We start from the raw sequence: 144,179 nt of genomic DNA, 5'->3' as shown, positions 1-144,179 counted from the left end.
CATCCCCACCAAGGCCCCACTAGGGAAGGGCCTCTCTCCACGCCGACCAGCAGTCCAACCTGGACGATCCAGCCCTCAGCGGTAGTCCCGTGCCTTCTACAGGAGGGCACCCTTGACGAGCTACCACTCATGCCTGGGCATCACCTGTAAGGTACCCCAGACCCACAGCCGCCCGGACCAGAGTGAACTAGTCAAACTGTGTCCCCTTAACCTGATTTGTGTGTATTATTAATATTGTACTTATTCTGATTGTAACTAAGGTAATATACGTGTAAGGTTGGTCAGCCGAGTTTTTATGCCCTGTTCTTTTGTTGTGTATTCTAGTTCCAGTCTCGAAAAAGAACCCCAGCTCAGTAGCTGGTGTTCTAAGGACGAGTAGTAGCCCAAAGAACACATAGCATAACAGTAATATATTGCTTTATAGAAGTTGCAAAACATGAAATGATTAGCTCAGAGCATAACCACAAAGGGGCACTACTACAAAAGCTGTGCCTCACATCATCTACCAACTACTGCTGCTGCTATTACTACTACTACAATTACTAACAATAGTTTAATTACATAATATAGGTGATTGATTGACTTCTACTACTGCTACCACTACTATGACTACTACTAGCTACTAGTAATACTACAGTATTACTAATACTAACACTTGGCTGCAACTTACACCACCACCACTACTAGTAATACGATTACTAATACTAATACTTGTCTACTACTAACACCACCAACACTACTACTACTGTACTGATACTACTACTACTACCACTACCACTACTACTAATACTAATACTACTGCAGCTGCTGCTACTACTACTATTACTTCTGCATAGTGTGATAAGTGAAAGATTGAGTTGTTTTATTCTTATTACAGCAAGTTAGGTTTATTCTACGTAGGAGTGGTCTCATCATCTCACATTTAGGGATAAATACTCTCCCCAGCAACCACCTGAGAATGAGAGAAATCATATTTTAGTCTTGTTACCACAAAGTTATTTTATTCTTGATATTGTACAGTCAAATGATTCATTTACAAGTTACCTCTAGTCACGTAAGGGTTAATATTGTTTTGCAGGTAGGCTTAGGGTGGTGTTTTATGTCTGGAGATGTGGGAAACCTTCTAGAAACAGTTGACATGTAGGAAACACGTTTTGGTCCTTTATAAGGTTACCACCCAGCATATTAAATGATTTCCTGGTTTACAGGAAATCATTTGGGTTGTCACTCTATGTAGAGTTACTCTGAAATAGAGTACCACTGCACTGAGAGAGTGGATAATGGGTGCCCCTATCGAACAGGGAGGTTTTCGGAAGGGAAGAGGTTATGTAGATCAAGATATTCATCCTTAGGTCTTCAGTGGAAAAATTTCTAGAGAAGGGAAAGAAGTTGTATGCAGCCTTCATGGATTTGGAGAAAGCATACAGTAATTATGACAGAGTGAATAGATAAGGAATGAGGAAAATATTAAGAATACCGGGTATATCGAGTAAATGGGAAGTTGTTGAATGCTGTGAAGAGAATGTATGAGGGTGCTAAGGCTGCAGTGCCTGTTGATAGTGAACTGAGTTTAATTTTTCTGTCTGAATGTTGGTTGTTCAGACTGTATATGGATGGGGTTATGAAAGAGATACAGGGTAGGGTAGTGGAAGTTGGAGCAGCCCTAATGAGAGAGGGCAGCATTTGGAAACTTTCTGTAGCTACTGTCATTTGCAGATGATACTGTATAGTCAAGTGAAGATAAAGGGGAACTGCAAGGCTTGGTGAATGAGTCTGGAAATGTGTGTAAGGTGAATGTAGGGAAGAGTAAAATTATGGTCTTTGAGAGAAATGAAGTCACTGAATGTACAGTGAAGTTCGATGATGAGGTAATGGAAAATGTGAGTGCATTTAAGTACTTGGGGGGGGGGGTGATGAGTAAGGAAGGAAGTTTGGAGGATGAAGTGCTTGAAAGGGTACAACAAGGAAGAAAGGCTGGCTTTTTGAAAGCAATTACATGAATAGGGAAGTGAGCATGGAAGTAAAAGTCACTGCACGATATTATTGTGATACCAGCTCTAACATACGGAAGTGAAGCTTGGACCTTGTTGGAAGGACACAAGTCAACAGTGAAAGCAGTAGAAATGAGTTATTTGAGAGGAGCATGTGGAGTTACATGGAGAGACACTGACATATGAGTGAGTGAAGGGGCGTTGTGGTATGGATGTGGATGATACAAAGCATTACGAGAAATACACTGAGGTGGTTTGGCCATGTGGAAAGGATGGAGAGCGAGAGATTAACGAGGAAAGTGTATGTGAGTGAGGTGGAGGGGGGAGGGGGGGAGCCCGAGGATAAGATGGAGAGATGGAGTGGAGAGGACATGAGAGAGGGGTGCGTGAGTTTGGGGGAGGTCAGTGAAATGGCAGGGACAGGGTGACGTGGATGCAAATTGTTTGTGGTCACCCCTTATGGGATTAAGGCATCTGGCATATATATATATATATATATATATATATCTTAGTTCATTTAACTTGCATTCACTGGACAGTTTTCATAAACCTAAGAAAGCTTTTCATACAGCTAACATATAATATTTTAGTACCAGTAGTTGGGATGTGCATTGATGCAACTGATATTCCACTACTCTTTTGACCTCCTCATTCCACCAAACTGTTTCTTTCTTACTAGAGGACACCTCTGAAGAAATTCACAGCTTTGGCTTTCATACTGAAACATCGTGTATGCACAACAACCCTCATTCATTGACCCTGGTTCTTCAGTACCTCCCCATTATATTCATCTTCCATTACTTTGAGTCCTTTGTCTGCTTTCATTCTTTTACTTCGACATTTCCTCTCACCCATTATCCTCTAATTTCCTCTGTGTCACCTTACATAACCACATGATAGAAACGAACCTCAGCACCGCCTTCTCATGATTCTTATCACAGATAAACACTTCTAAGCATGCTTCTCTAGACAAGCTTGTAAGCAGTTAGGCTCCTTTTGACATTGAAATACCCACCCGGCGGAGCGATCCCGACACCACCACCCCAGGAGGAGGACATGGTGAAGTAGCCCCTACCCAAAGAGGAGGCAATGGGGAGACACACCAGCGTTCCGCGCCACAGGGGTGTATATCCCCCGTGACCCGACGCCCCTCTTCCACAAAACCGGACAACCAGGAAGTACTTCGATCGAGTGCGTTACCCTCTGACGGAGAGAGCACTCGCCAGAATCGGGGTGGGACTTGCCCTAGGAAAGTCCCAAGTAGGCCCTCGGATGCAGAGTCCACTGGACCTGCCTTCACAAGAGGGAGAGCCGCGGCCAGTGCTCACAGTCCTACTTCACCCCAGGGGAGCAGCGGCGCAGTAGTATCCACCGTATCTACACTAGGAGGAGCATCCACCAGATCTCCTCCATCTGCCGTCCACCTCCGGAAGCAGGCGTCTCGGACCATCACCTCGACAACCTTCGCCTGTGCTCCCCAGGAGTGCGGCGGGCCCCGTGGTAGTATCCACCGGATCTGCCATCGGGGAAGAGACCACCAGTCGTCCCCCAGCTGCACTTTCCCCCGACAGCAGTTGGGCAGCAGAGTTCACCAGACCTGCCACAGAAGACAGAAGACTCTCTGGGACTTCTCCTCCTGTTGTCCCCGGGACGAGTGGGCCCCCAGCAGCGTCCCCCGGACCTGTCACCCCGAGGGAGTGTCCTCCAGATCTCCCTCGACCACTACCCCGGGAGGAAGCCTGGGCAGCATCCCCCAGACCTGCCAGGCAGAAGAAGTGTCCTGCGGACCTCCTTCCTCCGTCCCAGTGTGGAATTTCAGCAGGGACCATCAGGCCCACCAGGCTGAGGAACAGGCCACTGGTCGTTCCTCCTCTGCGACTCCAGAGGCTTCCAACAAGGGCGCCATCTCTGGCTCAGCCCACCCCTCCTGTGGCCAAGTGAGATGCCCCTCCCGCCTCCCCTCCTCCATGGAGAGTGGAGACTGCTCCCCAACAAGGTGCCTCTCAGACAGTACCTGGGACGGGACCACTCTGAGGCCAGGCGTCCTGTCACTGCAGACCAGCCCCCGACACCCTCAGCACTGATGGACTCCCCCAGGGCAGGTGGCCGCAGTCAACCCCTGACAGCCTCCTCCTCCAAGTGAGACTGCAGCCCCAGGACAATGAAGGGCGTCCGGCAGCCAGTCCCAGGTCTGGACCAGCCCAGACCCGCCCCCAGGACTCCAACCTCAGCCAAGGGCTGGTGCCACACCTCGCGCCTCCTAGCCCTGTTCGGCCCCAGCCCAGAGGGCCACCACACTCCCAGGGCCTCCACCAGGAAAGGGCCGCCCATCACTCCGCCCTTCAGCTCGACTTGGACCCCTGACCACGCCATACAAAACTCGTGCCGGGTACACACCCCAGACAGCTCTCCCCCCACACCGGGCCACCACCTATGGCTACCTGTGCTGTAGCCCTGGGCATGCCACTCGTGCCCATCGATAACCGGCCTACACTACGAGATACCTGGTATTCCTACCCCCGACGGTTTCCAGTGCTACAGATCCTGTGTGTGAACCCCTCCCCCTCGCCCAGAATGTCGCATCCCTGTGTGTCTAGATTTGTGTGCCAAATCCCCGCGTGATTCCACTGAGTGCATTCCCTTGTGTGTCCCCCCCCCCCCCTGGTTTTGGTGTGACCCCTCCCTGCTCCATAGGTAATACTCACACTCCCCTGTGTAATGTCTCTGACCCCTCACATGTGTATCGCGACCCCTGTGCCTTACGAGTGGTGACATACAGTAGCCTAGTGCAGTAGAATATCCACCCAGAGATCCGCATACGTCTATGTAACAGACTCATGTGATATATTTGATCGAGAGCATATTTCAGTGTAGGAAACCGTCACTGGGTTGTCAAGCGTGTTGTTCCCTCTCTGTGCAATACATACTTGACCTGACTCTATGTTCTATGCATTGTGATATAGTGTCTTGTGTTATATTGCGTTCGTACCACATAGGTATATTGTATTGTGATATACAGTGTCTTGTGATATATTGCGTTCATACTACATATGTGTGTTGTACTGTGATATGCAGTGTCGTGTGTTATTTTACGTTCATGCCCCTTTGGGTCTTGTATTGTAATATATAGTGTCGTGTGTTATATTGTGTTCAGGCCACCTATGTGTATTGTATTGTAATATATAGTGTAATTGTGTTTTATATCATACTGTGTCATATAGTGTACTTGTATTATATACAGGATTGCCCATGTACTTGTGTCAACTGTTGCACTCAGTTTGTAAGGTAATGTACGTGTAGATCTGGTTAGCCTGTGTTTAAGCCCTATCCCTTGTCTGTATACTCTAGGCTAGTCCAGAATAAAGAACCCAAGGCCCGCACCGTATCTGAACCTAAGAAGTTGGGGGCAGAATACGCTGCATGACAGACATGTACTGAAATACTGTGTGTTGATTATGGTACATCAGGTGCTGTATTCAATATTCTTTTGCTACTTAACAACCAAGAGACAAAACACCAGAGGCTGTAAGACTTCTTTACAGATATGAATATCACTTACGAAGTCATTATAACATTTTACCTGACAATGGAGTAGTGTTTAGGTACTGATACATCTTGTTATTACTGGATGATGAGAATCAAAAGAAGGGAGTCTCCACATGGTTGTTGTTTTTGTTGATCAACCCTGGTCTGTCTGGACAAGCAGATCCATCAGCCGAAGGCAAGCGGACCTGGAGAGGTGGCGTCTTCATCATGGGTCCACCCCCCCAGAGGCTGTCAAAGCAGAGGAGGAGGACAGCATAGGGGCCAAACCACCGCAAACCCCTCCGGCCACTCACGGGGCCTGAGAACCTTTTGAGCGGCTTCAGTCGGCCGGGCAAGTACCACATCTCCCAACACAACACATACAGTACAACACTGTAGTTTTTCACACTGTGAAATGACTCTCCGACTGTCATTTCTCGAAGACTTCCTAAAGCTGGTGACATTAAGAGCAATCCAGGACCCATCAACAAATACGTATGTCCAACATGCTCAAAACACATCACTTTGAGTCGACAAAGAGTTCAGTGCAATTCCTGCAAGAACTGAGCCATTTCACCTGCACAACACTTGCATCCAGAGAACATTACACAAACACCTAGACTTGCTCCTTATGCTCCTTCCCACACCCTCTAACCCCCCCACCAGCCCCTGTCTTACTTCCTCCATACCTCCTCAGCCTAACCCACCGATCCCTCCCAAACCATCCAATCACCCAACCCCTCCCATTCCACCCCAATCTAATCCACCCCGTCCTATCTCTATCACAGCCTTCTCCTACCCCTTCCCCTCTACCCACACCCCCACCTCCCCCCATGCTGTAGCACCCAACACACATCGTACACGCAACATTAATATTCTTCAAATAAACATAGATGGCATAAACACCAAAAAACAAGAATTCACACAATTCATCAAACAGCAAAACATACACATTGCCATCTTACAAGAAACAAAACCACGCAGAACACAAAAAACACCTACATTTCATAATTTCACCACCATCAGACAAGGTCACGCCGACGGCAGTGGCGGTGGACTTATCACCCTGGTACACCAATCCGTTAGCTTTTCAGATACTATATAGTGCACACATAAAATCACTTCTCCCCCCACATGACACCACAACAGAAATACAATCAATTAAAATGCATACTGGCAACAAATCACACATAATCGCCAGTAGGCTACAAACATTCCCCCCCAATCATCCCCCACACTACCACACAGTTATTCTCCTCAAATACACCACATCACTAACATACCCAGCATTATCCTGGGTGGTGATTTCAATGCCAAGGCGTCGGCCTGGCATGTCAACAACCCTGACACAGACAGAGGGCTGGTGCTACAATCCCAAACAGACAATTCTCAACAATCTTCATCAACATACCCATATCTCACACCAAGCCCTCTTCCTTCCACCATCCCCAGACATCACCTTTTGCTCCCCAAACCTCGCCTCCACAACATCCTGGAGAGTGGTTAAAACCCTTGGCTCTGATCACCTCCCAGTCATCATCACTACCAAAACCAGAATCACCGCAACTGACCACAGACACACATACACTAATTATAAGAGAGCCAACTGGGAGGCCTTCACAACTGAAACAGAACAACACTCTGAAACATTAAACAGTACACTTCAAATACCCACACGGAGACGTAAGCCAGACACCACCCCAGGAGGAGAGTTTGGGGGGGCAATACCCATCCCACCAGGAGATGACAGGGAGGCTGGCTCACCTACCATACCTACCAGACATGAGCATCTTATCTCCCTCGCGCCCTGACGCCCCTCTTCTCCACAGCCAGACCACCCGGCAGTGTGCAGGAAAAGTACACTACACTCTGGTGGAGGGAACGCTCGCCAGAATCGGGGTGGGACTTGCAGTGGCAAGATCCCAAGCAGACCCTCGGACGCCGAGTCCCTTGGATCGGCCTCCTTTTTAACAGAGGACTCAGGAGGAGCCTCAAGGGCTGCTATTCCCTCACAGGAGCAGCAGCACAGTATCACCAACTAGGGATACTGTGGGTGGAAGGACCATCGGTTCGCCACCCTATGCCAAACCCCTTCGGGAGCCGGAACTTCAGCACATCCACCATACGACCCTCGTCAGCAGCCCCAAGGAGGAAGGCGGGCCCTGCAGTACTCTCTGACAGAGGTACCACACGGGACGAGATATCGCTGTCTCCCAGTGCTGTCTCGAGGACGGGAGTCCTAACCCCTACGGCCAGAGAGCAGTCTCTGTCGGAGCTGTGGCCATAGCTGGGCGTATCCATCGGGCGCCTTGTCCCGGCCGCCAAGACTACAGCTGGAAAGCAGCCTCCGTCTGAGCTGTGGCAATAGCTGGGTGTATCCATCGGGCACCTTCTCCCCGCTGCCAAGCCTACAGCCAAAGTGCAGTCTCCGTCGGAGCTGTGACAATAGCCAGGCGTATCCATTGGGCACCTTCTCCCCACCGCCAGAACTATGGCCAGAGTGCAGCCTTCATCAGAGCCATTGCAATAGCCGGGCATATCCAATGGGCTCCTTCTCCCCGCCACCAGGGTCTGTAGTGCCCAGAGGAGCCTCCCCCAACTCCTCTTGCCCTCCTGTTCCCTGTGGGAGCCCAGGCAGTGCCCAACGGGGCTGCCTGACAGAGGGAGAGTCCCTTGGACCTTCCCCTCCTAGCCCGGACCGGAGTTCCGGCGGGGCCTCTCTGTCCCGCCAAGTAGGAGAGCCGGCCCCTGGCAACTCTCCCTCCGCCCAACCCCAGGCTCCAGCAGAGGAAGGTACCTCTTGCCCCGATCACCACTCCGGTGGCAGAGTAAGGTGCCCGTCTCCCCGCCCCTCTACATGAGAGGGCGGTTTCTGCTCCTTTTCAGGGACCCCACCAGAGACCTGAGAGGGCGTGACGTCCCCGGTTTCAGCCCTAGGTGTTGTCGGACTCCTCCAGGATGAGAGGCAGGAGCTCACCCCTGCCGGCCTCCTCCCAACAGCGAGATCGCAGTACCTGGAGTCAGCAGGCCTCCCCCAGTGCCTGTTGCAGTAGCCGAGGCTCCCTCAGCAACAGGAGCCGCAGGTTCTCCCTGACAGCGGCCCCTGCAGAATGAGGGAGCAGCCCACCCCAGGCGTCGCCCTCTCCACGCCCGACCCCAGCCCTGGACCTCCCCAGGTCCTCTCCCAGGACCCCAACGACGACTAAGGGCAAACGCCGAGCAGCACATCTCCTGGCCCTCTTCTGCCCTAGCTCAGAGAGCCCTGCCTCCTGCCAGGCCGTAGCAGTTAGGGAGCCGCCCAACACACCACCCACCCACTCCTCCAGGACTAGTGGCGACCTCATGAACCACGCTCCCCTGTACTACTTGCCGGGTGGCCCACCTCCCATGCTCGGCCGCCATCTGACGCTCCCAGCGTAGGCCCTCCCGCCCCATGGGCCGTGTCCTCCACTCCACTAGAATCATGAGTACTAGATCCTATAATTGTACACTTCCCCAGTGCTGCTGGACCCCTCCCCCAGTGAACCAACCCGTGACTCCTCCCCTGTACCAGTGGTGCCTCTCTGCAGTGTTGCCCAACCCTCCCCAGTGCTCTATTCCCCTCTCTCCCCCCCCTTGGCAGTCGCAGTGTTATCCCCCCTCCCTCAGTGTGCCATAGTGAACTCTACTACCTGTGATCTCGCTCGTAGTGTGTTCAACACCCACCCACGGGTCGGTTCCCTGACAGTGACAACCCTCTCCCGGTGTCGTCCCCACAGAACAACATACGTCAGTGTAACCCTCCCCCAATGTGCTCTCCCTCCCCCCCCCCTCAGGCCCCGAGTCCCTGTCCCCACGTGAATAGACCCACCCTAGACTCACTAAGGTCAAATTTTACACGTTGCCCTCATCCGATTTTCGACTTTTCGTTAACATTTTCTAGTAGAATTGGTCATTCTAAGCATATTTTCTTCTATGACATTTCTCTCGCAAATTGATAATAAACGAGTTACACGCGATTTACTTCCGCCAATCACAATCACAGATAGGTGTTATTATTTCGTACTTACACCCTTAACTCACTGACAACAAAAGTGGCTAACTCACCTTACACTGTATGCAGTTCTAAGAATTTTTTCTTCTATGACACTTCCGTCTTAAATCAACCGTTGATGAGTTATGCAATTTATTACACTTATTATTTTCTATGGGAGAGAGATTTTCCCTGCCGTGGTCGGACAGTTGTGTGTGTTCGTTGGTGCGTGTTATGTGTGTGGGTGGATGAAGCGCATGCGTGGGACATGAATCAGCCAATCACAAAGTAGAATTTCAAATGCTCCACGCTAGGGCCCGCAAGATTTGAAAGTCAGTTCGTCTCCAACCATGGACTAGGAAGCCTGCAAAATTTATTATTTCACTGCTATTTCACAGTTCTACCAGGAAGAAGATAAAACTGTAGCCTTTGTGCGATCGCATGGTGTTTTACCTTCAACAGGAACAAAGTACCCAAATCAAGGCAAAAGTCTCAATTTATGTGAGGATCAGAAGGTGTTGCATTGTCGCCCGTCACCAGTTGCCGTTACAGCTACAGACGACTCTTCAGATGCAGACGAGGAACTGTAAACTGCTAGGTAAATGCATTATTTCTTATTTACACCCGGATAGGTTAGGTTAGATGAGGTTTGGTTAATGTTATGGGGGGTCCGGGGGGCGAAGCCCCCCAGTTAGGAAGCACGGCCAGGGTTAGGGGGTCTGGGGGGCGAAGCCCCCCAGTTAGGAAACACGAACTCCCAAAGAAGCTTAAAATTATTGTCTTCCGAAGGATTTTAGTGTTTTTCGTTTGATTTTGATAACAGTTCCAGTAGGAAATCACTCGCTTTTGCGTTTTTCCCCCACCCAACACCCCGGTTTCCCACAGGTCCCCAGTATTCTTGGGGGGAGGGGGAAGAACCGCAAAAAAATACGTTTCACGTGATAGCAGGCTTCCAACCTGTGTGTTTTCTGTTGTTTTTGGTGTGATTTTTGTTGATTTGGACCGGTCCTTTCCACCGGAAGTCGCTAGTGGCGTTCAACAAAAACTAGCGACTTGCGATAGAAACGAAGGTCAAAATCGATCGAATCACACCAAAAACAACAGGAAACACTCAGGTTGGATGAAAAAATCGGATGAGGGCAACGTGTAAAAATTTACCCTCACTAATACCCCCTCCCCCCTTCAGCCAAGTGCAGGACATTATATACTTTCATCCTATGTAACGCGTACATAGCCTAAGATTAGCTAGGGTATCGTCCATGTCATGCGGATCCATTGTACTAGCTAGGAACTCGTCTGTCACGTGGATACCTAGACGTAAGGCCCTGAATATATATTGTCGTCCATGTCACGTGCCTGTCGTATTGGGTCGGAATCCCTCTACTATCCGACGTAATAGAGCCGAAGGTATGTCCGGAAAGTGGTCCCATCCGGATAGTGGGCCCCAGCCTCTTGGACTTGTACATATGGACCCTATCCTAGCCTGACTCAGAAAAACACCTATACAACTCCCTACTGGACATGCATAACACTTATTGAAGACCCAATTCATACCAATAAGGGACATAAAAGACTGAAATAAATGCAAAGGAACCAGAGAATGAAGTTTTGGAGGTGAGTATATACAATATTAAACATTCTGGGTACTTACAAGTCCCTGGCTCCTGGACTGGTACTTATGGACCCTAACCTAGCCTAACTCAGAAAAACACCTCGCTACTGGACATGCATAGCACCTAAGACCATATTCACACCAATAAGGGACATAAAAGAGTGAAATGAGGTTTTAGAGGTAAGTATGGAAAATACAGTACAATATGAAACATTCTGGGTACTTACAAGTCCCTGGCCATCTCGATGAATAACCCGCCTCCTCTCAGACTCTGACAGTAAAAAGGAGTACCTGAAGCACCTGCAGTACACTGTACATGAAGTCTTGCACTGAACTTAGTTATTTGCACTCATAATTCTATTTTCTTAACACTGCTCACTCTATAGTCTTACTTTGCGCTGCAATGTACCTTAATGAAATCAGTGTTACACTCTGCACTTAAGTCTTTGCACTCATAATTCCATTTTCTTAACACTACACACTCGTCTAATTTGCGCTCCATTGTACGTTAATAAAATCAGTGTTGCACTCTGCACTTAAGTCTTTTCACTCTCTAATTTCTTAACACTGCACTGTTTTTTTCACTGCACAACACTGTATATTCTCGTATGTAATGCTAGGTGTTTTAGGGTCGGCTTCCCGTCCCTCTAACGCCTAGTGTGTAGCTGGGTTCTCTTTCTAGATCGGAGCTTGGACAAATAAGAGAGAGGCAGGACACAAAAACTCGAGGCAACAACCTTACATGTGTATTGCTAAATTCTACAGTGGAATGGGCAGATGTCACTGTTATGCGAGGTGTTTTTAGCTCGACTTCTCGCGCCAAAAACACTCGCGCCTGAGTGGGGTCCTCTTTCCGGACCGGAAATAAAACACTCACAATGGAACAGGGCATAAAAACTAGGCAGTACACCTTAACACATCTATTAGCTTATTTCAATACACTGTGACAATACAAACAAAGAGTTACAAGATATGATAGGGACAGGGTTACAGAGTTAACTTCACAATAACAAAAATACCACACACAGCACAGGCAGAGGGTAGAGTTCTGTAATTATATCTCGATGGTGGATCGTAAGTTCAATATACCCGTATCGTGTCTATAGGCAAAATGTGTATTTAATAATCTCGACCTGATGCACTATGGGTGGAGTGGGCCAAGGGTCGAGAGAGTGAGTATTACTATAATTGATTATAGCACGAGCCACGACACTCGAGGAAGTTACTTAGTCGCGGGGACACTTCACCGTCCCTTGGCTTTTCTCTTTGCTCAGGTCCTATGTCCGGGTTCACTGGTCTTTCCCTGTTTTTGCCTGGGTATTTAATTCACTATGTGTTACTAATATTATTCTGGCCTCACTCTTGCACTGTCACTGTGCACTCTCGTCTCCGTGGTTTTTCTCTGACACAGGAGATACACTTAAGTCACTACTGGCCCTTGTTTCCTGGGATCAACACAAGAGGCGCCTGGGCGTGGGAGGGGGCTCTACTGGGGAGCCCTCCTGCAGGAGACAGTGGACTGTCCGTAGAGGTGTCACTGCCCAGGGTTCCTTCGTCAGGGGGGTGCAGGGAGGCTCTCCCGTTTGGGGACCTCGACCTGAGAGGCCCTCGTGTTGGAGCCTCGTCGGTGGGGTGCAGGGAGGCCCTCTGGACTGTGGGCCTCGACCTGAAGGGCAACCCTCTGGACTGGGGCCGAACAGCTGCAGGAGGCGGACCTGTCGCCTCTTCTTCCGGGCAGAGAGTCGTGGGGGAGTAGAGCCCAAGTGGCTTGACTCTGGGGCCTGCCGGCCCGGTCTGGGAGCCTGGGTGCTGCGGTCGCCTTTAGTGAAGGGCGCCGTCAGGGGCAGACTGCGGCACCTCTTCTTTCTGGCGTCTGTCAGAGACCGGGACCCACCAGGTGTAGGCGACAGGGCCACGCCACCACTCTGGTAGTACCTCGGGGGAACCACACCTGGAGGGAGTAAGAGAGGGGCGTCCCACGCAGCCGAGAGGTGAAAGGCCGGCCTCGCAAGGGACCTCCTTCTCCGGGAAGACCTCAAAGATCACAGATGAAGGACATACAGTGGCCGATCCTTCCCCCGCACGTACAGTGGCCGATGTGGCGGTTCTGTGATCTCCAGGGCTTACAGCTGAAGGGCGTACAGTGGCCGACCCTTCCCCCACACGTACAGTGGGCGATGTGGCAGTGCTGCTCCCGAAGGAGGAAGAGGCAGATGAGGGGTGCACAATGGCTACACCCTCCCCGGCATGTACAGTGGCCGATACTGCGGTTCTGCCTGCCCCACGGAAAGTAACAGAAGGACGTACAGTGGCCGATCCTTCCCCCACACGTACAGTGGCCGATGTGGAGGTGTTACTCCCGTAGCAGGAAGAGGTAGTGGATAAGGGGCGTACAGTGGCCGAACCCTCCCCGATACATACAGTGGCCGATATCGCGGTTTCACTCCTGCTTCCTTTTCCAACCGGAGTGCGCTCAATAGCTGACACTCTGGAGGTAGTACTCCTGTAGGAGGAGGAGGTAGTGGATGAAGGGCGTACAGTGGCCGAACCCTCCTCAACACGTACAGTGGCCGATATAGCAGTTCCACTCCTCCTCTCTCTGCCAGTCGGAGTGCGCTCAATAGCTGTCACTCCGAGGCCCTTGCCAATCGGAGTGCGCTCAATAGCTGACACTCCACGGCTCTCTCTGCCAGTCGGAGTACGCTCAATAGCTGACACTCCATGGCTCTCTCTACCAGTCGGAGTGCGCTCAATAGCTGACACTCCACGGCTCTCTCTGCCAGTCGGAGTACGCTCAATAGCTGACACTCCGCGGCTCTCTCTACCAGTCAGAGTGCGCTCAATAGCTGACACTCCAAGGCCTTCTCCAGAGGTGGCTGTAGCTGAAGGGCGTACAGTGGCTGAACCTTCCTCCACACGTACAGTGGCCGATGTGGCAGCGCTACAAGGGTAAAACAACTGAGGGGCGTACAGTGGCCGAACCCTCCCCGGTACGCACTGAGGCCGTACCGCGGTGTTGCTTGGGACTGACTCTGGATCAGTCCCACCCTGAACCTGGTGAGTGCTGTCCCGCCCACAGGGTCGTGTCTTCTGCCGGCGTAGTTTCTGTCGGACCAGTTGAGGGACAGAGGGACTCAGGACAGGGGGGCACTGATGTCCTTCTTGCCCCGGGTTGACCTCTCGGTGACCCGGCCCTCCATGGTGTTCTCCTGGGGTGGTGGTGAGGCGGCAGCTTGGTGGTAGGGTGGGGGGTGGTGGGGTGGCTGGTCCGGCGGCAGCAGGTATTTCAGTCACAAATACAGTTATGCTAAACAGGCTTAGATATCGGGTGTTAGTATCGCACAGGATACTTTTTAGGACAAGGTCGAGTAAGGTGAATAGCACTTCGGGCAGTGAATCTAAACATTACTATTTGGGAAAGTCTAGGCTCTGGATGCTGGTGGAGTTGGTGGCACTATTTTCATTGCTGGAAGGCTAACTGGTTTGTCTGTCATGTCGTTAATTATTACTGATGTACTGGGACCTCTGTATGATCTTAATGCAAGGCAGAGTCACTATATATGATAGAGTGTTCACTTGAAACAGGCCCTTATTTTACTGCCTTGCCATGTTTGCTGTTTCACTGTTACCTTCCTTATTCCACTTCTCTTTTATATTGTTACTGATGCTTTCTCACTGACTTTCCACATTCTAATAACTCACTGTTCTGCCCTTGTTTCACTATGTCACGAACACTGTACTATCACTTTCACTCACCTTCGGGACTGGGCATACTGGTGGTCAGGTACAAAGGTGGTGGGAATGTGTCAGCCTCACTACTAACGGGGCTGAGCTCCGCCAGGGGCCTCCATATTCAGGGGCCATGGGATCACTGCAGGGGTTCCTCTCTCGTCCAGGGCTGCTGGTGGTGAAGGGACCCATGCTTTCAGGGCTCGGGATGGGAGTCTGGCTCTCAGGGCTGGGGCTGAACAGGTACCGTACCTGAACTTCTTGCTCAGGCACCTGATGAAGGACAAAGATCTCCGGCGTCGGGGTGAAGGGATGTCCTGCCCAGGGGTGCTGGGGGCGATCCGGAGGTCCCGGGGGCTGCGGTCTCTGGCGGTTGGGGACGCCGTCAGGAGTGGGCTGCGGTGTCGGCCTCCATCGGGGTCTGTCAGGCGGGTCCTCTCAGGAACTGGCTGTAGTGAGTAGAGCCCGGTGGAAGTTACGGGGCTTCTCCAGTACTCCTCCGGGCTGGGGTCTCCCTCTGGGTTGTAGGTTGGTGGGCAGGAGCCAGCACCTGATGGAGGAGCGGCTACTGGTCATCTCCTGCCGAAGGGCCCGGCTACTGGCCGTGGTCTGGGGAAGGGAGCGGCTACAGGCCAACTCAAGGACACCTTCGGAGCCACTACCAGCTGTCTCCTGATGAAGGTGGGAGTGGCTGCCGACCATCTCCTCGTTACCTCCGGAGCAGCTGCAGGCCACCTCCTGTAGGAGGGTCAAGTGGCTACGGGCCATCTCTCGAGGGGCACCTTTGGAACGGCTACCGGCCGTCTCCTCATTACCTCCGGAGCGGCTGCAAGCTGTCTCCCGTGGGAGGGTCGAGCGGCTACCGGCCGTCTCCTCATTACCTCCAGAGCGGCTGCAAGCCGTCTCCTGTAGGAGGGTCGAGCAGCTACCGGCCGTCTCAGGGGTGCTGACTGGAGCTAGAGTAATAGCTCCACCCCATGGTTGTTGCTGGTCGGCTCGCCCGGAAGGTAGTCTTGCTTTCCTGCTATGGAGGCGGCGGGTGAGCTCCGTGCGGCCCAGGTGGACTTATGTCCCTGTCGCCCAGAGTCCAGTCGCACTGTATATGCTCCTCTGTGGGCTCCTTCTGGGGGTGTTGGGTTGCCCTGCATTTTACCGTGTGGTCTACTGGTGAGTTCTTGCTGTTTATTCACTGTCAGAGTCTGAGAGTAACTGATGCAGGTGGCCTAGGGGTGCGTCACTGGGACGTGGTGATGGACTATCCACTGCAGACGACTCTGAAGAGAGGCACAAACTCATGTCCAGTGGCTACTCCACTGTGCCTGATGCGCTGGGCTGTGGCTCGGAGGATGAGGGCCTGTCTTGGGGAGGCAATGGTGTGGAGCCAGGGCTTGGCACAGTGGGGGTCACAGGTCTGAAAAAGCTGTCAATGGTTGACTGACGCAAGGAACGACGATTTTGGCGATTAATGACGCGCTGCCTGAAAGGGTGCACTTCCTCTACAAGTCCCAAGGGCCCCATCCCCCTGTTCCAGTCTGGGTGTTCCAGGTAGTCGAGAACGAACTCTACGTGTTCCCGGAGTGTGCTCAGCTTGGGGATGGCTGGAATAGTGTTGTCATAAAGACTTTGTAGTTAATTGTAGAGAAGTATATTTTAGACTTGTGGTCGAGCGGCTTTTATATCTTGTAGTAGTTTCCCCACCAGATGTCATGTAGTGACGGGAGAGGTAAAGAATAGTATGGGACTATTTTTATTTGTCTTGGAAATATTAAACAGGTATAATAGTATAAGTCCTGGGTAGCTACCTCCCTGTCTCGCTATCTCTCTCTCTCTCTGTTCTAAAGCTAATCTCCGTCTCGACCTCTCTATAGGGTCGCTTGTCTCCTTCTAAACTCTCTTTCCTAAAATCTCGTGTAGTAGGGTGTGTGTGTCACGTATCTTCCTCATGGCAACAGAACTTTCTCACGAGAGGACTGCTGACAGCTAACTGAATCATCTCCTTACTGGCCGCTGTCGTCAGCTTTCCCCCGTGTAAGCGTTTAGCGCTGCTCGCTTCTCGCAAACACAACACCTTCTCATCATTTGACTTCCTGCTTCTATCTGTCTCTCTATCTATCTATTTATCTATCTATTTATTATGTAGTCCTATATTTGCTCGGCCGCGCGAAAATGACGTACCATCGACATTTAATAGTTATAATATATTAATACATACTACATACACATTATAATGAACTTATAAGCTAATTAAGTGAAATACATAATATTGTAAAGTAACATAATTGTATGAATATTGTAGACATATATTATTCATAGTAAATAGTGATTATTCAGTAATATTACATTTTAAATAAGTTGAATACATATTGGAATAAATGCATTAAAGTAAATTATTTAACTGTAATACAGTATGTACTTGGGTTATTATAGTGAAATGCATACATGCAAGAATAAAAATAGTTTAAAATTAAGATTATTGTAAGAGTTACTAATATTTCATTTAAAGATAATGGTACTGGTCTGCCATATATGGGTCATTCTTCTTTGTGTTATTATTATTATTATTATTATTATTATTATTTTTTTTTTTATATATATATAATTAATACTATATACAAAATATATACACTTCATTCAGGGTGGTTAACTGTGATGTTAACTCTCCCCCCACTAAACAATGACTCCAAATTAGCAATTCTTGCATGCATTCTGTGCATGGCCAACAGCAATACTGCAACCACAATGCAGATAATTATGAAGACAGAAGGTGCTTGGCTATACACATAATATGGGTTGAACATACTCAAACTCAAATCTTCCCAGGGCTTCATTGTTTCATTGATCAGTTGCATAGTTTCAAACTTAGGTGAAGTCAGCTTAATACTTGTGCTCATGTTTAAGTCCATATCAGGCAGTGGGTGGAAATGTTTGTGTGTATGATTGAGGATGGCGTAGTGATTGATGGTGGAAAAAGTAGACATGGATGGTGTAAATACCGCACAGTAGTCTGGTGCTATGTATAATCCTGAGGCTGATGTATGAGATGGTGGTATATCTGGACAGACTATGTAAACTGATGTGTTATGAGGGAAATAAAAAAACTGCGAGTGTCCAATGCGTTGATGGTGTACAAGTTTATCTGGAGCAAAAGTGAAGTTGCAATGATGATGAATATTGTTATTGCTGATGATAGCCATTTCACAAGGGACCGTATCAGTAGGCTGAAACGTGAAAATGTACGCAGGACAAAGATGAACAGCATGTAAGGATGTGCGGCACTTTCGCTCAATCGTTGACTCACTTGCGAAAGTGACAGTGTCTCGTCTCTTGGAGACCATGATGAGTTCGGTGTCTGTGTTGATGTTGATGATGACTAAAGTGTTGTTGTTTCTATAGGGGAAGGGGTGTATTTGGTATACTGTGAACAGGTCTTCCGTGATGAATGGTACATGAACTATCACTGATGTTGGTGTTAGTGTTGCTTCCAAGTACGGGTAATATTGCATAAATTCCCTACTGCGGAACAATGGCTTCAATTTATGTTTATGTATGCCTTGACTAACTATCTGACGTAGCTCATGAACTGGGAGTAAGTCATTTGTGATCTTGCCATCACCAGCATTCGAAATTCCTTGCATAAGTGCCCTGAAATGATCTCTAGTGTTCTCTAATTGTAGTAGAATCGTGTCAATATGTTCTGTGATGATGGAGAAGTGCTGGAAAAGGGTAACGTTACCCTCCAAGTTATTTATTTTATCTATACTCTCGAGAGCTACGTTTTCTGCTTGTTTCAGATTTTTCACAATTGTTTTCATTGCCAAGTTCTGTCCTGTGATGAATTTATCTTGGTATGTAAGTACCTGAGCTATCTTATTAAATTTTTTGTTTATTTCTTTAAGGTCATCCTCTGTAGCCAATCCAAAGATGTTCCCAAGAATTGCGCCGCCCAGATCGAACAAACCGCGCTTTTGGCGAGTACGTGTGATGTTGTTCCTGTCGCTCAGCACCTCTGTTCCATAAGATGGGAGATCTTGGATCATGACGAGCATAGTTGACTTCGCCTGTTCTAGTTTCCATTTCGCTAACTTCACCATTTCATCCACTTCCTTGGTGATATGTGATTGTGAAACATAATTCCCTATCTTGAAGTCCAGAGTTCGCATCGGCGTCGCAAGTCTTTCTATATAAGTAGGTAAGTCATACAAGTAATCTAGACTTATTTCAGTACTCATGACATCCTTGACGATTGTAGTCGTGGCCGTTGGAGCTATGAGGCATCCTTGTCGTACTATATGCTTGGGGTCTAGGTGCGCATATACTCTTACTATGTATAGGAGAATCCATAGCATAAGTCCCTTCATCGTAACCTACCGAAAAAAAAAATCTATTAATTTCCTATAAAGCTGTGGTTGATGATAGTGATGATGTGCGTTACGGTTGGCTGTTATTTCATTTATAGAAGGAGTTTAAATCGATATTTAATTCTCGTAAATGATGTACTGTAGATTTCATTGGAATAGTTGCACCTATGTTCGATTGTTTGGTATATGACCTTAATTTCTTTTTGTAATCATTGTTGTGTTCTTGCTTGGTTTCTTGAGGTACGTTCACCTGTTCGGTTGTATCCGAGGCTGAATAATTATGTGATAATTCCCTTGAAACTCGTTTTAAATGGTCAATATGAACTTGTTTTTCCTCGCCACTTGAAAGTGACTTAATTAAAACTTTGTTTGCCTTTATGTTAATTACTCTGTATGGGCCCTCAAATTTAGGGGATAATTTATTGTCTCTCGTATGAATGACTCCGTAAACAATGTCTCCTAAGCTGATAGGTGAATCTTTTGCCTTTTTGTTAAATGCCTCCGTCATTTCTTCCTTGGACATCGTTAATTGTTTTTGCACTCTTTTGTGTATGTCCTGGAATTCACGTAAACGGAGTTTAGAGTAATCATCGTAATTGTATATAGGCATGCTGTCACCTTCTAGGAGCTCATATGGTAATTTTTTATCTGTGCCATATATAATGAAATGTGGTGTGTCACCAATGGATTTATTTATAGACCCATTAATGGAGGCCTCTACTCTGGGAATCCAATCATCCCAGCTTGCATAATTTTCACTGAGAATGTGTCGTAGCACATCTAATACCTTTTTATTTTGTCTCTCTACCAACCCATTCGATGCTGGGTGATAGGCCAAAACGTTAACCTTTTTAATGTTGTATTGTTTACATATTTCTTGTAAGATCTCAGAATTAAATTCTCCTCCATTATCACTTATTAATACCTTTGGGGTAGTAAAGCGACATATTACATTATCTGTTATTGCCTTTGCTACTGTCTCTGCTGTCTTATCTTTAATTGGAGCTAAAATGACATAACGGGAAAAATGATCCGTTGCTACGAATAAGTATAGGTTATTATTGTATGATAATGGCATCTTGAGTAAATCAACAGCGACAACGTCCCATGGTTGATGTGGTACTGGGTAATTACCCATCGGTGCAGGTGTGATTGGGTATCCTTTGTGTTTCGCACATGATTCGCATCTGTCTATATGATTGTGTATATCTCTTCGTAATGAAGGCCAGTAATATAACAGCTGGGCTTGGTTGAATGTCTTATCCTTTCCAGGGTGTCCTGCATGTGGGCTGTCGTGTATCATTCGCAATACTTGGGGTATCATGTCATTAGGTACTACCAACTGGTTAGTATTTCTTTGGCGTTTTGGTTGTTTAGAGTTAATTTTGTATAATGTATTATTGACCATTGTGAATTGTTCAAGTGGGACATGCAGTTTGGGTAATTGTATGTCATCTCCACTTTCTAACTTGTATATTACTTTTGACCATACTGGGTCAAGTCTTTGTGCCTTTGCGATATCCTCGTGGTTTGGGATATTTCCTTTGAGATCTAACGCCGCAACCTGAATTGTGTTCGGGTTCCTAGATAATGCGTCAGCTACTATATTCATTTTACCTTGTATATAATGTATTTGTACACTGTAGTTTTCAACTGTACATTTCCATCTTGCTCTCCTCCCAGAAAGGAGTTTTTCTTTAAACATACCCACCAGTGGTTTATGGTCGGTGAATAAGTGGATTTCGTAACCATATACCAAATCTCGAAACTTTTGTAATGCAAAAATCACTGCAAGTGCCTCTAAGTCTGTAGTGCTATAATTTTTTCTGCACCTCTTGTTTGTCTGCTGGCAAATGCAATTGGTTGATTCTTTCCTCTTTTATCTTCCTGCATCAGTACAGCCCCTAATCCTTTAACTGATGCGTCTGTACAAATAAGAAATGATTTCGTGTAATCTGGATATGCTAAACAAGGTGCATTCGTTAGTTTAATTTTTAAATTGTTAAATGCCCTTTTTTGTTCTTCTTCCCATTGGAATACAGCATCTTTTTTGAGTAGTTGGAATAGAGGGAAGGCTATATGAGAGAACTGTGGTACGAAGGACCTATAGTACCCAGCCAGACCTAAAAATTGTCTAACTTCGTCAGTCGTAGTGGGTTCAGGAAAATCTCTCACTGCCTGTATTTTGTCATCAGTGGTGTGAATACCATCAGAGCTTAATTTGTGGCCTAAGAAATTTATTTCCTTAAAGCAAAATTTGCATTTAGAAAGTTTAATTTTTAATCCAGCATCACTAAGCTTTTGTAAGAGTAAGTCTAATTTCCTGAGATGATCCTTAATATTCTTCGTTGCGATAATAATATCGTCAAGATAAACAAATATTCCTTGTCCTAAAATTCCGGACAATACGTAATTCATAAGACGCTGGAACGTACCAGGGGCTGTCCTCAGTCCCATTGGCATTCTTGTATATTGATAATGGCCTCTGTTTGTTGAAAAGGCAGTGTATTTACGTGACTCCTGAGATACCGGAATCTGATAGTATCCGTTTAGGAGATCGATGGTCGAGAATATATTATTCTCAGGACCAATATTCTGTAGAACATCACTTAGCAATGGCATGGGAAATCTGTCTGGGATGGTGTGATTATTTAGTTTACGGTAATCTACTACCGCACGCATTTCTCCATTTCTCTTGGGCACAAAGAAAAGGGGAGCGTTCCACGGAGAAACTGAAGGCTCAATAATTCCAAGCTTTAACATTTCATCGACATACTGATTAGCAAGTGTACGTTGGGAGTGTGGTATGCGATAAGCTGGTACGAAAATTGGTGGTGTTTCTGGGTGCACATTAATCATGTGATTAATCAAGTTAGTACACCCTAATTGTTCTCCGGGCAAGGCTACGGTGTCCCTGTGTGTTTCCAACAGGGTTAACAAATCATTTTCTTCGTCAAATTCACCTGAGTGAATTAAATTCTCTTTATTCTTTCTCTATCCGTAGATTTTATCTCACTTGTTACTCCACCAATATTTATTTCCTTCACAGGGGCTAAACATTTTTCAATATTAACTATGCAAGTTCCCTTCTTCAACTGAACTTCCCCATTCATGTGATTAATAATGAATATCTGAGTTAGCCCTTCGTCGTTCGTATGACATAATGCGTTTTCTACTGACAATCCCTTTACTTTACATAATTCTTCTAAGACAAGAACAGTACTATTCCGTAATTTGCTCTTTATGGTAACCTTCATGTATGAATTAGGTGGTATAACCAAATCATTAGTGAGATGGGCTGGAAAAATTGATAAATCAGTACTGTTAGCTGGGTCACTAATTCTGGAGGATGGGGTTGCTGGTGTAAGTGGATCTATACACTCATCTGTTTGTGTATGTTTGTTTAAGCCTTTAATATTACCAATTCTTTTTGGCTCTCTTCTACCAATCGGTGAGGGCTCTGAAGTTATTTCCTCTATAAATTCATTATCAAAGTCTATTCCATTCATTTGTGGGAGTATAGTTATGTTCTCAGTTCTCATGGATCTTAAGCCCAGTAACATATGAGCTTTAATTGCTAAGTTTTCAACGATATAGAACAATGCAGAGAATGGTCTTGTAGTTTCTGTGAAACTGAGATTTAATCTTATCATACCTTTTACTGTAATCTCTTGACCATCTACTGTGTTTAATTCTAAATCAGCTTCATCCAGAAAAGTTACTTTCTTTTTATTTTTAAGAATTCTATTTAGTTCTTCATGTGTTATTAAGTTCACTGGAGAGCCTGTATCTAAAAATAAGGAAACGTTTTGATCCTCACATACAGCTGGTATCAAGATACACTCATTTCCCAACATGCCTCCTATGTGAAGTTTAACCTTGTTCTTTTTTATGTTTGTTCGTTTTTTGTCATGACTTGGTCTTCCCCCGATTTGAACATAGACACAATTTTTTCTACTGTTTTGCAATCACTAGTCCAGTGCCCTTGGTATCTATGATGCCTACAGTAAGGACCAAACCCTTGTGTCTTTTGATTATCCTCTTTTGCCTTGATAAAGCATTCATACCTTGTGTGTCCTGGTTTTGCACAGTAATGACACAGAATGGACCTATCCCTTGACTGTGACCTACGAGGTGATTTCCCATAAAAAGTGTTGTTTATAGCGCGAGACCTGCTCGGGCTGCGCGAAAACTTATGAAACTGCCTGTAGGAAGGCGTGTGGGAACGAGGTCTAGGCGTCTTTGTCTGTTTGGACTGCCTCATTTCAGGTCGCGATCGATTTTGTTCTCTGTTTGGGGTCGGTGTTGATGTTTTCACAGCTGATACTGTCTCAGGTACCCTGATTCTACCAGAATGTGCATGTGTGTCGACCACACCTGCTTTACTGCACTGCATCTCTACCTCGTTCATTAAGTCTAGTAAGCACATTCCAGGGATGTACGCGATTGTTTTGGCGATCTTAAGGGTTCTATCAGGTAATTTACACAAGGCAGCTACATAACCAATGATGTCCACGACGAGGTCTGGGGACATCTTTCCATCATCTGTTATCCACTTAGAATTCTCCAGAGTAGCTAATAGGGTTCTCTTGATTGTGGAGACATCAGCAGTTATTTCACTGAGCACATGGTTTGTAGTGTGCTCCCTTACAAGATCTACAATTTTATGTAATTCTGGAATTATACCTGGCAAGAAGTACATACCTCCAGAAAATTTCTTCAGAAATTCAGTTTTAAATTCATCATATGTCCTAGCACGATGTAGCTTATCGGAGCGCAATAAATTGCTTGCTGGACATCTTTCCTGGCTTATGCAAGATGAAAAAATAGCAATTTTCTCTTGTTCATCTAGTATGTGGCGCTTGATGAACATTTGTTCGCACTGACTGATTAATGAAATGACATCAATGCGATCCTTGTCTGTGCCAGAGAATTTTGGGGCAGTCTTATCCTCGTGATACACAAAAACGTGAGGTGTGGTTTTTAGATCAGCAGTATTTGTTTCTTGATTCATATTTAAGGATTGCCCTGTTAATTCAACTTGTACGAGTTTATCGTTATGTGAGGGAATGGTAGAATATGTATGACCGGACCGGTGAACCCTGTTAAGTATATTGGCATACGTATTTAAGGCAGCTGCGAAGTCGATACTCTCAACATCTGAAGGGGTTTCCCACTCATCATCCGAAACTCCCGTATTTGTTTCCTTATCTATAACGTGTGGTGTGGGTTGTACAATGGGTGGGCTGTCTCTTAATTGTGAGTCTGATGTTGTGGCAATTTGTGTGTCATCTGGTATTAACGTGGGTGGTTGCGAAAATATTCCTGTCATTAAGATATGATGTTATGAAATACGCCTCTTGTTTATTTATGTCCTAGCAAACTAGATGATTAAATAAGTTGAATATAGCTAATTTTAGCACTGAGAAGAAATGAGCAAGTATAATTTTACCCACTTGATACAGATCGTAGAGGTGTGTCGATACAAAAGTCGATCTCGGAAGAAAATACAGGTTTGATTGAAGATCTCTTGATAATTCTAGTGGTGTGTTGATGGACGATATTACTCAGGAAACTCCATGGCCTGGTATTTGTAGTGGTTAACGGCTGTCCCAGGCAAACCTCAACATAGAACGTCGAATTTCCAACTTAACTGTGAAAATAAGTGAATATGAGTAGGAGCTATGTGAATAATGAGTAATGAGTAGTGGGTGAGAAGTGCCTGGTGTCCGTCACACGTTGCTTGGCATGGCAGACTCGCGTTGTGATGTCATCTCAGCACATGGTGACGTCGGCTTCCCACACTGGTAGCTGTGGTGAGTGAATGAGTAGCGATGAGTAACTTGAGTGAAGACGAGTGAGTAAGATGAGTTGTAAATCGTGTCTCATTCTTCGTTTGTTTGTTCCCTTTATTCTATGTGGAAGTTTTCTCTGTCCTTTTCTCTAGTGATTTATTCGTTGTGGGATGAAGACTGCCGCTACTTGTAGGTGCGTGTAGAAGATTATACAGACGACGTAGAGTTGTTAATTGTAGTTGATTGTAGATGGCTGTAGTTGATTGTAGATGGCTGTAGAACTGTAGAACTGAAGCTAACCTTGTAGTCTCGGTTGCTTTTGTAGAAATTTGCTTTTAATTCGGAGACGATGTCCGCAGATTTGCTGGTTTGTCGTTAAGCTACTTGCAAGGCGTCGAGTGATCTCTTGACCTCTGCATCAGCGTAATGATCTGGGAGACGGAGGGGCAGGAGCTGATATTGTTGGTTGTTGTCAATCTTGATATTTTGTAGGAATTTAATGTTGATTCGTAGACGAGGTTCGTATACGTTCGCTGCTACCAAATGTCATAAAGACTTTGTAGTTAATTGTAGAGAAGTATATTTTAGACTTGTGGTCGAGCGGCTTTTATATCTTGTAGTAGTTTCCCCACCAGATGTCATGTAGTGACGGGAGAGGTAAAGAATAGTATGGGACTATTTTTATTTGTCTTGGAAATATTAAACAGGTATAATAGTATAAGTCCTGGGTAGCTACCTCCCTGTCTCGCTATCTCTCTCTCTCTCTGTTCTAAAGCTAATCTCCGTCTCGACCTCTCTATAGGGTCGCTTGTCTCCTTCTAAACTCTCTTTCCTAAAATCTCGTGTAGTAGGGTGTGTGTGTCACGTATCTTCCTCATGGCAACAGAACTTTCTCACGAGAGGACTGCTGACAGCTAACTGAATCATCTCCTTACTGGCCGCTGTCGTCAGCTTTCCCCCGTGTAAGCGTTTAGCGCTGCTCGCTTCTCGCAAACACAACACCTTCTCAGTCATTTGACTTCCTGCTTCTATCTGTCTCTCTATCTATCTATTTATCTATCTATTTATTATGTAGTCCTATAGTGTCATGCTGAGAGAAGTCTGCATCATTGTCACTGTCCTCGTTGGAATCTTCAAGCTGGGTACTGACAGCTGCAACTGAAGATGCGATCTCAATATCAGACATGGTCTGATACCCAGGATCGCCCTCGTCATCATCCAACCACTCATGCACTTCGTCCACATCAACATCATCTCCATGTGCGAGTAGACATGCATGGAAGTCATCCACATCAAAACCTAGAAAACTGTGCTCCACATCCGTTCCGAGAAGCAGACGAGACCAACCATTTTCTAGAGTCTTAACAGGGACTTCCTTCCATGCACTGGCCCAGTTGTAGATTGCAGACTTGATGTTGCAGCGGCAAAGGTTTTCCAAAGTCCGCTGGCCTCACATGTCCCGTCCCTCCCTGCGCTCATCCTCGTCCTCATCCTCGAGGGCAACCATCACCTCGTCCAGGAACTTCCTTCGGTACAGCCTCTTCGTTGCCACGATCACTCCTTGGTCCATTGGCTGGATGAAAGCAGTTGTATTAGGTGGCAGAAACATGCACCTAATGCGGCCATTCTCAGCCACCAAGTCCTTGTCGCGTGGGTGGGCAGGTGCATTATCCAAAAGAAGGAGGGCCTTTACCTGGTCACGCGGGATTCCCAGTTTCTCCGTCTGGTAATGGATGACCTCCTTGACGAAATGGCGGTGGAACCAGTCTTTGAAGATCTGGGCTGTGAACCAAGCCTTCAAAGAATGGTACCAAATGACAGGAAGGACATCCATCACCTCACGAAGACACTGAGGTTGCTTTGCATGGCCAACAATAACGGGCTTGAGCTGGTGCATGCCGTTAGCATTGGCCCAATACAAAGCAGATATCCGTTGCTTCGAGAGCTTGCAGCCAGGTACATGCTTCTCCGTCTCCTCGGCTAGAGTGTTCATTGGCAAAGAGCGATAGAATAAACCAGTTTCGTCAGTGTTGTAGACTTGACCAAGAGTGAAGCCCTCCCTGCTGATCAAGTCCTTCAACTTGAGCCGAAACTCCTCTACTCCATCCTCGTTGGCATCCAAAGCTTCGCCATGGGACTTTCGGTTGTAAGGCCATGTCGTAACTTGAACGCGAAGAGCCAACCCTCAGATGCCTTGAAATCTGGGGCGTTGTGGAGTCTTGCGAACTTCTCAGCAGCAGCCTTCAGCTCCGTGCCACGCACCAGCACACCAGCAGCACGTTGCTGTCGATACCAAATCAACATGGAGTGGTCGACTTCTGCATACCAGGGAGTAAACATCATCTTCCTCTCCATGTTGCATTTGTTCTTCAACGAGAAGACAGCCGTGTACTGCATGAGTTTGTCTTGGGATCTCTTGATATCAAACAATGTAGATCGGGCCAAGCTGAATTCACCGAGGATGCATGAGGTTGACCATCCCATGTCCACCTCGTCCAGTATCTCCCTCTTCTTCTCCAGAGTCAAAACCACTCTCTTCCTTTTCTCAGGCAGCGGGGCCATCATCACACACATGAAGAAGAGGCAAGAGAGCAGCAGGAGAGCCTGCAGGAGGTAGGGCACCACCTCAAAAGCGAGCATGTGGGCGGCCATGGTGATGAGCGTGCACTCACAACAAAAGACGGGTGGTAAGTGGGGAGAATGCAGGGGCGCTCCAGCGGACGGCGGAGGAACTACGCACCAAAATACAGCTGGTCCGCGCTGTGTGCACCTATTTCAAATTACGGGGGAAAAAAGTTTTTTTTTTTTTTTTTTTTTTTTTTTTTTTTTAAATAAATCCCGGGGTCAAAATGTCCGGTAAGTGGGGTGTCCAGATAGTGGGCGTCCTGATAGTACGGGGATTACTGTACTGTACTATACTGTCCATGTGTGTTGAATATGATGTACCTGACATACTTGTGAAATGTTGTCTGTGACGCTGTGTGGACATAACCCTACATCAGGAAGGTGTAGCTCCGTGTGCAGGTCAGACTTGCTGAACTAGGTGGAAAGTGATTGCTGAGAACATTATTTTAAGTCATTGTAAGTTCCTCAGTTTTGCTCACAGAACAGTGTGTGTATTTGTCTTTTGCTAATATATAAGTGTGCCTTTTGGCCAGTGGTGTTTGTGTTTTCCTTCCTTGCTAGTACTGACCCGGTCGGGAACAAAGAACCCAGGACCGCATCGTGTCTGTACCCAAGAAGTCGGGACTCAGAACACGCTGCATAACAACACCCATCAACGCCGCTATGCACACTTTCAATACAATTATTCAAAACACAGACAAAAGACACATCCCTAGAGGCAACAGAATGAGACACAATCCCAACTTCACACAAGGAATTCAAGGCCTCATCACTCAATGCGACACACTACAACACTCCCCAACACCCCATACACAAGACGCCATACAAAAATTACAAGCACTCAACACTCAAACAATATCAGAGCAGCAAACACTAAATTGGAATAATTATCTCCAAACACTTGATCACAAAACAAACACCAGCAAACCCTACAGAACACTAAACAGCATCACACTCTCCCAACAGCAACACTACACAATTACACACTGCCAGCACAACAACAGACAGCATACTTTCAAACAAACAACATGCAAACACACTCGTCAATCACTTTTCACACGTCAGTCATCTAAACCCCCAACGCGACAACCGACGTGTCATCCAATGCAAGAGACAGATCACCACAGACCCAAACTTCGCACTCTTCACTTACACAGCCAGACGAAGCACATCATTGGCAACCTTAAGCACTCATCTGCCTGTGGCCCAGACAACTTAAGCAACATTTGTAATGGGGTCTATAAAAGCCCGCGTTGCCTAAGAGCAAAGAGGGGATCCTACCTTTGGCTCAGTGGTAACGTGCGCTCCTGTAAAGCACGAAGGTCTGAGATCGAATCTCGGTCAGACCAGTGATTAATTTGTTGTTTCATTTCTGTTTTTACATCGGTGGCAGCGGTGGGATGTGAGGCGAGGCTTGGAGGGCAATGATGTTGGCAAGCTGACAGCGTCCTAGTCCTTACATCCAGGTGATGAGCTGTTCGGTGTGGTCTGCAGCGTTCCCAATGGTGGCTTCCGATGCTACGCTGCTGTGTTCGAAATTCGTCAAATAAAATCACTAGGGAGAAAAAAGAGTGATGTAATGGGTCAATAAAAGCCCGTGTTGCTTAGGAGCAAAGTGGGGATCCTCTCTTTGGCTCAGTGGTAATGTGCGCGCCTATGAAGCGTGAGGGTCTGAAATTGAATCTTGGCCAGATCAATGATTAATTTATTGTTTCATTACACATACACCTTAAACATCTTGGACCACAAGGCATACAAGTATGCACTAACATCTCAAACTACAGCTACTCACACAACATAATACCCAGCATCTGGAAGCATGGAACTATCATCACTGTACCCAAACCCAATGAAGACCCAATGTTACTTTCCTCACATCACCCCATCACACTCCTCTGCACCCCCTCCAAAGTCACTGAATGACTGGTACTACACCTTACATCCCTCTAGCGCCATCACAACAAGGTTTTAGACCGCAACACTTCACAAACATTCATTACAGACCTTATACAATGAGTTTTTGATGGCATCAATTCAGTTAGGCCACCACACAGAACACTCCTAGTCACACTAGGTATTAGCAAAGCTTTTGATGCCATCCCCTGCCACAACATTACAAACAAAATATTCAACACAAACATGCACAGTAACACAAAAAGATGGCTGGCAAACTACGTATTTTGCAGGCAGATGTGCACATGTAACATGTGCCAGTCAGTCATCGAACATCAGAAACTTCACAGACGTTGGATTCTTCAAGGATCTGTTTTGTCACCTACACTCTTAACCTATACATGCATGACATACCCACACACCACAAATACACATAGCGTCTTATGTAGACGACATAACACTAATATGTAAACACCAAAACGCAAACACAGCCGCACACACATTCTCCAATCTTACTTCAGCACACTACACGAATTGTTCACCACAAACAGACTCAAAACAGTCCCAGCCAAATCTAGAGAACCTTCTCTCAAACTGGACAGCAGAACGTAATCACATTCCACACCTCACCATAAACAACACCCCCCTACCACACACACACACACACACACACAAAATCCTTTGTGTAACATACATCAATGCCATTTAAGCAACACATCACATACATTAAAAATAAATTAACACCATGACTCAACGCCCTAAGGTCACTTGTCCATACAACATTTGGATACAACAAAGAAACCACCACGACAGTACAGCATACAAATATATACGTTCAGTGATGAACTATGCAAGCCCTGCTTGGGCTTCTAACCTCACTGAAATACATTACAACACCCTACAGACCAAGGCCGTAAAAATAAATATCACGGGCTGCACAGCTACTACACCTACAGACCACCTACACCATGAAACCAGTCCTCAAAGTCAAGGATCATCTAGACATGAGAGGCACACAAATTCTTGCCGCAGTCTCCACAAACACACACCATCCACTACACTACATGGCAGCACATCCACACACACCAAGGAACATCAAAACAACACCCAGCACATAATACACAAATACTGTACTGTCATTTCTCTCCCCTCACCCGCCTCAAACCAGCTTCCAGAAACATATCCATGCTAAAATCACTCGCCACTCAATTCAGTCACTCAAAGACAATACACAGCTGCAAGCACAGCCTCCTGGTATCCACCCTTCTGAATCCTAGCTCCCTCATGAGGACCACCTGGCCAAGATGAGATGTGGCCATCATCCAGCCCTCTGGAGCTATCAGAAAAGGTTGGTTGACTCCGTCGCTGATGCCTGTCCAGGATGCAACACAGCACCCCATACTATTAAGCACATCATGGAAGATTGCATTGTACACAATCGCCTGTGCCAACAATACAACATACACTCCTCGAGAGCCGTGTGGGAAAGCCCAGTCTCAACCGTGAGCTTCCTTAGGGACTTGGTGCTGTTTGGCCAGACTAACATGGGAACAACAACAACAACTACTACTACCAAAGGCAAGCAGCTGCCCCTGGCAGTGAACCGATGTTCCCTTGCAGCTGATAGCGATCTGACAGAAAGGTGCAAGGAAAAGTGTGGAGGTTTGGTTCCTGAATGGATGCTGCATTTGTGTTGTTCCACTCAGTTAGCAGGAGCACCATAGCAGGCTCCAAATCACCCCATTAACTGGTTATATGGTTACCAATCAACATTATAACTGGTTTCCTGAAGTTCAAGGAAATCAAGCTTGTGATTCTGTGTATAGCTTCCTGAAATGGAAACAAGTAATAAATGACAGGAAAGAATGGGAGAAATAAGAAGAGAGAAGGGCAGACACACACAGTGATAAAGGTGATGGATGAAGTAGATAGCACTACACTGTGAGTGGAAAAACTATTTTGATTGACAATTTTCCAAACAAGGGACACACTTTAGTTATTTTTCTGCAAAAAATCCTTAACTGGTCAGGAGTTACAAAACACACTAATCCTCATGACTTTACTCTTAGTATACTGTACAGTACAACTAAATAAATAAGAAGCATTATGACTGGTGATGCTAGTATGATTGTACATACAGAGCAGAATAATGAAAACTGAATAAGGGCAAAACAAAATACCTGTACATACAGTACTTTCTAGTCTTGTTGTGACACCAGTGAAACTATCAAAGTACAAAACAGCTTCACTCACCATGAAATAACTAACACTCTTTGCTTTACAAAAAGTTGAAAGTAAATAAATTCTTAATTACTGTTTATGCAAATAAAACCAAGTACAATGAACCCTCAATATAATGGACTAACTGGGGGAAGGGACTGATGATATATCTGATAATTCATTATACCCAGTGTCTGGTGGGTGGGGGGCTATTAACAAAACCCAGGTTTGGTATACCAGTAACTATATTACAGTAGGTTTAATGGATATCCAACAGCAGGACAAATGTTCACACTACTGTATTTCAATATGCTATGAAGTTATACTGTATCTTGATACTGTATGGGTAAATATTAAATATTTTCAATCAATAATATACTACATGAGAAAAAAGAAGAAGTAAAGATTACCTGTAATCTTTATTTTCCTCTGTCACCCATTGCTAATGTGGTCATTCGGTCAATCACTGAGCCGCCTTGTTAAATTGCCCTTTTGTTGATTTATTACAGTTTGTGCGTACAATCAAGGAGGTCAATACAACCAATATTTGGTACAGTCATCCCTTGGTTACTGCGCATGAATGATACCACACACGGTGCGTGATAACAAAAACTTACGATAAGGAAGATCAAAAACCTATGGGATTAATCCTAACTGGTCCCAGGCACCCAAGATCCAACCCCACTTTTCTCTTTTACAACAATTTAGACCCACTAAATACATACAGAATGGTATGATAAGTCCTGTATCAGAAACACGCACAGTCATGGTTAAGTTAATCGCAAAAGATGAAATGGGCACAGTAAGGAAGAATATTTAATCTGTTACTGGGTACACATAACTCATCAACCCCTTGACCAGCCACTTACCTTGTCCCTAACTGTAGACTCATTGAGATAAATGTATAGTTTAGTTTAAGAAGCAGAATGACCTTACCAGTTCATTTCTTATTCTTACAGTAAGTTTGTTTTCCATAGTTTCCTAATTATTTTTATAGTGCTAAATTACTACTTCATGGAGATTTTGTTTCCTTATTGTTTTTATCCATGTTTTGTTTTCCAGACACATGTTGCTTCTTGAGTCTAATGGCAGACACTTACTAAAATTTACTCAGCTGTACTGAAATTCATTTGGGTTTCTATTTCGGCATGTTTGGTCAAATGTCGGTTGGGTCAGGTTATGGTCCAGTAAGGTTAGTTTAGACGAATAGGTTAGGTTTGGTTAGGTAAGGTTGAGCATGGTTAGATTAGGTTTTATTGCTTTGTTAGGTTTGACAATTCAAGTTAGGGAAGGCTAGTTTATGAATATGTAAAGTTAGACTAATAACAATAAATTTCAGCAGATAAGAGTATGATTTAGAAAGTCTGCCATTACCCTTGAGAAGCAGAGTGAATAGGAATAAAGACTGATAAAATGAACAGGGAAAACAATCATTTACCATCACAAAAGATTACCAAAGTATAAAAAACAACCAGGGAGATAAGAAAGTGAATTAGTAAGATATTTCTGCTGCTTAAATTAACATGACAAAGGCAGTGATCTTGAGTGAAAGGCAGGCTTGGTTGTAAACAAAAGCTGGTCAAACCAACATCAATTTTATACTCCTGGGCTTTAAAATTATTTGAGTATTTTACCCATAATAATAATATTAAGGTTATATGCATATTAAGCACAAAAATGAGCACCACAAGTTGTATAATTGAATAAAAACTGTATTATCATGCATTTGACCCAATTATTGCTGTTTATGACTTCAGGGTGTGGAGAACACTTCATGAAATTCCCCTTCTACCCCAGCTATGATGGTGTGGGCCAATGAAAAACAAGCTTTGACATCTAAAACTGTCAATGAAAATAGATCACTTGTGCGATGATGTCATGGGCTGATGCTCCAAGCAAATGTGCATGTGAGATGTGTGAATGTGTGTGTTTGTGAGTGATGGGCTTGGGCCAGCTCAGGTACATCAAGTGATGTACTCTGAGCCGAAAAAATCTGCTATGACAGCAAGAGTGCAGATTTTAATCCCACAGTGATAACGAAAGCCGTGATAACAAAGTGCACCATAACCAAGGGGTGACTGTATAATAAGGCTTGATATAGTGAGAGTTTACTGTACTACATTTTAGGGTCATATGTACGATACTTTTCATGAATGTTCATAAAGAAAGTATAGTATTATGGATTGTTGACAAACTGACTGCTTATAATTACGCTTTTTCAGAATACTACTAACCCTTAATCCCTTCAGTCCAGTGACATAATTTGGGTTTTACTCTTGCTAACTGCAGTTTTATTCAGAATAAGAGTGCACACTAGTAAAGAAGGGATTAATGAAGCCTACAGTTACCTAACCTCTCAAGTTCAAGAAGTATCTCCAATGGTGAATAAAGGAACTAACAATAAAAAAAGAAAGGGAATGAAAGGGTTAACAGGGCAGGACATCACTTAAAATATTTTATAATGGCTACTGCCTGGCAATTGTAATTAACTTTATGGAGATCCATGCCTGACAATAATTAGAGACAATCTCAGTTAACTCTATGAAAGGATGTACTCAGTTACAGTAGACCCTTGTATCCTAGACAGGATATTAGATTTAACAGACACTTTGAGGGCCCCTGGACAAACCGCTGGACATACATGATACCATTTGTTATGTAGGAAAAACCACACGGACCTGCTGGACAACTCTGGGTCCATCAGACAATTTTTTACATTTAACGTATACTATCCAGTACACGGGGTGCATGACAGAGGCCAACCAGATCACTCCCCACACACAGGGTGGCTTAGAACACAGTTGCCAACGCTTGCAGCAGTTTTTCACACTCACTTGGGCTAGGTTGAGGAGGAGTGGGCGGAAAGCAGTGGGGCATTTTGGGAGTTAGTGGTCAGCCTCAGTCTTGATGAGTCTTTCATTAACATCTCTGCCTCTACATCTCATGTCTCTTGAGTGTGAAAAGCGTTACCCAACAGTTACTGTGAAAAATGGTTTCTCACGAGGAATCACCTACCCCCTCCTATACTGAGAATGCAAAGAGAAAGATTTTGACCATTGTGGAGAAGATGGAAGTGATTAAGGTGCACAAGATAGGCATGACCAGGGACAACTTCAGTCGCAAGTACCATTATGGCATAAAGAAGTTGACCCTGTATGACTTCCTGACGCCCAAGGTCAAAACAAAAGAGGCTATGAAGAAAATGGAAGGTATGTGGAAGGACAAGGATGTGTTCGTGAGCAGGAAACTGCCTGATGAGAAACTGGATGAAGTGGTGTTTAACTGGTACATGCAGGAGTGAGCTGAGGGTGTTCCTGTATGTGGCCTGGACATCCAACATGCAGCACAAAGGCTTGCTACTCATACTGGGGGTAGAAAATTTTAGATGTAGTGATGGCTAACTGTAGAGGTTCAGGAGATGCCATGGCATTGTTAACAAGGCCATAACTGGGGAGATGCTCAGTGCCGATGTCGATACAGTACAGCTGTTTATGCAGCGTCATCGGAAGCCAATGGAGGACAAGGGCTTTCTTAAATTTCAAATTAGAGTGCGGATGAAACTGGTCTCTTCTGGCGTGCTGTCCCTCAAAATACCCAGGATAAGGATACTGGCAGCACTCCAGTGCATAAGACAATGAAGAAGCATCTCTCCATTCTGGCCTATGCCAGTGCTGATGGCTGTTATTGCCCACAGCCTGTCATAGTATATTAAAAGCAAGCAATATACGTCGCTCAAGGACATCATGGCAAAGTTTCCTGTGGAGTACCATTGGAACAAGTCTGACTAGTTTACCTAGGATATCATTGAAGACTGGTACCACAACAGCTTCAACCCATCCATGAGGCAGCACCAAGAAAGGTATGGCATCAGTCCTGATAACATGATGTCAATGCTGCTGTTGGACAATGCATCAGCCCATCCGAAGAAAGTGTTAAAAAAAAAGGAAACAAAAATAAGGAGAAAAGTTTCTGTACATCTCAAAAAATAAGGACAAAAATTACTGTCCTGTACATCCAGTCACTGCTGATGACTCCTGGAACAGCCTGATAAACACCAATTCCTACTCTGACAGTACTTCAAGATTCAGACCATATCTTCTTGACCACTAAACTGAATATACAATCCTGATATTTATGTGTACAGGTATACCTCGATATATGATACCCCTAGATGTGATACCCTGGATTAACGATGGGGGGAGAAATACCACCATATCTGCCCTAATGATGGCCAAACCCCTGTTTAACGATGGGTTTTTATTTTTTTTTTACCGATTTTGATGATGTTTTAGACTAACACTGTGTTTAGGTTGATTTATAAACTATTTTTAGACTTAGATTAATGTGTTTTAGACATAGGTGGGATGAACACTTGTCATTTTATGGTATAGTTTACTAAACCTGATTTTTTCCAGACTTAGATTTGATGATTTTCGGATTATATCTGTTGGTTTTAGTAAGTTACTTACAGGTGTTAGGCTTAGGTTAGCTTCTTTTACAGTTGTTTGGCCATTTAGACTGCCTTTAAACTTGTTTTTGGACTCATTTGGGTGGGTTTAGGACTTGGCTGGAAGGGAAACCCAAGGCTCAAAAACACATCCCTATACTTTATGTATTAAATCTACCCTGAGATACGATACCCTGCCTAACAATGGGTTTTTACTTAACCAACTGCGTCGTTAAACCGGGGTATATCTGTACCATACCATAACAGAGAAGAAATATCCAGAGGAGACTTCCCAATAAATGGAGTACACATCAGATTCCCTAGATCTCACCTTCAAACCTTCAACAGTCAGTCAGCAAGTGACACAATAAACCTATATAAAATAAGGAGAATGAGGTACCAGTATGGTCGTAACTTAAAAATAAGACTCGCATCCATATGACCCAAACTCAGCTATATATAAACAAACACTGTGGATCTGGTGAAGAGTGAATGTTATAGGAACTGGTGCATTTGCAGAAGAACTGATAAGACTATTAACCCCTCCACTACACTGACATATTTTGCATTATATATGCTTGTGCTGGAGAGGAATGCCTTCATGTGGTGGCACCGACATAAATGGTCACGTAAGCTGCCTGGTTAACCAACATAATTGGTTGAGTAAGCTGCCTGGATATACAGATGTCTCTCAACTACTCCTTTATCCCCCAAAAGGAGGACTGTCAGAGGAGGGCAACTTCAGCCTGCAGTCCACTATGTTCGCATTACAGATGAACCTGGGCTACAACTACTACAGTATTAATACCAATAACCAGAATTTGATTCAGCTTAGGATGGACTTTTCAAACTGGAGGAGTTAGATATACCTTTAAGTAACTCCTGTACTACTACATCCTTCCTGAGTTAAAGTTGCCTGGTGATAGCAAGATTAACACCTTTAATCCAGTGACAAACTATTTATTTTATTCAGGCTACCACCAAACAATTTTCAAGCTGGGAAGGACCTTTGTAACCAAGAAGTCAAGGATGGCTATTTCTTACCCCCAGTTCAAAAAGTTTTTAGATAGCTGAATATAATTATCGAAAAACAGTAAGAATAAATTATAAAATACATGACCAGACTGAAGGGGTTAAACTAATAATGGCATCACTGGACTGAAGGAGTTAAGTAGCTACAGTCCATTCCAAGTCAGAATGAGCTCGGCTACAACTCACACCTACCCATACTTATTGACTCTAACTCCATCACCTGTAACTACAGTCTACTCCAAATCAGAATAATAGTTAGATGTGATGGAGTTAAGAAAAAGGGAGTATGAGCAGGTGGTGAGGTGTGTTATGACCAAGTATTTCTAATCTGGGATGGATATTAGACAATGCAGAGTGAGCCGAGTGACAGGCTCAGAGCAGTGTGCCACAGATCCACTGGTGCTGTGTGGTAGGATGGGGGATGTCCTTAGTTCTCACTTCCTCACCTCCACATCAGCAACTGCAAAAAAATTATTATTGCTAATTGTTATTACCTCCACATCAGCAACTGCAAAGAAATTATTATTGCTAATTATTATCATTATTCTTTGAAAGCAGTGATAAGAAACAGGGAAGTGAGCATGGAAGTGAAAAAGTTACTACATGACATTATTGTGATACCAACTCTAACGTATGGAAGTGAAGCTTGGACGTTGTTGGAAGGACACAAGTCAAGAGTGAGAGCAGTGGAAATGAGTTATTTAAGAGGAGCCTGTGAAGTCACATGGAGAGACAGGCTGATGAATGAGGATATAAAGGAGCGTTGTGGTGTTGATGTGGATGTGATAGGAAGCGTTATGAGGAACACACTGAGGTGGTTTGGCCATGTGGAGAGGATGGAGGGTGAAAGACTAACGAAGAGAGTGTATGTGAGTGAGGTGGACGGGGAAAGAGGGAGGGGGAGGCCGAGGATGAGATGGAGGGATGGGGTGGAGAGGTATATGAGAGAGGGGGGTGTGAGTTGGGAGCAGGGCAGTGAAATGGCGGGGGACAGGGCGACTTGGAGGCGATTTGTTTGTGGCCACCCCAAACGGGATTGAGGCGTCTGGCAATAGATAGATAGATATTTTACAATCAGCACTGGTAGGCACAGTAGTACAATAGTAGTAGTAGTAAAAGTAGTACTATAGTAGTAGTAGTAGTAGTAGCAGTTGCAGTAAATGTATTAGTAGTAGTAGTACTGTGGTTGGCATGAAAGGAAAAGCAGGCACAGGAAGAGAGGAATCAGTTGCAGAAGAAATACCAATAATGATATCGTAATCAAGAGACAGTAGAGGGAGAAGTAGGAACAGAAAAAATAGGAGCAGAGACTGCAGTATTATTGGATAATGGTAGAGCAGTTGCAGAAGAGAGTTGGGCATGAAAGAAGTACAATAAACTCTCAATTCTCCAGCGTAGAGCAATCAAGGAGATGCCGGAAGGCAACATACTGACAGACAGGGATGTAGTACAATACTGTATCCCCAATGGAGGTCTAACCCTCTATAATACCCTATACTTGTACGGTTCAAACAGTGAATACTTGTATAACAGTACAGGTATATAACCTATGTGTAACAAAGCGGGTCTGGAGTTTGACCACCACCAGCTTATAATTATATGTAAAAGAATTTTAAACATGAATAACGGTTAGTTACATCTACATTACATTAATCCTTTCAGGTCTCCTGGTCACTATAGTGGCTTTCTCAGTAGGGGTCTCCTAGCCACTCCCGTGGCAGCATATTTTGGCATGAATGAAAACTGTTGCGTGAGGCTGGTGAATGAAACAAGGATACGAACCGCTCCCCAGACCCCTCTGCTTCTACCAGGCATGTGCAGATCACAATATTTTAGTTTACACAGTCTGGGAAGAGCTAATCATGGTGTGGGGTTGGGTTGCACATATTGGTTTTATTATACTGCTGATCTGGCAATATTTTTTACTATTTTGGTATCAGACAGTTCATTTAGCAAACGAATATTGTTTGCAATATATTTTTACTGCTCTGGCGGATACATAGCTCTCACCTCCCTCCTCCCTTTCATATCTCCCTTCCTCCACCCCCCTACCTCCCACTGATCCCCCACCCCTCTACCTCCCACCCTTCCACCCTCCACTCTCCCTCCAATCCCCCACCCCCTACTTCCTCCACCCTCCTACCTCCCACTGATCCCCCACCCCTCTACCTCCCACCCTCCACCCTCCACTCTCCCTCCATTCCCCCACCCCCTGCCTCCCGCCTACACACACAGCTGCCGCATCACAGGCAAGCAAGAGATTTCCACGTTGTATGTCTCAATATTTATTCATTTCCTGGGTGTTTAAGTGTCTGACTGAAGGAAAATAAATACAGATTTATGATTTTAGGTGTCTAAGGTTTCTGTAGCCTTTTATACACATACCATGCATATATCTGTTACCAGGCGGACATACATGTGCAGCGAGTGTTGCCTTTTTCATTGACAAATGATTGTCAGTGTCTCCTTACTTTTTTCTGATTTATATTTCATGAGTTTCTCACATTTCCTGGTTATACTTATAACACTGTCAATTTTGAGAAATAATAAATATTTGATCACTGTTTCTACTGCTCCCTGTAGGTACACAGGATGATATAGTTAGCAACAATAAAACATACGTTCATACGAAAGACAAGCTCGTAGGTTTACCCCCACGTCCTCACCCCCACAGCCTTGGACAGTACTAAGCAAAATAAGAGCAAAGTAAAATAAATTAGTCAGTAGTAACTAGTAAGTATGTGATCGTTTTATAAAGTTCTTTTAACTGTTTAGTTTGTTGTTAGTAATGAAAACATCTCAAGAATCATTCACAAATCACGTGAGATATAATGTATATATATATATATTAGTGCACTGTTTTTTATGGAATAACATGGGAACAAACAATGCAATCATGTTGCCTACACCAAGAAATCACCTACCCACCGGGATGGCAATACTCCCCATGCTACCACACACCATTTACTACACAACTTCCCATCATTTCTGCAGCACTTGTATGGTGAATAGAGCTCTAATGTTTTATAGGCAGATGTGTATTATTTCCTTGTGCATGGATATGATATTTTTTTCTTTATTTGCAAGCCTTGACTTTTCTAAAAAAAAATGCGTCTGTCAAACGTGACCTTGGAACCTATTTGAGACCTGAAAGGGTTAACAGTAGGTCCTCCATGTGTACCTTGTATGAGTTCGTACAGTAACCAGCACATGCAGCCATTTGTTAAACAAGGAGTACCGTGCACACAAGTCCTGTATGCACAGGGATATGTTTTTTCCATTACAAAAGCTCACATTGACGGTAGTGCTGTAAACTGGCAAGCAAAAGCCGATTAATATCGGTATTGGAAGGGAAAAATTTTCGATATCCTAAATCGTATCAGTCTGGTGAGTAATAATGACTAATACATAAATGTTTGTTTTACTCAATGACCCTAGACTCTCCCACCTACTTCTCCACCATTTTAGGTGTGAATTAACACTGTATTGGTGATTATTTTGCAATGATACAGTCATATGCCACATTAAACTGACTGTCTTGAATGGTAAAATGCTTGAACTAAAACATACGGAATATTCAGACCTTAGTATTATATAAATGTGGTTAGAACGAAGCTTGACACAAATGCGTACACAGCGGTCTCCGGTCAAGGAGCTGTGGCAAATTGGTATGAACTTGTGAGTCAGATGGTGCACAAACACACTGGCAGTGTTCCATCAATGATATGACTTAGACGATACAATAGCTGTGACCAGAAATTCAATTTCTCCTCACTTTTTCTATTAACCTTCAGTAAAATGTATCTATCTATCTATCTATTGCCAGATGCCTTAATCCCATAAGGAGTGGCCACAAACAAATCGCCTCCACATTGCCCTGCTCCCAGCTCACACCTCCCTCTCTCATATACCTCTCCATTCCATCCCTCCATCTCATCCTTGGCCTACCCCTCCCTCTCCCTCCCTCCACTTTACTCACATACACTCTTCTCACTAGTCTCTCACTCACCATCCCCTCCATCTGGCCAAACCACCTCTATGTATTCATCCTAATGCTTTCTATGACATCCACATCCACACCATAACACTCCTTCACTTCCTCATTTGTCAGTCTGTCTCTCCACGTAACTCCACACACTCCTCTCAAATAACTAATTTCCACTGCTCTCACTCTTGTGTTCTTCCAACAAGGTCCAAACTTCTCCTCCTTACGTTAGAGCTGGTATCAAAATACTACCATGCAGCGACTTCTTTACTTCCAAGCTCACTTTCCTATTTCTTATAATTGCTTTCAGAGAACCTGCAACCTTTCTTCCTTGTTGTATCCTTTCAATCACTTCACCCTCCAAACTTACATAGTTACTCATCACACTACCCAAGCACTAAAATGCAGTCACATTTTCCATTTCCTCATTATCCAAACTCTCTGTACATATTGTGACTTCATTTCTCTCAAAGACCATAACTTCAGTCTTCTCTACATTTACCTTTCGATTCCATATCTTACACATTCTCCCAAACTCATTCACCAAGCCTTGAAGTTCCCCTTCGTCTTTACTTAACAATGTAATATCATCTGCAAACAACAGTACAGGAATTTTCCAAAAGCTGCCCTCTCTCATTAGGGCCACTCCAATGTCTACTGCCCTACTTTGTATCTCTTTTATAACCCCATCCACATACAGACCAAACAACCATGTAGACATGACACAGCCTTGTTTCAATCCAACATCCAAATAGAAAAATTCACTCAGTTCACTATCCACATGCACAGCAGCCTTAGCATCCTCATACATAATCTTCAGGGCACTCAACAACTTCTCATTTACACCATATATTCTTAATATTTTTCACATTCCTGTCTATTCACCCTGTCATATACTTTCTCCAAATCCATGAAGGCTGCATACAACTTCCTTCCCTTCTCAAGAAACTTTTCCACTAAAGACCTAAGAATGAACATCTGATCTACAAAACCTCTTCCCTTCCTAAAACCTCCCTGTTCTTCTCCAACTAATCCCTCTGTTATTTCCCTAACTCTGTCGATAAGTACCCTACCATATACTTTTCTTATTACACTCTGAAGACATATGGCCCTATGATTACCACACACTTTTTTTCCCCCCTTTCCTGTTGTACAGGAAATTTTATAATTAAATAATATACACGACTTAATTATCACAGCCTTTCTTTGAGTTTAAGGAATTTAGTGCTAAATTTGGCTATTGCTTGCAAATCTAATTTTGTCTGGGTAACATGAAAAAATGCTGGTAGTTTTAACAACTTATAATACAGTAATATTGTACAGTGGGTACCCGAGTTCAGTGTAATGCGAGACTAATGATTCACAAGTTTAGTGGAGACTGCTAAAATATCCCCCTCTCATCATTAACGGACACTACTCATGTGTTCATCAGTATTTTTTTAGCTACAACCCTTGGAAGGTAATCATGGCGATGCTCATCACTGAGCAGAAACAAGTAAAGTTTCCAAATATTCCCAATTTGACTAATTTTGCAGTAAATTCTGTAACACACTTGGTATGCACTTTTTAAAAAAATCACTTTTGTTAGCTCTCTTATGGTGAAAATTATAAAAACTAAATACTGATGGTTTAAATGCAAAAAAATGAGTGGGTACCTGGCAACCCTGTAATCAGCTTCAATTTGCTTGATGGCCTTCACCTCCCTCCATCCTCAATAAATGCATGTGTAGCAGTCAAGGATGAGCAATGTCAGGAACAGCAACTAATTGTGCAATGTTCAGTAGTGGTCAGAAACCTACCTCAGGTATGGGATGTAGGCCAGAAAGAGTAGTGGGGGAAAAAAAAAAAAAAAAAAAAAGAAGTATGAAAGAAGAAGGTGAAGTTTTGGATAAACTTGACTCAGGGTTAGGGCCAAGTGTGGTTAGAAGACTATTTAAGATTAGTGAATCTACAGTCAGAAGCATAAGACTGAAGTGTGATGCAGTAAGATCGTACGTCAGAGATGCACGTGGCAGCTCAGTGATCACAGTGGCACATACTGTACACCCAAGCAGCAAGCTACTCTGAGGGAGAATGTTGATAAACACTCGGCAAGGTGGGGGAAGAGTTGGGTGAGCCAAGTGAGTCTGAATGGTTACCAATGATTTGGTTCCTAAGATTTTTTTTTTTTTTTTTTTTTTTTTTTTTTTTTTTAATTGGTATGTGTTTCAATGTGTCCAAAACTTGCTTCAATTTTACTGTTATGAAATACTGTACATTACTTATAGTGGCATTTGAGAAAAGTTAAGAGGCAAATGGGATACTGCCACGAGTTGCAAGGAACTGATGGGGTGAAGCAGGATGGTGGCCATGATGCTTTTAATGTATGAAAATACCTGTACCTTGTGTGTGTTACATATGGCCTTTATCGAATCTAAACTTTGCTAAATAATACTGTGTAGTGCAGCAGACTGCTTATAGTTTTATATGAGAGAATAACTTGGACTGAGGTAAATGTGAGTGGATATTGCCGCGAGTCAAAAGGAACAATGCTATTTACGTGTAAACATATGTCATGAATTTGGTGATACATGAGTTTGGCGTGGTACGGCCAGAATAAAGCAATCGCTAAACTCGGGTACTACTGTACAGTAATCCCTTGATCATCCAATGTAATGAAACCAAAGGCATGTCCAGGTAGTGGCTCTGTCCAGATAGTGGACTTCTCCCTTGGGCCCCATTCGTACATAAAGTAACTTTGAAAGCCAGTGTAAAAGGCCACTACGGTACATCGTTCAACACTTGATCCTGTTAAACACTATCTGGTCAAGCAGACCTATAAACCACAGCCAAGCAATTACCATGGTAAAGCAGATCCAACAACCACAGACAAGCAATCACCACTGCAGGGCCATACTCCGCAGTGACATGAAAAAAAACATGAGAAAACCATCTACACAAGAAAAATGCAGAGGGCACACAAAAGAGTGTGGTAAAATAGAATAAAATGATGGCAGAGTACAGTATGCTAGAATAAAATCAACGTAAACACTCACAATTCCTTGCTGGGTATTGTGCTGAATTACCCACTACCTCCTTGACTCAGACTGTTGAACAGCTGGCGAAGCTGTTGCACTGCACAGTACATCCCATGTGGTCTAGTGGATAGTCTGGAGATCTTAGTCCGAGTCAGAGTCAAGGAGGATATCTGGCAGTTGGCCCAGGATGTGGGAAGTGAACCATTCTGCATCAGTCTTACTCAGGATCTCCTGCTTCTTCTCCTGAGTCAACACTACCCTCTTCCTTTTCCCTAGTGGAGGGGCCATCATCAAACACCCTAGGAAGAGGTATGCAAGGAACAGCGAGGCCTGGAGCAGGTAGGAACCACCATGAAAGCTACCACGTGCACCACCAAAACAACCATCTGGGAAGAGATGTTCCCTACACAGGCGATGCATGGGAACTGGAAGCGAGTGAGGGAGGTCTTTGGTGGATGCAGGATAAACTAACCAGCCCAACATGGCGGTGCCTTCGGGATGTTCTCGCCTGTCCGGGCGGAAATTTTTCACGCAACCATAATTTCGAAATGCATTCAAGCATTTTGTCCGGATAGTGGGATTAATATATGAATAATGGTTTGGAACAGCCAGATCACAGTGTCCAGGTAATGGATTGTCCATGTAATGGCTGTCTGGATAACTGAGAGATTACTGTATGTTACACTAAATCAAAATATCACAATTCGTCCAGCTTTTATATTTGGATTTTTACTTTAAGGAAACTATAAAACGATAAGTGTTTTATACTAATATGTGATATGGTGCTCAACCCATTCCGTGCCATGTCAGTACATGTATGGACAAGCCTATGGTGGCCCAAAATGCCGTGTTCATACATGTACAGACTAACTCATAACAGCACAAAATGCTGAGTCTGTAAGATGTACAGAGGCGATTTTGCGCACATTTGTGCGAAATTATTTGAATCTGCCCTAGTTGCATGATAAAAACTGGGACAGTAGACACCCCTCCTCCCCTTCCATGAGCGGGGAGGTGGGGGGGTAGAGGTCTCGCTCAAGTGAATGTGAACGTATGCAAAATCAGCATGGAAAACACCAACTTCCCATCATCAGAGTTTCGACTGTGGCTGCATTACATACACCAGAATGTTTTTCCATACTACAAGTACTCCATGGATCCACCCACTCCACATCAAAATGGACCATCTATCCACATTGGCTGCTGACGGTATCTGAAAGTAGCCATCTCGTGCAAATCTGGGTGTGCCGGACCAAAACACCTGTTTTTGGGTGGAAAACAGCTGAGGTGAGCACATTTACTATCACTAGGCTTATAGTACCCACTTTTCAGGTCTATTCATGAAAAAAATAAATAAATAAATAAAAAATGGCCAGCACTGGGGGGTCACATGGCCTTCCAAACCCTCGGCACTTTGGCACAAGAAGCTGCCACACCATAGTCCCACATCCATATGTAAAACTATGGTGTGGCATAAAAATGAAAAGTCAGGAGTGAAAGCAGTGGAGATGGGACTGATGAGAAATGAAATTGGAGTACCTAGAGTGGATAGGATACGAAACACAATAATATGATTCATGAAAGATGTGGAGTGAGGAAGCCTGTGGACACCAGAATCGAAGAGAGTGTACTGAGATGATATGGTCATGTGAAGAGAATGGATAACAACAGAGTGGTGAAAAAGGTATATCTGAGCGAATTTGATGGAGGGAGGAGGCGAGGTAGGCCAAGGAGAAGGTGGAGGGATATGGTGGATGAGTGTGTGAGGAAGAGAAGTTTGGAAGTCAGTGGGGCTAGAAGACTGACAAGAGAGCAAGCTGGCTGGATGAATATTGTGAAGGAAAGCGCATGATCAAGGATTTGGCACCCCTTTATAACGTGACAGCATTCAGACTGACTCTATCGAATACGTTTATGTGATACAGAATGTGATAAATGTTTTTGGCGTATCAGATAAAGCCAGGATTCCGGGGGCTTGAATGGTGAGCGATGGAAGCGTGGCCCATTGGGCTGGGCAAATTTGGGCTCTCTGAACATTGCTACTCCTCACCCTGCCCTAGGGTGGGAAAGGAGGTTCAGATGATGATGATGATTATGTACAGTAGGATCTCGCCAATAACATCTAATTGGTGCTAGAAAAATGCCGTTATTAACGAAAACGTTTTTTGTGTGACATTAAAATACATGTATAATGTGTTTATTGGTGCCGCCACTCCACACCTTTTACCCATTTTTCCCATTTGGACCCTCCTATCACTATTTTTTTTTGGCTGAAATAATAAGATTAGTTGTTAAACTGTCATGAGCAATATAAAACTCACCTTAAATGAGTTAATATGGTACTTGTTGCGATGATTGTTTTGAGGTTTGTGCACGAAGGCTAATGCCGCATACCCCCTGACCCCTCACTGGCCTGGTCCCCATTCCTGCCTTTCATGCCAGGGTCACCTACTTCCATCAACACTTTATCTAACCCCACAAAGTCAAAATCTTCAGGAAAGTCTCCCATGTTATCAATGTCATAATCTAATCAACCCCTCTCTGTTGTTCTTCCTCAGCTGGCTGGCGCTGTGAAAGAACGCAAGTGATAGTGACTGATGGCAGGCATCCACTCAATCGTGATACTGTTTCTGGCATTTTCTTGAAATCTGATTTACAAGTCCAATCATTAGTCATTTATTCTGATGGCTGCTTTCTCTCCATCTCAGCAGAATTGAGTTGTGGCAAAATTCGTTTGGTAATGAATCAGAATAATGCATTACCAAACAGATTTTTCACATGTATGAGAATACACAGGATGGAGATGGTGGATTGTTTGCTCTCTCTCATTAATCTGCTAGCCAACAGAGCGTGAAAATAATCAATATGCTGTTAATTATGAGAGGAGTGATTACATGTATTTCCACTTGTATATATTATTAGTGAAGAATAAATGCTAGCATTACGAATTTGGTAATGAAAATATGAGGAGTTTGGTAATGTGGCTGTTGCGATCTGGCAACTCTGTTTCCCCGTCACCAACACTCCAACAGTTACTGCCTAACTTCGATGGCAAGTAGATGCCTATTGCAATGGAAGCCACATGTGCTCATTTTTAAAAATAAACAGTGAATAAACTGCAATACCTTGCCACTAGACCACACAGGAATTTACAGTGTTGTGCATTGTTAAGAAATTAGAATTTAGAATGGAAAGGATTACCTGTGGAGTGCAAATTGGTGGTTGAAACTGGCGTGTTAAGAACAACGTGCAGTGTTAAACAATTATAATTCACATTTCAAAGAACTAAGTGCAGCACAACACTGGATTACTGTACGTGCTTCAAGAGCATTTTCACCACTGCCAAAACCTTAGAAAAGCTGGCCACAAACGTGCTGTAAGTACCCTGGCTGAGGTACAGTCACTTCTAATTCCTCATTCTTTGGTTCCTTTTCATTTATTTCATACCTTATGTCCATTATTGGTGTGAATAGGGTCTTAAATAGGTTTAAATAGGTGCTATGCATGTCCGGTACGGAGATATTTAGGTGGCTTTCAAAGTTAGGCTGGGTTAGGGTCCTTAAGTACCAGTCCAGGAGCTAGGTGCCCACTTTCCGGACATGCCATTGGCTCTATTACATCGGATAGTAGAGGGATTACTGTATACAGTGTACATATATGTATATACTGTATATATATACTATATATATATATATATATATATATACTGGGGAGGTGATGGCTCAATCGGTAGAGAGTTGGCCTGCAGTCCTAACGGACCCGAGTTCAAATCCCGCTGGGGCAGGGAAAAGTTTAAGGATTTGAATTTCATAAAAGCAGACTTTACTGATCTACCAGAAGACCCGCCGACATGTCGTAAAAATACCCCCGCTAATACAAACGCACCAGTCCTGTATGAGACAGCCCTAGCATGTACTCAATATGGACGGTGGGTGTTAGCGCCGAAGTGGCAACATGTAGAGGTGTGCGGTACGTAGGAGGACTACTGGGCCTAGAAAGCAGGCTGTGAAGCCTATGCCCAGAGGCAGTCACATAAAAAATATATACAGGTATATATATATATATATATATATATATATATATATATATATATATATACAGTAATCACTCTAATATCCGGACGCCCAATAACCGAACATCCCCACTAACCGAACCTTATCGTCCTGGGATCAAACATTCCCAAAATGGTCCGGAAATCCAAAAAAATTGGAAAAAAAAAATCGATTTTTTGCCTTCCGTAATTTGAAGTTGCCGCGCGCGCCGCGTGAGAGCATTGTTTTGGTTCGTCATTCCTCCGACGTCCGATAAAGCGCCGCTGCATCCTCCCCACTTCCCACCTGTCTCTCACCGCGACAAGACCTGTGCTGTTCGCCATAGCTGCCCACGTGCTCGCTTTTGTGGTGGTGCCGTACTTGCTGCAAGGCCTCCTGCTGCTCTCTGCCCTACTCTTAGTGTGTGTGATGATGGCCCCGCCTCCTGAGAAAAGGAAGAGAGTGGTGTTGACTCTGGAGAAGAAACGGGAGATATTGGAGAAGGTTGATGCGGGTTGGTCTTCCTCTCGCATTCTCCGCGAGTTCAACCTGGCCCGGTCGACTTTGTTTGATATCAAGCGTTCCCGAGACAAGCTCATGCAGTACACGGCTGACTTCTCGTTGAGAAGCAAACGCAACGTGGAGAGGAAGGTTATGTTTACCCCCAAGTATGCAGAGATCGACCGCTCCACGTTGATTTGGTATCGACAGCAACGTGCAGCTGGTGTGATGGTACGTGGAACGGAGCTGAAGGCTGCTGCTGAGAAGTTTGCAAGGCTTCACGACGCCCTTGACTTCAAGGCATCCGAGGGTTGGCTCTTCGCGTTCAAGTTACGACATGGCCTTACTAACCGTAAAGCACATGGCGAAGCATTGGATGCTAACGAGGATGGAGTGGACGAGTTTCGGCACAAGGCGAAAGGCTTGATCGACAGGGAGGGCCTCACTCTCGGTCAAGTCTATAACGCTGACGAAACTGGCCTATTCTATCGCTCGGTGCCAACGAACACTCTGGCCGATGAGACGGAGAAGCGTGTACCTGGCTGCAAGCTTTCTAAGGAATGGATATCTGCTTTGCGTTGTGCCAATGCTAACGGCATGCACCGGCTTAAGCCCGTTATTGTTGGCCGTGCAAAGCAGCCTCGGTGCCTTCGTGGGGTGATGGATGTCCTTCCTGTCGTATGGTACCATTCTTTGAAAGCATGGTTCACAGCTGTGATTTTCAAAGACTGGTTTCACCATCACTTCGTCAAGGAGGTCATACATTACCAGACGAAGACACTGGGAATTCCTCGCGACCAGGTAAAGGCTCTCCTTCTCCTCGACAAAGCACCTGCCCACCCGTGCGACAAGGACTTGGTTGCTGAGAATGGCCGTATTAGGTGCATGTTTCTGCACCTGCCCACCCGTGCGACAAGGACTTGGTTGCTGAGAATGGCCGTATTAGGTGCATGTTTCTGCCACCTAATACAACTGCTCTCATTCAACCAATGGACCAAGGAGTGATCGTGGCAACAAAGCGCCTGTACTGTCGGAAGTTCCTGGACGAGGTGATGGTGGTTCTCGAGGACGAGGACGAGTGCAGGGAAGGACGTGACACTCGAGGCAAGCGGACTTTGGAAAACCTTCGCCGCTACAACATCAAGTCTGCGCTGTACAACTGGGCTAGTACATGGAAGGAAGTCCCTGTGAAAACTCTTGAAAATGGTTGGTCTCGTCTGCTTCTCGGAACAGATGTGGAGTACGATTTCCTAGGGTTTGACGTGGATGACTTCCATGCATGGCTACGTACGCACGGCGACGTTGTTGATGTGGACGATGTTCGTGAGTGGTTGGACGACGACGAGGGCGATCCTGGGTATCAGACGTTGTCTGATATCGAGATCGCGTCTTCGGTTGCTGGTGTCAGTCCCGAACTTGAAGATTCCGACGACGAAAGCGATGATGATGCAGACTCCGCCCAGCAGGACACTACTCCAGCCATCCCCAAGCTGAGCGCACTCCGGGAACATCTAGAGTTCGTCCTAGACTACCTGGAACACCCGGACTGCGACAGGGAGATGGGGCCCTTGGGACTCGTGGAGGAAGTGCGTGCTTTCCGGCAGCGCATCATCAATCGCCAGAATCGTTGGTCCTTGCGTCAGTCAACGATTGACAGTTTTTTCAGGCCCGTGACCCCCGCTGTGCCAAGCCCTGGTTCCACTCCGTTGCCTCCCCAAGACAGGCCCTCATGCTCCGAGCCACAGCCCAGCACATCAGCTACAGTGGAGTCACCGCTCGACGTGAGTTTGCGGCTGTCTTCAGAGTCTTCTGTAGTCGGTACGCCATCACCACTACCCACCGATGCACCCCTTGGACGCCTGCCAGTGATACTCTCGGGCTCTGACAGTGAATAAACAGCAAGAACTTCTCCACTAGACCACACGGGAATTTTGAGTGTTGTGCAGTGAAAAAAACGGTGTGTTGTGTTAAGGTTTTCAAGTTGGGAGAAAAGACTATGTAGAAAAGAAATTTAACGTAACTAACCTTCTTTGTTTTGGCTTTGGAAACTTAAAAAAACTTGGGAAAAGTTAATGTGCAACACTTAATTTTAATGGAACATTATTTGGACTAAAGTGAACACTGTGAAAAGAACGGACTTCTGTGTGTTAGTGACTAAGTTCAGTGCAAGACTTCAAGAAGAGTGTAGTGCAAGTGCTTCAGGAAATCGTTCTTACTGCCAGAGTCCGAGAGGAGGCGGTTATTCATCGAGGTGGCCAGGGACTTGCTGTAAGTAGCCAGAATGTTTCATGTTGTACTATTTTCCATACTATATTTACCAGAATGTTTCATATTGTATTTTTTCCCATACTATACTTACCAGAAAGTGTCATACTGTACTTCTTTCCATACTAAACTTACCTCATGCATGTGCAGTAGGAATGTGTTTTTCAGAGTTCGGTTAGGTTCGGTTAGGTTAGGTTCGGTTAGAGTCCATAAGTACCAGAATGTTTATTAATGTATGAACATACTTCTAAACCCACATTTTATGTTTCTATTGCATTTATTTCAGTCATTTATGTGCCTTATTGGTGTGATTTGGGTGTTAAATAGGTGCTATGCATGTCCGGAGGGAGTTGTATAGGTGTTTCTCTGTGTTAGGGTCCGTAAGTACAAGTCCATAAGCTGGGGCCCAATATCCGGACGAAACCAATATCCGAACCTACCGATGGCTCTATTGATCCGGATATTGGAGGGGTTACTGTATATATATATATATAAGTAATCCCAATACTATCCGGATGCCCATTTCCAGACACCCCACTTACCGGACACTGTGGACCTGGACCTTTGGAACCCAAAAATGGCCAAAAAAAGAAAAAAATCCCCACATAAAACGATTTTTTCCCCTCCCGTAATTTGAAATTGCCACGCGGCGCTAAACAGCTGTTTACACCATGGCCCCTTTACCCCTTCTTTCCTCCCCTCTCCCCTGTCAGGGTTAACATTTGGTATTTTTCATTACCAGATGTGGGCCAGTTTGGTAATGAAAAATTTGTTTGACAATGAATCAGAATAATGCATTACCAAGTGGATTTTTCACATGTATGAGGATACACAGGATGGAGATGGTGGATTGTCCGCTCTCTCTGATTAATGTGCTAGCCTACATAGCATGAAAATAATCAACATGCTGTTAATTATAAGGAGATTGATTATATGTATTTCCACTTGTACAGTATATATAATTAGTGAAGAATGAATGCTAGCTTTATGAATTTGGTAATGAAAAGTTAAATTTGGTAATGAAAATTGAGGAGTTTGGTAATGTGGCTGTTGCGATCTGGCAACTCTGTTTCCCTGTCACCAACGCTCTAACAGTTAATGCTTAACTTCGAACGCAAGTGGATGCTTATTGCAGTGGATGCCACACATGCTCTTTTTTTTTTTTTTGTGAATAAACAGTGAATAAACTGCAATACCTCGCCAGTAAACCACACAGGAATTTACAGTGTTGTGCAGTGTTAAGAAATTAGAATTTAGAGTGCAAAGGATTAACTGTGGAGTGCAAATTGGCAGTTGAAACTGGAGTGGTGCAATTAACAATGTGCAGTGTTAAACAATTATAACTCACAGTGCAAAGAATTACTCTAAATGCAGCACAACACTGGATTACTGTACGTGCTTCAAGAGCATTTTCACCACTGCCAAAGCCTTAAGAAGGCGACCACAGACGTGCTGTACAGTCACTTCTAATTCCTCATTCTTTGGTTCCTTTTCATTTATTTCATGCTTTATGTCCATTACTGGTGTGAATACGGTCTGAAATGGGTTTCAATAGGTGTTATGCATGTCCGGTAGGGAGTTATATAGGTGGCTTTCAAAGTTAGGCTGGGTTAGGGACCTTAAGTACCAGTCCAGCAGGCAGATGCCCACTTTCCGGATGGGACCACATTCTGGACATGCCTTTGGCTCTATTACATCAGATAGTGGAGGGATTTCTGTGTGTGTGTGTGTGTGTGTGTGTGTGTGTGTGTGTGTGTGTGTGTGTGTGTGTGTATATATATATATATATATATATATATTGCAAGGATGTAGTGCTGCCTACTTCTTCCTTAGCCTTTATCATTCTTTTTCCATGCCTGCCCTCTTCTCTTCTTATTTCTCCCATCTTTCCTGTCACTTCTTATTGCTTTTCTTTCCTATCCAGGAGGCTTTACAATGAGTGACAAGCCAAATGGTTTCCTGTAAGCCAAGAAACCATTTATAACTCTGGGTGGTAACCATATAACCAAACCATATGTGCTCCCTACGTGTCAGCAAGTGGGTTGGTGCAGGCTTAGTGCCCCTCCCCATAAAACAAATAACTCAAAGTCAAATGGCCACTCATTATGGAATTATGGCATCTGGTAATAGACAGATAGATAACAAGGAAGAAGGAATCAAAGACCAGGAGACCGCAAACCGTTCCTTCCAAGAAAAAAAAATACAAGAGAGCCAAATTCAAGATCCATTCATTTCAAGATGCCTGGACACACTGTGTTTGAAAGACTGGAGATCACAGGAAGTAGGAAATACAGACAGAGGGAGACAGTTCCAGAGTTGACCTGTTGCATAAATGAAGGACTAGGAGTAATGGTTAACTCTTGCATTAGAGAATTGGACAGAAAAGGGATGAGAGTTTGTTGCTAGAGGGGTGCTATGCGCCTGCTGCAGTAAAGGAGGGATGCAAGCAGACAGTTCAGAGGAGCAGTGACCATTGAAGTAACAATAGAAAAGAGATAAAGATGCAACAGTGTGGAGAAGAGACAGAGGTTGAAGGGAACCAGTAAGAAGAGAAGAGTTAATGAGACAAAAAGCCTTTGACTCCACCCTGTTGAGAAGAGCTGTATGTGGGAAGCCTCCCCACACGAGAGCTGTACTCTACACAGGGGCGAATAAAATCCATGTATAAAGTCAACAACTGTGCAGGAGTAAAGGAGGTACGGATCTGGCTTAGCACATCTAATCTCTTGGAAGCAGATTTTACAAGAGATGTAATATGATCTTTCCAAGATAAGTCCCGCGTGAATGAAACCCCAAGCATGTTCAAGGATAATGCAGGATTGAGCTGGATATTATTAAACATCAAACAGTGCTAGACATAAGTGTTATGGAGAGGATGTAGTGCCAGTGTCATCTTATTTCTGCCATTGTGCTATTGGAAAAAACCTGCAAAATAGAAAACAATCACCACCATGTTGTGGTGGACATCTATCTATATACCTAGGCTACTTCCCCCAAAGAAATGGGTGTAACCGAGACAAGACAACACACTCCCAACTTACTCATCCACAATAGGCAATGAGAAAGCTTGGGACTGAGGAGTGGCTGGTTAGGGTGGTTGTGGCCATGTGAGTGCTCACCCCCAAGTAAGAGTGATTGGAGATTTGAGTGATGAGTTTTCCGTGAATGTTGGTGTACATCAGGGGTCAGTTTTGAGCCCATTGTTGTAGTAGTAGTGGTAGCTGTTCCCTAGGCAGTCTGGCCGAACAGCCCCGAGTCCCTTAGGAAGGCCATGGTCAAGACCGGGCTTTCCCACAGAGCTCTCAAAGAGTGTATTTTGTGTTGTTGGCGTAGGTGATGGTGTGCAATGCAGTCTTCCATAATGTGCTTAATAGTATTGGGTGCTGTGTTGCATCCTGGACAGGCATCTAGGGTTGGTGGTGGAACTGTCTAAGAAGAGGGAGAATGGCCTTGTGAAATCTGCCACAAGGGCATGGAGTAATTCCATCCTGTGCAGTGTTTAAGATAAGTGGGTGCATAAGAGATGCAGTGGTATTAGACGTAGACTGCAAGATAATGCTGATTTTATGTGTGCGAAGTGTCGGGGAGAGCAGGTGGAGATTGTCAAGCATGAAAGGATTGAACTTGCTGGTGAGTCTCTTGAGTGTGTGGAAGAGTTTTCTTTTTTGGGAGACATGTTATGTGCTGGATATGGGGCTGGATCTAGTTCTGTGGCTAGGGTGAGAAGTGGCTGGAAGAAGTTCAGGGAGCTGTTGCCTCTCCTGACATTAAGAGGGCTCTCCCTACATGCTAATGGATCTTTGTACGCAGGAAGTGTTAGGAGTGTGACATTGTATGGTAGTGAGACCTGGGCAGTAAAGAAAGAGGATATTCACAAGCTCAGACATACAGAAATGACAATGATTAGGTGGATGTGCAGTGCATCCCTGTGTGCATGACCTGGGGGGGCTGGGTTTACAATGGAAGAGTTGAGAGGTAGGATGGGACTGGAGTGTATTGGTGCTGCGATGAGGAGAGGTAGACTGAGGTGGTTTGGGCATGTGGAGAGGATGGGGGATGATAATTGGGTGCAGAAAGTGAGAAGCATTAATACTGGGGGTGGAGTTGCAAGGGGTAGACCGAAAAAGACATGGGACAAGGTCATTAAGTGTGAACTCAGGGTTTAGGGACTTAACAAGGGAGGCTGCCTTAGATCGAGCAGCATGGACAGCTGCCATTACGTGACCAAGACTGGTGCATGCAAGCACATTGGAGCCTTCTAAAACGAAAACAAAATGAACATATGTAGGTAGACATAGCCGAGGGGTGTAATTCTATTGAAAAGGTTATCTTGTTGTTCGTCGATGGGAAAGACACCAGGAGAGAGTAATGGTGAGGTGTGCAGGAGATTCTCTTCATATTTTAAGTGGGATGATGAAATAAGCAGATTTGGGTCGGTGGAGTTTATTGTGAGACAGTTACCTGAATAAATGTTAAGAGCTTGGCGTGACCCGTGTAGCCTATGGTTAGTAGCAGTTTATGCTAGCTGCTGTCCTCCTACTTTACTCTCACTCTCCTACTCCCTATCATTCTCTCCTTGTCTAACTCTTGTTCTCCCCTGTCCTACTAACTTCCCAACGTGTGATATCGGACTTATATCTCCCTCTAGCTTCCAGCTAAAGTGTGTGGTGTACGTGTGTGTACATTTGTGTGTGTGTGTGTCTGTCACTTTTCCAGCACATGATCAGAAGGGTTTGGCATTCTTGATTCATCCAGGAAAGGGGATTTTTCTCTAACTCTTTTTGGAGAACTCTGACATAATTACCGGTACCTGTTTTACATATTGTTACCCATAGCTATATACAGTAGTTACATACCATAGTTACATATGGTACAGTATTGTGTTATAACATATTATGCCTACACTATACACACATTTAATCGTATCTTACCCCCAAGGAGGGAAGGGACAGATCCCCACTGCATGAGGATCAATTGCGCAATGCATTCAGCAACATCCGCTGCAGGGCCTGACAGCAGAGCTGGTTTACCCCTGCCACATCATAATGGACCCATCCCCTTACCCACACCTGACCCGATCAGCTGATCAGACCAAAATGCAGAATATCCCCACGGGGTTGTGTCACCATTTATTCATTCACAATTTCTCTCTAGTCATCCCTATGATGCACAGCCACTCTTCCTTGCTCTACAGACATCTCTCTTGCGTCTAATGCTCTCTTCACGCTGTCCATCCATCCTATTCATGGTCTTCCTCTCAGCCTTACACCTCTCACATCTGATCCAGTTATCTTTTTCACAATTCACTCTTCATCCATTTTCCCCATACGCCCAAACCATTGCAACACTCTCTGCTTAACTCAATCAGCCACCTCCGGCATAACTCCAGTTCTCTTTCGCACTTCATCATTTTTCACTCGATCCATATGTGTCACTCCACACATACTGCGCAGACACCTCACCTCCATTACATTCAAACTCTTCCTCTCTGCCACACCCATATTCCATGTTTCAGCCCCATATAACACAGTCGGTATCACTGCACCCTCATACAGCCTTCGCTTACAATCATTTTATGCGAACGACATCTAAACACTTTTTTCATTCCTCCCAGCACCTTTCCTACTTTATTCATTCTAAACTTCACCTCCACATCTATTCTTCCATTCACAGATGCACGTGACCCTAAATACTTAAAAGACTCTACCTCCTCAAGCAACTCAATATTCAGAACTACATTCATCCTTCTACCATCTACCAACCTCATACACTTCATCACTTTACTCTTATTCTCATTTACTCTCAATTTCCTCCTTTCACACACCCTTCCTAACTCCTCTACCAACTGTCTCAATCCCTCCTCCGAATCAGCCACCAGTACAGTATCATCCGCAAGCCTGATTCAGATTCCACTCTCTACTATCAGCATTCACCAGACTTAAACCTCCGCCTAACACTCTCGCATTCACCTCCCTTACAACACCATCCATATAAATATTAAACAACCAAGGCAACATCACATATCCCTGCCACAGCCCCACTCGTCTCCTTCCATTGGGATCGTTTTGTTCGTTTCGTTTCGTTTTTAAAGGCTCCAACATGCTTGCAGGTGTCGGCCTTGATCACCTAATGGCGGCTCTCCATGCTGCACGATCCATTGCAGCCTCCCTGTTCAGTCCCTAAACCCTGAGGTCACACTTAATGACCTCGTCCCATGTCTTTCTCGGTCTATCCCTCATAACCCCACCCCCAATATAAACACTTCTCACCTTCCTCACCCAATTATCATCCCCCATCCTCTCCACATGTCCAAACCACATCAATCTACCCCTCCTCATCACAACACCAATACACTCCAGTCCCATCCTACCTCTCAACTCTTCCATAAAAACCCAGCCCCTCCAGGCCTTGGACTCAAGGACGCACTGCACATCCACCTAATCATTGTCATTTCTGTACGTCTGAACCGGCAAATATCTTCCTCCTTCACTGCCCAGGTCTCACTACCATACAGCATTACACTCCTAACACATGCTGCATACAAAGACCCCTTAGCACGTAGGGAGAGTCCTCTCAATGTCAGGAGAGGCAAGAGCTCCCTGAACTTCTTCCAACCACTTCTCACCCTAGCCACAAAGCTAGCTCCAGCCCCACCTCCAGCACACAACATGTCTCCCAAATAACAAAACTCTTCCACATACAGTACTCAAGAGATTCACCAGCAAGTTCAATCCTTTCACATCTGACAATCTCCACCTGCTCACCCCGACACGCTGTACACATAAAATCAGCATTATCTCACAGTCTACCTCTGATACCACTACATCTCTTGGGCACCCATTTATCACACACACTGTACAAGATGGAATTGCTTCCCACGCCCTTGTGGCAAACTGCACATGGCCACTCTCCCTCGTCTTTGACAGTACCGCCACCAACCCTAGATGTCATCACTTTTGTTTTATCTGCATTTACCCTTAAACCCTTGTGCCCCATATCATCTCTCCACTTCCTAAACCTTTCCTCCGCCTCCCTTTCATTCTCTGCAATCAACACCAAATCATCAGCATACAACAACTCCCACGGGAGTCCATTTCTAAAGTCACGTGACAGGCCTTCAAGTACCATGATAAACAACATGGGACTCAAGACTGACCCCTGATGCATACCAACATTCATGGAAAACTCATCACTCAAATCTCCATTCACTCTTACCTGGGTGTGAGCACCCACATACATAGCCATAACCACCCTACCCAGCCACTTCTCCAAGCCAAGCTTTCTCATTGCCCAATTCACCACCTCTCTAGGGACTCTGTCAAAGGCCTTTTCCAAATCAACAAAAACAAAATAAAGATCCCTTCTCCTACCAATATATTTTTCCTGAAGCTGTCGAACAATCAGTGGTCCTCCTACCTGGCCTGGCATAAACCCAAACTGCATCTCATCAATATTCACTCTTTCTCTGATCATACCTTCTAAAACTCTCTCCATTACCTTCATTATCTGATCTAAAAGCTTTATACCTCTATAATTTCCTCTTTCCAGGGCATCTCCATTCCCTTTATACACATTTACAATTACATTCTTCAGCCAATCATCTGGGGCAACACACTCATAAAGAATCCTATTTATCAGGTCAGTGACTAAACTCACCCCTATATCGCCTGAGGCCTTCAACATTTCAGCAGTCAACCCAGACACACCTGCTGCCTTCCCCACCCTCATCCTGCCTATTGCCTCACTCACAGTAGCAGTATCATTCAAAGGCCAAGAGCCAGACACTGGATCTGCTGGCTCCAAACCTTCCCTGTCCCAGTCAAACTCCTCATTCAACAACCGGTTATAAAGCTCTCTCCATGCAATTTTAATATCCTCACTGTTCACCACTACCCTTCCTTCATCATTCTTCACACACTGCTCACCTATAATATCCTGATTATCCCTCTTCACTTGACCTGCCACCCTAAATATCATATTTTTCCTTTCCCCATGATTTAGGTTATCAAGTAATAGTCTCTGTGACTCAGACTTTGCCCTGTATACCTCTCTTCTAGCCCTACACTTGGCAGCCAAATATTCCTCTTTGCTACGACCCTTCTTCCATTCCCAGAAAAGCCTTCTTTTCTCCTTAACTGCAGCTTCTACACCCTCATCCCACCACCAAGTTACTTTATGTCTTGGTGGTCCTCTTGTCCAACCGCATGTTACATCAGTAACTCTCAAGAAATTGTTCTTGAGGGCTCTGTACTGTTCATGAACGCCTCTGTCTACAGCTCCCTGTTCAGCCACCACTCTCCTCAACTCGCTATAGAAGGTAACTCTTACTACTTGGTTTTTCAGCTTCCATATTTTCCTCCTAGGTACATAAGTCCTCTTTTTCATCACTTGTTCTTTAAGCACCATATCATAAATCAATAGTTTGTGCTGCTGCACACACTCCTCACTTCCTATAACTTTAACATCCCTCACTAACCTCCTATTGGCCCTCCTAACCAGAAAATAAAATCTATCTGACTGCTATTTCCCCCAGACTCATACGTAATTAACCTACTGTCTCTTTTCCTAAAATATGTGTTGCACACAATCATGTCCGTTGCCTCCCCAAACTCGAGTATCCTTTCCCCTTCTGCATTCCTTAGACCATACGCACATCCCCCATGCACTCCTTCATAACCTTGTGCTGCTTCACCTACATGACCATTTAAGTCCCCTCCCAAAATCACTATCTCATCATTCCGCATACCACCCAAATCAGTAAACACTCCCAACACATTTATTCCTTGCATCCTTCCATCTGCCACAATCTCAGCCTCCCTTTCCTCCTCTACATTTAACAATCTTTCAAAATACTCAGCCCATCTCTTCCTTATTGCATCCACATCAATTACCAGTAACATCCTTCCACCCTCTGCTTTTACTCACTCCTCCTTCCCAGACTCTCCCCTTCACACTCTCTTCATCTATTTCCTAAACGTTTTCTTATTCTGTTGAAAATTCTCAGTTAACCACCTACCCCACCTCCCATCTGCTGCCAGTTTAGCATCATGCACAGCCCTTCTCATCCTATTCCATTTTCCTTATACAGTACCTCTCATATGACACCTCATCCTTCCTCTGCAGCCACACTTTATATGCATGTCTCTTCTCAGCTACAGCCATACTTACTTCCTCGCACCACCATTCACTTCCCTTTCTTACACCACCACCCACTTGTCTCACACCACACACCTCTTCAGCATACCCCACCACAGCACTCTTAAACAATTGCCATTCCTCCTCCACACTGCCATTTTCCCAGTCTTTCACCGGATTCCACTCATCTTTCAATTTCTCTTGATACTGTATCATTTTCTCTCTTTTATCCAATTCACTGACTTTCAAAACAAACAGTCCTGATATTTAATAACTGATGTACACTAAAATACAGTAACCTCTCAACTAACGTGGTTAAAAAAACGCATTTTCGTTTTAACAAGAGCAAATACTGTATTTAAGGAGATATGTTTAACTAACAAGGGTTTCTCGATTTAACGCGACTTTACACGTACGTGATGGTTTCAAATTAGCCATGCGCGCCTTGGACAGTCCCGAGCTGATAGACCGTGTGTGGCAGTTTATGCATAAATACAATTTTTTATTTGTCTGTTGCTTAAGCTGGTTTTATTTGAACTACAATAATCGAAAATGAAGTTTGGCCCCATTCTGAGCAATTTGGGTCATTTTCAGAAAAAATTTGGCCAGGAAAGTGATGGCAGATCTAAACTGTTACAACTTGATGCTGCAGAACAGAAAGAAGAAAACCACTCAGACCAAGATAAAGCAGTTCTTTATGAAGAAGACAGAAAACTTAAGGGAGTTTTCTTCATCACCAGTAGCACGGGAGTCAGAGGAAGAGGAAGAGGAAGGACAGCAGAGTGAGGAGGGACAGCAGAGCGAGGAGGGACAACAAATTCAGGGTGGGAAGCGGTGGGAGGTAGGGAAGCGGGGTCAGGAGGGACAGCAGCAGACGACGAGTGATGCATAGATGAAGTGAGGCTGTGTTGTTATTGTTTGTGGCCTACTTACTGTAATGAAAATGTTGCTTTTACTGTAGCGTTTTTATGACCTACTAATGCGTTAATAATGTTGAGAAACTTTCACAATGCCGTGAATGAAGCAGAATTGAAAGAAAATCCTTGTAAAAAACGAAAACAGTATGTATTTGAGAAGTAAACAATGCTTCGGCCCAACTAGGGCTCAAATGTTGTTTATTTCTCCCCAAATATACCGTTTTTGTTTTTTATATGGATTTTCCTTGAAATTAATAATGTTGCTTTTAAGTTTAGAACAGCATAACTCCCCAAATGGGTAGACTTTCCCAGAGTCCAGGAACGTAACCCCCAATATTACCATTGTTTCTTATGGGAAAATTATGTTTAAAAAACGCGTTTTTAACTAACGCGACCTCTCCAGGAACCTAACCCTTGCGTTATTTGAGAGGCAACTGTATCACAAACTTTCCATACAACTCTTATTATAAAATGGGGAACTGGCAAGTCAGTTTAACAGAGAACAATGAAACTTTACAGGCAATTTTTCTGCACATTACAGTGAACTTTAAAGAGTACATCAAACAAGGCAACACAGAACAAGGACTCACTACATTATCTCACCTATCCATAAGCAGGTGTCAAATGCTGGTGATGAAGACCATCGACAATATCCTGTGGTATGCCCATCTGAAGGAGAGCATCAGGCTGGAGGGTAGTGAGGGCAGGAGTATAATGACACAAAGCCTCCCAGCAAATCTCCCGCAGCTTGGCCACCTGTAGCCACACTTTGGTCACCCGTGCCGATCGCTTGTTCTGCTTCAGGTCCTTCACGCCACCAAATATATACATGCAGCCCTCCTGGAAGTGAGTTTACACTGTACAAATTGATAAAGGTTTTCATCATCACCATTATCATCTTGACCTTTTCTTCTCATTAATGGAATAGGTGAGGTAGGACCCAGAAAGGAGGGAGAATGCACAATAACAGCCATCAACAGCATGCCAAGACATATGGACCAGTCACTCTCACACATCCTACAAATCAATGACATACTTTTCCACTTTATTCTTTCAACTTATGAACTATGTTATTCAACTTAAGAGAGACATTTTGAACTGGTGGAGTTAGGTATACCCTATATAAACTCCTTCATTCTAAAGGTCCTCCTTACATTGAATAAAATTGTCTGGAGCCAGCAAAGAAAAAAAAATTGTACTTGCTCAATCCTGTTTTATCTGGCCACGAAGAACAGTCCCACAGAAGCAGCTGCTTGTCTGTTGTCAACAGGTTTGCTCTGCCAAACACACCAGGGTTAGGCAACAACAATAACTTAATTAAATGCTCTATCCATCCAGTTCTACCCTCAGTCTCCTTACATGCTGGGTGGTCCATAATCGTTAATGGTGCTTCACTAGAAACTCACCTGCTGGTATCCTGTGTGTTGTGTGGATGGATTAAGCTGCTAGTGTGTGCGTGTGTGCATGCGTGCGGTAGGTGGGGGGGTAGCAGTGGGAGTAAGAAATGAATGAATGATGCAGGGCAGACACTGATAACTCACTGAGCTGTCCCTGCATCACACAAGAAGTTGCCTGATGGAGTGGAACTGTATACAGTTTATGGACTATCCTGTACTTCAGCCATTCAGCTCTACTCTTATGGTCATATGTTTTGCAGCATTCCACATCTGTGTAGTCAGGGCAGTCCACAAGTGGATTCCACAGTTTGTCCATATGCTTAGATACAATTATGGCATGGAGTGACACTGGTAAGTTTGACGGAACAAGAAGAGTGGTTTGTATAGTCACGGCACGTGACTCTGAGGTTGTCATTATCGTGTCCTGGCAACATATCCATCAACAGTGCGTCCGATTTTGTGTAAAATATGATCTGCCTGTGATCTGTGTATATTATGTTTGTATATTATAATATTCGTGTATAATATATTCATGTATAATAATATTTTTCTTTTAAGAGACAATGAATGGAGGAAGGAAAACAAAGGAAATAAAAAAAACAAGCCCATGTGCCTAAAGTCATCCTCCATTCATAAAATATTTATAACAACCAGATTTAAATAAAAGTGGATTAAATGTTTGTGGGAAGCAACTCCCAAGAAGTGAATTCCAGAAAGTAGTAGTTCTGAGGATAAATTAATTTTGATAAGCAGAGGTTCTACATTGGGGGGTAGAAAGTGTGAGTTCATGGGCGCTCCCAGCTGCCCGAGTATATCGGGAAAAAATGTGAAGGGGAGGCACAATTGAAGCAAGTTCGTCAGAGAACTTACAGTAAAAATATCGGTAAAATAATGCTAAAGAAGCAACATCTCTACATACTGATAATGGAGGAAGGTCCTGCGCAATGGCAGGATTATTGATTAATCTAATGGCTTTATTTTGAATATTGCCCAACTTTCTCAATGCAACCGCTCCACATCCACTCCGCAGTGGCAAACAGTATTCGATCTGAGAATGTACATGATTTTTGTATATTGTGGCCAACTGCTCGTCAGTGAAGAATTCACGAACTCTGCACTGAAGTCCCAATTTTTTAGAAGCATTTTTAGCAAGGGACTTAACATATGCTGTCCAGCTTAGGTTGGTGTTTAGTGTGACACCTAGGATATCAACTGTAGTGGATACGGGAATACTGACATCATTTAATATTATCTGGGAGTCTGAGGGATTCTTTCTGTTGGAGAAATTAATGTATTTAGTTTTCTGAGCATTAAATGAGACCAGATTTCTTTGTCCCCATTAATTAATTTTAGAAGGGTCCTGGTTCAGTGAAACTGCTGTGTTTATTTGGGAATTTATATCAGATTGTGTAAAGGAGGTACTAAATGTGAATGAACTGTGAAGTGTCGAGTCATCAGCATAAGAGTGTATTGGGTTGTGAGTGACAGATAGGAGGTCATTTATATGAATGAGAAAGAGGGTTGGGGCCAAAACTGATCCCTGAAGTATGCCAGCATTTATGGAATGAAATTCGGAGTAAATTCCATCTACCATGACCCGTATTTTTCTATCATGAAGGTAAGAAGAAATCAGAGGAACAAGTGATACAAGGCCATAGTGTGACATCTTCGACAATATGGCCCAGTGCCATACTCTGTCAAATGCTTTTGCAATATCAAGTGCTACTGTGTGTGTTTCACCATGTTGGTCTATTGCTTTGTTAACCCGTCACGTCCCGAGGTTTTCCGCACCTCCGACATCCCCCAGTCCCGAGGTATTTTCAAATTTTTTTTTTTTGGCTAAAACCTTCGCTTTTGGTGAGAAACATCGAAAATTCATAGAGAAATCGCTCACCTGAGGTTTAAAGTGCTCAATCCAGGTAGGAGTTCCTCCTTACCTGAGTGGGTTTTCTAACATGCTGGCACCAAAGAAAACGAGTTCTATGGGAGGGTAACTATTTTATCCACTCATAAACGGTATTTATTTATTTACTTGGTACGAATGTATATGTAGTATGACAGTATATTGGTTTTCAAGCAGTAATAAAGGCATTATAAGCATTGTTTCACTCACTAACTAATCACCATACCTGACCTAGTTTTGCCACACTACCTGATCATTATTTCTGGCTGTTTCTTCTTCTAATGCTATGTAAACATTGTCCTCCACATTGTCATCGATTGGGGAATCACTCTGGCCCTGAATAACTTTACTAGCCAGGTCACTGGTAACAGGTCCTTTGCCAAGACAATGTCGTGAGGGGGGGAGGGGGGAGGTTATGCAGTGTAAGGCATTGTCCCTGCTTGGTATCTTGTACAGGAATAGAGGCAGGTGTCCCGTGTATACATACGAAAAATCACGTGCGAAAATTGAAAATTGTGCAAATTAGCGACCTTGCAATTGCACGACGTACTGGTACGTCGCCGGGACTGGCAAATGCAAATCGTTGCAACGTACCCATACGTCGTCGGGACGGGGCGGGTTAATCTGATGGGTAAGAAGGCAAAGAATGTCTACAGTTGAACGTTCTTGTCTAAATCCACACTGCTGATCATTTATTAATTTATTGATTTCTAGGTGCTTGACTATGTGTTTGTTTATTAATGTCTCAAATATGATACGAAATCAGACGCACTGTTGACAGGTAGGCTGCCAGGGTACGACAATGACAACCTCAGAGTCGTGCGCCACAACTATAGTCATCATCATCATCATCATCATCCGGACCTCCTTTCCCACCCAAGGGCAGGGTGAGGAATAGCAATGTCCAAACAGCACAAACTTGCCCAATCCAAATAGGCCACACTTCCATTCACTCATCATTCAAGCCCCCGGAATCCTGGCTCTACCAGATACGCCAAAAACATTCACCACATCTGCAGCTTCACACAAACATATCCGATTGAGTCAATCCAGACACTGCCATGCTCACAAGGGGTGCCAAAATCCCTGATCATGAACATCTCACAAAATTCATCCAGCCAGCTCAATCTCTTGTCAGTTCCCTAGCCTCACCGACTTCCAAACCTCTCTTCCTCAAACACTCATCTACCATATCTCTCCATCTTCACCTTGGCCTACCTCGCCTCCTCCCTCCTTCAAATTCGCTCAGGTATACCTTTTTCACCACTCTATTGTTATCCATTCTTTCCACATGACCATACAATCTCAGGACACTCTCTTCGATTCTGGTGTCCACTGACTTCCTCACTCCACACCTTTCATGAATCACATTATTTTGTATCCTATCCACCCTCTGTACTCCACATACATTCCTCAGCAGTCCCATCTCCCCTGCTCTTACTCTTGACTTTTCATTTTCATGCCACACCATAGTCTCACATCCATATGTTAGAGTTGGCACCAACACTGCCTCATGTAAGCCTCATGCAGTTGCAACACTCAAGCCTCTGTTTCTTATCAAGGCCTTCATTGCACCAGCTACATTTCTTCCTTGTGTCACTTTCAACTTCTTTTGCACATTTTCCTCTCTTTCCTATCACTGTACCCAAGTATTTGAACTCTCTCACCAATTCCAGTCTCTCTTCATTCACTGTGACATCACACTGGGAGTCACCTTCTCTGTCAATAACCATCACTTTACTCTTCTCTACATTTACTCTCAAGGCACGACGCTCACAGACATCAGCAAAACTCTGCACTAGCCTACCAAGTTCTTGTCCGGTACTTGCAAGCAGTACTGCATCATCAGCATACAACAAATGAGAGATATTCCATCTATCACCATTCATTACCAAAGCCATCCCTCTCTCCATTACTCATGTTTTTTACTTCTCTCATCATCCCATCCAAACATATATTGAACAACCACGGGGACATCACACAACCTTGTCGCACGCCCACACCAATCGTGAACCATTCACATAGATGCCCATTAACCCTTACAAAGGCTTCGCTACCATCATAAAAACTCTTGACAGCACCTAGCAGCTTACCATCTACACCATACATGCACAAAACTTTCCACAATCCCTCTCTGTCTACTTTGTCGTATGCTTTTACCTGATCCATGAATGCCATAAACACCTTATGGTCCTTCTCACAAGCCTTCTCTGCTATGTCTCACTGCAAATACTTGATCCACACATCCTCTGCCACTCCTAAAGCCACCCTGTTCACCACTCACTAGGACTTCTGATATCTCTCTTACTTTCTCTATAATAATTCTTCCATATACCTTCCCTACCACTCAATAAACTTATGCCATGATAATTCTTGCACTCACTTCACTCACCTTTATTTTTGGACAGGGTTACAATCACAGCCTTTTTCCACTCTGCAGGCACAGTTTCACTCATCCATGCCTTCTTACTTATCTCCAACAAGCACTTCATTTCGCTCTCTCCATTACACTTAAGCATCTCTGCATACACCTCATCAACCCCGGCTGCTTTCCCATTTTTCAGCCGTTTCACAGCGCTCTTCACCTGTGTGAGTGCCACGTCTCCTGGCACTGCATTCCTTCTCTGCACACCCCCAAAACCAATCATGTTTACAGCTGCTCTGCTCTCTCTATTCCCATTCATCAGGCTTTCAAAATATTCTTTCCATCTGGTCCTTACTTCATCTCCATTGGTTAGTAATCTACCACCAGCATCCTTCACACTATCACATTTCTTTCCATTTTCACTTCTACATTTCCGCACCTCTTTCCAGAATGACATCCTATTTTCAGAGTATTTTGCATTCATTTTTCTTCCCAGATCATCATTTACCTCCTTCTTTTTCCTCTCCACTAGTCTCTTTACGTACTTCTTGCTCTCGATATACTCAGTTCTTATTTCAATTGAACCCCTATCCTGTAACCACTTTAGCCACTTCTTCCTCTTTTCCTCCACCGCTCTCTTAACCTCCTCATCCCACAATGCCGTACCCTTCTTTTTTGCTGATACTCTTGCCACACCACACACCTCTTTAGCATTCCTAACTAAGCAATCCCTATATGCATTCCACAGGCTATCCAGATCCAATTCATTCCAGTTCACTGATTCTAACTCGTCCTCTACTTTGGCCCTGTAATCATCTGCCACTTCTTTGATCCTCAGCTTCTCAACTTTCAGTCTTTCACCTTGACTGCTCTTCTCTCTCTTGATCCACCTCACTCCTCTCAGCTCGATCTTGCATACCACAATCATACGATCTGGCAGACCTCCACATCGTCCTCTCACAGCCCTCATATCAGCAACAATTCCCATCATCAACCTCTCAACGAGCAGGTAATCAATCAGGCTTCTTTCAACATGATCCCCGTTTCCTCTATACCATGTATATTTATGGGCATCTTTGTGTTTGAAATACAAATTACAAATGTACAACCTCCTCTCCTGACACATATCCTTTAGTCAATACCCATTATCATTTTCTCCTGGTACCAATAACAACCCATTATGTCATCCTCGGGACCAGTGCCTACTCTTCCATTCATATCCCCCATCACAATCACTTTATAGCTCCTGGGCATTTCTCCCACTACTTCACCCAGCTCATCCCAAAACCTGTCTTTCTCTTTCTCACTCCTGTCCTCACATGGTGCATACGCTACAATCACTGCCACTTTCACCTTCTGAAACTTGAAGTTGACGTACATACACCTCGAGCTGACACACCTGTAGTCTCTCATTCCACTCTGCCACACCTTATTCATCAATAAAGCAAACTCCTTCCTTACATCTTCCTCTCCCATTCATTCCCGATCTTACACATTTCACACCCTCCCACTCCTCCACTTCGCACCCTTTCATCTTCGTTTCACACACTGCCATCACAGCATATCTCGCACTCTTGAACACATTTACCACGTCTACCCTCTTGCTTTCCTCATTCACACCTCTCACATTCCACATGGCCACACGAGTCTGCCCATTTGGTTGGGGTCCTGGGAAGGTAATGGGCCCTCCGAGGCTTTCTGAAACAACTGCCATGATTAAGTGATTTTAGATAGGGGAATGTGGGGGACACTTAACCCTGCCAGAAACCTCGGTCATATGGTTACCACCCAGCGTAGTAAATGGTTTCCTGGTACAGGAAACCATTTGGCTTGTCACTCAGTGTAGAGCTCATATGGCATCACTCTACATTGAGTGAGTGTATAGTTACTGATTATATTATTTGTATTTGAGAACATTTGTGAAGAATCATCCTGCACTTCACATGTTTTAGTCCAGCAATTTTGGCATTCACAGATCACACAAATGTGGACTCCACAATTTGTTTAACTCTTTACCCAAGGGCCGTCACTACTGTGACACTCGTTACATAAGTATCACACCGCGGGGCGTCACTTCTGTGATTCAGGGATTTTCTAAATTGCCCGGGCTTTCAAGTGCGGTCTTGTATCAACTATCAGTACTGCCATGTAGCTATAAGCAGCACTGCTAATACCGCTAGTACTCACATCCAGCACTACCAATTTAGCCATTTTTCTGTGTCTGCCTCGCCTCCCCACCTCCCCTCCCTTACCTCTTCCCCTGCTTAGCTACAGCCTGGCCGCGCAACGCAACTCCCAGCCAGTTTTTTCCATCCGCTTTTTCCATTGAAATGTGCCCTATGCCCTGTTCTCATACAAAAAAAATATATATAAAAAAAAGGGGAAAAGGCCAACTGATACTGCCATTGTCCATGAAGTAGCTAATTTATCACCTGGCAACATCCCACATGCACTCGGTCACTAATTTTCCCTGTTCGTTACCCACTGAAATGTCCTTTATGACCTATTCTCATACTAAAAAATACTGTATATACAGCAAGCTCACCCCGAATGCGTGGGTTTCGTTCCAACTGAGGCACGTTTGGTGCGAAACTGCTTAAGTTCTAACCACTCCTTATTTTGTTCTCTAGACCCCCTAAATGTGGTGTTTTGCTGTTATCTCTCATTGGTAATCAGTATGAAGCACTTCAAGTGGTTAGAAGGTTTATTTAATGTTATAACTTACAAATACAGTACAGTACTGCACAGCAAAACTTCAACACACAAATATGTAAAACATAAGGCAACATTTCGACGCTGATTGCTTTTGGGACAATTCGCCGTCACAACAATAACAAGACAATTCGCCATTATTAATGAAGACGACTATGGGTGACACTAGAATATAATTCAAAGGCAACTACAGCAAGGAAGAAACATGTTAACTATTGACTAAATGTGCATCCATCCATCCATCATCCAATCCTACATTGCCCCATGAGGAGAGTAAGAGCCCAGGGCTAGGCAGTTGGTCCCGACATATAAGATGAGAGTGACCAGCCTCACTCATCCCTGAGTGGCATTACATGAGCAATCAACCCCAACCACCCCTTGGATATAAACCTTCACCGGCTCAATCCAACTGGAGCGCAATAATTGCCCACTGAACCACCAGGCGCCAAAATTTGGTTATATGGTTACCACCCAGCGTAGTAAATGGTTTCCCGGTGTACAGGAAACAATTTGGCTTGTCACTCAGTGTAGAGTCACCCACAGGCAGAGGAAAGAATGAAGGAATGAAAGACAGAAGAGGGAGTGTAAAGTCACCCGTAGGCAGAGGGACAAGGAAAGAAAGAAGGAAAGAAAGATAGAAGAGGATGGAAGGATGGAGGAGGGGAAAGGGCAGACACCTGAGAGCAGCACTACACTGCATGAGTGGATGGTGAGTGCCCCCACCTATCTATCTATCTATCTATAGCCCGACGCCCTAATCCCGCAAAGGGTGGCCGCAGACAAAACGCCTCCAAGTCACTCTGTCACCCACCATTTGACTCCCCTCCCCCCAACTCACCCCCCCTCCCTCATATACCTCTCAACTCCATCCCTCCACCTCATCCTCGGTCTACCCCTCCCTCTCCCTCCCTCCACCTCACCTACATACACCCTCTTAGTCAGTCTTTCATTCTCCATCCTCTCCACATGTCCAAACCACCTCAGTGTATTTCTCCTAATCTTTTCAACCACATCCACATCTACCCCACAACGTTCCTTCACTTCTTCATTCGTCAACCTGTCCCTCCATGTCACTCCACATGCTCCTCTCAAGTAACTCATTTCCACTGCTCTCACTCTTGACTTGTTCCCCTCTTGCAAGGTCCACGCCTCGCTTCCATACGTCAGGGTAGGGATCACAATACCATCATGCAGTGACTTCTTAACTTCCATACTCACCTCCCTATTTCTCATCACTGCTTTCAGTGTGCCAACAACCTTCCTTCCCTGCTGTACCCTTTCACGTACTTCATCCCCCAAAGTTCCATCCTTACTCATCACACTACCCAAGTACTTCAATGCACTCACATTCTCCATATCCTCACCATCCAACCTCACTGCACACTCTGTGACTTCATTCCTCTCAAACACCATAACTTTACTTTTGTTTACATTAACTTTCAGCTTCCTCCTCCTACACACTGTCCCAAATTCATTCACCAAACCTTGCAACTCCCATTCATCTTCACTCAACAATACTGTATCATCAGCAAACAGCAACACCGGAAGCTTCCAAATCTCACCCTCATTCATTAGGGCCACCCCGACATCCACTGCCCTACCTTGTACCTCCTTTACGACCCCATCCATATATATATTAAACAGCCATGGAGACATTACACACCCCTGTTTCAGTCCCACATTGAGATCAAAGAACTCACTCAGCTCACCATCCACTCGCACCGTAGCCCTAGCTCCCTCGTACATACTCTTCACAGCACTCAACAATTTCCCCTCCACTCCATATATTCTTAATACCTTCCACATACCTTTCCTATCTATTCTGTCATAAGCTTTCTCCAAGTCCATGAAGGCAGCGTACACTTTCCTTCCCTTCTCTAGATACTTCTCCACTAAACATCTTAGAACAAATGTCTGATCTACACACCCTTTTCCCTTCCTAAATCCCCCTTGTTCTTCTCCAACTAGCTCCTCTGTCATATGCCTAACCCTATCAATGAGTATTCTACCATATATTTTACCAGTCACACTAAGAAGGCAAATACCCCTATGGTTACCACATACTTCTCTATCCCCTTTTCCTTTGTACAGAGGAACAATTATACCTGATTTCCAGTCCTCTGGAACCCTTTCCTCTTCCCAAGCCAATCTACACAACTTCCATATCCACTCCACAACAATCTCACCCCCATACCTAAGCATTTCACCACACACTCCATCAATTCCTGGGGCCTTTCCCAGCTTAATCTTCTTCATCGCTTCCACTACTTCCGACCTACTGATCTCTTCCTCCCTCCTCTCATCTCTTCTTCTCCCAGCCATTCCCCAACCACTTATACTCACACTGCTCTCACTCTCTACATTCAACAAATCCTCAAAGTGCTCCTTCCATCTCCTCAATTTCTCTCTCTTCTCCACCAACAATCTATTATTCCTATCTTTCACTCCCCTACTATTTCCCATTTCACACTGCCTTACTTTCTTTACCTCCTTCCAAAACAATTTCTTACTCTCCCTCCATTTCACACTCAGATTCCTCCCAAACTCTTCATCCACTTTCTTCTTTCTCTCCTTCACCAGTCTCTTAACCTCCCTTCTCCTGCTCACATATACCTCTCTCTTCTCTCTCTCATCTTCTCCTCTACCTCTACTCGCCAACCATTCACCATATGCCTTCTTCTTTTGTTCCACAGCTCGTTTCACCTCATCATTCCACCATGCTGTCCCTTGCACACCCTTGCATCTCCTCCTCACTCCACAAACCACCTCACACGCTGCGCTTATCTCTTCCGTGAATATCTTACATACGTCTTCCACCCCTTCCATCTGCTCTAGCTCATACCTTCCCAATCTTTCTTCCACTATGCTCTTATACTCTGTCCTCTTCTCACTATCTTGCAATTTCTCCACTCTTCTCACAGGAGCTGCTTCCTCCTGTCTTCCCCTTCGCCTCCTCAACCACTTTCTTTGCAGCTCTATCTTGGCCATCACTAAGTGATGGTCCGAGACTCCATTCCCCCACCCTCTCCACACCCTTGCATCCAACACTTGTCTTCTCATTCGCTCATCCACACACACGTAGTCTATCATTGCCTTTCGTTCAACAAGTTCACCATCCATCCTCCTTATTACTCTCCATGTATACCGGTGGATCATCTTATGACGAAAGTAGGTGTTGGCTATTGCCAACCCCTTACCAGCACAGATGTCCACCAAAGCACTACCATTCCCATCTACGTCAGCTGGCACACCCCACTGACCAACCACTCCATCCACTCGTACATTCCCGACTTTGCCATTCATGTCTCCAATCAACAGCACTCTCTCGCTCCTCTCAAACTTGTCCATACATGCTTCTACTCTCGCCCAAAACTCATCTTTCACTCTTGCCACTCGATCCTCTGTTGGAGCATACACACATACAATCGTCCATGCTTGTATACCTACTTTCATCCTCACCCATACAATCCTTGCACCCACTGTTCCATACTCTCTTATATTCTCCTTCCACTTCTTGCTTATCATCAGACATACTCCCCCTCTTGCCCTCTCATTCTCACTGACTCCCGCACATATACCTACACCGTATTCCCATTCTCTCATCCTTTCACCTTTCCATTTAGTTTCAGTCAATCCACATATATCCACTTTTGCATCCTCAAGCACCTGGACAATCTCTCTCTCTTTCACTTCATCATTCACTCCTCTCACATTCCACGTTCCTACTCTCAGAATGTCCTTTGTCCATTCCTTAGTCGTCAACGTATGGTCCGTCCGGGTCCGAGGCGCTTTATTTGCTTTTTTAGTTAGTTCTTTTTACGGGGTGGGGCACTAACCCACCACCAACCCTTTTAGTCGCCTCGTACGACAAGCAGGGATACTGGGGGAGTATTCTTGAAACCCCCCTACCCCCAGGGGTAGTGCCCCCACCTACCACAACTAAAGGTGCAACTAATAATTAATATCCAAAGCCTACACTACTGAACACAGACTTTGATGGGCCCCCTGAAATATAGTTATTAACATACTGATTAATTAATAATAAGTATATTTAGAGAATGACAGGGAATCGTCCAGGGTGAGAATTGTCTTGACAGGAAATCATCCATGTACTGACAGAAAATTGTCTCCAAACCCGCCGATCATGGGTAATCATATAAATCAGGTTAACTAGTTACAAGGCTTTATTTAATGTTTTAACTTTATTTAAGTGCTTTAACTTACAATTACATACCATAACAGTAAATACTTAACTTACAAATACAGTACTGTGGAAAAGCAGTGCAGCAAATCTTTAACAAATAAAAAAGGCAATATTCCGACGCCCATCAGGTAAACTGGTTATAAGACTTTATTTCTTGCTTTAACATTATTTAATAGTTCTTTAACTTGCACATAAACTTACCAGAACAGTAATGTAAATATTTAACTTACGAATACAGTACTTTGGAAAAGCAGTACAGTGAATCACATGATCAAAACAAACCGTGCGAGCTGCGCTGATATTCGAGAGTTTGGCCTTTCAAAGGCCTCTCTTGCGTAAATTTATAGTTTTCGTGGTGGTACTTTATATGCTGTCTTATACATATCCCAGCACTTACCACGTATAATAGCGAGCACATTCAGTGAGAATGCGTTCGGGGTGAGCTTACTGTATAAAAAAAAAAAAAAAGGGGGAAAAGGCTGTGATACTTCCATTGACCTGGAAGTAGCTAATTTATGTTGTATTGCCTTGATTTCCTGCAAATCATTTAACAGCATATAAATTAGCAGTTGTCACCACACTGACATTGTCAACACTTGTCTTCCCATATACCCATGTTATTGTCGTTTATCGAGGTGACAGTATGTCTGACCCGCGCCTGTCCACTTCCGCTGCTTCTAAGCCCACTCCAAAGGCTACGATATTCTAAAAAGGCTCAACAAACATCCCACGAGAAAGCTGAAAATAAGTGCTATACGCAAATGTAATTATAATATTCTAGGACTAAAAACCAATTTTTGGCAGATTTAAAAAAAAAAAGTAAGTCAGAGCACTGCTATCCCCACGGGAAGGGCACGGCGCGGTCCAGCCATCCCCGAGGGTAAGGGGTTAAGCATATCATTTTGCTTGGAGTGTGACCCACGGTCCCAACATTTTTGAAGAAACTTACAACCATTAATCAGATGCTAACAACAAACCTCAGTAACTGCAGCTGAGTGGAAGTACAGTGGTACTGGTGATTTGCAAGGGAGACGCTGCCACTTCCATCTTAGCAAGTCAAGCCGCCACAAGTCAGCAAATGCCTCATCTCCATTGTAACCCCCATGCAGATAGACATCTGAGGAATGGAATAGTGAGAAAATACCACTACTGACATATGGTAAAACATGTTTACTCATTTAGTATTGTGCTATCTTCATATGAATCAGTAAAATTTTTCTTATAGTCCAGGAAAGCATTTAATACAATGACTGCATGGTAAAATCGGTAGAGAGGTGGCCTGCCGTTCTAATGGACCCAGGTTCAAATCCCCGCTGGGGCAGGGAACAGTTTAAGGATTTGAATTTAATCAGGCTTTACTGATCTACCAGAAGACTCGCCGACATGTCGTAAAAATACCCCCGCTAATACCAATACACCAGTCCTGTATGAGACAGCCCTGGCATGTATTCAATATGGACGGTGGGTGTTAGCGCCGAAGTGGTGACATGTAGAGGTGTATGGTATGTAGGAGGACTGCTGGGCCTTGATAGCAGGCTGTGAAGCCTATGTCCAGAGTCAGGGGGGGGGGGAACTGATTAAAGATCAAGAGCATCTTCCCCTTGTAAGGTACTGAAGATGGTAAGGCTAAGAGTAAAGTCAGAAGGGTCTTAATTCTGTCAATCTGGTGACATCTTTTGTGTGGTGGGTTGGGAGACAACCACAATCCACTCACTCTATGTAAGGACTGCCTTCAATCATCTTTATATTGAGAGACAAACCAAACAGTTTCTTGTTGTCACAACTATTGCAATGGAATAAACCTGAGCTCAATACTGTACCTTTCTGTCACCATACAAATGGCTAAAAGGATGGCCAGAAACAAAGAATATACAGTGACAGAAACTACAGTAGAAGTGTGCTGGAGGAATACCTGTTTTCTGTACACCTGAGTTACTGCATTCTTTATACATTTTATATAAACATACCATACTATGCACTGTAATGATTAGTAAAGTACACTGAATTATAGGAAAAAACATTATCTTTCCAGTAATATTTAGCAGAGAAGAACACCGACAAAATATTTACCATAACTGTTTTAGATAATTTCTAAAGAAATGAAGGAACATGGCCATCTGAACAGGGGGATCACACAGGTGCATCAGAAAGCCATCAAGAAAAAGAGAGAAATCCAAAGGTATAACATGTACAAAGCTGAAGATACTCTAACAACTGATGCTTGAAACAACATACTGTACAGACTTGGCTTAAACAGACACCAAATGCTGAATCTGAAAGACTCATAAAAAAATATCTGTAGTAACAAATAACAGAAATGAATTATCAAAACAGACTAAGAGTTTTAAGCACAACTACATTATTTCTGATGCCCTGCTATCTACTGGGAACCCCTGAAAAGGATATGGTCATGAGAGAATTCTTCCAAGCTACTATAGTCGGACTCGCGCCCGTTTGCGGCTGTGGTGTGGCCCGCACCTGTGTACAGTGTTGCCACGTTTTCTATACCGTTATCTCTCTCTCTCTCTCTCCTGGCGGGAGATGTGAGCCACCCTGAGTACTTTTGATTCTTTTATAAGTTGTTTATAATTGTGCTTTCATTTGTTATTTTGGTTTTGTTGTATTTAGTGATATTTATCATTTTTTGTATACGGCGACAGATGACCCGTTATTGCAGTACCATGATTGATATTCATTCATTCTCTTTCCCCTTCCTCCATCTCTCTCTCCACACCACCCCTGAGGTCAAGGCCACCGACTGGGTGTGGAAGTGTTGCCGCTCGCGAGTGAATAATGTTTTTTTTTTTTTTTACTTCAGTATTGGCATATGCCTACTATTTTGTCCTACATATTAGCTTATGATTATAAATGTGATTATTCCTCGCCCTTAAAATTACAGTAAAAGCCAGTAAATGTGAGCATTTTTCCCTAGGAACACCTGTACAAGCTATCCTTGTGTCTACGGAGGGGTAAGTACTTTATCTTAAGCCAGACTGGGTGTGTCAGTGCTGCCACTCACAAGAATTATATGAATTATTTCTTTTACTTTGGATATTGGCATATTTCTTCTTTTTTCAGGCTCATTCTCTCTCTTCGCCGCACTGTTGCATCTTTATCTCTTTTCTATCGCTACTTTAATGGTCACTGCTCCTCTGAACTGTCTGCTTGCATTCCTCCACCTCTACGACGGGCGCGTAGCACCCGTCTGGCAGCAAACTCTCATCCCTTTTCTGTCCAACTCTCTAATGCAAGAGTTAACCGTTACTCCCAGTCTTTCATTCATGCAACAGGTCAGCTCTGGAACTGTCTTCCTCTGTCTGTATTTCCTCCTGCCTATGATCTCCAGTCTTTCAAACGCAGTGTGTCCAGGCATCTCAAAATGATCGGATCTTGAATTTGGCTCTCTGTTGTATTTTGTTTTTCTCTTGGAGGGAACTGTTACTGCGGGCTCATGGCCTTTGGTTCCTTCTTCCTCGCATAAAAAAAAAAAAAAAAAAAAATCCATAACTGTAATATTATTACCCATCCTAAAACTACGCTAAAAAACATTACAAGTGACTACAATTTCTTTTAGCAACACTGTACAATATGTATGCCATGTTTCTGTGTTACTGTATATTTTATGCATAATAAGATTACTGTTGATTCATCCATCAAAATACACAAGTGTAAGTTTTATTCATCTGAATTTATCGAATTTGTGATGCCTTGCACATAAATAGCTTCCGTTTCACATCGCAAGTTGGGGAAACGTGGCACCATTGTACACAGGCGCGGGCCACACCACAGCCGCAAACGGGCGCGAGTCCGACTATATATCCTTTCATTCCCTCTCACTCTATCAAATACTCCTCTTCCTTCTCTCTCACCAATATACCGCTCTCATTTCTTGCATTCCTTTTTATCCACTCACCGATGGAGGGTGAAAGACTGACGAAGAGAGTGTATGTGAGTGAGGTGGAAGGGGGGAGAGGGAGGGGGAGGCCGAGGATGAGATGGAGGGATGGGGTGGAGAGGTATATGAGAGAGGGGGGTGTGAGTTGGGAGCAGGGCAGTGAAATGGCAGGGGACAGGGCGACGTGGAGGCCATTTGTTTGTGGCCACCCCGAACGGGACTGAGGCGTCTGGCAATAGATAGATAGATAGATCGATGCTACATCTCACTCCAATTGCTTTTTCTTCCATTCCACAACATTCATAAATTTCTTTATTGCTTACATCATCCATCTTCTTTATGCCTGCTGCTGTTCTGAGGAAGGTAACTTCCAGAGCTTGTACCCTTTCTCTGTTACTCAACACCCAGTCTTCACCCTCATATAAGCATTAGCAATAAAACATTTCAAGCACTACTCTCTTAATGCCCATACTAACCACTGTACCCTTTAAAATACAAATGATTAGCAGCAGGTGGAGGCGACCATCATCCACTCACTTGATGTTGTGCTGCCTACTTCTTCCTTAGCCTTTGTCATTCTTTTTCTGTGCCTGCCCTCCTCTCTTCCTATTTCTCCCATCTTTCCTGTCACTTCTTATTGCTTTTCTTTCCTTTCCTGGTGGCTTTACACTGAGTGACAAGCAAAATGGTTTCCTGTAGGCCAAGAAACCATTTACAATGCTGGGTGGTAACCATATAACCAAATCATAAGTGCTCCTTACGTGTCAGCAAGTGGGTTAGTGGAGGGTTAGTGCCCCTCCCTGTAAAACAAATAACTCAAAGTCAAATGGCCATCCTTTATGGGATTATGGCATCTGGCAATAGATAGTTAGACAGATCTCTCCAGTTACTCTTCTCCCTTGAAGTGATCTCTCCTTAATCTCAAACTTTATATTGCTATATTTGAGCAATACACCTCCCAGATACTGTATTTAAAATTATCAACATCCTCAAGCATTTCACCTCCCAAATGAATCCTGAAATTCTCTGTTTCCACTCTCTCTACTCTGTACTGCCTGTCTGAATTTACTGTCACATTCTTTCCTTTCACATACTATTACGATGTTTCTGGAGATAGATTATTTAGCATTACTAAAAATGCTACCAAACAATAAGTCTCCCCACTGTTGTTTTACAAACTTTTTACAGAAGACCTCACAAACTGAATTTATTATTCTTACAGCAGTTGCAAGCAACCAAGAAAACAAGCTGATTTTCATGGTGGTTAAACAGAATATTAAACAAATAACTATGAAAGTGTCAGAAATTTAGAAAACTTTGTACTGTGTATTGTATTCACTTTCAAGTCTTAAGTTTTGGTGAAACAATGGCTATGGTGAAAGCAACTCAGAAATAAGATGCACAAATTATTTGGAGAAACTAACTCACAATTTCCAAGCTTGCTGGCAACATGACATCTTCGTGGGGCTGGGTATCCTGACGACTGGTCAGGGCAGGTGTGAGTGACAGACCAGAATTTGGACTCCAAGTTAAAAGTGGGTAAGTCAGATAGATCACAAGCTTTATCTGAGCGACCTCCACCTAGGACATACAATGACCCTTCATGTTCAAAGATCTCGTGTCGATATCTGTAAAGACAAAGTTCAATTGACATACTGAAGTGCCTTCTGCTATGAAGTCTTCATATAGAGGACATTTATCCAGCAAACAGCCTGTCTTTCAAACATCCAGTACTTCAGTACAGTGGCCTCTCGTCGTACTGTACAGTATTTAAATAAGACAGCACTGCTGCACTGGACTAATTCCATAGGCTACTGGACAAATAATAAACCTTTGGGGGAAAGTTACTTAAATCACACAAGGTTCTAGTTTATGGGACAAGAATGCCTAGCATATTGTAAACAATGAAAGGCAAACAAAATTGCAATCTGGCATGATGAATTAGAGCAGGGGGTACAAAATCATAATGGAACTATCTAAGAAGCTATTATGGTGTTAGCAAGCAGGTGAGCACAAGGAGACTGACAGTGATGTCTCCTCTCCTGGCCAATACATGTTCTCAATGGCTGTAGCACCTCTCAACATCCCAGAATAATAGACTTCCCCCCAAACTCCTCGGATTTCACGCACATCTGTCGAAGCGAACCAAACTAACATAAGTTTTCCCTACTAATCTAATTTGCTTTTTTACTGAATATTTTGAATGTCTACCAAACTAAGGGCAATTAGTAAAGAAATGCATGTTGGACATGAGGCCACTGTACATCATTAAACACTGTGGTCTTGTACATTGTTACCATACATCAATTTTGAGCCCTGAAAAGTTGTTGTGTAAATATGTCATTATACCAACATGATTAATTATGGTTTAGACTTCTAGTTCTTTACCTTCAGACCTTGGAATGTTTCCCAGTCGCAAGAAAATCACACAGTTACCCAACATACACTAGACACCCTCCCCTGATGTGTATGTATTAATTCAAAATACATTCTTCCCTCTCAGAGCTTTGGAGGCTTCCCAGTGGCAAGAACAATTGTCTGGCACTAGCTAGAGTAAAAATAAACAAGTCATCCACAAAGGTTTAAGGGTTAAGATCCCTCAGCACTGTGAATACAATTTGATGACAACTGAGTCTAAATTGATAGCCAGTGAGCTGCCAACCTCTCCTCAGGCGTTGTTGAGTAAGCTATAGGAGTCAGGGGGATCCATGTACGCTGTCGTAGGTCCAAGCAGTGCACATCTATACTGTACTGGAACCCTGTCGTGCCTCCGACCACATATAATTTGTCATCATTCAAACACATTGCCTGCCAACAGTAAAAGTTTTTCACATAAGTTACAGGTAAACACAATCTAAGGGCACTCCTTGTTATAAGCTGGGACTGTTTCTAAACATCACAATTTTTTTTGACACTAGGTATTGAAAGGTGGAGGAAAATAGGGAAAGCAAATTTACAGGCATCAATGGAACTTTAATGTGCAATTACACTTAAATTTATCTGACATAACTGGAAAAGCAAATATAGAAAAAGGCATCTTAGAATGACTCACCTCCTGCTATTTCAAGGCTTCATAAAAGGCAGCATACATACTACTTTCTTCAACCCTTTTGATCCGATGATGTACTTTTGTATTAGCTACTACCAAATGATTTTATTACATTAGAAAAGACCTCTCATGCTAAAGGAGTTCATTAAAGCTGTATCTAACACTGATGGTTTGAACACTCTGCCCTACACTGAATAAAATCATCAGGAGAAAGCAGGAACAGTACGAAAAATGTCACCAAACTGAAGGGATTAATATCTTCATCTGTAATGAACTGGCTGTCCATCATCAATCCTTGAATGGCATTTGATCAAGGGTGCATCATTATGGGGAAAGGATAAACTACACCAAGTCCTTGTTATATATTGCCTTTCATTACTCTCTCCAACAAGGAAAGTATGTTTTACCCCTGTTTGTTTGTTTGCTTGTCTGTTAGCAGGATTACTCAAAAACTAAACAACAGACTTGGACCAAATTTGGTGGGGAGATAGCCCATGTCCCAGGGAACAATCGATTAACTTTTGGGACCGATCCTGATCGTATTACAGATTCTGGATGTTGAAAACATTTTCTGTGAAACACTAATCAATGACGAGAAAACCTAACCCATTATGTTGAGTGGTTTGAAAATTATGTTCCCCTTGTCAGAGAGAAGCGCTCCACTCTGTGCCCCTCTAGTTTTCTCTTTTGCTACAACTCTCTCTCTCTCTCTTTTTTTTTTTTTTCTCTCTCTCTCGACTATTTTACTTGGATTGAGGGTGACCTTTCAGACTGGAGGGATAAGATATACTGTATCCATAATTACCATAATTACTCTCTTAATCACACATAGTCTATATTGAGCTGAATACAGTACAGGTGACTTTACACTTCCTCTTCTGTCATTCTTTCCTCTTCCTTTTGCCTATGGGTGACTCTACACTGAGTGACAAGCCAAATGATTTCCTCTACACCAGGAAACCATTTACTATGCTGGGTGGTAACCATATAACCAAATTATGGTGCCTGGTGGTTTAGTGAGTGGTTAAGGCACTCCAATCGGACTGAGCCGGTGCAGGCTTATTTCCAAGGGGTGGTTGGGGTTTACTGCTTACGTAATGCCACTCAGGGATGAGTGAGGCTGGTCACTCTCATCTTAAATCTCAGGACCAACTTACCGAGCCCCAGGCTCCTATGCTCCTCATGGGGCAACAAAGGACTGGATGACGGATGGATGGACAAAGGAAACTAGAAAAATTTTTAACATATGTCATGATTAAGGTGTAGCTCATAATAATTTAGAAAATAGTTATCTACTAAAGTTCTACTGCAACCAACAAAGCCAATTTGCTAAGGTAATATCCCCAAATTTATAAAGAAGTGCTGGTTCAATTAGGTAAGAAGTGCATGATGAAATCATTCCTGGAAGGTACAGTAATACCATAGCACTAGTGAGGAGACTAAATCCTGGTAGCTGGCTTTGCACAACACCCTCTCAGATGTGGAATTCAACAATATCTGTACAATACCTGGGCTGATGTTACTTTAAATGTTACATTTAAAGCATGTGTAGGTCATTTGATGGCAGATCCCCGTATGTTGCAATCTTCAGTACATGTAGTTTCCCTCCTCCAACCCCTCTCCCAAAGATCCCCACACAGGATCTCATCCAAGCCTTCCTCCATCTACCTCTACACATTACTCTCTCTACATTCATACCTGTGATCCACCTCTGTCAGTCACCCTCCTCCTACTTCTCAACATGTCCAAACCATCATCATCCACCAATCTGCATCACTTTTCTGATACTGTATCTTGTATGCCAAATTTCTCTTGTAGCACATTATTTTTAGCTCTATCATTTTGTAATGCCCTACAAATCCATCTCTCGATTCTCATTTTAGTGCATTTCAATCATCAGGCATCACAATCTTTCACTGGCTATGTCTCACTGACATACATCATAACACTTCTCACACATGTTCTGTAAAGAATGCCCTTTGCAAAAAAAAAATAAATAAATAAAAAATAAAAAAATAATAAAATAAATAAATAAATAGTCTGCAGAGGTAACAATTTCCTAGACATCCTCAATTTACTTCTTGTTCCAGCAATGATTCTTGTCTCTGCTCCTCCTCTTGAAGTTAGTATATCTCCCAGGTAGCAGAAATCCATGCACTTCATGCAAATGTTCCCCCAAATAACACTTTTCATTCTATAAGCAACAGCCTAAACATCCATACATACTGCACTGAAAATTCCTTGCATCCTGCATTCTACTTCTGCACACAAGGCTGCAAATCTTGTTCAAAACCAATTAACCATGATATTTGTTTTACCAATATTAACTTTCAGTTCCTTTGCTTCCATTCCATTCCTCCACTACTCAAACTTCTCCTTAGTTTCCAGCATGCTTCCAACAACCAAAACTAACTAGCATATAACAGCTCCCAAGGCAGACCATTCCTAAATTCTCTTGGCAGTGCCTCAACTGCTACAATAAAAAGCAATGGACTCAGCACTGCCCTTATGCACCCCAAAATGGACAGAAACTTCCCGTTAAACTATTCATGTACTCTCACTGACGTAGTTGTCCGTGTAAATCTTTCTTTACTCACCCGAAAATCCATTCAACACCAATTAGAAGGAAAGCATTAAATTCAAACCTGAAGCCTTCAGCAAGGGATGGTGATAATATGGGCATACAGTCATAAAAAAAAATTTGAACAAGCAATTTCTTGGCAGTACACCAATGGTGCTGAAGCTATGTGACATCCAGTAATCTGCAAATTGGAGGGGAAAAAAAAAAAAATAAATAAATAAATAATGTGGTAGGTGGGGGCACTCACCATCCACTCACTTGATGTAGTGCTGCTCTCGGGTGTCTGCCTTTTGCTCTCCTCCATCCTTCTTTCCATCCATCCTCTTCTGTATTTCTTTCCTTCATTCTTTCCTCTTTCTTCTGCCTGCGGGTGACTTTACACTCTCTCTTGTGTCTTTCTTTTCTCCATTCTTTCCTCTTCCTGTGGGTGACTCTACAATGAGTGACAAGCCAAATGGTTTCCTGTACACCAGGAAACCATTTACTATGCTGGGCGGTAACCATATAACCAAATTTTGGCTCCTGGTGGTTTAGTGGGTAATAAAGGTGCTCCAATCGGATTCAGCCGGTGAAGGTTCATATCCAAGGGATGGTTGGGGTTTACTGCTCCCGTAATGCCACTCAGGGATGAGTGAGGCTGGTCACTCTCATCTTAAATGCCAGGACCAACTTTCCTAGCCCCGGGCTCCTACGCTCTTCATGGGGCAACGTAGGATTAGATGATGGATGGATGGATGGATAAATTAATTAATAAATAAATAACCTTTAATATACACATGGCTAATGCCTTAAAAATTGTAGATGTAAATTTACTGTCCTGTTTGTACTGTATCAAAAACAAAACAATTGAAAATGACATATACAGTACCTAGTAATCCCTTCATTCATTCATCATCTACTCCTATGCTGCCCCACGAGAAGCGTAGGAGCCCAGGGCTAAACAAGTTCGTCCTGACATTTAAGATGAGAATGACCATCCTTATTCATCCCTGAGTCGAATTACGTGAGCAATAAATCCCAATCACCCCTTGGATATAAACCTGCACCGGCTCAATCCAATTGGAGCACCTTATTTACCGACTAAACCACCAGACACCATAATTTGGTTATATGGTTACCACCCAGCATAGTAAATGGTTTCCTGGTGTACAGGAAACCATTTGGTTTGTCACTCAGCATAAAGTCACCCATAGGTAGAAGGAAAAGGAAAGAATGAAGGAAAGAAAGACAGAAGAGAGAATGTAAAGTCACATGTAGAGAGAAGGAAGAGGAAAGCATGAAGGAAAGGAAGTACCCAATAATAACAACTGTATATAAACAGTCTGCCCTTCACAAATGCTTTACATAATGTATTTTAACACACACGTAATCCTCATGGATAAGTAACTAAGGGGAAAAAATTCCCCTAATACAGCCGTATTCTAATATGAACTTCATTCTGAGGATTTAATTCGTATTTTATCATTAACACCTTCCCTACCAGGGGGAGGGGGGTTTACTCTATTGAACGAAATAATCTGTTAGCAGCAAGAAAATAGTTATGTCCATAAGTTAAAGGCATTAAAAAAAAAAAAAAAAAAAAAAGTAAGGTTGGTTATTATTTTCAGAGAACAGTTTGGGGGCTGAACAAATGAACAGGTTGCTTTTAATTAGTTTAGGTGGGAAAAAAAAAAAAAAAAAAAAAAATACAGTACTGACCTGACCATACATTGGCTCCGGTTTCTTGCCTTTTGTTATGACCTTCTGCCAGTTACCAGTGGGAAGATGACATATATACAGCTGTGGAAGAAAGAATACTTTTAAATATCAGATTATCCATTTGGAATTCATTTTACCCTGTATCATCCTTTATTGACCCACCAGCAGCATAGAGGCCCAGGGCTAGGTTGTTTAGCCTAGACATTTTAGATGTGACTGCCCAGTTGCTCATCCAAGCAACATCATGTCAGCAATAAGTCTCAACTATCCTTGTATTTAAATCCTAAGCCACAAATGACTGGAGCATATTAGCCCATCGGACCACTAGACATACAGAAATGCTCCTGAGGATTGCTAGAACACAAGACAATCAGAGGCAGTTACTTTTGATAATACAGTACCACATTAATCTTTTCACTCTGACAACATTATTCTTTTAAGTGATGAGTTTTCTTTTTCAGGAATGAACTCTCATCTTAAATGCCGGGACCAACTGCTTAGCTCTGGGCTCCTACGCTCCTCATGGGGCAACGTAGGATTGGATGATGGATGGATGGATGGACTCCATTGGGAGATGCTGCAGGCTGAAGACTTGAAGCTGACTGTGAAGAATGAGAGGAAGGCAGAGGAAAGAGTTAGGAAGTACAGAGATGGAAAGGGGTACATGGGTTTGAGAGTAAACACTGCTAAAACAAAAGTGATGATACCTAGGGCTGATGGCAGAATCGTACTATCAATGGAGATGGAGAGTAGTCATGTGCAGTTTGCCACAAGGGTACTGGAAGTAACTCCATTTTGTGCAATGATTGTGATAAGTGTGTGCAAAAGAGAGTGGTATTAGAGGTTACGGTGCAAAATAATGATGGTTAGGGTAATGAATGGTTGGAGGAAGTTCAGGGAGCTGTTGCTTCTTCTAAGCACTGAAATGGCTCTCCCTCTGAGCCAAGGGATCCTTGTATCTGGAATGTGTTTGGAGTGCAATGCTGTATGGTAGTGTGATCTGGGCAGTAAAGGAGGAGAATATTTGTAGGCTCAAATGTACAGAGATGACAAAGATTAGATGGATGAGTAATGCATCCTTGAATGCAAGGCTTGGTGGGGCTTGGACTGCAACTGAAGAGTTGAGAGGAAGGATGGAACTTGAATGAACTGGGGCTGTGATGTGGCACTGTGAATTTAGTTGGTTTGGGCATGCTGAGAGGATGGAATTTGACAATTGGGTATGGAAGGTGAGAGGTATGAACATCGAGAGTACGGCTGCAAAAAAAAAAAAAAAAAAAAAAAAAAAAAAAAAGACATGGGATGAGGTTACAGAGTGTGACCTCAGGGATAAGGGCGGAGACTGCCAGAGATCAAGCAGCATGGAGAGCCATCATTAGGTGACCAAGACCAACACAGGCAAGTATGTTGGAACCTTTATAAATTAAATGAAACAAAACAGTTCTTGCTACCTGCAGACAATTCCATTCAACCAAAGAGAGTGTTTTTCAAACTAAGGGAGCTTGGATATACAGCAGCTTTCAGTGCTTCTGATACAGCAGTTTTCAATAACCCATTCACTAAAAATGGTTCCCCTGGGATCAACTTAGTTACATGGAAACAACAAAAATAAATTAACTGAAAATATCACTTGATTCTACCTATCTGTACAGAGCCAAACATTTTTTACAACCCCAGAAAGGGTGGTCAAGAACATATCAGACTGAAAGAGCTAATGAAAAATATGACACAATCGCTACGCACTGAATCTGATGAAGAATCTCCAAAGGGCATGGCAGTTCCTCCAAAGACCAGCATGCTGTGACCCAACTGAACTGCTGAGTGTGAGGCCAACTCTTCTGGCATCCTCCCAGCTCCCTCTATGCGAGTCCACTTATGGCTCACTGTGTTGAACTGCCAAAGCTGATGGGGAAAAAAATAACAAAATAAGACAAAGGTCAAAATACAGTTAGTACACATTTACACATTTAAAGTTGTTTTCTTAAGCTGCTGATATATAAACATCTATTCTTCACTGAAAGATGCTTTTAACTCATTACGAGATTACTTAGAAGTCAGGAATGTATGTCTTTCCTCTCACCCCAACTCATCAATCATTACCTTTAAGCATGTCTCATTTGCAACAGTTTCACATTAACCCGCTGTGCGCCGGCAGACTTTGGACCCTCATGGAACTGTGGTGCCGGCCAATTTTCAACTTTTTTTTTTTTTTTTTTTTTTTTGTTGCTAGATAGGTTAGAAATGATGAGAAAACATGGAGAACAACCGCAAAAGTACTCAAAGAAGCCATATAGGTCAATTTTGAGGTTGATTCTCCCTAAGCAGGCGGCTGAAAACTTTGGAGTAACACCCATAGACTTTATTGGCCGCCGCTGACACCCACTGAGTTGAAGTAGGAGATCTTCGTTTTCCTCATCGGTAACTATGCCATTCAAGCCATGGACACTTTTGCTGGGTATACAGATGATATAGGAAGTGGGTACAGATGCAGGAAGGGGGTGTGCGTGTCCATGCCAGTCATCTCCCACCAAATATGAAAATTCATGTGTTGACGCCAATTGCAATTGCTGACCGTATCTGTACGGCTCCGGCACTGTCTGCAAAGGCAGGCACAGCCATACCTGTATGGCTCCAGCACTCAGCGGGTTAAGTAGCCTTTTGCCAACAAACATCATAGATTTTACATGAGAACTGGCTGTAAATAAAATTTGCGCTGAGTTTAACATAATCAGTCTTTCGGGACTTTGGCGAAAGCTTTGCCATTGTACTTGACATCTCAAACGTTTTCGATCGAGTCTGGCATAAATCTTTAATTTCCAAACTGCCCTCTTTCGGTTTCTATCCTTCTATCTATGCCTTCATCTACAGCTTCCTTTCTGGTCATTCTATAGCCGCTGTTGTAGACAGCCATTGTTCTTCTCCTAGATCTATCAACAGTGTTGTTCCCCAGGGCTCTGTCCTATCACCAACTCTCTTCCTTTTATTTATCAACAACCTTCTAAGCTGTACATCAAACCCTATCCACTCATACGCCGACGATTCCACCCTTCACCTTTCCATTTGGTTCCCACAACGCCCATCTCTGCAGTTACTTCAACAAACAAGGGATGAGGCTATGGCACACCTAATGTCTGACTTGACTCGTATCTCTGACTGGGGTAAAATTAATCTTGTTGTTCTTAATGCATCAAAGACTCAGTTCTTACACCTATCAACCCGACAAAATCTTCCACAGGAGTACCCACTAATGTTTAATGATATCCAGCTCAATCCTGCATCATCCTTGAGCATGCCTGGGGTTTCATTCACCTGGGACTTATCTTGGAAAGATCATATTACATCTTTGTAAAATCTGCGTCCAAGAGATTGGGTGTGATAAGCCGACTCCATACCTCCTTTTACCCCTGCACAGCTGTTGACTTTATACATGGGTTTTATTCACCCCTGTGTAGTGTTCAACTCTCATGTGTAGGAAGGCTCCCCGCATACAGCTCTTCTCAGTATGGTGGAGTCAAAGGCTTTTCGTCTCATTAACTCTCCTCCTCTTACTGGCTTCCTTCAACTTCTGTCTCTTCACTGCACTGTTGCATCTTTATCTCTTTTCTATCATTACTTCAATGGTCACTGCTCTTCTGAACTGTCTGCTTGCATCCCTTCACCTCTGTGATAAATGCATAGCACCCATCTAGCAACAAACTCTCATCCCTTTTCTGTCCAACTCTCTAATGCAAGGGTTAAGCATTAGTCCCAGTCCTTCATTTCTACAACAGGTCAACTCTGGAACTGTCCCTCTCTGTCTGTATTTCCTACTTCCTATGATTTCCAGTCTTTCAAACGCAGTGTCCAGGCATCTTGAAATGAACGGATCTTGAATTTGGCTCTCTTTTGTATTGTTTTTGTTTTTTTTCTTGGAAGGAATAGTTTGCTAGCTCCTGGCCTTTGGTTCCTTCATCCCTGCATAAAAAAAAAAATAATCAATCTCATTTTGACTCCTTTGATGTGTAAAGGTCCAAGGTTTTGCTACTGCAGACCATGAATTTACTATAATCACTCTAATCTGATGATGTATTCTGTACTGTATTTTACTCCTGCTGTCTCCAGTTAATTTTACTGACTTTAAGATGAACTTTTCAAATTACAAGAAGCAGACACAGCCTTCACTCACCCCTTCGCTACTGGACATCCTTCCTAAGCTGAATGTAACTGTCAAATAATGGTCTGAGTAAAATGAAAGATATGTCACCATAGAGAAGGAGTTAACGGTTGATGATCAATCTATTTCTCTCAGTGTTATTACATGATTAAATAACTTCCCGTCACCCCTGATGATGAGCTTTCTTTTTGTAAATTTCTGCAGTAAAGGACGTCTCTGTACAGGCTTTGCCTTTTTTTTTTTTTTTTTTTTTTTTTTTTTTTTTAACAAATATAGTAATTCCACCATTAGATGTCACAGGGGCAGGAGATGCCATATAGCACTTACAGCATTAAAGGCATAATTTGCAGTGATACAGATGTTGCAGATGTTCCAACATCAGCCTTTCTAATGCCCTGTTCCCTCTTAAGAACATCCCCAATAGGGGACGGCTAACAAGACAGCCTCTTGGCTACTGTGTCCTTACACACTTCTTTAACTCTATAAAAATCTTCCCTCTCTCTATCTTAGTGTTCTGTTCCACACTTTCTTCCATAAAATATATGACCTTTCTCCTCTAACAGTATTTATAATATCACTTTCTCAGGATTTTTCAATATCCTATCTATAGGTATTCTTAGGATATGCTCATACCACTTCTAAGCACCTCTTGTTCTTAGTATTGTAATCTTTTATTTTATTCTTGCTGTTTCCAAAACATTCTATTGCATGCTTATATTATAGTACACTTTCATTTCTTCTGACAGTGACAGAATGTGGTAACTTTTTTAACCCTATCTTTATCCTCCTTTTTAAAATCTAATTGCATTGCTCATTCATTCTCCTAACTCCACAACCCATTCACCTTACCCCCTTCTCACACCCGAATACTGTACCTCAAAAAGGAGGTCTCAAACACTTCACAGACATTTAAGTAGGCATCCTTCCACTCATAACACCACCCCTTTTATAACTGTCTTCAAGATTATTTTCATTAACGTAACAAAGTGTAACTGTAAGACATTCTGTTTTATTTTCATCTGACTAGCTTTTCTGTCATGTTTCCATCTGTCTCTTCCTCCAGCCTTGTGAGTCCCCTTGTTGATGGAAAGCCAAGCACAGTATTTTTTTTGTTTTTTTTTACGTGTCCAACTCAGGGCAAAGACTTCAGGCCTATTTCTCGGGGAGCAGTGACCTATCCCAAGGCCCAGTAGTCCTCCTACACCTGCACATGTCACCACTTCAGCACTAACACTCACCATCTATATTGAATACATGCTAGGGCTGTCTCATATAGGATTGGTGTATTGGTATTGGCGGGGGTATTTTTACGACATGTTGGCAGGTCATCTGGTAGATCAGGAAAGTCTGCTTTTAGGAAAATCAGATCCTTAAACTGTTCCCTACCCCAACCGGGATTTGATCCTGGGTCCATTAGGACTGCAGGCCGCCTCTCTACCGATTCAGCCACCGCCTGCCCTATGGCATTTCAGAGTCCAGTCATGTTACCTATAGATAAGGTGTCAGACCACTGTAAATAATTAGTAACACCTACTCATGTGTAGCAGGAGTCAGGAAAAACAGCGTGAGAAAACTACCGCACTTTTAAATATTAAGAGGAGCCTGTGGAGTCACGTGGAGAGACAAGCTGACGAATGAGGATATAAAGGAGCGTTGTGGTGTGGATGTGGATGTGATAGGAAGCATTATGAGGAACACACTGAGGTGGTTTGGCCATGTGGAGAGGATGGAGGGTGAAAGACTGACAAAGAGAGTTTATGTGAGTGAGGTGGAGGGGGGAAGAGGGAGGGGGAGGCCGAGGATGAGATGGAGGGATGGGGTGGAGAGGTATATGAGAGAGGGGGGTGTGAGCTGGGAGCAGGGCAGTGAAATGGCGGGGGACAGGGTGACTTGGAGGCGATTTGTTTGTGGCCAACCCAAACGGGATTGAAGCGTCTGGCAATAGATAGATAGATAGATAGAAATAATGAATAAAAACAAAATGCATAAATCTGAATACAGTTTCTCTCCCCTTACCTAAACCTTCAAAAAATATGAAGTCCACATAATTAATAAATTATATAAATTTGACAGTGTACAACAGAAAGAGGTCATCTTCAGTTCCACTGTCTCTAAATACTCCTAAGCTTAGCTGCTTAAAATCTGACAACAACCAGAATTAAATCTCCTAACAAACCATCGTATTTCACGAATTTCTTCCCTGAGCAAGGCAACTTGTGTTAATTCTATATAGTTCACACCAGGAGACTGCTATTCAACTTTGTTCAGATCTCCCACATTCAAGGGCTTACCATAACTGACACAGATTTTACACATGGCTGCTCTTAGTTCAGACCAAGTATAATCCCTACTGAAATGCATGCATGGTACTTGTAGGAATAAAACTTTCTTATGGAAATTACAAACTTAGAACTTTCTTCCACCAACTATAAGATGCTTCTACACAGCAGAGGGAAACCCCTAGCATATAAAACGTTTGCAAGTATCCTGTTCATTGCACCCAGGATTGGTCTGCATTGAGTAGCAAAATCTGTATAACATGAAAATACAGTACTGGAATTAAAGAACAACAGACAATGAAAGCAGACATTTGCTAGAAAGATGAACACTTACAAGGAACTACGGTATGTTTTAACATTAGAGATGTTGCTATAAGGTCAAGAGTCTGTAATTTGAGGAATTACAATATAACACAGATGCTTGGATTCCCATCCAAGAAATAATTCAGAGGAACATGATGCAATACTATAGCCTGTTCAATCTTGTCTGAGAAGAGAAGAGCCTTAAGCTTTTGAAAGCTAGCAGCGGACTGGTTGTCCAAGTGCAGTACATAATTAGTAACGATGTATTTAAAATAAGTTTTATTATAAGGGTTACAATAACCATCTGACGATAAGATCACTAAAACAAAATATATAGTTATTTGTATAAACTAATTTTAAAACGAGGCCTAACAAAATTCATCAGATGACCTACATCCATGTGAAATTTTCAGTTCTGTCAAATCAAGATTTTTGGACAGTTTTATGAGTTCCCTGATTCTGTTTCCCATGTTAAGGCAAATTAAGGTACTGTAAATTATACCCCACAACCGTGATATTGTGTAAATTTTAACCCAGTAAGATATCGAAATTCCAATGAAATATGACATTCCCTGAATTTGGATGAATGACTGGTAAACAAGATGGAGGGAGGGGGAGGGCAGGCTCCTTGTTGGAACTTTGGGAACTGGGATGTTGCACTCAACTTAACAAAAGACTTTTTAAATTTACCTGAGAGCATTTTTATACTGCATCAATTTATGTTATGCTTTTTATTATCACATCACTTTACATTATGCTTCTACTTTCACATCATCAGTAAGTTTTTATCTTTTTGGTTTCAAATATCTAAAGTTACAACAGATGTGCCAAGATACAGTATAGGCTGTGGAATATTTATAAGGTACAGGAGTCATATAGCCTCTTCTTCACCCATGTCTACCAGTCATCAAAACTCAGGGAATAGCTTACATGTCAATGGAATTTTGATGTCTTAGTAGGTTATATTTTGCATGGTGTAGTAATTACATACAGTTTGCCTTAAACTGCCTGAACATGTAGGAGAAAATCAAGGAACTCATAAAACTTTACGTGTTGATTTAACAGAACTTAAAATTTCACATGTATCTGGTCCATCTGATAGACTTTGTAAGGCATGGTTTTTGAACAGATACATGAAAGTAACTATACCAGTACATTTTATTTGGGCAATCTTATTGTCAAAGGGTTATTATCATCCTTACATGTAATATATAATTTTTTAATACTGAAACTAAATGGAAAGGTGAAAGGGTGAGAGAATGGGAATATGGTTTAGGTATATGTGCAGGAGTTAATAAGAATGAGAGGGCAAGAGAGGGAGTATGTCTGATGATAAGCAAGAAGTGGAAGGAGAATATAAGAGAGTATAGATCAGTGGGTGCAAGGATTGTATGGGTGAGGATGAAAGTAGGTATACAACCGTGGGCGACTGTACGTGTGTATGCTCCGACAGAGGACCGAGTGGCAAGAGTGAAAGATGAGTTTTGGGCGAGAGTAGAAGCGTGTAGGGCCAAATTTGAGAGGAGCGAGAGAGTGCTTTTGACTGGAGACATGAATGGCAAAGTTGGGAATGTATGAGTGGATGGAGTGGTTGGTCAGTGGGGTGTGCCAGATGACGTAGATGGGAATGGTAGTGCTTTGGTGGACATCTGTGCTGGTAAGGGGATGGCAATAGCCAACACCTACTTTCGACATAAGATGATCCACCGGTATACATGGAGAGTAATGAGGAGGTTGGATGGTGAACTTGTTGAACAAAAGGCAATGATAGACTACGTGTGTGTGGATGAGTGAATGAGAAGACAAGTGTTGGATGCAAGAGTGTGGAGAGGGTGGGGGAATGGAGTCTCGGACCATCACTTAGTGATGGCCAAGGTAAAGTTGCAAAGAAAATGATTGAGGAGACGAAGGGGAAGACAGGAGGAAACAGCTCCAGTGAGAAGAGTGGAGAATTTGCAAGATAGTGAGAAAATGGCAGAGTATATGAGCACAGTGGAAGAAAGGTTGGGAAGGTATGAGCTAGAGCAGAAGGAAGGGGTGGAAGACATATGTAAGATATTTACAGAAGAGATAGGCACAGCGTGTGAGGTGGTTTGTGGAGTGAGGAAGAGATGCAATGGTGTGCAAGGGACAGCATGGTGGAATGATGAGGTGAAACGAACTGTGGAACAAAAGAAGGCATATAGTGAATGGTTAGCGAGTAGAGGCAGGGGAGATGATGAGCGTGAGAAGAGAGAGGTATATGTGAGTAGGAGAAGGGAGGTGAAGAGACTGGTGAAGGAGAGTAAGAAGAAAGTGGATGAAGAGTTTGGGAGCAATCTGAGTGTGAAATAGAAGGAGAGTAAAAAATTGTTTTGGAAGGATGTAAAGAAAGTAAGGCAGTGTGAATGGGGAAGTAGCAGGGGAGTGAAAGATAGGAATAATAGATTGTTGGTGGAGAAGAGAGAGAAATTGAGGAGATGCAAGGAGCACTTTGAGGATTTGTTGAATGTAGAGAGTGACAGCAGTGCGAGTACAAGTGGTCGGGGAATGGCTGGGAAAAGAAGAGATGAGAGGAGGGAGGAAGAGATCAGTAGGACGGAAGTAGTGGAAGCAATGAAGAAGATCAAGTTGGGAAAGGCCCCAGGAATTGATGGAGTGTGTGGTGAAATGCTGAGGTATGGGGGTGAGATTGTTGTGGAGTGGATATGGAAGTTGTGTAGATTGGTTTGGGAAGAGGGAAGGGTTCCAGAGGACTGGAAATCAGGTATAATTGTTCCTTTATATAGAGGAAAAGGGGAGAGAAAAGTATGTGGTAACCATAGGGGTATTTGCCTTCTTAGTGTGACTGGTAAAATATATGGTAGAATACTCATTGATAGGGTTAGGCATATGACAGAGGAGAACGTTGGAGAAGAACAAGGGGGATTTAGGAAGGGAAAAGGGTGTGTAGATCAGATATTTGTTCTAAGATATTTAGTAAAGAAGTATCTAGAGAAGGGAAAGAAAGTGTATGGTGCCTTCATGGACTTAGAGAAAGCTTATGACAGAACAGATAGGCAAGGTATGTGGAAGGTATTAAGAATATATGGAGTGGATGGGAAATTGTTGAATGCTGTGATGAGTATGTACAAAGGAGCTAGGGCTACGGTGCGAGTGGATGGTGAGCTGAGTGAGTTCTTTGATCTCAATGGGGGACTGAAACAGGGTTGTGTGATGTCTCCATGACTGTTTAATATATACATGGATGGCGTTGTAAAGGAGGTGCAGGGTAGGGCAGTGGATGTGGGGGTGGCTCTAATGAATGAGGGTGAGATTTGGAAGCTTCCGGTGTTGCTGTTTGCTGATGATACAGTATTGTTGAGTGAAGATAAATGGGAGTTGCAAGGTTTGGTGAAAGAATTTGGGACAGTGTGTAGGAGGAAGAAGCTGAAAGTTAATGTAAACAAAAGCAAAGTTATGGTGTTTGAGAGGAATGAAGTCACAGAATGTACAGTGAGGTTGGATGGTGTGGATATGGATAGTGTGAGTGCATTCAAGTACTTGGGTAGTGTGATGAGTAAGGATGGAACTTTGGGGGGATGAAGTGTGTGAAAGGGTACAGCAGGAAAGGAAGGTTGTTGGTTCACTGAAAGCAGTGATGAGAAATAGGGAGGTGAGTATGGAAGTTAAGAAGTCACTGCATGATAGTATTGTGATCCCTACCCTGACGTATGGAAGTGAGGCGTGGACCATGCAAGAGGGGAACAAGTCAAGAGTGAGAGCAGTGGAAATGAGTTACTTGAGAGGAGCATGTGGAGTGACATGGAGGGACAGGTTGACGAATGAAGAAGTGAAGGAACGTTGTGAGGTGGATGTGGATGTGGCTGAGAAGTTTAGGAGAAATACACTGAGGTGGTTTGAACATGTGGAAAGAATGGAGAATGAAAGACTGACTAAGAGGGTGTATGTAGGTGAGGTGGAGGGAGGGAGAGGGAGGGGTAGACCGAGAATGAGGTGGAGGGATGGAGTTGAGAGGTATAAGAGGGAGGGGGGATGAGTTGGGTGGAGGGTAGTCAAATGGTGCGTGACAGAGCGACTTGGAGGCATTTTGTCTGCGGCCACCCTTTGTGGGATTAGGACGTCGGGCTATAGAGAGATAGATAGATAATACTTTTTTTTAATATACACATCGTTACTAATGAAAGCACTCGGACAACCAATCTGCTGCCAGCTTTCGAAAGCTTAAGGCTCTTCTCTTTTCAGATGAGATCAAACAGGCTATAGCGTCCTTTCCTACTAGTTAGCTACCTGCCTGTACACTCTTGCATCTGCCTTGGTGAACACAAGGATGTTTTAATTTACACATACAATCATGCACAAGGACAAAATATGACATTAAAGAGGTTACATTCAGTTACTACAAATGTGCTTACTGCCTACAAACCTCCTGAAATAGCGGGTTGGTTCTCTGCCACGTGTCATCTAGGTATTCACTAGAGCCGATCTTCGGATTGTACCCACCAAAGGAGTAGAAAGAGAAGCCATAGCAGACAATCCGATGGCCACTTCGAGGCATTGGTATAGGAGTGCCTGAGAGGAAGTAAGAGCATTACATTTTGTAGCAAATTAATTAAATAGCAAAATAATTAACCTACCAATGGCTGTGGGTTCACAAATTTGCGGGCTCCCCTTGGTGGCCCCAGGACAATTTTTTCAGAGTTTTAAAACTGATTTCTTTTAATTAAAGATGTGAAGAGAATCATCTGGTGCACTTGGCAATGTGTTTTTTACCTTCCTAAACCCATCCTGTGATTAGTTATGATTCGTGAAAGATATCACAAAATTAATGCGCATATGCCATTAACATGAAAAAACACGGGGAAAAACATCTGAGAAAAAGTGGCTGCCTGAGTGTTTGGGATGGTAGAGTATGGTCAGGTAAAAATATCAGTGACCTTCATTCCCTTCCCATAATTGTTCGCACTTTTTTGTAGCTCATTCTAATCTGATGTCACAAGGACGATTACGCTCGACGACAGCAGCCATTATGGAGTTAAGGCACAATGGCCTACTGCAATGATCCGACAACAAAAATTCAGTTCAGTAAAGTTCTAGTCAGGGTTAGCATTGATTAAATTAAACTGATTTAATCTATCTATCAATTGCTAGACGCCTTAATCCTGTAAGGGGTGGCCACAAACAAATCGCCTCCATGTCGCCCTGTCCCCCGGCCATTTTACTGCCCTGGTCCCAGCTCACATCCTCCTCTCTCATATACCTCTCCACTCCATCCCTCCATCTCATCCTTGGCCTTCCCCTCCCTCTACCCCCCTCCACCTCACTCACATACGCTCTCCTTGTCAGTCTCTCACTCTCCATCCTCTCCACATGGCCACACCACCTCAGTGTGTTTCTCCTAACACTTCCTATCACATTCACATCTACACCACAATGCTCCTTCACTTCCTCATTTGTCAGTCTGTCTCTCCACGTAACTCCACATGCTCCTCTCAAATAACTCATTTCCACTGCTGTCACTCTTGACTTCTGTCCCTCCAGCAAGGTCCAAGCTTCACTTCCATACATCAGAGTTGGTATCACAATACTGTCATGTTGTAACTTTTTTACTTCCATGCTCACTTCTCTTTTTTCTTATCACTGCTTTCAAGGAACCAGCAACCTTTCTTCCCTGTTGCACCCTTTCAAGCACCTCACCCTGTAAACTTCCATCCTTACTCATCACACTACCCAAGTGCTTAAACACACTCACATTTTCCATTTCCTCCTCATCCAACTTCACTGAACATTCCCTGACTTCACTTCTCTTGAAGACCATAACTTTACTCTCCCTTACATTCACCTTTTGATTCTGTTTCTTACACACTCTCCCAAAATCATACAACAAGCCTTGCAGCTCCCCTTCGTCTTCACTTAACAACACAGTATCACCTGCAAACAACACTACAGGGAGTTTCCAAACACTATCCTCTCTCACCAGGGCCACTCCAACATCCACTACCCTACCTTGTACCTCTTTTATTACCCCATCCATGTACAGACTGAACAACCATGGAGACATGACACATCCCTGTTTCAACCCAACTTTCAAAGAGAAAAATTCACTTAGTTCACCATCCACACACACTGCAGCCTTCACCATCGTACATACTCTTCAGAGCATTCAACAACTTCCCATCTACTCCATATATTCTTAACACTTTCCACAATCCTTGTCTATCCACCCTGTCGTATGCTTTCTCCAAATCCATGAATGCCGCATACAACTTCTTTCCCTTCTCTAGAAACTTTTCCACTAAAGATCTAAGAATGAATCTGATCTACACAACCTCTTCCCTTCCTAAAGCCTCCCTGTTCTTCAACTAATTTCTCTGTTCTTTCTCTAACTCTGTCAGTAAGTATCCTACCATACACTTTTCCTATTATACTAAGAAGACAAATGCCCCTATGATTACCACACACTTCTTTTTCCCCTTTTCCTTTGTACAAGGGAAAAATTATACTTGACTTCCAATCCTCCGGGACTCTACCTTCCTCCCAGGCCAATCTGCACATCTTCCACATCCATTCTACTACTATCTCTCCCCCATGCTTCAGCATTTCACCACACACTCCATCAATTCCTGGGGCTTTCCCCGATTTACCTTGCTTCATTGCTTCCACAACTTCTATCCTACTGATTTCTCCCTGTCTTCTCACCTCCCTCCTTCTCCCAGCCATTCCCCAGCCACTTATACTCACATTACTTCCATCCTCTATGTTCAACAATTCCTTAAAGTGTTCTCTCCATCTGCTCACTTTTTCTCCCTTCTCCACTAGTAATCTACCATTTTTATATTTCACTCCCTGCTAACTTCACTTCCACCCTGCCTTACTCTTTCCACCTCTTTCCAGAACATTTTCTTACAGTCCCTCCACTTTACACTCAAATTTTTTCCAAATTCCTCATCCACTCTCTTCTTACTCTCTCTTACTAATCTTTTCACCTCCCTCTTTCTTTCTACATATAACTCTCTCTTCCACCTCTCAACTTCTTCCACGCCCCTATTTCTCATCCATTCATTGTATGCTTTCTTCTTTTGTGCCACAGCCTGTCTCACCTCTTCAGTCCACCACGCTGTTCCTTGCACCCCCCTCCGTCTTCTCTTCCTTTCACACACCACATCACATGCTGCACATATTTCTTCTGTAAATATCCTACACACACCTTCCACATCTCCCATCTGCTCCAATTCATATTTGCCCAATCGTTCCTCCACTTCTCTCTTATACTCTGCCTTTTTCTCATCCTCTTGTAACCTTTCCACTCTCCTTGCAACTACTCCTTCCTCTCGTCTCTCCCTTCTTCTATTCCTCCATCTTACTTGAATCCTAATTCTGGCCACCACCAAGTAGTGGTCAGAAAGTTCACTCCCCCAACCTCTATAAGCTCTTGCATCCATTACACATCTTTGCATCCTTTCATCCACACACACATAATCAATCATTGCCTTCCTTTCATTCAGTTCACCACCCACCCTTCTCATCACTTGCCATGTATACCTGTGGATCATTTTATGCCTGAAGAGGGTATTGGTTATCACCAACCCCCTCCCAGCACAAATGTCCACTAATTCACTGCCATTCTCATCTATCTCAGCAGGCACACCCCACTCACCAACTATTCCATCCACCTTCACATTCCCAACTTTACCATTCATATCACCGATCAAAAACACTCTCTCATTCCTTCCAAACTTTTCCATGCACACTTCTACATTTGTCCAGAACTCTTCTCTCACTCTTCTAGCACGATCTTGCGTTGGCGCATACACACACACAATCGCCCACATTTGTATTCTAACTTTCAACTTTACCCACACAATCCTTGACCCAACTGATCCATACTGTCTTATGCTCTTCTTCCATCTTTTACTCACAACTATACATACTCCTTCCTTTGCCCTCTCATTCTCACCTACTCCTGCACATATACCCCATCCATACTCCCATTCTCTCACACTTTCTCCTCTCCATTTTGTTTCAGTTATTCCACATACATCCACTTTCGCACCCTCAAGCACCTGGACAATCTCTCTCTCTTTCATCTCATCATTCGCTCCTCTTACATTCCACGTTCCGATTACCAAGTCCTTTGTCTGGTCCTGGGTCGTCATCTTTTGGTCAGTCCTTGTCCGAGGCTTCTTGTTTGTTTTTTTAGTTAGTTGTTTTCCAGGGAGGGGCACTAACCCTCCGCCAACCCTTTTAGTCGCCTTTTACGACAAGCAGGGATACTGGGGGAGTATTCTTGAAAAAAAAACCTACATCCCACATCCATCCATTGCTGGAGTACTCCTCGTCGTTGTGGAATCTGCGGTACATAGGCGACCTTAGGCAGCTGGAATCAGTCCAGTGACATTGGACAAAGTCTACACAGGGGCTTGAAAACCTTGACTATACGACTAGATTAAGGTCTTGGAGCTTATTCTCCATTCGGGGGAGACTGCTTTGACATGGCATCATCAAATACTGGCATACATTTCATGGAAACTCCTCATTGACCCCAGATGGTCTGTTTGCCCGTCCAATACGCCCTACTACTCGGGGACACCAGATCAACATTGCCCACTCCTGATGTCATCTTGATGTGCGTCAGACATTCTTCAGTATCAGATGCGTAACTGTCTGGAATTCCCTGCCAGATTCTGTTGTTTCTATTCAGGACCTAGCTTCTTTTAAAGCAGCTCTCACTTCCCATCTCGGCGACTCCATGTTCCAATTCCATTAACTATTGTAATGATATTATTTCTCACCTGACCTATTAATATTTACCCCTGCCCCCCCACTTCAGTCATCTGCAAGTAGTTACTTCGCAGCTGCATATGGTGCACCTTCCAGCCTAAATCTTTGTTTTGCTCTTTCTTACTTATTTCCTATTTTCCGTGGGCTGGCGCATCAGCAGTGTGTGGCTTCCGTGGGCCCTTCCTTTGGGCAGGCTCAGGGTCTGGGAAGCCCACCAGTTAAGACAATTGCTTACCTATGTCATTAAATGAAGAGCTGTCAAAGATATTACATGTTTAAATGAGGAGGTCACTAATCATGATGAGCTTTTTGACAGTTTGCTGAAGGAAGTCAGACACCAAAACTTAGTGGAAAAATCTGGAATTAGTTTCCCAATGCGTTTCCTATCTGGGTAGATTATTCCAGCAGACCTGGCTCTGGTTACAGTATCCGATCTCAGATCTGCTGGGGTTCAGACAGATTGATGACAACACATAAATCACTGTGTTTAACTGAACATACACTCCATTATTCATACAGTAGTAGGAATGATATTTCTGATACAACAAGGATCTGTAATCTGAAAATTCCAAGCAACCTACTAACTAATTATCATCGTGCTGCATAAGAGGTGCCTATCACAGAGCCTAACTGTAATCCAGAAGATGCAGGCAAACCAAGTGATGAATCAGGCATCTACAGTACTGTACGGTACAATACTGTACATAGCCTAAGTCAAATTATCCTGATGTCTGATAATCCAGCCATAGGTTATTAGATACCTATATGCCACCTGCAAGTGACCATCAGTTCACTGCAAGGGATGGCCCTGTTGGGGCAGCTGCTTACCTGTAGTTGACAGGTCTACTCAGCCTGACAGACTGGGGTTGATTAACAAATGTATTGTGCAACATTGGGGACCATTTGCCTACACTTATGTTTCTGTATTATTAAATAAAGCCAAGCTCCCTGGCTTCTTAATTATATCGTTAAAAGGATTCACTGAGGAGTCATCAGAGAAATTCAAGTTTCATGTCAAAAGCCATTATGGAAAACTAGTAACGACTTACCCGGTCAGAAAAATCTTCAGCAAATAGATCACAGAATTTCAACGTACCTGTATCAATTATTCTATTCTGGATGCCAACATACAGTTTTATTCAACTGCTAATAAACCTTAAAACCTGAATAAACATACTGGAATATGCAACTGTCCAACCTCGGTTGCATATTAGCAGCCAGCCTCAGCCACTACTCAAGAGACAATATCCTGCACATTCTTCATCCATGTAAATTTAGTATAATGCAGTTTCAGACATTCTTGTCTTTGCTGTCCGTACGAGAAAGTTGGGTTAGGCTGGTCAGTTTGAGCAGTTAACTGGCTGGTCAATTTAAAAAGTCCGAAACTGCAAATTTACCCACATTATGCATCCAAAAATCCTAAACTTAAACATAACTTGGTGGAAGCTGCATAGAAAATATCAAATTTGTCATTTGAAAACGGCAGCAAAATCAGCATGCAATATTCTCATGTACGACTAGCAAATCTGTACTAGATACAGCGTCCTTACCATCTTTCAAGTTCCCCCTGGGCCTCACTGGATGAAAGACATACGGCTTATAATTATAGATGCCTTTGGAAGAAGACATTTGAGAAAATTCGCACAGCTTTATGACGAATGGTCATAAAACGAACAATGTACCATCCCTAGTCTTTACATTTAATTCTTCCCAGGTAATGGATTCCTAATGCTATTATAAAAGCAAAGGAAAAATTGTCTATGATGGTTGAACACTCCTGTTGACTTTATTACTGTTAAGACATAGCCCAACAAAATAATATTCATATATCAGAGAACTGTACCGAAAACAAGATGAATGTAAAACGATTTCCATTTAGTGTAACTGTTTACATACCGTCGTCATCCGCGACAATGATCTTGATTCATTGACATATTGATTGTTGTAAAGGTATACAGAGCACTTATTCAGAAAAAGGTGATGGGTCTTGCCACACACCTTTAGCAAACGAAGTTATATACAGTCAGTGGTTATATATTCGTGGGTGTAGCAACACGCCCTTTGTCAAAAATTGGGTATAGTACACGTTATAAAATGTAAAGGAATATATAGGCTGCATTACATATAAGAAAGACAACATCAGAGCAGTATAGAAGCACAGCATAGCAGCATCAGCCCGAGATAATGATATCGCATCCCCTTATCAGTGTGTCGTTTGGGGTCGGTGAGTGATGGCCTAAACACATCCACTCGACACCTCTCTATAGTTATTTATTTATTCTGTTTTTTTAGCGACTAAGGCAATCATGATTTTAACCTGTCAAAGATATCATTGTCTACCACTAGGCATAACAAACCTAAATACGACTCCCAGTTGCAACTGTATTCGTCATATTAGATAAGAGGACTGACCAAATCGGTTTAACCCGCCCAATCCCGACGTTTTCTGACCTTTGGTCCGCCCCAGTCCCGGCTTTTTTGGACCATTTTTTTTTTTTTTTTGCTCAAACATTCGCTTTTGGTCAGAAACTAAGGAAAATCACAAAGAAAGGTGTCCCTTGGGTCCAAAAATGGCTTACCTGGAGCAGGTAAGTTTGACAGGTACTGCCATGCTCTATGAGTAGTCTTTTCGCCGTACGTTTTCTATGGTGGCACGGGTACTCTGAACTGATGCAGTATACGTTTATTATCATGTATTCATATGTTGGAAATATGTATACCACAAGTATATTGGGTTTTATACAGAAAAAAATGAGAAATAAGGTATGTACCATTGTGCGACCCTAGCGAAATCGGTCGATTATGTCACCGATGGTAGCAAACATCGTTATTTCATCAGCTATTGTATTTTTTCATGTTCCATATTACTTCCACAATTACATCATACCTTTTTCAACTTTACATAATTGTTTGTACATATTTTGAGGCATTATGACAAGAATTAGCATAAAAGTAGCGCTTATTTACCAAGTGAGATCATTTTATATCATGTTTTTTCAACTCAGATTCTGTTTTTTCACATTTTAGATTACTTATAATATATAACCCACTTACATGTTATACAATTAGTTTTATAGATGTACTTGCTGTACGAAAAGAATTAGCATACGAATAGCGCTTATTTACCAAGTGACAACTTGGTCTTTCATTCTTTTTTCAACTCAGATTCTATTTTTTCATCTTTTTGATTACTTATAACATAACATATTACCCATTTACATGTTAGACAATTGCTTTTACAGAAATACATGCTTTATGAAAAGAATTAGCATAGAAGTAGCGCTACTTTACGTAGGTAAATCATGTCATTATTTTCTCACCTCTGAATTTATTTTCTCCCCCTTTATAGTACTTCTCACATTACATTCTGGCCTTTTCCATGTCAGACATTTGCTTTCACAGTAGTACACGATTTACAGTAAGCCTTATCCTAATAGAGAGAGAGAGAGGTGGGATGGTGGTACTGTACACTGGGAGACAGCTTATCCCATAACTGGTGGCTAAATTTAGAGTCCTTGGGGAATTTCCCACTCCTCTTACACCGTGAACAAAATTCTTCCTTTATAGCGCTTATTTACCTACTGACTATGTTCTGTGACTTTCAACTTAGACTATTTTTCAACTTACTAACTTTACAGTAACTGTACAATTGCTTTTATAGATGTACATGCTTTACAAAAAGAATGAGCATAGCAATAGCGTAACCAGGTGAGTTCAGGTCACCTTTTATAATACTTCCAATATAACATATTACCCCTTTGCATGTTATACAATTGCTTTTATAGATGTACATGCTTTACGAAAAGAATGAGCACAGCAATAGCGTAACCACGTGAATTCAGGTCACTCGAAATCTAATTATTCACCTTTTATAATACTTCCAATATAACATATTACCCCTCTACATGTTATATATATATATATATAGATATATATATTTATATATATATATAGAGATATATAGATTATATATATATATATATATATATATATAGAGAGAGAGAGAGAGAGAGAGAGAGAGAGAGAGGTGGGATGGTGGTCCACTGGGAGACAGCTTATCCCATAATTGGTGGCTAAATTAGGATCCACTGGGGAATTTTCCACTCATCTTACACCGTGAACAGAATTCTTCCTAGCGCTTATTTACTTACTGAATGTATGTCGTATGACTTTCAACTTAGACTATTTTTCAACTTACATACTAACTTTACAGTAACTATACAATTGCTTTTATAGATGTACATGCCTTACGAAAAGAATGAGCATAGCAATAGCGCTACAACGTGACTTCAGGTACCGTCATTATTTTTTCAACTCAAAATCTAATTATTCACCTTTTATAATACTTCGAATATAACATATTACCCATTTACATGTTAGACAAGTGCTTTCACCTTCTGCTAACTCACCCTACACTTAACATGAACACCACGTTGACGTGTTGCCTCCCCCACACCACTCTCGCTTTCGCGAATCTGTCTGAGCTCTCCCACCACAACACTTTCACTTTCTACTGCCCTAACCATCCCCACACCACTACTTCCTGCCACAGAACACATAAAAGGAACATACCTGTGGAACAGTCGCGATGTGCCGTCTGTCCCAGTCCTTCCCCAGCCAGGAAAATACGCCACCATGTACTGCTTCCTCGTCCTCGTCCTCATCTGATGGTAGGTGTTGCTGCCTAGATGCAGCACCTGGTGCAGGCTGGCCGTCCCCTGCCCTCCTATATGTAATATATTTGACTTTCCTTGGGGAAGGGACCTCCTCATCACTGCTGCTGGTTACCTCCTCAGGATGCACATAATCGACATCGAGGGTGTTATCATCCATTGTGGAATCACTATCCCCTGTAAAGGTATTCAGGGCGACTTGTATCTCCTCTGACAGCCCACAACGCACCATATCTGACCTGGGTGACTGATGAGAGGTAAGTGGAGGATCAAGGGGTCTGGTGAGGTTAATCTGGGTCTAGGGGATTATCCTCCTGGCGGGGAGTAGGTGAGGCTTGCGTAGGCGGGCGAAACAGAAATCAGGCGCGATTTTTGAAAAATGTGAAAATTATGCAACTTGCAATGTTGCCGCGTTAATTCACGTCGCCGGGACATGAGTGCACATCATGTGCGGACGTTAATTCACGTAGCCGGGACGGCGCGGGTTAAACAAGTATGGAAATTAGATTATATATATATATATATATATATATATATATATATATATATATATATATATATATACTATATATATATATATATATATATATATATATATATATATATATATATATGTTGTAATGCTAGGTGTTTTAGGGTCGGCTTCCTGTCCCTTTAATGCCTATAGTGTGCACCTGGGTTCTCTTTCTAGACCGGAGCTTAGACAAATAGGAGAGAGGCAGGACACAACAACTCAAGGCAACAACCTTACACGTGTATTATTAAATTTACAGTGGAGCGAGTAGATGCCACGAATACAGATTGTTATGCTTAGTGTTTTTAGGCCGACTCCTCGTACTAGAAACACTAGCTACTGAGCGGGGTCCTCTTTCCGGACTGGAAGTAAAGGACTAACAAAGGAACAGGACATAAAAACTAGGCAGTCCACCTTTAACACATCTATTACCTTAATTCTAACACTGTGACAATATTACATAGAATGATATTTTGGACAGGGGATACAGATATACAAGGTTACGTTAAGATAGCACGGGATGTTCACACACACTGTAATTACACTTTACAGTGGGTTAGGGCTCTATAAGTGGAGGTGGCTGTCTTTCATTAAAGTCCAAAAGGTCTTAGTGCACTGGTACAGTAGGGATGTATAGGCTTAATGGTCCAGGGGAGGAATATTACTATAAAAGAACAGGGGGAGCAGATCACTATAATTTACTGGCTGGGCTCGGCGCGGCGACTTTCGCCCGGGCGTGCATTGGTAAGGGGGAACTCCTCTATTCTGGGCTGGGGGAACAACACTAGATTCACGGGCCCAGAATTTATAGTCTTTAATCAAGGGAAAGTAATCACGGGCACTTATAGATGGGATCCCTCTTATTGTCTCTGTCACTGTATCACTGTCCCTGTCTCACTTCCTCGGATGTAGGAGGGAATGTCACTAATCTTGCCCGATTTTCTGGGGCGATATCACTCTGTCACTTTAAGGGGACCTCCGGGGGCTCTACCCGTGGCGGGAATCACCGTACCCGCTGGGGGGAGACTTGACCCGGGTCCGATCCACTGAGGCGTTGCAGGGAGACCCTCTTGCCTGGGGTCTCGACCTGTTGTAGACCCTCCTCTCTGGTCCCGTCGTCACGGTGCAGGGAGACCCTCTTGTCTGGGGTCTCGACCTGATGTAGACCCTCTTCTCAGGGTCCCGTCGTAGTGGTGCAGGGAGGCCCGTCTATGTGGGGCCTCGACCTGTTGTTGTGGCCCTCAGGACTGGAGCCAAACAGGTGGAGCAGTCGTGTCTGGTGTTGGAGGGTCTGCAGCAGGAGGGGGACAGCGTTGGTAGGCTGCTGGGCTCGCCTGGAGGTCCGGGGACTGTGGAGGTCTGTCAGGGGACGCGCCGTCAGGTGTGGGCTGCGGCCTCGTCTCCTGCTGGTGCCTGGGGAAGACAAGAATCTCCCGGGAGTGGGAGGTAGGTCCCGACTGGGACTGGGTCTTTGCTCGGGGGACACCGGGGCAACTCTCCCGGGTGGTGTCCAGCTACTCCTGCAGGAGTTGGCTGAATATAGAGGACACATGGAGGCCGTGTTCTCTCTCTCTTACACAGGGAGGGTAGCACAGAGGCGACTCTCTCTCTTGTCTCCGACACAGCCGTGGCGCCAGGTCGATCGGCCCTGGGACCCACTTTTGGCTTTATACAAGGGGCTCTTACCCTTGGGGTGGCTAGGGGTGTTGGCCCCTTATAGTTCACTATTGGGCCTCCTGCCATGTTTGTGATAGAGGGTATTTCTCCCTCGTGTTCACTAAAGGACCTCCTGTCCTGGTAGTGGCAGAGAGTATTTCTCCCTCGTGGCTCACTGTGGCAGAGGGTACTGGCCCCTCGTTGCTCACCAGAATAGTGGCAGAGGGTGGTGTTCCCTCGTGGCTCACTGTGGCAGCAGGTGCGAACACCTCGTGGCTCACCAAGGGACCTCCTGCCCTTCTGGGGTGAAGCTGTGGTCGTCACCACAATACTATTAGGGACTAATGTTAGATCAGTCCCACCCCACTGCTGTCGATGGTCAACCCGCCGTGTAAGTTGTTGCGGATCTAGGCTCACCTGTTTTGGGGCAGTTGCAGGAAGAAGGGGCACAGGTCAGTTGTGGATGGATGACCCTTTTGCCCTGTGTCATTAACCTGTCCGTTATCTCCTCCTCGGGTGGTGGGGTGGTGGTGGTGTGGGGGGTGGCAGGGCGGAAGGTCCGGCTGCGGGCATTTTACAGATACACTAGACAATTATAATATGGGTTATTAGTATCGCGTGGGATACTACTTTGGTCAAGGTCGGGTAGGGCGAATAGCACTTAGGGCAGAGGTTTATATATTTGCAGGAAGTCCAGGTTAGATAATTGTGGAGTGGGTGGCTCTATTTCAGTGTTGGTAACTATTACTTTAACACTGGAGTCTGGGTATGATCTTAGCGTGATGCGGCGTTCCTTATACCAATTAATCTGGCCAGGCATGTATGGCAAGACTGTTCCCGCCGAGATTCTGATTGGCTGGAGGTATTTGTTCGATTTCTTTGTTGCTAAAACCGATACTCTATTATCAGATGTGATGCTGAGTTTTTCGACAGTACAATCGTCAAAAGCAATAAGAAATCCGTTATATACTTAAAAACAATGAAATTTTCATAGGAAGATAGAGATATGAGCCAACAAAGTATTATAAACGTCCAAGTCAAGGTCAGCATTCGAACAATTCCTTTATATCTCCAACACTCCGTAATGTAACAGAAAATTAAGGAAACCTGCATAATCTAAGCGGTGGGTTAACACACATTTAAATTATAAGATCAGTCCGCACCCTTAAATCGAGCCACAACTCTGAATAATTAAAAATTCCTAATGAAAAGATGAGTTCTCTGGGGAGGGAGGTTTGAAAAAATCGCGGAAATCAAAGTAGGCTAAAGGAAAACTATTTCATTATATCTCCTCTATTATCACAGCACGGACTGATCCCAAAATTTCAATGTGTTATACCAATGCTTAGATTATGAAGGTTTCCTTAATTTTCTGTTAAATTATGAAGTGTGGGAGATATAAAGGAATTGTTCGAATGCTGACCTTGACTTGGACGTTTATGATATTTTGTTGGCTCATATTTCTATCTTCCTATGAAAATTTCATTGTTGTTAAGTATATAACGGATTTCTTATTGCTTTTGACGATTGTACTGTCGACAAACTCAGCATCATATCTGATAATATAGAGAGTATCGGTTTAAGCAACAACGAAATCAAACAAATATCTCCAGCCAATCAGAATCTTGGTGGGAACAGTGTTGCCATACATGCCTGGCCAGATTAATTGGTATGAAGTACAGTTGGTTGCGTATTCACTGTAATCGACCCGTATTTCACTGTCTGGCTGTGTTCACGGTTTCAATGTTGTTTTTATTTACTCCACCACTTTTGTATTGTCACTGGTGTTTTCTCGCACTGACTACCTTTATGTGGTTAATTCACTGCTCTGCCTTCGTGTCACTAAGTCACGGACACTGTGCTTTCATTCACTCCTATTGGGTCTGGGCGTCGTGGCGGTCAGGTACAAGGGCGGTGGAAGTGGCCCAGTCTCCCTACTGATGGGGCTGGGTACCGCCGGGGGCCTCTGTGTTCAGGGGCCAAGGGATCACGCGTAGGGGTGTCCTCTCTCGTCCGGGGCTGCGGGTGGTGAAGGGCCCTGCACTTTCGGGGTTTGGGGCGGGAGTACGGCCCTCGGGGCTGGGGCCGAATAGCTGCCTGAACTTCCCGCTCAGGTGCCTGACGGAGGACGAAGATCTCCGGCGTCTGGGTGTAGGGAGGTCCCCCCCGGGGGTCCTGGGGGCGGTGTGGAGGTCCCGAAGGCTGCGGTCCCCGGTGTTCGGAGTCCCTGTCAGGAGGGGGCTGCAGCGTCGGCCTACGTCAGGGTCCGTCAGGTGAGTCCTCTCTGGATCCGGCTGCAGAGAGAAGAGCCCGGTGGAAGTCACGGGGCCTCTCCAGTATTCCTCCAGGCTGGGGGCTCCCTCTGGGTTGTAGGATGGTGAACAGGAGTCAGCACCTGACGAAGGAGCAGCTATCGGCTGTCTCCTGCTGTAGGGCCCGGCTACTGGCCGTGGCCTTCTGGGGGCGCGGCTGTAGGCCGTCGCTAAGGCCCAGCTACTGGCTGTGGCCTGGGGGAGGGAGCGGTTACAGGCCGACTCAGGGGCACCTTCAGAGCGGGTACAGGTTGTCTCCAGATGAAGGCGGGAGTGGCTACCGGCCGTCTCCTGATTCCCTCAGGAGCAGCTGCAGGCCACCTCCTGTAGGAGGGTCGAGCGGCTACAGGGCATCTCTCGAGGGGCACCTTCTGAGCAGCTACAGGCCATCTCTTGAGGGGCACCTTCAGAGCGGCCACTGGCCATCTGACGAAGGCAGGAGCAGCTACAGGCCGTCTCCTGTTTGCCTCCAGAGCGGCTGCACGCCGTCACCTGTAGGAGGGTTTAGCGGCTACAGGCCGTCTCATTAGGGGCACCCTCAGAGCAGCTTCTGGCTGTCTCCTGATGAAGATGAGAGCAGCTACAGGCCGTCTCCTGTTTGCCTCCAGAGCAGCTGCAGGTCGTCTCCTGTAGGAGGGTTGAGCGGCCACCATCTGTCTCAGGGGTGCTGACTAGAGCTGGAGTAACAGCTCCACCCCGTGGTCATTGGTGGTTGGCTCGCCCGGAAGGTAGTCTCGTATTCCTGCTATGGTGGAGACGGGTAAGCTCCGGGTCATAGGGGTGCACAGCTTTGGTGGACTTAAGTCCTTGTCGCCCGGAGTCCAGGCGCACTGTATACTGTATGCTCCTTGGTGGGCTCCTTCTGGGGATGTTAGGTTGCCCTCCGTGACATTATACTGCATTTTAGTAACCTTGGAATTGAAGGGGAATGCAGGGATTAGGATATGAATGGTGCATGTTAAAGATAACTGCTGGAGGTGTTTCTACCTTGCGACCACTCCACGGAGGGAGTGGATGCGGGATGATGCATATCACTCTCGTATTTATCTGGAGTTTCTTGATCACGTACGGTAAGTAGTGACTGTCCTAAAGGCTTGTGTATCGAACTAATTTATATAATATATATATATATATATATATATATATGTAATGCTAGGTGATTTTGGCTATGCTTCCCGTTCCGGAAACGCCTAGCATATAGCGGGGCTCTCTTTCAAGACCGGGACTTAGATAAATAAGAGAGAGGCAGGACACAAAAACTCCAGGCAGCAACCTAACACGTGTATTGCTTAGTTAGACAGGGGAATCAGTAGATGTTACAAACACAAGTATACTGGGCGATTATAAACTCGTATGTCTAGATATGGTTAGTAGTATCTCGCAGGATACTGTTTAGGGTCACAGTGAAATAACATTTGAGGCAGATTGTTGTAAATCAGGGAAGTCCAGGGTCTCTGTGCGAGTGGAGCTGCTAAAGTTATTTCTCACTGGGGAGGGTTGTGTAAGGCACTGGGGTCTGATTACGATTATGGCAGTACGAGATAGTTTCTGATGGTAGCATATTTACTTTGTTACCCCCTACTCGTATGTTGCTTTTGATCAATTATTATCACTTACTCCACTGCTTTGGTGTTTATATTATATATGAATTGTTCCGTACACTGTTCACTGTGTCTATTCTTCTCTCCAACACGTTGGTACAATCATTGTCAATTCACTAATCTGCCTTGTCACCGCTCGATCACTATCATTGCACGATTATTGTCACTCCAGTTGGATCTGGCGCCAGGGGCACGGCGGAGGGGTGACACAGCTCCGCTACTGATGGGACTGAGCACCACCAGGAGACTCCGTGCTCAGATGGCACGGGATCACACGCAGGGGCATCCGTTCTTGTCCAGGGCTGTGGGTGGCGAAGGGTCCCGCGCTCTCACGGCTGGGGACAGGAGTGCGGCCTTCAGGGCTGGGGCCGAACAATTGCCTGAACTGGTCGTTCAGGCTCCTGATGGAGGATGAGGACCTCTGCCATTGAGGTGTGGGGAGTTCCCTCTCGGGAGTTCTGGGGGCAGTCTGGGGTTCCTGAGGACTGCGGTCCCCAGGGCTGGGCGGCACCGACAGGAAGGGGCTGTGGCACTGGTCTGCATCAGGGTCCGTCAGGTGGGTCTCCCCCAGAGCCAGTTGTAGGGAGCAGTGGCCGGGTGAGACTACAAGGCCTCTCCAATACTCCTCTATGCCCGAGACTTCCTCTGTGTCAGGGGTTGGGGAACAGGCATCAATTCCAGGTGGCGGAGCGGCTACCGGCCACCTCTTGCTGTAGGGCCCGGCTACTGGCCGTGGCTTCCTGGGGGCGTGGCTACAAGCCGTCACCAAGGCCCGGCTACTGGCCATGGCCTGAGAGGGTTGGTGGCTGCCAGCCAACCCAGGAGAACCTTCGGAGTGGCTACAGGCCGTCTGATGAAGGCGAGAGCAGCTACAGGCTGTCTCCTGCAGGAGGGGTGTTGAGCGGCTACAGGCCGTCTCAGGGGGAACACCTTCGAAATGGCTACAGGCTGTCTGACAAAGGCGGGAATGGCCACGGGCCATCTCCTTGTTACCCTCAAAGCGGCTACAGGCCATCTCCTTCAGGAGGGGTGAGCAGCTTCAGGCCATCTCTTTCAGGAGAGGTGAGCGGCTACAGGCTGTCTGGCGAAGGCGGGAGCGGCTACAGGCCATCTCCTTCAGGAGGGGTGTTGAGCGGCTACAGGCCGTCTCAGTGGGAACACCTTCGGAGTGGCTACAGGCCATCTCGGGGAACACTTTCAGAGCAGCTACAGGCCATCTCCTCATTACCCTCAGAGCGGCTACAGGTCGTCTCCTTCAGGAGGGGTGAGCGGCTACAGGCTCTCAGGGAACGCCTTCGGAGTGGCTACAGGCTGTCTGGCGAAGGTGGAAGCGGCTACAGGCCATCTCCTTCAGGAGGGGGTTGGAGCGGCTACAGGCCGTCTCCGGAAGAACACCTTCGGAGTGGTTACAGCCAGTCTCCTGAGGAAGGCAGGAGCGGCTACAGGCTGTCTCCTTAGCGAGGGGCGAGCAGCTACAGGCCGTCTCAAGGAAGAAACCTTCAGAGCAGCTACAGGCCGTATCCTTTGAACCCTCAGAGTGGCTACAGGCCATCTCCTTATAGGTGGGTGAGCAGCTACAGGCTGTCTCTGGGGTGCTGGCAGGAGCTGGATAGGCAGCTCCACCCCTTAGCTGGTTGGTGAAGGCTCGCCCGGAAGGTAGTGTGGTATTCCTGCTATGGTGACGGCGGGCGAGCTCTGGGTCACAGGAGCACGCGGCCTGGGCTGACTTAGGCCATTGTCGCTCCGAGTCCCGGCGCGCTATCATTGCTCCTCTGTGGGCTCCTTGTGGGGGTGTCTGGGTATTCTCGGGGGCACTATACTGCATTTTACTATATATATATATATATATATATATATATATATATATATATACAGTATATATATATATATATATATATATATATATATATATATATACAGTATATATATATATATATATATATATATATATATATATATATATATAATCATCACCATCCGGACCTCCTTTCCCATCTTAGGGCAGGGTGAGGAGTAATAGTGTCTAGACAGCCCAAATTTGCCCAATTCAATGGGCAGCAGTTCCATTCACTCATCATTCAAATCCCCGGAATCTTGGCTGTATCAGATACACCAAAAACATTCACCACGTTCTGTAGCTTCACATACACATATCCGATAGAGCCAGTCCAGACGCTATCACATTAGAAAGGGGTGCCAAATCCTTGATCATGCGCTTCTTCTCACAATATTCATCCAGCCAGCTCGATCTCTTGTCAGTCCCCTAGCCTCACCGACTTCCAAACCTCTCTTCCTCACACACTCATCCACCATGTCCCTCCACCTTCTCCTTTTCCTACCTCGCCTCCTCCCACCTCCCAGTTCGCTCAGATATACCTTTTTCACCACTCTATTATTATCCAGTCTCTCTACATGACCATACCATCTCAGTACACTTTCTTCAATTCTGGTGTCCACAGAATTCATCATTCCACATCTTTCACGAATCACATTATTTCGTATCCTCTCCACTCTCTGTACTCCACATATAATCCTCAGCAGTTCCACATCCACTGCTGTCACTCTTGACTTTTCATTTTCATGCCACACCATAGTCTCACATCCATATGTTAACGATGGCACTAACACTCCTTCATGTAAACCTCGTGCAGCTGCAACACTCAAGCCTCTGTTTCATATCAAGGCCTTCATTGCACCAGCTACTTTCCTTCTTTGTGTCACTCTATTTTCCACTTTTGCACATTTTCCTCTCTTTTCTATCACTGCAACCAGGTATTTGAACCCTCTCACCAATTCCAGTCTCTCCATTCACGGTAACATCGCACTGGGAGTCACCTTCTCTCTCAATAACCATCACTTTACTCTTTTCTACATTTACTCTCAAGGCACGACGCTCACAGACATCAGCAAAACTCTGCATTAGTCTACCAAGTTCTTGTCCAGTACTGAAAGTAGTACTGCATCATCAACATGCAACAATTATGAGATATTCCATCCATCACCATTCATTACCAACGGCATCCTCCTCTCCATTACTCGTGTTTTTACTTCTCCCATCACCCCATCCATATATATATTGAACAACCATGGGGACATAATACAACCTTGTCACATGCCCACACCTATCTTGAACCATTCACGATAATTATTTCAGGATTAATGATCATGCATAAGCAGGTATACTTGACTGATTAGTAAAAGAAAACTATTTTTATGAAGAATACCTTACAGCAGCAAAAGTACTTAAGTATATTTCTTGCTGCATAGCATATCTGTAGTAAGTTCACAACGAGATTTTGGGGCGAACCCACCCCAGTTTATCTCTCACTGAAAATTCAGAGAGGGCAACTGCCCCTCTTGTCCCCACTTCCGGCTCCCTTGGAGAAGGTGAGGGGGTGGAAGGGAAGAGAATGAAAGGGGGAAAAAGACGTGAAAACCAAAAGAAGAGGGTGACATGGGGAGAGAGAGAGAGAGAGAGAGAGAGAGAGAGAGAAGAAGGAAAAGTAGATGAGAATGAAAGAAAGGAGTGTAAGAAGGAATTAGATAAGAGAGAGCAGGAAAAAGAGACCAAGGGTGTATTAATGGTACCAACACACATGGGTCCGGACCCAAGAGGAACCCTGATATGATAAAATATATTTTCAGAATTGTTAAACCATACGTGCTCCCTACGTGTCAAGTGGGTTTGTGGAGGGTTAGTGCCCTTCCCTGTAAAACAAGTAACACAGAGTCAAATGGCCACCCCGTACGGGATTATGGCGTCTGGCAATTGTTACGGAACAGAGAAAGATAATGTACACTTTAAGTGAGAATACTAAAAATCACTACTGTCCCGTAAAGTTCCAGGTTCAAAACAAAAGAGTTAGGTAAAATTACAAGTTAAAGTTTAATGCTCAAACTAACAACAAAACATTCAGGACTCATAAGGATAATGTAATGGCAAAAAACAGGTTAAATATTTGGTTAACTGCAATAGCCTCTATTAACACGAAATTAGCAAGAGTAAATTTATCTAAGTCAGCCCTGATAAAATGAAAATACCAGATAATACTCAGTGAATGCAAGATATATTATTACAGATACGAAATATTATTAAAATGACTGACATAAAAACACATGAATCACAAAAACCTCACTAGGCCTACGAATCAACACCTTATGCTACACAGTACAAGAAAAATGCAATAACACTCATACTCCAGTTACACAGCTGCTAGATGGTTGGAGACTTCCTGAGCACTCACAATAATAATAACTGTACAGGGGAGGACAGAGATGTGAGCAAAACGAGGAGTAGATCTAAGTGGCAATAATGCAGAGACTGAGCTCATTATATAGGGGCCGGCAGAGCTTGATACAACTTGTAAGAAGGACGCGCAAATGAAGCCAGAGGGGACAAAGAGTTGACACTCCTGCTCTGAACAACAGAAAGAACGACTTACTCTACTATAAGGGAGGACGGGGGGAGTGAGGTAGAACACGCTCGTGATCAAACATGCAGCATACTGTACGTTAGAATTAAAGGATGATGAAATCATAGGCTATGTAACACAATAGATAGATAGATAGATTATTTTTTACGATGGCAGCGAGGGGGGGTACTGTCAGTTCGCCTGAAGGGTCAGGGGCCTGTAACGTTTCTTAGTACTAGGGCCCCAAGGGGTCGCTTCAGGGCCCTGAAGGAGTCAACGTGAAAGAAGGAGAGAGAGAGAGAGAGAGAAATGAAGAAGGAACAGATGGGGAGGAGGGAGAGGGAGAACGAAGGGAAAGAGAGGGAGTGGATGGTAGGAAAAGGGAGGATACGTATATTTAAAGGGAAAAGGGAAAAGGGAGGGGGAATGCATGGGAAGGAAGGCAGAGGTGTACTGCTGGCGCAAACATATGGCAGTTCCTTTGGGTTCTAAACAGGGAGGAACACACAAAGTACGCTTCCAATACACTCTGGTAGCGCAGTGAAGACACACAAACTCCGGATGACTATAATACAGGTTCATTATAATTACTGACTTCTTATACAACCCGGATAAGTGGAGTGAATGACAATAAACAAAGAGAGGAAAAATGGCCGTTTTAGGATGTGGGGGTCTCGATCTGAGGAGGAAGCTCTCTCTTCCTTCATGTTGGAGATCACCACCAGGACTATAAAATGGAAAGTAGGGAAACCCGGGAAGTCGAGTCTACGTCTGAACATGTGGGTGTTGTGGTGTGTAAAGTAAGATACTGGTAAAGCACATAGGAGTCACAGCCGTATTCTTAAACATTTCCTTCCCTTGTAGAGGCATGGGAAGGAAATCTTTAGCCGAATTGGTATTCTCAAAAAATTCCTTCCCTTCCTGGGCCGCGCGAAGGGAAAGATTTTTCCTCTGGGCAGCAGAAATTATTGGAACTTGAAGGAATTCCTTGACCCTTCTCTTCAAAAATTCCTTCATAAATTTTGTGCTTTCTGTTGTGGTTCATTGTCTTATATATATTTAAAATGTTGACAGAAGTTACTGTATAATTTTATTGATGCAGTTTACAACGCTATACTAATGTTTAAGCGCTATTTGTGTCTCTTTAAAAGTGTTACCCACGTCGGCTGAGACAATAAGCCAGACATAAACAGAGCAGACGACGTACTACCTTCGATATTCATCCAGTCTTTTATGATCTGACACTGACAAATCTCATACATTATGGCCAGGGTCAAACGACGATTCATTTCAAGAAACATTTTGGTTGTTAATTTGCCTGAAAAAGGAAAGTCTGCCGTCAAGGTCACACGTGTGGTTCGGCTCATGTCTTCCAGCTGGAAAAAAACAAGTGAGCACCGCCATGCGAGTACACGAGACGGACGTTAACAAGTGATTCTTACACTTACTAATAACAACATTAAGCGTAATAATATTCCTCGAATATAATTTATCAAAATATTGTCTTGAGGAGTGAACACGCTGCGGTGTTGGCCGGAATGGCATTTATGGCTGAATACAAACCAACAGTATACTGTAGATGTGGTGGCGACCTCCCACGTCTCAAATGTGTTGTGCTTTCATTATCCAGCACGAGATATGCGTGTTCTGATGTATTAGTTTATGAATTTAACGTTCAATCATACCAAATAGCAGCAGGATGGGTCATTTTAGTTTAACAGGGCTACCAACCTGAACATTTTTCCTTCCCTTCCAAGGAAATCTTTACGCATACTGAAGGGAAAGAAAAATCCTTCGAAGGGAAGGAAAAGTTTAGGGAAGGAATTATTTTTAAGAATATGGTGTGACTCCAGCTCCGAAGGGAGGAACCCGATGCCTGCTTCTCTCTACGGATCCTGTGAAGGACAGACGTAAGTGTGATTTGTTCCCAGAGTGGGCAGACGGGGAAGCTAGAAGAGACTCGTGAAAGCCATGACATCTAGGTCATCTACTGTTATCCCCGGGATCTCCTATCCAGGTGTAGGGGGAAGGGAACTGAGAAGGGGTGAAGGGTGGAGTAGGGGAAAGGGATCCACTCTGAGTAATGAGGGCAGCAGCATATGGTGGCAGCTGATCCGAACCCAGGGCACGTCGTGGCCCCTCCGGGGCTGAAACATCTCTAGCAAGTTCAGCGGTCGAAGAGTGTCGTCATGAGGACTTCTGCATAGCTGGACCGCATCTAGCAAGTCCGGAGGTCAAACCGCATGTAGCAAGTTCAGTGGCTGGAGAGGGACGTCGGTGCTTCTGCGTAACTGGACTGCGTCTAGCAAGCCCAGAGATTGAACTGTATCTAGTAAATTCAGTGGCCAGAGGGGAATGCTGGTGCTCCTGTGTAGCGGACCACGTTTGCAAGTCCAGAAGCCGAAGAGAGACGTCGGTGCTCCTGCGTAGCTGGACCGTGTCTAGGAAGTCCATAGGGTAAGTCGCTTTCATCAAACAAACGAGGGTCGCCTATAGCAAACCCGGTAGCAGAGGAGCATCTAGCTTTCCCTGTAGTGGTGCCTCTAGTAAGCACTGGATTGGAGAACTCCGGTCGCCGCCAGTATTTGGGGCTCGGTCTACAACGGCAGATACGTGACAATTCAGGGCTTGAAGGTCTGCCCTTAGCCATGCATATGTGCTCATTGTGCCCCTCTTGTCTAGGTGTTCGTATTGTAGCTGTCCTGGCCGTCGTACCTGGCTGCCGGTGGTGGTTTTGTGTGGAGCGCTGGTTGTTCCATGGTCATGGCTGGAGTGGAGACTAAGATATAAGTCTTGTCCCGGGCACTTTAAAAGGTATAAAAGTGGATGGGAAACGGGGAGATGAGGGCAAGTGCCAAAGAATGGGTGGGAAGGAGAGGGGAGAGAGAAATTGAGAGTTAATAGAAAGGGATGGAGGGGAGAGTAGATGGAAGGAAGGAAAAACAGTAAGAGAGAGAGAGAGAGAGAGAAAGCATGTTAGATGACGTTAAAACAAAATATTGCTTGGAGTTAGATGTAACATTCTTTCAGTGTGTATTCTTACCTTACCTAATTGTATCTTAACAGAAATGAGCGAAGCTCGTACTGTCCCGTGTATTAAATTACTTTTATCATACATATCCTTAAATTTATGAAATTTTTGGGTCACACTATTTCATTCGGTAGTGCATTCCACTTATCAAGTGCCCTATTTGGGAAACTGAATTTCCTTACGTCTTTATCACCTCTCTTTTTATGCAGTTTTCGCAGTGTCCTCTTGCTGATGCTTCCCCATAGGTTATATACTCATTTATGTCTATTTTCTCTTCCCCTGAGACACATTTATATAGCATAATCATGTCTCCTCTTTCCGTGTGTGTGTGTGTGTGTGTGTGTTTAGCAATTAACACTTCCATTCCGACGATGTATTTTTTTTCCTGTTATTCTTGTACCCCAGACAATTCAATTCCACATCGGTATGATATTTAGCAGTGAAGATGTAAACGATGGCTAAAGCAGATCTCTCAAGTTCAAAGTCTCCTTTACTTTAAGAACCCCACCTGGAAATAGCAAGAAAAAAATGTCATCGAGGTGAAGAGAAGAAGGTAATTTGGATTAGATATATTTTTCAGTTCGTTTTTCTTTTACACATTTTACCCCGTTTTCTGATCTCTCTCTCGATCTCTCTCTCTCTCTCTCCAGTTTCTTTATCTCTTCCTTTCGCCGTTCTCACAGCCTCCCGCTGTCTGCGTCCACCATCAAATGATAGACTTACTTTCTTACTACCGGTACCTTCCCCTCCCTCTCTCCTCCTACGTTCTCCTTTCCTCCTGCCCTTGTCTTCCTTCTCTCCTTTCTCCTTCCCTCCTCTCTTCCTATTCTTTCCTTCCTGCCCATTCCTCCTCACCTCTTTTCTCGTTCCTTCTCTTTAATTTTTACTCTTTCCTTTTTCCTCCACCCCTTCTCTACTCCCACCGAGACTACAGCATGTGGCTGGAACTGCCCGCCGCCCTGCTACAAACTTCACATGGTAAATGGGTGGACTACGACATATTCAGCTATACCTAACTTATATGCAAATGGTAGTAGGAGTACTAAGACTAAAAGTGATTAGCAAAGAACAGAAACTTTTTTTTTTTTTTCTCATCAAAATTTCCGAGAAAAGTGGAGGAAGCGATGCTAGCTGTGGAGTTAAAGACAGATAAGAAATTTGAACACGCTGGTCGCAAACCCTGACAAACTCAAGATGCTACCAAAAACAGTTCCATGTTGAGAAACTCAGGGATGAGGAGTGTGTTTATGAGTATGCAGCGGCAGTCTCGAAACGGTCTGAAGTACTCAATACTGTCGAGGACTCTGTTGAACGATGGCAGTAGCTGATGAGTGCGTTGGAAAGCGCCCGAGATAAGGAGGGGTTTTTGTCTCGTCGACCGAAGCTCTCCACTGGGAGGCTCAGCCATATACAACTGCTGAAATTACTCAAGCCAACGAGCCCTATCCTCACTCGCCCCCGACAGGAGCCATCCATCTACTTTACGGACAGAGCTAACCTGAGAAGCGGGTCTGGAGTGTAACTTTTTCAGGGCCTGGAAAGCAGGTTGAAGGCCATTTGCATGAAAACGGCCTTCCACCCCCTGAGCGATTTCCCTGACGTACCTCTCCTAGTGCCCGTCCAGACAGAAGTCAGTGCTATTCCCGGTCCCCAACCAGTCTGGCACCACGGGAGATGTTGTATGCTGATGAGTTGGTGTTGGCTACAAAGAATGAAAGGGATGCGGAGGAAAGATTTAGGAAGTGGAGAGTCGAAATGAGGCACAAGGGTTTGAGAGTAAACGTGGTTAAAACAAAAGTGATGATGTCTAGGGCTGCTGCCGGTACTGTCAAAGCAGAGGGAATGTGACTATGTGCAGTTTGCCACAAGGTGTGGAAAGTATAACTCCAACTTGTACAGTGTTTGTGATAAGTTGGTGCATAAGAGATGTCGTGATATTAGAGGCAGACTGCGAAATAATGGTGACTTCGTGTGTGTGATGTGTCGGGGAGCAGACAGTATGTACTCGTATATGTATAGTTATGTCAAGCGTGAAAGGAACGTTCTTGTTGGAGAGTCTCTTGAATGTGTGGAAGGGCTGTATATGATTTGGGAAATTTGTGATGTGCTGGAGGTGGGGCTGGAGCTAGCTCTGCGGCTAGCATAAGGAGTGGTTGGAGGAAGCTCAGGAATCTGTTGGCTCTCCTAATATGGAAAGGGCTCTCCTTCCGTTATAAGGGATCCTTGTATGCGGCATGTGTGTGGTAGTAAAACCAGCTAATAAGGAAGAGGATATTCGTAGGCTCAACCGTACAGAAATTACATTGATTAAAGGGATGCAGGCCCGCAGCAGGAGGGGGGGAAGGGTCGAGAGGGTTTGGGCTACCCCCCAACCTGCCTAAAGGTTCACTTTCTCACTCCTCAATATCAGTGCAAAAAGTCACTCTGTTGTTCAAAAGTTTTGTGTTGCTTCTCAGCGTTGCTTATGCATACACCCTGACGCTCATAGCATGCATGCAACAGACCTTTCACCAACCGGCTGCTATGCAAGTCCAGATTCGGCAGAAAAGACCCCCCCAGGGGTGCACCCAGTGGGGGCCAAGGGGTACATGGCCCCCCCCCCGAAATTTCTTTCCTTGTAAGAAACGATGTACACTAATAGTCGCTTAAAATAAAAGAAATAGTCGCTTTATGTTAGTAAAACATCCCACTGTCTGTGTATTTCAAACGCACAGAAGTAAATAAAAGTGACTTGCATTAGATTTTTTTTTTCTAGCCACAATTTTCATTTTTATGGCCTCCCCCAAAAAAATATTCCTGGGTGCGCCCCTGCGCCCCCAACCCTCCTCGAAAACTTTGGCTACGGGCCTGCAATGTGCAGTGAGACCATAAATGCGAGACCTGGGGGAGCTAGGGTCGCGATTGAATAGTTATACGAGAGAAAAGATGGGACTTGAATGTATTGCTGTTGTGATGAGGAGGGGTAGATTTAGATGGTTTGAGCATGATGAGGCGATGGAAGATGACTGCTGGGTGCAGAAGGTGAGAGGTATGGACGTCGAGAGTAGGGTTCTGAGGGGCAGACCAATAGAGACCTGGGACGAATTCAAAGAGTGTGACCTGAATAGGGAGGCTGCCACAGATCTTGCAGCATGAGGAGCCACCATTAGGTGACCAAGGTCGACTCATTCAAGAATATTGGAGCTTTTATAAACGATACAATATTGTTCTAAGGAAGAGAGTAATCAAAGCCAGAGAGAAGTAGGAAAGGAATTAAGAAGAGGAAATGGAGGCTGGAGAGAGAGAGAGAACTGAATTGAAATGTTTATTGTTGTAAAAGAGAGAGAGAGAGACTTACAGTAGGTGTAAGACCACTCTTTATCCCATTAAACGTCTTGCAGAAATATGTATGTAAAATGCAGCAGGACATCGAGGCAGACAGCAACAATCCACCAGAAGGAGCCCACGGAGGAGTGTACACGACGTGAATGAGCTCCGGGGGGAAACGGCCTAAGTCCACCCGGGCCGCGTGCTTCTATGACACGGAACTCGCCCGCCACCACCGTAGCAGGAATACAAGACGACCTGCCGGGCGAGCTGCCCCTCAATCAGACCGGGGTGGAGCTGTTTCTCCAGTTCCAAACAACACCCTTGAGACGGCTGGTAGCCGCTCACCCTCCTACAGGAGACGGCCTGAAGCCACTCTGGAGGAAACGAGGAGAAGGCTTGAAGCCGCTCCCGCCTTCATCAGGAGACGGCCAGAAGCCGCTCTGAAGGTGCCCCTGGAGAGACGGCCTGTAGCCGCTCACCCTCCTACAGGAGACGGCCTGAAGCCACTCCAGAGGCTAATCAGGAGACGGCCGGTAGCCACTCCTGCCTTTGTCAGGAGACGGCTGGAAGCTGCTCTGCAGGTGCCCCTGGAGAGACGGCCTGTAGCCACTCACCCTCCTATAGGAGATGGCCTGAAGCCGCTGTGGAGGCTAATCAGAAGACAGCCGGTAGCCGCTCCCACCTTTGTCAGGAGATGGCCGGAAGCCGCTCTTAAGGTGCCCCTGGAGAGACGGCCTGTAGCCGCTCCCCCTCCTACAGGAGACGGCCTGAAGCCGCTCCGGAGGTCAATCAGGAGATGGCAGGTAGCCACTCCCACCTTCGTAAGGAGACGGCCTGCAGCCGCTCTGAAGGTGCCCCCAAAGAGTCGGCCTGTAGCAGCTCTACCCTCCTGCAGGAGACGGCCGGTAGCCACTCCGAAGGTGCCCCGAGACAGCCACGGCCAGTAGCCGGGTCCTACAGCCAGAGACGGCCTGAAGCTGCTCCTTCATCAGGTGCTGAGCCTGGTCCACCCACTCACGACTTGGAGGGAGCCCCCAGCCTGGAGGAGTACTGGAGAGGCCCCGTGACCACCACAGGGCTCTTCTCCCTACAGCCAGTGGAGACGCCCCTGACGGACACCGACGCCAACTGACCCGCAGCTCACTCCTGACGGCGTCCCCGACCTTCGGGGACCGCAGCTCCTGCGACCTCCCGACCGCCCCTCAGACTCCCGGGTGGGACCTACCTGCACCCAGACGCCGGAGATCCTCATCCTTCATCAGGTACCTGACTCAAAAGTTCAGGCGACTGTTCGGCCCCTGCCCAGAAGGCCAGACTCTCACCCCGAGCCCAGAAGCCTCAGGCCCCTATGCCCCCAGCAGCCCCGGACGAGAGAGGACGCCCCTACGCGCTGTCCTCTGCCTTCAGGACCTAGCAGCCCCTGGCAGATCCCAGCCCCGTCAGTAAGGACCCTATGCCCCCAGCAGCCCCGGACGAGAGAGGACGCCCCTACGCGCTGTCCTCTGCCTTCAGGACCTAGCAGCCCCTGGCAGATCCCAGCCCCGTCAGTAAGGAGGCTGAGACTCTGCCGCCGCCCCTGCGCCTGACTGTGACATGTCCGACCTGACAGTGAGTGAAAGTGAACACACGCAGCATAAAGACAGTGTAGGAGTGACAGAATAAAGTGAGCCGGTGGTTAGAGCATAAAAGAAAGTGGTGGAAAAAGATAGTGCAATAGTGAGACAGTGAAGGACGGGTCTACCATAGTGAACAGTGCCGCCGTATCACGTGAAGATCATACGTAGGCCCCTGTGTTGAAAATTCAGTACCGCCAGCTCCACCCGGGTACATAGTGAAGTAGTGTAATAGTGATCTACGGGCCTAGGTACAGTGAACACTCTATCCAACACACATCCAACAGTGACGGCACATCTCAATAAGACCACGCTTAGGCCCAGTGTAAAATATTAATGGTATCCAGGGAAATCAGACAACCACCACCACCGACCTAGGAAATCTAAACTCCCCCACCAACGTAAGTGTCTAGCTCGTGTTGTTCACCCTAACTAATCTGGTCCTGTACAGTATCCTGCGTGATACTATTATTCCATATCTGCAGCCCAAGCATTATAATTGTCCAGTTTATTTGTATTTGTGACATCTGCTCGTTCCTGTGTACGATTTAGTAGTACACATGTAAGGTGTTGCCTTGAGTCTTTGTGTCCTGCCTTTCTCTTATTTGTCTAAGCTCCGATCGAGAAAAAGAACCCAGCTATTCACTAGGTGCTCTAGGGACGGGAGGCCGACCCTAAAACACCCAGCATTACAGTATGGTGCACTGTATCAGAATGGTCTCTCGTACTGAAGGTATTAACGAAAGCTGTATCTGATCTCTCCATTTCGAGGAGTGTCCTGAGCTGAAGAGAGGCATGTGGCAAAAGAAAAATTAGGCTACAATTTTAATCCTCCTTATTACAGAAGAATTGTCCACGAGAGGAAAGCACTGATTCCTCTGAAAGTAATCATAATGCTTGTTATGCTAAGTGTTTTTAGGTCGACTTCTCTCCCTAAAGACGCTAGCTAATGAGCGCCGAGCGGGGTCCTCTTTCGAGACCGGAACCAGAACACCTTAACAGAGGAACAGGGCATAAAAACTCGGTAGGCTACCTTAACACATATATTGCCTTAATTCGACTTCCTTACAATACACATACAATCGTATACAATACAGGGCACAGGTACAGTGATAGGCTTATTAGGGGCACCCTACACATACAGTGTGATTACCCTCAGTCAGTAACATACACCAATAATACGTAGGGGTTGGAGACACAGTCCATATAGTCCTTTCTACCCACAGTCCTTGTGTATCGTTCTTGGTTTCTGGGCTTAGGTAACTCCCACTATATGTCACGGCACGTATACTGTCTGTAGATACATTCACTGTCAGTTTTCACTGTATCACTGCTCTGAGTACAAACAAATAACACGGATACTGTCTGTCTGTTTCCCTGGTTGACATTGAGATTGCACTAGAGAGCTTCTTGGGCTGCTGAAACCTGGACTCAGTTAAGGTGGCGCCTGGGCATAGGGGGCTGGCCCACGGGCGTGCCTTCCCACAGAGGGCACGGGACTACGGCAGGGGGCATCATAGCCTGGGCGTGTTCCTGGTCTGGGGTACAGGGAGGCTCCCTCCTGGTGGAGCCTCAACCTGGTGAGTGGCCCCCGGGACTGGGGCTGAACAGGGTCAGGAGTCGTTCCTGCTGCCTCCTGCTCTGGGCGGAGGGCCATCGGCAAGAGGAGCCCGAGAGGTCCCGCCTTGGGGTCTGGGGGACGTCCCCGGGTGGCTGGGGACTGTGGTCGCCATTAGACTGGGGCACCGTCAAGGGTTGTCTGCAGTGTCTCTTCTGGGTGGTGTCTTTCAGGTCCAGGCGTCGTCAGGGGTGATCTGAAGGGCGTAGATCCCCTCCTCTGCGATCGGGCCCTGCCACCACTCTGAACAGCAGCTCCTCCTGGGAACCACACCTGTGGGGAGAGTGGGAAGATCGTCCTGTGCGGCCTCTGGGTGGAAGGTGGGACGCGCCAGGGACTCCCTCTGATGGAGAAACCCTAGGGACCGTAGACGAAGGGCTTACGGTGGCCGACCCTTCCCCTGAACGGATGGTGGCTGATACCGTGGTGCTGCTCCCAGAGAAGGTGGAAGTGGATGAAGGGTGTACGGTGGCCATCCCTTCCCCAACGCGGATGGTGGCCAACGTCGCGGTTCCGCCTCCCTCTGGTATACCAGCCGTCACCGACGTGCATACGGTGGCCGTCACGTCCAGCTCGGGGCGTAGAGTGGCCGTCACCACGGGGCTGGTTCCAGATATGGCTGCAGCAGAAGAGCGTACAATGGCCATCCCTTCCCCAGTACGGACGGTGGCCGATACCGCGGTGCTGCAGGGGGCAACAGCAGTAGGACATATGATGGCCGATCCTTCCCTGGTATGGATCACGGTGGCCACCACCGCGGTGCTGTTTGGGACTGTGCTTAGACAAGTCCCACCCCGATCCTGGCGAAGGCTGGCCTGGCCGAGATGTAGGTGGCCAGTACTGCGTGGATGCTGCTGGTCGTGTTGGGGGGAAGAGGGGCGTAGGGCCTTGGGGTACCAGAGTCCGTCTCCCTCGGCCCCGGCGCATCCTTTACCTGGCCCACCGTTGTTTCTTCCTGGGTTGGGGGTGGGGTTGCGGCTCCCTCCTAGGTGGGGGGGACTCCGCGGGGGTGCGTATCTCACCGTAAGTAATAATAATACTGACTTCAATACTGGCGCCACGGTCTGACTTTTCAAAAGTAACCCGCGCTTTTCAAAGGCGCTGTTGGGGCGGATAAACTGCAGTGTTCGCAGTACTGCTAAAAAAAAAAAAAAAAAAAAAAAAAAAAAAAAAAAGAGCTGTCTCGGTGACAGGGGCGGCGTGCTCAATATTATTCCGATATCCAAAATAATTGAAAATGAAAGAAATGTATTTAATCCTCAGAGTGGTAAACTTATAATTAGCTGATGACTGATAACTCTTATAAATCTCAGAGTATCTTCTGAATGAAAAATTTGAATCTCATATCTCGCGCCAAGTGATGTCGACTCGGCAAAAATTACTTATTGGACTCTCGAGCTATATAGTGTTTATGTATTAAGTAGTTAAATGAAAATAAACTTTGTTTATATACGCTGTATATATTAAACGTGGCAAAAACACGTTAAATTCTAATACCGAAGTTAAATAGGATCCGAAGCAACCAATTACATTCCCTCCACAGCTGGTTCAAAGTTTAACTACACGTCGGCCATTCCGCCTTATTTTTAATGGGAAACTTGTGCGGCTATAGGTCTTGAGCTTGTGCAGTTTGTAAGAACTGCTGTAATAGTGTTCGTGGTCGTGTATGTTGCCATATTGGGAATGACAATTGTCGCAGAAGCTTGAAAACTTTTGCCAGAACAGGTGTTACAGGTATTTGTCAGTTTTTGCCTGTCATTTGATTTATATAATTATATATATATATATATCTATATACGTACGGAAACATCAAAGTTTCTTCTAAATCATACTCAGGGTGAGGGTGCATTTCAAAGTTAAAATGATGTACAGTATTCATTTTCTTGTAATTTTCATAATTTACGATGTTGCGAAATACCCAACACCCTATTGATCTCGACATCCCATAATCAGCCACCCATTCGTTCATTTAATCCTACCAGGCCAACACAGGATATAACCATCACGAGCCGAACTTTAACTGTAATAAATTGTACAAGTTACATTGTAACAGGGGTATCATCATATGTATTAGGCTAATTTAACCACTCCAATCTCTCTTAAGGTTATATAAAATATTACTTTACTGTGGTCAGTGGGGGTGCTCATCATCCACTCACTCATTGTAGTGGTACTCTATTTTGGGTAACTCTACACTGAGTGACAAGCCAAATTATTTCCTGGAAATCAGGAAATCATTTAATACACAGGGTGGTAACCTACCAACCAACACGTGTTCCCGACATGTGAACAAGTGGCAGAGGGTTAGTGCCCTTTCATGGAAATCAACTACCGGTACAGACAAGAAACCTTGGGATAGGACTGACCAACAGGTGATGACCAAGGACAGGACAAAGGTCATGGTACGGATTACAACATGGAATGAGGTGTGACGAAATACCGAATCGGCACTTTTAAATGGAAAATATTGTAGTTTTTATCACCATTTAAATTCATGCACCTCTAATTATCTTAAGCCTGTTAAAAACTTTGTGGTTTATATAACCATATATCTATCTATTGCCAGACACCTTAATCCCGCAAGGGGTGGCCACAAACAAATGGGCTCCATGTCGCCCTGTTCCCTGCCATATCATTGCCCTGCTTCCAACTCACACCCCCCTCTCTCATATACCTCTCCATTCCATCCCTCCATCTCATGCTTGGCCTCTCCCTCCACCTTACTCACATACACTCTCCTCGTCAGTTTCTCGCTCTCCACATTGCCAAACCACCTCAGCACATTTCTCCTAATGCTTTATATCACATCCACACCACTGCTTCTTCCTCATTTGTCATTCTGTCTCTCCATGTGACCCCACATGCTCCTCTCAGTTAACTCATTTCCACTGCTGTCACTCTTGACTTCTGTCCCTCCAATAAGGTCCAAGCTTCATGTCCGTATGTTAGAGTTGGTATCACAATACTGTCATGCAGTAACTTTTTCACGTCCATGCTCACTTCCCTGTTTCTTTTCACTGCTATCAAAGAACCAGCAGCCTTTCTTTCTTGTTGTACCCTTTCGGTACTTCACCCTCCAAACTTCCATCCTTACTCATCACACTACCCAAGTACTTGAACACACACACATTTTCCATTTTCTCCTTATCCAACCTCACTGTACATTCACTGACTTCATTTCCGTTGAAGACCGTAGCTTTACTCTTCCCTACATTCACCTTTAGATTCTGTTTCTTACATACTCTCCCAAACACATCCACCAAGCCTTGCAGCTCCCCTTCATCTTCACCTGACAACACAGTATCATCTGCAAACAACAGTACAGGGAGTTTACAGACACTGCCCTCTCTCACTACCCTACCTTGTATCTCTTTTATAACCCCATCCATGTACAGATTGAACAACCATGGAGACATGACACATCCCTGTTTCAATCAAACCTTCAAATAGAAAAATTCACTCGGTTCACTATCCACATGCACTGCACCCTTAGCACCCTCATACATACTGGTACTCTTCAGGGCATTAAACAACTTCCCATGTACTCCATTTAATCTTAATACTTTCCACAATCCTTGTCTATCCACCCTGTCATATTCTTTCTCCAAATCCATGAAGGCCGCATACAGTTTCTTTTGCTTCTCTAGAAACTTTTCCACTAAAGACCTGAGAATGAATATCTGATCTACACAGCCACTTCCCTTCCTAAAACCTCCTTGTTCTTCTCCAACTAATTCCTCTGTTAGTTCCCTAACTCTGTCAGTATCCTACCATCTACTTTTCCTATTACACTGAGAAGACAAATGCCCATATGATTACCACACATTTCATTTTCCCCTTTTCCTTTGTACAGGGGAATAAATATACCCAATACTGTATGTTCCAATCTTCTGGGACTCTAACTTCCTCCCAGGCCAATCTGCACATCTTCCAGATACATTCTACTATCTCTCCCCCATGCTTCAGCATTTCACCACACATTCCATCAATTCCTGGGGCTTTCCCCATTTTGGCTTTCTTCATCGCTTCCATGACTTACATCCTACTGACTTCTTCCTGTCTTATCACATCCCTCCATCTCCCAGCCATTCACATTACTTTCATTCTCTATGTTCAACAATTCCTTAAAGTGTTCTCTCCATCTGCTTACTATTTCTCCTTTCTCCATCAGTAATCTGTTTTTATCTTTTACTTCCTGACTAACATCTTTTACACCCTGTCTAACTCTACCTCTTTCCAGAACATTTTGATACGGTACATTCCCTCCACCTTACACTCAAATTCCTCATCCACTCTCTTCTTACTCTCTCATACTAATCTTTTTGCCTTTCTCTTCCTCTCTACATATAACTCTGTCTTCCATCTCTCAACTTCTTCCACACCCCTGTTTCTCATCCACTTACTATATGCTTTTGTCTTTTGTGCCACAGCCTGTCTCACCTCTTCATTCCTCCATGATGTTCCTTGCACTCCCTTTCATCTTCTATTCATCCCATGCACCACCACGCATGCTGCACAGATTTCTTCTGTGAATATCTTGCACACACCTTCCACGTCCCCTATTTGCTTTAATCCATTTTTACCCAGTCGCTTGTCCACTTCGCTCTTATATTCTGCCGTTTTTCCATCCTCCTGCAACCTTTTCACCCTTCATCTATGAACTACTTCCTCCTGTCCTTCCCCTCTTCTGCATCCTTCTTTATATACCTACTGTACAGTATTAATAACAATTAGGTTTCAGAGTTAAAACATCCGAAAGTTAACGGGTACAGTAGTCCCTCATTTATCTGGATGATCAGTATCCAGACGTGTTTGTTATCCGGATGCTGGACCTTGGCTGTATTAAACCATTATCTGAATTTACTTGCTATTTTCCGGACTTAAAAGTCCCTGAGAACTTTGGCTGGCCAGCCGACATGTTCAAATATTTGGTATCGTAGCCGCCGGACTGGTGCCGTGAGCGGGAAGTAGTCCGTAACCACAACCAGAGCTAAAATGTCCGATCACTCCCAACCAACTTCCAGCACCCAAGTAATATGGCTGTCACCCACAAGCGGTGTCAAAATGTCCTTATGCATCTCCACCAAATGTTCATTGTCGTGCGACAACCAAGCTGAGTCTTTTTCAACCGCCACCACCATCGAACACAGACCACAAGCCACGAGTACATGTTTGGTGACAGTGGCCTTCAACTTCTCTTCTGAACGTCGAAAGTCCCCTGACGACAGTGAGTTGTGTTTTTGCATGGCCACTCGGTGTCTAACAGACTGCATGCCACGAGTAAAAGTTTGCTAAAAGCGCCCGTCCGCCTGTTGACAGAAGGGGGAGAATTCTGCCCACAGCCTCGCTTCTCCCTCTCTTCCTGTCCCTCCTCCATACCCTGCCAGCTTCCCCCTCACTCCCTCAGTCCCTACCCTTGTCCATGGTAATAACACTGACTCGTGAATATTCAAAATTTTTTGCAATTTGACTACAATTTGTTGTACCGAAATTCCAAAGTGACCACGCGAAAGCTCATGAATTGCTGCACTTAGGCGTATGCTTAACTCTTGGAAGGTGGGCAGAATTTTGCACTAGGATGGTGAGAAGGTATTGAAAGTGTTATTCCTGAACACTTTATCTATCTATCTATTGCCAGACGCCTCAATCCCGGCAATAGATAGATATTGGCAGATTGACTCACTGCATTTCTGTACTCTTAATAATCAGTTTTATGTGTCTTTATTAGCCTATAGTATAAACACCAGCAACGATGATGTTATACTATTTATACCAATACCGGTATGTCCAATATTCATTCATTCATTCATTGCCAGACGCCATGTATCCCAAACGGGGTGGCCAAGGGCTTAGAGTTAATTGTTTTACAGGGAGGGGCACTAATCCTCCACCAACCCCACTTGACACGTAGGGAGATGTCCAATATCCGGTGGCATATTTGGCCGTGGATTTTCTTTTTTTTTTGAGCCCTGGGAGCAATCACTCATCACAGATAACTGATTTTCAAACTGATTTAAGTTTTTTTGTTGATTTTTGTTGGTTATGCATTGTTTTTTTGATGTTTAGCATTAATGTGGATAATCCTATGTGTGTTTTGATGTCTCAGTATGGCAGAATGACTGGAAAACAGTGCCCAAATTATGAGGGGTATATACTATATACTGTATAGCTACATACAGTAGTGTATAGGTTGGGTGTTTTTTGGTTTTCATTTTTTTTTTCTCATGATTTTCTTGGTGTTTAGCATTACATTGTATATTCATGTGTGTGTTTTGATGTCTATATATGGCAGATTGACTGAAAACAGTGCCAAAATTAGGAGGGGTATGTACTGTATATAGCTACATACAGTAGTGTATGGGTCGGTTGTTCTTTAGTTTTCATTTTTTTTTTTTTTTTTTTTTTTTTTTTTTTATAGTTGACTTGGTGTTTGGCATTACTTTGGATATTCTTATGTGTGTTTTGATGTCCAAATATGGCAGATTGACCTGAAAACGGCCAAAATTAGGAGGGGTACTGTACATACAGTAGTGTATAGGTAGAGTGATTTTTGGTTTTCAGTATATGTTTTTTTCTTGGTTTTCTTGGTGTTGAAAATTACTTTGGATAATTCTGTGTATGTTTTAATGTCAAAATATGACCTAATGACCGGAAAACACTTCCAAAAAAGGAGGGGTACTGTACATACGGTAGTGTATAGGTAGGAAGTTTTTTGGTTTTCAATGGTTTTTTTGCATGGTTTTCTTGGTGTTTAGCGTTACTCTGGATGTTCCTTTGTATATTTTGATGTCTGAATGTGCCTGCATGACTGGAAAACCCTGCATAGGTACTGTATAAATAAGTTAGGTACTGGTTGGAGGTTAGGTATAAGTATAGGTAGGGTCCGGTTATGGTAGGGGAGTAGTGTTCATTATCCGTATGTTGCTACTACTCGGACATGCCTTTGGGTCAATTAGGCCTATGTCCGGGTAAATGAGGGGTTCCTGTATTTACTCTACTGATTGTCAGTACCGTATGCACTGACAGACTTCCACTTTGCATAAATATTGATTTAAAGCACAAATAAATTCATTTGGATTGTACAGTACTTTAATATTTACACAAAACAGAAGTATGTGAGGGTGAGTTGTCAAGTTAGAGGCGAAGCACCTCTGGAGACTTGCAGATTTTTTGCTCTGAATCCTGATTTTTTATTAATAGTTTAATTCAACATATTTTTGACTGGATTTCAGATAATTAGGTGTGTATGAACCTATAGGCTCCTTGCTCATATTTTTAGTTAGTTGTTTTCCTGGGAGGGACACTAACCCTCCACCAACCCACTTGCTGTTTTCCTGGGAGGGACACTAACCCTCCACCAACCCACTTGCTGTCACGTAGGGAACACGTGTTGGTTGGTTATAGGGTCACCACCCAGCATTGTAAATAATTTCCTGGTTTACAGGAAGTAATTTGTCTTGCCACGCAATGTAGAGCTACCCTAAAAACAGGGTACCACTAAGTGGGTGGATGATGAGCGCCTCCACCTACCACGTGGAGGCGATTTGTTTGTGGCCACCCCATATAAGGAATTAAGGCGTCTGGCAATAGTTAGATAGATGAACCTGTATGGTAATAAAAAGTATACGGTAACATTTGCCCTATAAAAGTGCCGATTTCGTAAATGACCGCCGATTTGGTATTTCATCTCACCCCATGGAATGTAAGGAGTGAAAAATGACGAGATGAAAGAGAGAAATTGTCCGGGTGACTGAGGGTGCAAAAGTGGACATATGTGGAATAACAGACTAAATGGAAGGGTGATTGTGGGAATATGGATGGGATATATGCATGGGAGTAGGAGAGAATGAGAGAGGAGAAGAGGGTGTATGTATTGTTGTGTGCAAGAGATGGAAGGAGAAAATAAGAGAGTATGGATAAGTTGGTTCAAGGACTGTGTGGGTAAGATTGAAAGTGGGAATACAAATGTGGACAATTGTGTGTGTGTATGTGCCAATGCAAGATCATGCAGGCGGAGTGAAAGAAGAGCTGTGGACGAATGTGCAAGCGTGTATAGAAAAGTTTGAGAGGAATGAGAGTGATTTTGATTTGAGATGTGAATGGAAAAGTAGGGAGTTTGAAGGTGGATGGAGTAGTTGGTGAGTAGGGTGTGCCTGCCAAGTGGATGAGAATGGCAGTGCTCTAGTGGACATTTGTGCAGAGAGGGGGTTGGTGATAGCTAATACCCTCTTTAGGCACAAGATGATGCACAGGGATATGTGATGAGTGATGAGAAGGATGGGTAGTGAACTGAATGAATGGAAGGCAATGATTTATTATGTGTGTTTGGATGAGAGAATGAGAAGGTATGTAATGGATGCAAGAGCATACAGAGGTTAGGGGAGTGGACTTTCTGACAACCACCTGCTGGTGGTGAAAGTCAAGTTTCAGGTGCAGTGGAGGAATAGAAGGAGGGAAGGACAGGAGGAAGCAATCCAAACAAGGAGGGTAGAAATGTTGCAAGAGGATGGAAAAACGGCACAATATAAGAGAGAAGTGGAGCAACGATTGGGTTAATATGATCTGGAGCAGATGGGGGAGGTGGAAGGTGTGTGCAAGATATTCAAAGAAGAAATCTATGCAGCATGTAAGGTGGTGTGTGGGATGAAGGGAAGATGAAAGGGGGTGCAAGGAACAGTATGGTGAAATGAAGAGGTGAGGCAAGCTGTGGTAACAAGAGAAGAAAGCATAAAGTGAGTGGATGGGATGCAGAGGCATTGAGGAAATTGAGAGATTGAGGAGTTATATGTAGAAAGGAAGAGAGAGGTGAAAAGATTAATAAGAGAGAGTAAGAAGAGAGTGGATGTGGAATTTGGAAGGAATTCGAGCCTAAAGTGGAGGGATTGTAAGAAAATGTTCTGGAAGGAGGTAAAGAGAGTTAGACAGGGTTAGAAAGAATTAAGTAGGGGAGTGAAAGATAAAAATGATAGATTGATTGTGGAGAAGGGAGAAAAAGTGAATAGATGGAGAGAACACTTTAACCCCTACTCGCCGGCATTATTTTGCTGCTGCCCCTCTCTCGCTGCAGGCATAATCCCCCAAATAGCCTGATTTCAGACCTTCATATCTGGAAAAGTATAGCAGTTAGGGAAACAAAATAAAGACCATATTGCTCACCAACTCTTCTTGCAAATGAAAGCATCCCTGGGTGTGCAGGTAGTCGCATCGATAAGTAAGGATGCGAAGGAGATGATCAACTTTCCGTAGGTGCTTGAGGTGGGATTTCTCCGTGCATGTGTGCATGGCCCCGACTTGTGACAACACTTCCTTTAGTACTTATGTTCTGTAGCTCTTATCCTATTTGTATTTGTTATCTCATTTACAGTTTATATGACATATTTTGCATACCAGTACTAATTTCAGGCCAAGAAAAATACTGAAGTTAACCCAAAACATATTCTTCAGAGTCTTCAGTGTGACTTAGGTTTCTTTCATTATTGCTAGGGTGACTCAGACATTTACAAACTCATCTTCTTTTATCAGTTTTGAACTTTCATTATCATTTGTAAAATACAGACAGACAAACACATCACTTGCGCATCAAGTAGCCTATCCTTGGATGGAGGCTTGGCGGGGGTGGATGAGGCAAACGACTGTGGGGGGCGGGGACGGAATCGGACGAGGAGGAACCTGAAGACATCGTCCTATTTATCTAGCTGTCTATTTCCAGATGCCTCAGTCCCATACTGGGTGGCCACAAACAAGTCGCCTCCATGTCACCATGTCCAGTGCCACTTCACTGCCTTGCTGCCAGCTCACACACCCCTTCTCTCATATACCACTCCACATCATCCCTCCATCTCATCCTTGACCCCCCCCTCACTCACATACACTCTCCTCATTAGTCTCTTGGTTTCCATCCTCTCCACATGGCCAAACCACCTTAGTGTATTTCTCCTAATGCTTTCAATCACATCCACATCCACACCACAGCACTCCTTCACATCCTCGTTTTTTAGTCTGTCTCTCCATGTAACCACATGCTCCTCCCTGTTCCTTATCACTGCTTTCAAACAACCAGTAACCTTTGTTCCCTGTTGTACCCTTTCAAGCACTTCACCCTCTAAACTTCCATCCTTACTTATCACGCTACCCAAGTACTGTTGTTAAATGCACTCACATTTTCCATTTCCTCCTCATCCATCCTCACTGTACATTCAGTGACTTCATTTCTCTCAAAGATCATAAATTCACTCTTCCCTACAATCATCTTTAGAGTCCATTTCCTACACACACTCCCGAACTCATTCACCAAGCCTTGCAGTTCCCCTTCATCTTCACTTAACAATACAGTATTATCTGCAAACAACAGTATAGGGAGTTTCCCAACACTGCCTTCTCTTATTAGAGTCATTCCAGCATTCACTGCCCTACTTTGTATCTCTTCTATACCCCATCCAAATACAGACTGCACAATCATGGGGATATGACACATCCCTGTTTCAGTCCAACCTTCAGATAGAAAAATTCACTCAGTTCACTATCCGCTTGCACTATGGCCTTAGCACCCTTATACAAACTCTTCACGGCATTCAACATCTTCCCATTTACTCCTTATATCCCTAATGCTTTCCACATTCCTTGTTTATCCACCCTGTCATATGATCTCTCCAGATCCATGAAGGCCGCATACACCTTCTTTCCCTTCTCTAGAAACTTTCCTATGAAAAACCTAAGAATGAGTATCTGATCTACACAACCTCTTCCCCTCCTAAAACCTCTCTCATCTTCTCCAACTAATCCCTCTGTTATTTCCCTAACTCGGTCAGTAAGTATCCTGTCATATACTTTTCCTGTTAAACTAAGAAGACAAATGCCCCTATGACTATTACACACTTCTTTTTCCACTTTTCCTTTGTACAGGGGAATGCAGTAATTATACCCAATACATCCCAATCCTCCGGGACTCTACCATCCTCCCAGGTCATTCTGCACATCTTCCATATCCATTCTAGTACTATCTCTCCCCCATGCTTCAGCATTTCACCACACACTCCATCAGTGCCTGGGGCTTTCCCCATTTTGACTTTCTTCATTGCTTCCACAACTTCCAGCCTAATGATTCTCCCCTGTCTTCTCACCTCTGTCCTCCTCCCAGCCACTTATACTCACATTACTTTCATTCTCCATGTTCAACAATTCCTTAAAGTGTTCTTTCCATTTGCTCACTTTCTTCATTCTCCACTAGCACTATACATCGTCCTACACCTGGCAAAGGTGCAAGACAGACTGACTCACGCTCGTTTCCAGTGGCTGTAGTCTCTCGTACACCTTTGGTGATGAGATCAAATGGCAGCTGGTTCAACTGATGGCAGGAATACATTTGCAGCTCCTCCCGTCACCCGATGATCCCTGGCCACCCATTTTTCTGTGGCATATGCCACTTCCCTGAGGGTGGGGGTTAAGGAACTGTTAAACATCAAGAATGAAAGTAGTATGCGTATAAATGGCTGGGAGAAGGAGAGTGGTGAGAAGGGAGGAAGAGATCAGTAAGATGGAAGTAGTGGAAGCAATGAAGAAAGTCAAAATGGGGACAGCGCCAGGAACTGATGGAGTGTGTAGTGAAATGCTGAAGCATGGGGGAGGGATAGTAATAGAATGGATATGGAAGCTGTGCAGATTGGCCTGGAAGGAAGGTAGAGTCCCGGAGGACTGAAACTCAAGTATAATTATTCCCCCAGTACAAAGGAAAAAGAGAAAAGAAGTATGTGGTAATCATAGGGGCATTTGTCTTCTCATTGTAATAGGCAAAGTTTATGGTAGGATACTTATTGACCAAGTTAGGGAAATAACAGAGGAATTAGTTGGAGAAGAACAGGGGGGTTTTAGGAAGGGAAGAGGTTGTGTGGATCAGATATTCATTCTTAGATCTTTTGTGGAAAAGTTTCTAGCAAAGAGAAAGAAGTTTAAGTGACCTTCATGGATTTGGAGAAAACATGTGGTAGAGTGTATAGACAAGGAATGTGGAAAATATTAAGATTAAATGGAGTACGTGGGAAGTTGTTTAATGCCCTGAAGAGTGTGTATGAGGGTGCTAAGGCTGCAGTGTGTGTGGATAGTGAACTGAGTGAATTTTTCCGTCTGAATGGTGGATTGAAACAGGGACATGTAATGTTTCCATGGTTGTCCAATCTGTATATGGATGGGGTTATTAAAGTGGTACAAGGTAAAGCAGTGGATGTAGGAGTGGCCCTAGTGGGAGAGGACAGCATTTGGGAACTTCCTGTATTGTTTGCAGATGATACTGTATTGTTAAGTGAAGACAAAAGGGAACTACAGGGTTTGGTGAATGAGTCTGGGAGAGTGTGTAAGAAACGGAATCTAAAGGTAATTGTAGGGAAGAGTAAAGTTATGGTCTTCAAGAGAAATGAAGTCCATAAATGAACTGTGAGGTTGGATGATGAAGAAATGGAAAATGTGAGTGCATTTAAGTATGTAGGTAGTGTGATGAGTAAGGATGGAAGTTTGGAGGATGAAATGCTTGAAAGGGTACAACAAGGAAGAAAGGTTGCTGATTCTTTGAAAGCAGTGATAAGAAATAGGGAAAATGAACATGGAAGTAAAAAAGTCGCTGCATGATAGTATTGTGATAGTTATCATCTTTAACGTATGGAAGTGAAGCTTGGACCATGTTAGAAGGACGCAAGTCAAGGGTGTGAGAGTGGAAATGAGTTATTTGAGAGGAGCATGTGAAGTTACATGAAGAGGCAGACTGATGTGTGGGGAAGTGAAGGAGCATTGTGGTGTGGATGTAGGTGTGACAGAAACCTAGAAGGAATACACTGAGGTGTTATGGCTATGTGGAGTGGATGGAGAGCAAGAGACTAATGAGGAGAGTGTATGTGAGTGAGGTGGAGGGGGGGAGAGGGAGGGGAGACTGAGGATGAGATGGAGTGGAGAGATATATGAGAGAGGGGTGTGTGTGCTGGGGGGAGGGCAGTGAAATGGTGGGGGATAGTGCGACAGAGGCGACTTGTTTGTGGCCACCACTTACAGTATTAAGGTGTCTGGCAATAAATAGATAGATAGACTTTATTGTAAATAAAACTAACAATACAAAGCCCATCCTAACATAATCCAACCTAAAGCTTCTTTATAGAATGTGCGGTAAGTGAAAATTCAATAAAATGACATCAGGGAACCATCTTCACATAGAGTGAAAAGAAAATGAAAAATATGGAAAACAATGATGAAGTAAAATGAATTCAGTTGAAATAGAGCAGCCAATTGACAGGACAGGGCGACATTGAGGCGATTTGTTTATGGCCACCCTGTATGGAATTAACACTTAATAAGCTGCGGACCTCATACAATATAAGGCACAATAAAGGTCTGTATGGGCCAAGCTGCAAGCCTTATATGAGGTACAATTTACATTGGTTGTAAAACTGACTCAGGAGAGTTGACTATACATGGAATCAACCTAGTGAAGGAGAACTCGTTTATTACCATGCCATTACAGGTAACTCGCACGGAACACGATCTCACGGAACACGCTCGCAATTATACACGGTAAGGGCTGGGATACATATAAGACAACGTAAGATTAAAAAAACATAATGAAAACTACAAATTAACGCAGGAGAGGCCTTTGAAAGATCAAATCCTCGAACGTCACCGCTCACAATTATACATGGTAAGGGCTGGGATACATATAAGACAACGTAAGATTAAAAAACCATCATGAAAACTACAAATTAACGCAGGAGAGGCCTTTGAAAGATCAAATCCTCGAACGTCACCGCAGCGCGCGGTTTGTTTTGATTATGTGACGATCTAGGCGGGAAATTATTCAGTGAGTGAGACATTCCCGAGTACAGTAGCACAGTATTTGTAAGTTAAATATTTAGAGTACTGTACTGTTCTGGTAAGTTTATGTGCAACTTAAAGTACTATTAAATAACGTTAAAGCAAGAAATAAAGTCTTATAACCAGTTTACCTGATAGGCGTCAGAATATTGCCTTTTTTATTTGTTCGTTTTTTCCACAGTACTGTACAGTATTTGTAAGTTAAATATTTACTGTTCTCGTATGTACTGTACTTGTAAGCACTTAAATAAAGTTAAATCATTAAATAAAGCCTTGTAACCAGTTAACCCGAATTATATGATTACCCATGATCGGCGTCGGAATATTGCCTTTTTTGTTTGTTCGTTAAACTCTTACTGTACTGCTTTTCTACAGTACTGTATTTGTAAGTTAAATATTTACTGTTCTGGTATGTACTTGTAAGCAATTAAAGCATTGAATAAAGCCTTGTAACCAGTTAACCTGATTTATATAATTACCCATGATCGGCGTCGGAATATTGCCTTTTTAGTTTGTTCGTTAAAGACTTATAATAAGAGAAAAATACATTTTTGTCTTGGTATCTTTACCTATTTGCTCAGGTTTGCTGTAATGGTTTAGATCATTTGATGCAATGCAAATTGTAGAAAACTGTGAAAACTTTCGGGAAGTGAACAAAAATCTGGGACATGAGACTGACCTTGACTTTACCCTCTCGTGTGTCATCTGTCAGTTCACCACCTGATATCGTGATGAGTGGATGTACGATTTTTTCGCTCGTGGCCATGCCTAACCACACATGGTTACACCCATTATCTCGACCCAGACAGAAAATACAATCTTTTTCCTCCCTTGCAAAACACAAACAACCACCCTGTTTACGAGACAGCAATATATATTGCAAAAATAACAAGGTAAAATGATAGAGAAAGATGAACATGTTATGACGGAAGAAGTACGTTTTCCCCGTCTGTAAATGTATTTATTTCTGCTTTGTATCTGTATTCGTAATAATTAGACTTACTGTTAGTTCTGAAACTGCATTACGATTCTATTTTTAGCCATACTCGTGGTGTGGGAGCTGGAAGTTGTGACACAACTTCCTTATTGCTAATCGGACTGACCCTCCACTTTATTCTCCCGTGGCAGAGTCTAGCCTTGGAGGACGTGCAGTTTTCTCATTTAGGACTGAAAATTCAACTCTTTCGCTCCCTTTTCCAAGCATGGGCACAACGATAACGTAAAAAATAACTCGAAACTACCATAAACATATATCAAAAAGGTGAAAATGTATTCATAACATTTTTTTTTTCCAGCCATTCCTAACAGATTATGTACTGAAATCATTCGATATCACAGCACTGCATTTCTAAATTAAATATGTACTGTTCTGGTATGTGCTTGTAAGTTAAAGCACTGGTACCAGTTAACCTGATTTATATGATTACCTATGATCGGCGTCGGAATGTTTCCTTGTGTTTACGTACAGTATTTGTGTGTTGAAGTTTTGCTCTGGAGTACTGTATTTGTGAGTTATAACATTAAATAAACCTTCTAACCACTTAAAGTGCTTTCTAGTGATTACCAGTGACAGATAACAGCAAAACAACACATTTGGGGGGTCTAGGGAGCAAAATATGGAGTAGTTTAAATATACGCGATTTCGCACCTAACACGGCACGGTAGGAACGAAACCCACGTGTTCCGTGCGAGTTACCTGTATATTCTTCCACAGCAATGGTGCTGATGCAATTTGAGGGTATCATACAGGCTCAGTACTGCACTCTGAATCACCTCCAACACATCCATTGAATAATGTGGTATGCAGGTACCATGCTCAGTTTCTGAAGCATGCCACGGGATTTTTTTTTTTTTTTTTTTTTTTTGGTAATATACTTACTGTACAGGTACAGTAAAACCTCGATATAACGGACTTCATTATAGCGGAATTCGCTTTTATCGGACTCGAGGAGCCAACTGGATTAATCCAGAAGCAGTCTGCCTCTCGGAATAAACTAATAAACAAACAAACGGGGGAGATACCGTAACATCGGTCCCTCCTTCCTTTCCTTTCCCTCTCTCTCTCTCTCGTCTCTCTCTCTCCAGTGGGAGAGAGAGAGGTGAAATTGAAAATGAAAATTTAAGTAACTGTGAAAATGAGTGTAAAGGTGAAGGTGAAAGTGAGCATGGTAGTGAATATGAAGGTGAAGGTAAAAGTAAAGGTCAAGGTGAGAATGATGGTGAAAGTAAAGGTCATGGTGAAAATGAAGGTGAAGGTGAAAGTGAAAATGGATGTGAAAGTAAAGGAAGGGAGGATGAAAGTGAAGGTTAGTGAAAGTAATTGTAAAGGTAAATGATGAAAGTCTATCTAACTATCTGTCTATAGCCCGACGCCCTAATCCCGCAAAGGGCGGCCGCAGACAAAACGCCTCCAAGTCGCTCCGTCACCCACCATTTCACTACCCTCCCCCCAACCCACTCCCTCCTCCCTCATATACCTCTCAGTAAATTGCAAGTGAAGATGAAATTAAAATTCAAAGAGTGATGGTGAAAGTGAGTGTGAAGGTGAATGTGAATGTGAAAGTGAGCATTAAATGTGAATGTCAAAGTAAACTGAAAGCGAAGGTAAAAATGAATGGGAAGGTGAAGATGAAGGTGACAAGGAAGACAAAAATATGTGAAGTAAAATGGAAGTGCCCAGTGTGGAGAGAGAGAGAGAGAGAGAGAGAGAGAAAGAGAGAGAGAGAGAGAGAGAGAAAATGCATGAATGACAAGCACACCTCTTTCCATAACAAAAGTAGGAGGAAGTCCAGGGGGAGTCCAGATGTTGCTTTTATCGCATTAATCGGACTTTCGCTTTTTTTGGACTGGCTTGGGCCTCAATTATGGTAGTCAGATATAGTGAGGTTTTACTGTACTGTACCACAAAACAGTACTGTGATATGGAAGGGATTAAGGCATGTGGCTATAGATGGATGGATAGATGGAAAAAGCATCTATTGATGATACCTTCCAGTACATATAGTTTTTCTTATCTCATATTTTAAAATAGCATTACATTTCACACAACATTGACGTTTTACTGTACTGTACCACAAAATAGTACTGTGATATGGAAGGGATTAAGGCATGTGGCTATAGATGGATGGATAGATGGAAAAAGCATCTTTTGATGATACCTTCCAGTACATATAGTTTTTCTTATCTCATTTTTTAAAATAGCATTACATTTCACACAGTATTGGCAAGGAATCATAACACTAAGGAATTGAAATAAGTACATGCTAAAGGTAATGAATTTTTATGTTAATGTAATGAAAAAGGGATATTTTAGCAAAGGCTGGAATAGTCTTTGCTCCTGGAGTCATATTCTAAATGATGTAGGAGATTTCGTGACATCTCATCAGTAACAATTTATCCCACACGTTACACCTCAATATCCTCATATGTTAGTGACACAAACTATGTCGGTACTAAAATAATACAGAACATGAAGGAGAACATTAGTGTCATACAGTATGCAGATTATATTGCAAAGGAAGAGATACGGCCCTTGATTCCACATCAGCTTTGTTCTTTGATGACACTTTTACTCCTGGGCTGGCTTTGGTGGAGAGCTCTTCCCTGTGACTTTCCAACACCACCTGGACAATTTGTTCTTTCATGTCCTGAAATCCAGCCTCGTGTGACACTTCCATGACGTCCCATTGTAACCCCTCGATGATGCACCCCATTTACAGTACTTTTCACTTGTTAGGAACCTGATGAAGGAGTGGATGGACTCTGGCCACAGCTTGTGCAGAACACCATTCTTTGTTGAAGTTGGCTTCTCATTCTGTGATGCATTTATGTTGTTAATGGTGTGGCAGGTATTGAAGTCCCACCAAACCTGCTCTGTGCTATCATGCATGCAGGACTTGCTCGTGTGCAGCATCTGCTGCATTGTGCACTGCAGTTACAGAGATTTAATTGCAGTGATGACTCCGTGATCTATCAGCTGTAGTAGGGCAGTAGTGTTGGGGGGCAGAAAGACGACTTTGATGTTCTCTACTGGTCACCCATGGAGGTAGGGTGTCTCATTGTGTTATCAGTGATTAGCAAGAAAGGGTTGGTGATGTTTTCCTTAGTGTAGATATGGAGGGTTGGGGGCAAGTAGCCAGCATTGTAGGACTGGCATAATACAGTAAGAACCTCACTATAATGGAGTAATTGGGGCCCAAACCATTCCAAAAAATGAGAAATTCCGATAAAAGCGACATCCTGACTTTTTCCGAAATATCAGACATTAGTCCGGATTGCATGAATGGTTTTTAAACTGTTTTGACTACCATTATGGTACTGTACCGTGTTACAACTTCACTACGTTAATCAAATGGTATAATGTATTTAATAACACTGTACTGTACACTGATAAACATGTCTTTTATTTACCTTATTGTGGTGAACATAGCTAAAGTGGTCAGACAGTCTGGACTGCCTCTGGCTTTATTGGACTTTTTTCCGATATATAAGAATTTAGTCTGGTAGCTCCAAGAGTCCGATAAAAGTGAATTCCGGACTATTGAAGTCTGTTATTTCAAGGTTTTACTGCACTGAGATCAGCCAAGCCCTGATACTGGACCTCCAAATAATTCCAAGGTTCACCTTGATGTAACCTTCCAGGGTGCGGGTATTTTCTGCGTGGTAGATACGTCAAAAGTTGCTCAGCTTTAAGTCGCCATCAGCTTTGCCCCCCAGCAGGAGCATCATGCATTCCTTTGCAGCCTTAAAACATGGCACCTTTTCATCCATATTTGATGACATCTTCCAGTACAGACCCATTTCATTGAACTCCTTGGGGAACGCCACTGTGGCTGCATGGCCAATGCTGGGCCAGCAGCCCCATGTAACAGTTGAATCATCCTGGACTCAGTTTGAATACCTCCCTGGACTCCACCCCCAGCTTTTTCTTTGAATTGGACCATAGAGAGAGAGCCTTGGTGCAGATCATGCTAGATCCCAGTGGTATGCCTCTTCAGTTCTAGTCCTACACGCACATGTTCAGGAGTCTCACCATCTCCTCCATCACTGGGTTCCTATCCTTTTTGATCCTCGTAGCATTGAGAAAGGACACTTGTTGCCCTGTAGCTATTGCATTTAATTAGCAGACCCCTTGATGATGGTAATGACTGTTGATTGGGGTATCCACACCGTGTCAGCAATGCTACCAGCATCCTGACCGCCT

The 144,179-nt window shown here is 44.1% G+C and overlaps 1 protein-coding gene across 1 annotated transcript; it reads right to left on the bottom strand.

Moving 5' to 3' along the window:
• Positions 1-37,378: 37,378 nt before the first annotated feature.
• Positions 37,379-102,030, bottom strand: LOC145415740 (kelch domain-containing protein 10-like). The gene is made up of 9 exons (XM_080284972.1): positions 101,940-102,030; positions 96,035-96,180; positions 86,638-86,796; positions 84,895-84,975; positions 80,229-80,374; positions 78,995-79,194; positions 74,649-74,788; positions 61,694-61,930; positions 37,379-37,699 (listed from the first exon to the last, which is right to left on the bottom strand). Exons 1-8 carry the CDS (start codon positions 102,016-102,018, stop codon positions 61,694-61,696), a joined length of 1,188 nt encoding a protein of 395 aa, XP_080141098.1. The 5' UTR covers positions 102,019-102,030; the 3' UTR covers positions 37,379-37,699.
• Between the last annotated feature and the right edge of the window lie 42,149 nt (positions 102,031-144,179).

Source organism: Coenobita brevimanus, chromosome 103 (genome assembly GCF_032717465.1).
Source record: "Coenobita brevimanus isolate Jiangsu-jjx chromosome 103, ASM3271746v2, whole genome shotgun sequence".
Taxonomy (NCBI): domain Eukaryota; kingdom Metazoa; phylum Arthropoda; class Malacostraca; order Decapoda; family Coenobitidae; genus Coenobita; species Coenobita brevimanus.
Note: the sequence above shows the minus strand (reverse complement) of the source record. Positions and strands in the feature narration are given on the sequence as shown.

Excerpts from the sequence above, each read along its gene's own strand:
- LOC145415740 (XM_080284972.1), bottom strand. The coding sequence starts at position 102,018 with ATGTCTTCTTCCAAAGGCATCTATAATTATAAGCCGTATGTCTTTCAT. Across the intron at positions 96,181-101,939 it reads CAGGGGGAACTTGAAAGATG|GCACTCCTATACCAATGCCT; the intron begins GTAAGGACGCTG and ends ACTTCCTCTCAG. Across the intron at positions 80,375-84,894 it reads CGGAGCCAATGTATGGTCAG|GCAATGTGTTTGAATGATGA; the intron begins GTCAGTACTGTA and ends TACTGTTGGCAG.